Source organism: Diadema setosum, chromosome 18 (assembly GCF_964275005.1).
Source record: "Diadema setosum chromosome 18, eeDiaSeto1, whole genome shotgun sequence".
In the NCBI taxonomy this organism is placed as follows: Eukaryota; Metazoa; Echinodermata; class Echinoidea; order Diadematoida; family Diadematidae; genus Diadema; species Diadema setosum.
Window position 1 is genome coordinate 9,888,639 of NC_092702.1, and position 135,831 is coordinate 10,024,469.

Sequence of the window (135,831 nt, forward strand, 5' to 3'; positions counted from 1 at the left end):
TTATCGGGCGTCGCAATCACTGGGTATGCAAAGACGAAACAAAAACGGCTAGAAACTAGACTAGATGGACACTGAGTGCGCTTCGCTCTTCTTGCCACTGAACTCTATCTACTAGCCAAAGCACGTGAAAGAGTAGCCTGACCAGACACTGTGCTGGGCTGTCGCGATTCGCGACAGCGCTGCGTGTAGTTAGTGAAAGAGGTTCTATCTAGAACCTCTTTGCTACTAGCTCCAGTGCCGTATACGGCACTGACTAGCTCTAGTGCACACGCAGTGCGCTAAAAGGGCTTACTCTCGTGAACGGAACGGGTGTAGTCCGCCATGGAGCCTGTCCCCGATGGTGGCCATTTTAGTAACAACCCGTTGAGGGCGTGGGATATCAACTCGCTCTGGTCGTGAGCAGAGCGGGTTGATAGATAACTCGGCTCTGGTCGTGAGCAGAGCGTGTTAATAACCCGCTCTGGTCGTGAGCAGAGCGGTTGATAAGAAATAAAGATACGCCATATGGTAATTATTAGTAGTTATCTCAATCTTTGTGGGACTGCAGATTGGAAAATAAAGGGCATTTCTTCAATTGCATTTCATGCTTAGACAGAATGATACTTCTCTATCTGTATGACAAAATGAGGTCCTAAGTTCATCTCTCGAGTCCTCTGTGTAATCTGGCTGAAAAAAAAAAAAAATTGAAAAGTTTAATATTGCATAAATAATGTGGAATGGTTATCCCCTTTCTTGAAAGGGTTCGGATGGTAAGCCCACAATTTTCGAAGCATGCCGTTAGGAATCGAATTCAGTCCGTCTAAGACAAACTATAGTGAAACATTATGCTAGAGCCTCTGGTAGAGCAGTGGCAACTGAAGAGGCTACCCTGGGTAAATAAGACCTTACTTTTATTAGTTACGTTCAGACGACAAGCCTTAAGTTCGAGGTTAAGCTCGTCGTTAAGGACCGTGTAGACGCACTCGTAGTTAGCTAACCTCGAGGTTAGCTCGATGTTAACCCTATATAAAGCCCAAGCTATTTTGACCCCTTCCAGGCCCAAGGGGGGGGGGGGGCACATTGTGCCCCTATATAACTTCTTTATTATGTATGACCGTCATATTTGCACATGGGTAGAGCAACTCATACTCTACATGACCCAATATCATGACATTTCTCAAGGTCATCCACTGAGGGCGCTATTTACCAAATATAAAGAAATACATAGGAAATACGCTAAAATCATATTTTTCTTTTTATTTCTTTATCCCCAGTATATATGTTTTTATTTCATATCATCAATTTCATATTCTCCACAAAGGAAAATCAAGTCAACCTTCACTATTAGTTATGGTTGAAATTTCTCAAGGTTAACATGTGGGGGCGCTATTCATTACAATATAAAGAAATATATGAAACCTCTGATGTATTGCTTGGAATGGGTAAAAACTTGGTATCAAATTTGATATTTCCAAAATATTGAATTTGAGTTTGCAGATTGATAATATGATTAAACAAATGATATTACAGGCAAAGCTTGTGTGAAGGTAACACAAAATAAAAGGGTAGTCTCTGAAAAATGCTGTATTTCGATTATTTCTATCATAACTATTGTTTGATGCCCCATGTCATATAAAAATAAAGGAAATAATAAGAAGACCATTTCAGGGTAATTCACAACCCTGATTACTTCCACATTTTGGTCCTTCAGCAAATTACAGCCAAGAAAACCCCCATTTCATCCTTTATTATATTGTTAACTGAAATTGGAACAGAAAATCACGCAAAATCTGACGAACATGGTTGTCAGTTTCCGGTTGCCATGGCAACCAGCAATATCGGTCATAGCTAAATTATATATATCAAAATGTTCGCAATAAGATTTTAGGAAAAGTCACCAAATTTGGTTGAATCGGGTAAAGGGTGTAGGAGTGGCAAACAAAATATCATAGGGGCACAATGTGCCCCCCCCCCCCCTTGGGCTTTATAGTGTTAAAGGTCCTGTTACCTTTGGGAACAGTGATTTTAAAAATGTTCAAGACATCACATTTTGATGCATATGTGTAGGTCTGTTGTATCACAAAACATCCTACCATATAAAATTTTGCAATAAAGCCTAAAGTATAATATCAGTATTTTTGTCATCAAACCATAGACTGTAAACGGTTTAGTCATGGCAACATTTTTATTATAACTATTGTTCACATTTTATCTCAGGGTTAGCGCTCTAACCACGAGCCGCGGGGGGTCCCACTCGTAGTTAAGCACCGTGTGGACACAAAAGGGCAAGGGGGCACGTGCCCCGGGCGCCACTCCATGGGGGCGCCAAAACGGAAAAACGGAAAAAAAAAAAACAACCCGAAGAAGAAGAACAAGAAGAAAAAAGAAACCCTCGTCCGGACGGGAAGAGTTAGAATGGGGGGGGGGGGTGCAGAAAAAGCTGAAATACAACATTTTTCGGCTCGCTCAGTGCGCTCGCTCGCCAAAATTTATCCCCCCCCCAAAAAAAAAAAAAAAAAAAAAAGAGATAAGAACAAAAACGTGGTGATGACGCGGACAAAATGACAATGTCTATTGTGTTCACACATGTCATTTTATATTTAGCAGGCAAAATGATACACGGTGCAGCGACTGCTATTTCTTTCGTTCTGAAGCAATCGCCGATTGGATCAAAAGAGGCGCCAACGGTTTCGAACATACGGTGGGGGGGGGGTGGGCGCAAAAAAACAGCAACAAATCAAACAAGATAAAAACAAAACGTAATGATGACGAGGAAATATACAAATTTCAGGTCACTCGCTCGTACTAATTTAGAGTATTTTTCCAAGTCCTCAGTTTGTTGGTATAAATCGTGATCTATCAGGCCGTCACTATATCTTGATTAGAACTCTAAGATTTAATAAGCAAAAAATGACAAGAATCCATGTTTTGGAATACAAAAAAATTCGGCTCGCTCGCTGCGCTCGCTCGCCAAAATTTATCAAAAAGAAGAAGATAAGAACAAAACTTGATGATGATGCGGACAAATGACAATGTCTATTGTGTTCACACATGTCATTTTATATTTAGCAGGCAAAATCTTACACGGTGCAGCGACTGCAATTTCTTTCGCTAGCGATTGCCGATTGGATCAAAAGAGGCCGCCAACGGTTTCGAACATACGGGGGGGGGGGCACAAAAAACCAAATCAAACAAGATAAGAACAAAACGTAATGATGACGCGGAAATATACAAATTTTCGGCTCACTCGCTCGTACTAATTTAGAGTATTTTTTCAAGTCCTCAGTTTGTTGGTATAATCGTTATCTATAAGGCCGTCACTATATCTTGATTAGAATAATACTTGTAAGATTTAATAAGCAAAAAATGACAAGAATTCCATGTTTTGTAAGCCGAAATACAAAAATTTTCGGCTCGCTCGCTACGCTCGCTCACCAAAAATTTATCAAAATTTATTACATTTAAATCACCTTCAAAAGACCCCTTTAAATGCTTGAAAAGCATATCATGAGGACTTTTTAAAAGTCTCTACCGGGATGGGGTTGGGGTTGAACACTTTTTCAGAAATTAGGGGCGCAATTTTCGCGCTTGCCCCGGGCGCCGTTTCCCTAGATACGCCACTGCGTCGAAGTTAGGGGGCAAGAGCTTAACCTCGAGGTTTCCTAACCTCGAGGTTATGGCTTGTCGTCTGGACGTAACTGATGTCTGAGCTCTCTTCTGGACACCGAGACATTCATCTCGTGGTTCTTAACATCGATCTAACCTCGAGGTTAGCTAACTACGAGTGCGTCTACACGGTCCCTAACTACGAGCTTGACCTCGAGATTTCCTAACCTCGAGGTTTTGTCGTCTGAACGTAACTTTTGTATCTCTTCCTATAGACTGCTTTAAGAAAGCCTTGAGCACCTGCCACATCGACCACCGACAGTGGGCTGCTGTCCGGCCTCTGATCGCACATCTGGCGCCTCACTGTCCGACGGGCAGCAGCCTCCTTTGAGGATGATCGCAGAAAAACACACAGAGAGAAAACCCAACACCAACCAACCGTGTAACCGCTGCAACCTTGCCTGCCTGTACCGCATCGGACTCATCAGTCACTTTCGAGCCTGCAGCAGACGTGCACTTCCTTTATATATGTATATATATATATATATATATATATATATATATATATATATATATATATATGTATATATATATATATATATATATATATATATATATATATATATATATATATATATATATGTATATATATATATATATATATATATATATATATATATATATGTATATATATATATATATATATATATATATATATATATATATATATATATATATATATATTCATATATTTCAGAACAGTAGCAGTGAGGAAACCCCACGAAAGACGTTGTTTTAACGATTTTTCGCCCATAGGGCTTTGTCAAGTAAGACTTGACAAAGCCCTATGGGTAAAAATTCGCTAAAACAGCATCTTTCAGGGATTTTCCTTAATTACTACTGTTGTGTTGCGGTATCCACAAACCCGCTGGAGGATATACTGCCACACTCTATCTGAAAAGTCTTAAAAGAATTCATTTAGCTGACGAAATATTTTTTTTTTTGCTTTTTTTTAAATAAGTCACGATGATCGAGTTTCGGACACGCAGCCTTCGGGTTATGAGTCACTCACGCTTCAGCTGTGCGAGATTTACTGAAATTTTGCTGTAATTTTGGATATTCAGATTTACGGTATATTGTACTCGCGGCTGTATCCAGCCCCGCGTGTTTTGGATACTGCCACACGCGTATGGCTGGTCATAGTCATAATGGATGTAGCCAAAAAATGATTATTAGACTAAGTGGTATGTAGACAAAGTGAATATTAGACCATTTTGTTAATTAGACGAAGTGGCAATTAGCCAACATGGAAATTAGACTATGGCGTTCGACCAAATGAGAATTAGACTAAGAGTGGTTGTAGCTGAACTGGTTATTAGACGAACTTGACGTTAGACCAAGTGGAAATTAGACCAAATGGTAAATAGACGAAGTGGTTGTAGCCTAAATTGGTTTATGGTTTAGCCCCAATGGTGTCAGCCCAACTGGTGATTAGACCAAGTGCTAATAGCTCAAGACTTGATAGGCCACTATTAGTGATGATTAGCTTATCGTTATTATTATTATCATTATCATCATCATCATTATTATTATTATCATTGATATAATCAATATTATTATTATTACTGTTATTATTATTATTATCATCATTATCATTATCATATCAGGTTAACCTACAATACATGTGGGACAGAGAGAGAGAGAGAGAGAGAGAGAGAGTGACAGACAGATACCTAGACACTGCAGTAGATATTGTGGAATTCACGGTAATGAAGTCGCTGATTCCCGAGCTAAAGAAGCCTTGACGAAATCTATTGAAATTTACAATGATCTTAGTTTTTCAGAGATAAAGCAGCTATTGTAACTAAGTATAAAACAGAATGGCAAAGTAAATGGAATATATAACTCAACCTCCCCTCTAAAAACCATCCAACCATCCGTAAATTTTCAGCCATTCACATGTCATCTTCCTATAGACAACGTGAATTTAATATACATCATAGGTTGAGAATGGGCTGTCTCGGCCTGAACTCAGATTTAGTAAAACTAACACACAAAAAAAAAAACCCACAGGAAATTGCCCCTATTGCCCCACTCCTGAAACAGTTAAACATTTTCTAACAGGATGCCCAAAATAAACAATATTATAGAAAGAGCTATGTTAATGGCAGAAACCAACACAAATCGTGATTCTGATATTCCAAAACTCCTAACGTCTCAAAATCGAAATATCCAAAATTCTGTAATCACATTTGTGTATAACAGGATAATTTTAATCGACTGAGCCAGGTATAAATTTGATGAACCCAAAAGATTATAATGTAGTATTCATTAAATTGAAGTGTAAATTAGAAATATTTATTTTGTAAAATTTGTAATACAGTGAATTATATGTGAATGTGTATTTGTACGAGTTTCAAGTATATGTATACATGAGTATGCGTATATATATATATATATATATATATATATATAATATAGGCATAACATATATACATATTATATGCTGTAGTAATTATGTGAAGTATTATTGTATATTTAGAAGATACAGATGTTTTATTAGGCTTATGTATTAGAATTTTGTGAAGGTATATTCTTGCAGGTCGAAGGGTGCGGACGTGCCGTGGTGCTCTCGCTGTTCTACTTGTACTATTAACCGAATTTTGCATCTATTTTCTGCCTTTCAGCTTTGATTAATATTGTTTGTTCTTCTTGATCATATGAGTGAGCCTGTTTTTCATTTATTTGATCCTTATGTGACACATTTCTGCTGAACTTGTTTTGAAATTTGACTGCGGATCTGAACCCAAAGGACAACGCATATCATCGTAAGTTGTTCGACTCACGGCAGTCAAGCACTGCTTTGCACAGTCTGTCGCAGTGAGTGCACGTCCGCTGCTCTTTAGCTTCCGCCCTATACAGTTTGAGTTGCCGTGATTTATACATGTTATCACTTACTTTACTACTTTGTTGTGTTGATGTTATATACTTCGTAAGATCATTTATCATTCATTGTAGCGAACAGTATATTGTCTAATTATTATTTTTCTTTTTGTCTTAGATGTGTAGGCCTATTTTCCTCTGTTTTGAGTTATAGTATCCACTATTAGTATTATCCATATATCTATATCTTTGATTGACTTCACCTGTAGTTTATTTGTGAAAGGAAAGTATTATCTGTCTGTTATTGTGTTATTATATATCCACTGTGTATTTACACCCAGGTGTCAAAATACATCTGATTCTGTGTATACTTGTGTAAACTGCAGTGTTCGGTCGCTGCACGTTGCCAAAGCTATAGTGTGTAGCTACATGTAGCTGCCATTTTGTTTCTCACCTCCTCTATACACGCGTTCTCTTTTGTAATTCCCTTTGTTCTATACTTATCCGACCTATTTACTTTATAACTGAGAGGCCTCATACTTTCTTTAGAGTTCCTTATCGCTTGGTCTCTCTTGTCATTGCCTGGTTTTTTCCTTTTCTTCGTATTCGGTCCGGTGCGCCTTTAGTCCTCCTTTTCCCTTTTATTCATTTCGCCTCTCCCTGCCCCACTCTATTGTTTATCCCCACTCGATCCTCTCCCTACATGGCCGTCACAATGGCGGCCATGTCTGGAATTCAGGACGTCCCTCCCCTCATTGTTCCCGCTAATGACTCCGAAGAAAACCCCAACAACCTCTCAGAGATAGAACCTGACCCCACTCCGATTCCTATCCGCGACACTGGCTTTACTGAAGTATCACGAAAAAGACAACGACCGAATTCCCAACCCTACTCCGATGACGAATCTGATCTGTTTCACACACCCACCCGTCCTCCCTTCAACCCGCATGTAACTATCATTGGCACAGTCAAAAACATTACTCTCATCAACCCCATCCAGATCGCACGTGAAATAAACAAGCTAGTAGGAAAAGTGTCTCAAGTCCAACGCAAACAAAAATCCTTCACTATCAAATGTTTCAATCCTAAACAGGTTCGTACTCTTATGGAACTGAATGAATTCTGCAAAACCCCAATTCGTGTCACTAACGACAAGTCATTCTCTCCTGTTCTAAAAGGTGTCATCAAACGCGTCTCGCCCGAGTTAACGGAACAAGACATCAAGGAGGCGCTGGCGGGCCAGGATGTGACCGAAGTTAAGCGCATCTCAAAGCGATCAAACGATGGTCCCACCCCAACCAATGTACTTGTTCTCTCTTTCGACTGCCCCTCACTTCCAGAATCAGTGTGCATTGGCTACGAAACTTTCCCAGTAAGTGTATATGTTCCCCCTGTTTCTCGCTGTTTTCACTGTCAGAGGTTTGGTCACACAAAAGATACATGTAGATCTAAACAGCGTTGTGTAAGGTGTGGAGAAAACCATGATCTCTCTTCTTGCCCGTCCAAATCCAATCCAAAATGTCTGCGATGCGGGGGCCCCCATAGCGCGGCATACGCAGGTTGCCCAAAGTTCAAACTTGCACGTAAAGTGCAAAATTACTCCACTTTGAATCATGTTTCCTACGCTGAAGCTGCCAAAAAATTACAGGTTACCCAATCCAACACCCAGGCTATGAATTCTAACCCAGATCAATCTGACCCGCAACATCTCCCAGGTCCTCATGTGCCCGATTCTCCTCCTCAATCCACCATACCTGCTCCCATTCATAACTCCAAGTCCAACCCTACCACCTCCTCCATCACTACTTCTCGCTCCCATCCTACCACTGTGAATGTGACCCATGCATTTACTCAACCCCAACAGGCTACTGACAGGGCCCAGGTTCACAGAAGCCTCCCAGTCCCCACAGATACAAATACGGCCTCCACTCAAACTAACAAACGGCAACTCCCTCCTACAACATCCATTCTCCTAGTAGAAAAACTAGTCTCCTTTGTGAGCACAGTTATCAACAATCTTCATGCGGCTGATTCTGACCACAAGAGAATCATGTTAGTTGTTCAATCTGCAAACACTTGCTTCGATGTGGTCGTTTCCCAGGAAAAGATATTCGAACTCCTACACCAGAACCAATAATGGATCTGAACCTCATTATTTGGCAGTGGAACGCCAGAGGGCTCCCCTCTAATGGCGCGGAGCTGACTCAACACATCTACTCTTCCCCTTCTCCCCCACATGTTATCCTCGTGCAAGAGACCTGGTGTCACGATGACACAAATTTCTCCATTCCTAAGTATACTGCTCTGTGGCGCAATCGCGTCTCATCACGTGGAGGTGGCTGTGCAATTTTTATTCATCAAGACGTAAATTTCAGCAATGTTCATTATTTCCCTCACCTAGAGGGCTTAAAAGTCAATATTCTGTATAGAAATGTTTCTGTCACTGTGATAAATTTTTACAATCCCATAAAAAGATTGTCCACACAAGATTTACTTTCACTTACAGTCGACTGCCTGCCATACTATGTCATTGGAGGAGATTTTAACGCCCACCATCCTGCATGGGGAGGAACCACTATGGACCTCAACGGAAAAGTCATATTTGAATTTTGCAATGATCACGATATTGTTATGCTTAACGATTCCTCAGCAACACGCTTTGACATTGCTAGAGGATCTTCCACATCAATTGACCTCACTCTTGTTCCTCCGTCATTAGCCCCCCACTGTAACTGGTCGGTATCCCCGTTTTCCCTCGGGAGTGATCATTACCTTATATATTGCAGTGTTCATTTTACTTTGCCATTAAAGCGACTTTCCATACCTAGCGCTTCCTCTCAAAATCATGACAATCTTCCGCCCCGTTGGGCTTTTCGAAGAGCCAATTGGGAATTATTTCAGCGTGAACTAGAATTGTTACATCATTCACACAGCTCCCGTCCAGCAAATATTTACGATTTGTATGATCTTTTTCTACAATGTATTACCCAAGCTGCTAATGCTTCTATTCCCCTCCAGACCCCGACCTGTCGCCCACCTCTTCCCTGGTGGTCGGCGGCAACGGCGTAGCCAGGATTTGATCTTAGGGGGGGCGGTTAGTCTGCGAGGGAGCGAAGCGACCGAGCCCGAGCGAGCGGAGCGAGCGAGGGGGGGAGGGTGTGGGAGGGGGGTGTCCCCCCTCCCACGGTAAGAACTTTTTGCATTTTGATGTTGTAAATGGTGCAATTTGATGCATGTTTTGCGCGTTTTATCGACGAGAAACAGTCCCACTTGTTTAAGGTAGCAGTATATTTTGATGTAGATTATTATTGAACAATTTGCCTATCAAATGGTACAATTTAAATACACTTCTTGTGTTAATTCTTTTCACTGAATATCATGAACGCGACTGAACCCGAGCGAGCGGAGCGAGAGAGGGGGGAGGGGAGGGTGTGGGAGGGGGGTGTCCCCCCTCCCACGGTAAGAACTTTTTTGCATTTTGATGTTGTAAATGGTGCAATTTGATGCATGTTATTGCGCGTTTTATCGACGAGAAACAGTCCCACTTGTTTAAGGTAGCAGTATATTTTGATGTAGATTATTATTGAACAATTTGCCTATAAAATGGTACAATTTAAATACACTTCTTGTGTTAATTCTTTTCACTGAATATCATGAACGCGACTGAACCCGAGCGAGCGGAGCGAGAGAGGGGGGAGGGGAGGGTGTGGGAGGGGGGTGTCCCCCCTCCCACGGTAAGAACTTTTTGCATTTTGATGTTGTAAATGGTGCAATTTGATGCATGTTTTGCGCGTTTTATCGACGAGAAACAGTCCCACTTGTTTAAGGTAGCAGTATATTTTGATGTAGATTATTATTGAACAATTTGCCTATAAAATGGTATAATTTAAACACACTTCTCAATATTAATTCTTTTCACTGAATATCATGAACGCGACTGAACCCGAGCGAGCGGAGCGAGCGAGGGGGGAGGGTGTGGGAGGGGGGTGTCTCCCCTCCCACGGTAAGAACTTTCTGCATTTTGATGTTGTAAATGGTGCAATTTGATGCATGTTATTGCGCGTTTTATCGACGTGAAACAGTCCCACTTGTTTAAGGTAGCAGTATATTTTAGTGTAGATTATTATTGAACAATTTGCCTATAAAATGGTATATTTCTAAATACACTTCTTGTATTAATTCTTTTCACTGAATATCATGAACGCGACTGAACCCGAGCGAGCGGAGCGAGCGAGGGGGGAGGGGAGGGTGTGGGAGGGGGGTGTCCCCCCTCCCACGGTAAGAACTTTTTGCATTTTGATGTTGTAAATGGTGCAATTTGATGCATGTTTTGCGCGTTTTATCGACGAGAAACAGTCCTACTTGTTTAAGGTAGCAGTATATTTTAGTGTAGATTATTATTGAACAATTTGCCTATAGAATGGTATAATTTAAACACACTTCTCAATATTAATTCTTTTCACTGAATATCATGAACGCGACTGAACCCGAGCGAGCGGAGCGAGCGAGGGGGGAGGGTGTGGGAGGGGGGTGTCCCCCCTCCCACGGTAAGAACTTTTTGCATTTTGATGTTGTAAATGGTGCAATTTGATGCATGTTTTGCGCGTTTTATCGACGAGAAACAGTCCCACTTGTTTAAGGTAGCAGTATATTTTGATGTAGATTATTATTGAACAATTTGCCTATCAAATGGTACAATTTAAATACACTTCTTGTGTTAATTCTTTTCACTGAATATCATGAACGCGACTGAACCCGAGCGAGCGGAGCGAGCGAAGGGGGAGGGGAGGGTGTGGGAGGGGGTGTCCCCCCTCCCACGGTGAGAACTTTTTGCATTTTGATGTTGCAAATGGTACAATTTGATGCATGTTTTTGCGTGTTTCAACGAGTTGAAACAGTCCCACTTGTTTAAGGTTGCAGTATATTTTAGCGTAGATTATTATTGAACAATTTGCCTATAAAATGGTATATCATTTAAATAATCTTCTTGTATTAATTCTTACACTGAATATCATGAACGCTATCTGCAGTTCAGCAATCAAACAGAAAAAGCATGCGCACGAGGGTGTAGATAGGGGCATATCCCCTCCCACACGAAGGTGTTTTTGCGTTTTCAGACCTGAAATTCAGCGATCTGGTGCAAATTTTTGGTGCAATATTATACTTTTTCATCGAAGTGTTAAAATCACGGAATTTAGCTCTTATTCCGAATGTGCACCATCTGTGTGTATGTATAAAGTCTAGTGAGGTAGAGCTTAGGGGAAGGGGGATTCCCCCTCCCGCTCGCGGAGCTTTTGCGTTTTTAGAATTGAAATAAAGCGATCTGGGTATAGCCACAGTCTACTTCTATGCATGGCGGAAGGGGGGGGGGGGAGGGGCGGGCGAGCAGGGAGAAGGCGTGGGCGAGTGTTATCTGTACCCTTCCCTTCCGATGGAGCTTTTGCCTGAAATTGAGATATCTCGTATACGCATAATTGATGGAATCAACATTTGGGGAATCACAAAAAAAAAAAAAAAAAAAAAAAAAAAACTGATTGGGGGGGGGGGGGGGGGGCTGAGGGAGGAAAGGGTCGATTAAAAGGGGAAATTCCCCTTATACATGAGGGAACCTTGAGTTTTCGGAATATAAGTGATAAGTCTTGCATGTGCACTCAGAATTATTCATATTTTTTGTGTGTGTAAATCTAAAAAGTGTACTAAGCTAGGGAAAGAGGCACAGAGGGGGAGGGTTTGGGAGGGGGATATCCCCTCCCAAGCACGAGAAATTTTGCATATTTTGAATTGAAATTCAACGATCTGGTGCACACTTTGAGTGAAATATTCAAAAAAAATATCTTATTTGATGAAAGGTTGCAAAGGAGACCCGCTTCATGTGCATGCAAACAGTATACACGCATTTTTTTTTTTTCCGCCTCCCAAATCCCCGGTCCAAATCTTAGGGGGGGGCGACCGCCCCCATCGCCCCCCCCCTGGCTACGCCAGTGGTCGGCGGCCTGTTCGAGAGCTGTCCGCGACCGTCATCGTGCCAAACGCAAGCTTGATAAGTCATATCTTTACGATGACTTAATCACTTATCTACAATTCAATGCTGCAGCCAGGCGCACCATTATATCAGCCAAACGTTCTCATTTCACTACTTTTTGCAACTCTTTGAACCGTTTTTCCCCACTCTCAGATGTATGGTGCAAAGTAAAACTATTGTCTAACAATAACACCAGGAGTACCTTCCCACCCATACTTATAAACAATACTTATACTCATGACGCCCACTGTATCGCCAATGCTATGGCAGTTGCTTTCTCTCAAAAGCCTTCTTTAACTCCCACTCTCCCTCTCCCTACTTCCCAACCCCCATCCTATATACATGACAATGATTCTCCTCTCAACGCTCCTTTCACTCCCAAAGAGCTCGAAATGGCGATCAAAGCTTCCAAAAACTCAGCCCCTGGGGGCGATGGAATCAACAAACAGTTGTTAAGCCATTTAAATGACAATATGTTTTGCTCTCTGTTAGAGATTATTAACATGAGTTGGGAAACGTCTGTGATCCCGCCCCAATGGAAACACTCCATTATCAAGCCCATACTAAAGCCTGGCAAGGACAAACACTCCATCAGCTCCTACCGCCCAATTTCTCTCACACCTATTGTATGTAAACTCATGGAACGTATGATTGTCCGTAGACTCTCGTACATTATTGATAAATATGATTTAATTTCTTCCCATCAGTCAGCTTTCCTCCGACATCGTAGAATTCTCAATAATCTCCTTTGCTTAGAATCCGAAGTAAGGAAATCCCTATTCAGTAAAGGATATACGGTCGCTATCTTTCTTGACATTTGTCAAGCCTTCGACTCTATTAATCATCAGGTACTGCTTTCCAGACTATACTCAGTGGGACTTCGAGGCCGATTTCTAAGCTGGGTACAAAGTTTTCTGGACTCACGAACTTTTCAGGTGCAAATAAACTCCACACTTTCAGACATTCGTACATGCCAAGCTGGCCTCCCGCAAGGTAGCGTCATTAGTCCTCTATTATTCAATTTGTTTATTGATGAAATTATACATTATTGTGCATCAAACGTGTCTATGTATGCTGACGACATCGCTTTATGGCATTCTTCTACCAGTCTTCGTCACATCAATACAAAACTCCAGTCCGATGTGAATAGCATCTCTGATTGGATGACACAGTATGGACTCTCTCTGTCTACTAATAAGTCTAAAGTGGTTATATTTCACTCTCGCCCAGTTTCTCCCACAGGTTTCTGCATTCGTCTCCAGAACGCTCCGCTTGAAGTCGTCCCTTCTCATAAATACCTAGGGGTTACCCTTGATTACTCCTTGTCATGGTCCCCTCATGTTCAAGACATCTTAATGAAATGCAACAAACGGTTAAACCTCCTCCGTTCGCTAACCGGTTCAAACTGGGGCGCCGATACACAAATCCTTCTCTTACTCTACCGGTCTCTAGTTCGCCCTCATCTCGACTACGCCTGTGAAATCTATGGTTCTTTATCCCCGCTCCTTTCAAGCAAACTAGATACAGTACAGGGCCATGCCCTTCGAATATGCACCGGCGCGCTACCATCCACCGCCCTGCATGCACTTCAAGTAGAATGTAACGAACCACCACTCCATATACGCCGTGAAAGGGCCGCCTTCAATTACTGCGCCTACATATACACACTGTCCCCACTTCACCCCGTCCGAAAAGCCATTGTCAACTGCTGGCAATACTCTTCGAATAAATGGCCACAAAACAAACTTCCTTTCGCTCTCCGAGTAAAGCCGCTTACGGACACTTTCCTAAAGCTGCAACCAATGCATGTTTATCCCAGTCCCCCTTGGTCCAAAGAACATCCCAATATTGACTTCTCTCTTCACAGCTCATGTCCCAAGACCGCCCTCCCTTCAGCGCAACATCAAACTGCTCTTCAAACCATAAAGACCACATATTCAAACCACCTGACAATTTACACTGACGGTTCCCATGATCCCTCCACTAACTGTTCTGGCATTGGAATTTACGTACCTCACTATCGTCATGAAATAAGTGAAAGGGTTTCACCCATCTCAATTTGTCGTACAGAACTGGTAGCAATTCTTCTTGCCCTATCATGGCTGGAATCCTCTCCCCCTCTCAGAGCTGTTATTTTCTCAGATTCTCTCAGTGCCTTGACACTTTTGAATAACCACACCTCAAATATCCTTGACCTTCCCAATGAAGTCCTTCTTAAATGCTCAAATCTTGTAATGAATGGGTGTGACATCACTTTAGCATGGGTACCAGCTCACTGTGGTCTAGCGGGCAACGAAAAAGCCGATTATCTTGCCAAACAAAGTTTACGTAAGAATATTACAATCAGTGTTCCTCTAAGTGTTGGTGATATACGACATGTAATTAAACATAGGTGTCTTGACGCTTGGAACGCGTTATGGCGCTCGTCTAAGAAAGGACGCCATCTTTTCAACATCCAACCCTGTGCCTCAAACACCTTCACCTTTGAAAGTCTGAATAGACGTGATGAAATAATAACTCACCGACTCCGCATGGGCAGAGCCAGATTAGCAACTTTTTATCATATTATCCGTAAGCATCCCACTGGTCTTTGCTCAATATGCAATGCACTGGAAACCGTGGAACATTATCTATTACACTGCAAACAACACACAAATCAACGTACAAATCTCATGCGTGCTATCCATAAGCAATCACTAAACATCTCTGATTTACTCGCAAATCACAAAGCTCTGGACGCAGTTATTGCCTATGTCAAGGAAACCAACAAATATCACAGTATTTAAGATGGCATAACTTTGCTGTAGCATGGACTTTGCAAAGTCTTGCAGAATGTACATGTACTTTATCATTTTGCAAACGTAGATTTCAAGATATTTTGTGAGTCGTATTATATGTTATTATGCATTATTGGTATTATCAATTACTTGTTTATTAATAATGTCTCCCACGTTGCTGTGGAATGCATTTGAAGAGGTATGTACATGTATCATACATCTTCATAAATAATTGCGAGTTGCCTATACACACGTCATGTTGGCATATATCTGCTTATCAATGATATGTGGGTTTTTGTGTTTGTTTGTTTTGTTTTGTTTTGTTTTGTTTTGTTTTTCTTTCTTTTTTTCATGCTTGATTGTGATAAATCTCACTTATGTTTTATTTAGTCTCGTTTTCCCCTTCCCAGTACACAGGGGAAGGACTTTCATTCTCCCCTATCCTCAGCGTAATAGACCTTCACGACATTCGCAGCGGACATCGCTCTCCGGTCCCCTCCGACAACAAGCCCACCTTTGAATTGGTCAGCCGTCACGTCGAGGCCTCCATCCGTCCACCTCGCCTATAGGTGCCGGAATCTGCAGCAAGCGGGTTTGGGGAGTCACTCGCTGCTGCAGATCCCGGCATCTCCCTCAATGGGTCTCTATTATATAAAATATATTCATGTATATTGTCTTACGTTCCTTGCGTGCGTTTCCCTAGCAAGAACAGGGGATCCTTTCGTTCATATACCTATAGTGTAATTTTATAAATGATACACCTTTCATCATTTTTGTGGTGAGAACAACTTAAAAATATTTGTTAATCCCCTTTCGTATGAGTCGCCTGCATCTAATTAATACTTTAAATCTATGGTTTGAATTTATTTTGAAGATTATTATGACTCCCACTTTCTGGCACTAAATTGTACTTTTTATTTTTTGGGGCTTGAAGCCCGCAGGTATACTCATACGTCTTTGATTCCAGGATTATATCTGTATCATATTTCTCCGTTGTTTGCTGCAAATATTTTTTCTGTATCAACGCCTTAGAGCTCCTTGATATAAACACTGCAAATATTTTTCTGTATATGCAAGTATTTTTCTGTATCAACGCCTTAGAGCTCCTTGATATAAACACTGTATATATATATTTTTTCATCTTCTTCTTTCTTTCGAAACAATGATACAGTTATATTAATTTTATCTATTTTGTAAAAAACATATCATTGTGTGTGTGCTCTATTTAAATACTGTACATTATTTTGGGTTGAACCATGATATGGATGTGTCTGTGCGTGGTTGAAGGTGTGTGTATGTGGTTGAGTGTGTGCACGTGGATGAGTTAGTGTGCGGTACACGCGCGCGTGTATTGTGTAATTATTTGAGTTTGTCTGAAGAATAATATGAGGTATTCATCAATATCATATGAGCTCCCTCGTGGAGACGTAATGAGCTCCTTTATGGAGACAATATGAGCTCCCTCGTGGAGACTTTATGAGCTCCTTTGTGGAGACAATATGAGCTCCCTCGTGGAGACGATATGAGCTCCCTCGAGGAGACTTGGTATGCATTTAATATTCTTGTTTATATCTCTTTAAGATCTATAATGTTTGTTTTATGTTATAAGTGCTGTCTGGGGCAAATTATTTGTATAGGGCCCCATTTCTCTCTCTCTCTCTTCTTTCGATCTTTAAAATAACAACAACAACAACAAGGTATATCACCAGTGCACCTACTTTCATCATTTGCACTCTTGATTCTGCCCACAAAAATGTTCGCTTTAACAACAATAGAATATATATATATATATATATATATATATATATATATATATATATATATAATATAGGCATAACATATATACATATTATATGCTGTAGTAATTATGTGAAGTATTATTGTATATTTAGAAGATACAGATGTTTTATTAGGCTTATGTATTAGAATTTTGTGAAGGTATATCACCAGTGCACCTACTTTCATCATTTGCACTCTTGATTCTGCCCACAAAAATGTTCGCTTTAACAACAATAGAAAAAAAAAGACATAAAATGAATATACTAGTATTTGTATGAGGTTTATACCGGAAAATAGACTTGTTCTCCACACGCTCAGGCATAGCGGTCGCCACCCGACTTTTCTTGAGTTACCTATAGAGAATGCACGCAATACATACAAGTCTATGGGAAGTATTCATCCCATACAAGTTCTGCTGGTGTATGTAGGTCTTGTATTGTGTCAGATCTCTTCCTCCCTCCCTTCCCCTTCTCCTCCATACCCCCCCACCTCTCTCCTCTACCCCCCTCCCCCACTCTGCCTTGCTACAATTTGTTTTCTTATTATGTTCTTGTAAGTACCAGGTACTAGATCTTAGTACATAGTAGTCAGCAGTATCACACAACTTGGAATAACTGTGTTATTTTAATGTATTTCTTTGTTTTGGCTACCACTGAAACAGCTCAAAATACATAAAGTTAGTCTGTTTGACAAAACAAAGTCTCTTCAAGTACTTTGTAGGCAATAAGGTGATGATGGCACCTCCATAATCAAGGATAACTGCCTGCATCTATGTATTCATCTTATGAAGAACTGATCAATAACACTGCAAGAATTTATTCAAAAAAAAAAAAACCCACCAACCCAAAGGCCATGATTTTCAAAAGTATCCCCTTTGAGAAGCTCTATAACCCTTGAATGTGTAATTTCTCATATGATGTAGGGGCAAATAATATCACCAAAAACACATTTATGATGTTAAAAAGTCAAATAAGAAATATGACCTCCACTATAGAGAATGCACGCAATACATACAAGTCTATGGGAAGTATTCATCCCATACAAGCTCTGCTGGTGTATGTTGGTCTTGTATTGTGTCAGATCTCTTCCTCCCTCCCTCCCCTTCTCCTCCATACCCCCCCCCCCCCTAGTCTGCCTTGCTACAATTTGTTTTCTTTGTTCTTGTGGTACCAGGTACTAGATCTTAGTACATAGCAGTCAGCAGTATCACACAACTTGGAATGACTGTGTTATTTTAATGTATTTCTTTGTTTTGGCTACCACTGAAACAGCTCAAAATACATTAAGTTAGTCTGGTTGACAAAACAAAGCCTCTTCAAGTACTTTGTAGGCAATAAGGTGATGATGACACCCCCATAATCAAGGATAACTGCCTGCATCTATGTATTCATCTTATGAAGAACTGATCAACACTGCAAGAATTTATTCAAAAAAACCCCAAAGGCCATGATTTTCAAAAGTATCCCCTTTGAGAAGCTTTATAACCCTTGAATGTGTAATTTCTCATATGATGTAGGGGCAAATATCACCAAAAACACATTTATGATGTTAAAAAGTCAAATAAGAAATATGACCTCCACTATAGGGCGCACGCCTGAGAAGCCTGCGAAACGCACCTCGCCGGGTTGCGTGTTTTTTTTTTAGACGGCACAGATTGGGGACCCTATCCCTAAACCTAACCCTAATCCTAATCCTAACCGTAACCATCAAACCCTAACCCTAACCCTAACCCCAACCCTGACCCCAACCCTAACCTTAACCCTAACCATAAACCCTATCCCAACGTTTTTCCCATAGGTTTAACACGCGCCATGCCCCAATCTGTGCCGTCTTTAAAAAAAACGCCGCCGGGTTGGTAAAATCATATACGGCACTGGGTAAAATAGACTCGAGGGTGGCAACGTGGCCGTTCTGACTGAGTGAGGACAACAATAAATTTGTGTAATTATAAAATATGTATTATTGGAAATAAAAAATATATGTATATTATGATAACATTTTGAAATTGTTAATGAAATACTTATAATGAAAATTATAGAAAAAAATAGAGATTATATAGTCTGGCAAAAATAGTCAAAATTATGACTGATTGCCATTAAATCCAAAACCATCTCCCCACGTGTGTTAAGACCTGCGGTACGGCCGGACCTACCTGAGTATGTGATTTTATCTGGTTGATTCACCTTCGGCGATTCTCTCTTTTGCTAGGAAGAAGAATAACAATACAATTTAGTGATGCAACACGACGACGTAAGTTCACTTGTCACTAACTCTATATGTATCGTCTAGACTTCTTTCCTGCTTGCAGAATGCAGCTTGACATCGGACTAGCTCGAAGTTTCGAGCTACGAATCCAGGAATAACGTGCTAGACCTACGGAGTAAAATATTAATTGTCGTAGTCCCATGGCCTTGAAAACATGCCGGGTATAGTCTATAAGTACGTCTGCCGGATCTGCATCACATCAGGTGCGGCTCTTGAGCTTGCCTCTCCACGCACGGATCAGTCCCGTGAAAGTGAAGTCAAACATCATTTTACGAATAGTCCTATTCGTAATTTTAGAGAAAAATAAAATCAGAACTAACCAGATCTTGTGCATTTAATGCTGCAAATTAAGGCCTACACTTCACGAGATCCTATTCCACACAAACAATAAGTTCATAACACATTAATTGATAGAGTAGGTGGGTAAATACTCGAATTTGTTACCCTTATTTTACAGTAAAATTTATTTTACAGGAAGTCCTGTACTGTTACGTCTGTTATTTTGACAACTCCAGAATTGCTTCATGCTCGTGTAGGCCTACTCATTTAAATGATGTCATCAGGCATGAAGATTGATTCAAGATGATTCCAGGAACTTGAGGAAGCTTTCCCAGATTTAACTTGGATTATTGAATGCAAGTTACCCAATTTTCGACCGCCTAAATTGCGATAACTATACACAGCCCAGTCACTGTATAGATAGCTCGCCCTGACTATGAATGGATTAGCGCGCGCAAATGCCACGCGCGGGCAAAACTGTATACATCGCACTACGAGAGTGCGGTACTCCATGTATAGGCGACTATAGTACTCCACGCTGTGCGAGAGATTCACCGCATACATAACACGTTCCGATTGAACCATGGCGATAAACTGCAAATTCTGGCACTGGTGGTATGCAATAAATATCGCGTATAAAACACTCAAGCTATCTCAGAAACTGCTGCCATTGTTGCTGTAGTTGTACACTCTGTACAGATTCAATGCAGATAAACAGACTAGTTAGTAACTTCAAATCTTTGAATGAAATAAGTCTATTTTCTATATGTGTTGCTGTGCAACTTTACTTGCCCGTTGGTGTTACTTACCCGTTGAACTGCTTATGCCAGCTGACCCGGGAGGGTCGCAACAATGATTTTGGGGGTCCGGCAACATGGCCCACTGTTGTGCTCTTCGGAACACGTGTGGAGTTAGTTGCATAGTTTGAATTTCGCACTTGATTTGCGCCATTTTTTATTCATGAATTTCAGGGAATTTTTATTCGTAAGAGTGGTCTATTCATGGAAACGGTCAAATCAAGGGTAACTTGCTTTAAACTTTTTTTCTTCAGTCTGTTTAGTTCTTCTTCAACCAACAAAGGGATGAATTGTACAGTCTTTCCTCAATTCTGGTAGGAAGAATCCAGAGCAGAGGTTGTTAACTGAATCAGATGATGATTTAGATGAGGTGTTACCTTCATTGAACCTGCAGCTTCAGTATTTTAAGGTTTGATGACAGAATCCGGGCTAAGATATATGCCAGCACCTACAGTATGTGATTTAAATCACATATATGCCAGCACCTATGTGATTTAAATCACATGCTATTAGTTTAAAGATAATAAAAAGTTTTGGTACCTCAAAAGTTTCCCTGAATTTCCTTGTCTTGGTTTGTGTTTCACGTTAAAGTACGTTGTCTGTGAGAATTACTCGCCCCAAAGTGCTCTCATGTCTTAGTAATCATGCAATAATGGTTTCGTACCAGAGCCGTCGCCGTACAGCGTCGATAAATATTGTACGAAACCACTGACTGCGACCAGCAGCGGGCAGCCCATTGTACGCATAGCTAACTGCGACCAGCAGCCCCATACGCATAGCGTAATGGGGCTTCGCATTGTAACATTCAGGATCATGACAGAATTAGTATCGCGGGTAAATGTCAATTTAAAATCCCAAAATTTCTTCGATTTGAAGACTTACCAATTAAGTTGGAAGTATTGAAAACAGGCTTCGAACAACGTTTGGTTCTGCCAATAGTCCCTTTCTTTTCGAATTGATGACTGAATGTGACTCGGTTGAGAGGACCTTGGGAGAGCTACATACACCATGGACCGATGCATGCACTGACTACTACGGCCAGCGCATGCGCACACAAACATCTTATCCGTTGATATGGGATTTGAAATTTGTGCGCATGTGATGTGTTCGCATGCACTGGCTGTAGTATTCAGTGTACATGGTGTATGTAGCTCTCCCAAGGTCCTCTCGGCCGAGTCACATTCAGTCATCAATTCGAACAGAAAGGGACTATAGGCAGAACCAAACGTTGTCCGAAGCCTGTTTTCAATACTTCACCTTAATTGGTAAGTCTTCAAATTGAAGAATTTTTGGGATTTTAAGTTAACATTTATCCCGCGATACTAAATCTGTCATGATCCTGAATGCTACAATGCAAAGCCCGATTACGCTATGCGTATGGGACTGCTGGTCGCTATGCGTATGGGGCTGCTGGTCGCAGTTAATTGCATGATTACTAAGACATGAGAGCACTTTGGGGCGAGTAAGTCTCACAGTGTTAGTTATATGAAAGGTACTTTAACCTGAAACATAAACTAAGACAAGGAAATTTTTGAGGTACCAAAACTTTTTATTATGCCTCCGCCACGAAGTGGTGCCGGAGGCATTATGTTTTCGGGTTGTCCGTCCGTCCGTCCGTCCGTCCGTCCGTCCGTCCTTCCGTCCGTCCGTAATGAATTTTGTGGACAAGGTAACTATCGAAACCTGTTGAGGTATCCTAATGAAACTTGGCATGTATGTGTATTAGGGGGTGAAGTTGTGCCTATCAACTTTTGGGTGCACATGCTCAAGGTCAAAGGTCAAAAGGTCAAGGTCAAATACATAAAATTTCACTATTTCCACCATATCTATTGAATGCCTGAAGATATTTTCTTGAAACTTAGTGTATACATGTATTACCCAATTAAGATTCTCTGGTGAAAGTTTGGGTCATGAGGTCAAAGGTCAAAGGTCAAAAGGTCAGGGTCAAATACATAAAATTTCACTATTTCCACCATATCTATTGAATACGTGAAGATATTTTCTTGAAACTTAGTGTATACATGTATTACCCAATCAAGATTCTCTGGTGAAAGTTTGGGTCATGAGGTCAAAGGTCAAAGGTCAAAAGGTCAAGTAAAAATATTAAAACTTCTTTTTTTTTTTCTCCATACCTTGGAAAATTGTTCAAGGTATCTTCATGGAACATAGTATATTTCATGGGGTTCATGAGGTTCATGGGGTCAAAGGTCAGGGGTCAAAGGTCAAGTGCAACACTTCAAAATTTTACTATTTCCCTCCTATCATGCAATGCCAGCAGGGTTATTTTTTTTTTTTACACTTGGTGTATGCATACATGTGTAACCTAATAGAAATTCTCTGGAAAGTTTTTTTTTCTTCTTTTTTTGCCTCAAAGGTCAAAAGGTCAAAGATCAAGTGAAAGTGCTGAACTAACTTTTTCCTCCATATCTCGGAAGTGGCTCAAGTTATCTTGAAACTTAGTACATATTATGCATGTTCTACCTGAAAGTGATTATCTTATCAATTTTAGGGTCAAGGGCCAGATGAAAATGGTAACAATTTACTATTCAATTCAGAAATTGCACTTTTTCTCCACACCTGTACCTTGAAAATTACTGAATGCCTAAATGTATGAATGGGTCAAAGTCGAGTTAAAAGTCCTTAAATCCCTAGATACATGCTCTCCTATTCATCCAATTAAACCTAGGTCAAGGAAGGTGAACATTCAACACATTTGTGACAAACTTGTCATTTCAATATTTTGCCAATTTTGTGAAAATGTAATCACACATTGTCCACATGTACTATCTAGACCTATTGGGAAAATCATGCATTATGGCGGAGGCATACCAGTCGCCAAAGCGACATTTCTAGTTATCTTTAAATTCTTTTTTTTTTGTTTCCTTGTTATAGGTGATATGGAGTATCATCAACACAACATTCTGTTCCTTCAAAGTGAACACGAGGATCAGAACACAGCAATTTTGTCGCAATGAGTACAATCTTACTGGACTGTGCAACCGTTCATCATGCCCCCTTGCAAACAGTCAGTATGCAACTGTCCGGGAAGAAAATGGTGAGATATATATCATTTTTAAACTTCTCAAGCTGTAGGTTGAATATATTACAATACATTATGTGGGGATCCCAATCATTAATAACCCTTTGTGTGATGGTCTGCACCTATGTGATTTAAATCACATGTTAACTTTTTTTTTGTTTCCTTTTTAGCTCACCTGAGCTATTGCGAGTGCTCTTCGTCCGTCGTGCGTCGTGCGTAAACTTTTTACATTTTCATCTTCTTCTTGAGAACCCCTTGACCGATTTTCACCAAACTTGGCAGGTATCATCTCTAGAGGGATAGAATCTCAATTCGTTCAAGTGGGCACCATACCCCACCTAGGGGGGGGGGGGGGCCCAGAGGGGCCCAAACTGGCCCAAACACCCCAAAATTAAGGAATCTTAAAAAATCTTCTTCTCTAGAACCAGAAGTGATAAAGCTAAGTTAATACCATGAATTAGTACATTGATGACTGTAGTTTCAAGTTTGTTCATGGCGGAATCAGGGATGCCCCCCTTGGGACCCAGGGGAGGGGTCCTAATGGGGCCCAAATTGTACATTTTCATCTTTTTCTTGAAAATGCCATTATGAATTTTCACCAAAGTTGGCAGGTAGCATCCCTAGGGGGAAAGAATCTCAATTCCATCAAATGGGCACCGTGCCCCACCTGGGGGGCCCCAGGGGGCCTAAATTTGGACCAAAATTGTAAATTTTCATCTTTTCCTTGAAAACCCTATCACAAATTTTCACCAAACTTGGCAGGTAGCATCCCTCAGGGGATAGAATCTCAATTCCATCAAATGGGCACCATGCCCCACCTGGGGGGCCCCAGGGGGACTAAATTTCGACCAAAATTGTAAATTTTCATCTTTTTCTTGAAAACACTCACAAATTTTCACCAAACTTGGCAGGTAGCATCCCTAGGGGGATAGAATCTCAATTCCATCAAATGGGCACCATCCCCCCCCCCCCCTCCTGTAAGGAATCTTTACAGATTTTCTCTGGAACCAGAAGTGATTGAGCTTAGTTGATACAATGAGTCAGTATATTGATGACTGTCGTTTCAAGTTTGTTCATGGGAAAATCAGGGGTGCCCTACCCCCCCCCCCCATCCCCTTGGGACCCAAGGAAGATTGATGGGATGGGGGGGGGGGGGTCTAGATGCGGGCCTTAATTTTTATCTTGCTGAAAACAACATAATGGATTTTCACCAAACTTGGCAAGTAGCATTCCCATGGGGATAAGATTTCAAAGTGTTTGAATGGGCACCATGCTTTCCCTGGGGCCCCAGGGGGTCCAAACCTCCTAAATTAATGAATATTCAATAATATTTTTCTCTAGTTCTAATCAAAAGTGATAGGGCTTTAAGTCTTTTTTTTTTCCCCAAGCCGCATAATCCAACATTCTATAAAGTACAGTGTACTTGGTAGGTATTTTTACCAGTGTGATGGAATATGTAAATGGACACCATGCCCCCACTCTCAGAGCTACCCCCACCATAAGTTTCCAATGTTCTCTGGTAAGAGTCTGCAAGAATGCATGGAAGGTGAACTTGCGATACTCAGGTGAGCGCGTGACCCCCGGGTCTCTTGTTATAAGTGATATGGAGTCAGTATCATCAACACAACATTCTGTTCCTTCAAAGTGAACACGAGGATCAGCAGCTTTACGTGCCTTGCATACAATGTATGTTATGTATGTCAAACACATGTTAGTCAGAATAAATGAGCTACATGTATGCTAAAGCTGTGTGAAAGTATTGACACTATTCTGAACCAAGACTTGTACTTATGTGTTCTAAAGTCAAAGCCCTTTTGTCACTGTGTGCCTTTATACTGCCAAGCCAGTCTCAGTATGGTATTAATGACTTTGTGTACAGTGTGTTTATTGAAGGATCCAGATACCTCTAGGAGAAAATGACACACAAACAAGGGATCAATTGAAACTTCAGGAAGTCAGATGTGTACAAGTATGAGGAATTTTATGACCATTTAGAAATCTGTTGCGAATGCTAAAGAGCTGTTGCTTCCTGACATGTATTCTGCACACTATGTCATCAAAGTCATTCTAGAGACAAAAGAAGACTGTTCACTCAAGATCGTTATGGTGCTTGCAATGGTTTGCAATGGCTTGCAATAGCTTGCAATGGTTTCCTCATATTTGGATTTCAAAGTAACAAACGAACAAATGTTCCAATAATGCAGAAAACAAGACACATCATAGTTATGTACTTAGATGACTATTCACAAGTTACAGGATATATCAATATTCAAATGGTCATATGCATATTTCAACTGTATTTCAGAGGATTTTACTGAATGTCTTAAAGATATATCAAGTTAACTTTAGATAAGCTCTATGTGATAGAATCTTTATTTGAAAACTTCTGGAAGCAGCAGCATATCTGACTCTTGATATTATCATTATACGTAATTTTAGGATAATGTGCTTGTATCAGTTTTGCAAGGATGCCATACAATTAAAGTCAGTAAATATTACATAGTAGAGGAGTGAATATCACCATCTTTAAGTAGTTATTACATGTAACAATTTCATCTTCAGAAGGTCTATTTGTTGTTGAGAGCGGAATGCCTTCCACAGCTGGAAATAAATATTGTCAAGCAGTTCCCTTGAATGTACAGTATGTGTGAGGCTTTCATTCTATCTCGTTTGCCAAAGTGATAACTGAAACTCATTTCCTACAAAGATGTGGCCTGTGGAGTAAGTGATTAGATGCTGAATTTTGCCAAGCTAATCCAATGCCTCCTCTAATGATTACTAGGTGTGTGCTACCTGTACATGAAGACAATTGAGAGAGCGGCTTTCCCCGACAGACTGTGGGAGAAAGTCCGCCTTTCAAAGAACTACGAAAAGGCCCTGGTCCAAATCAACAGGCACCTCAAGTTTTGGCCAGGATTTATCAAGCACAAGTGCAAACAGCGCTTCACCAAGATCACCCAGTACCTCATCCGCATGCGAAAGCTCGTCCTGAAGAGACAGTAAGTCTTGGGTGCCATCACAACTGAATCGCAAAGATGGCAGAGTAATGATAATGGGTTTTAACCTGTTGAAGACAAGCTGATTTGCTTTGACACATATTTCTCATAAGACAAGTGCATGAGTATACTTGGGACTAGTCTTGAACAAGTCAAATGCAGAGCAAGAATAGGAAAATCCTTCAGGGTTACAGTCCCGGTATTTGCCTTTTTAGTTATTTTCCCTGTAGATAAATTAGCTACCTTTGTTTAACTTTGCACAGACTATATCATTTGTTGGAATATGTAATTATTAGTGTATGATGAATGATAATTTGGACCAAAAGTTAGAAATCAACACTCTTGAATATTATGATATGGAGGTAGAGGTTGTGATAGCAGAAGTAGCAGTAGAAGTAGTAGAGTGTGTTTAATGTGTTGCACATTTTATAAAAATGCAAAAACTAACATCATAGAAAGGATAGAATTTAATGGCATAAACAGTGAGGGAGCTTGACACATGGAACTGTAGTTGTGCATGGTGCAAAGATTCACAGATTATTTGGGACACAAACAGGGTTTTATCGTTTATTGCTGATAACTGGGCATTTTCTTTCTCACCCTCCTCTTCCCTCCTTCCCACCATTATCACAATTTTCCAGAAAGAAACTTGTACCTTTGGCCCGCAAGGTTGAGAGGAGAGAATCTCGGCGAGAAGAGAAGGCACTCATCGCTGCCCAGCTGGACAATGCCATCGAGAAAGAGCTGCTAGAACGGCTGAAGTCAGGCACTGTGAGTTAGAGTCAAAGAACAGTATTTTATAAAGGAACTGTATCAGTGCGTTTCTTTATGTTATGCAGTGATGGATTTGTGGTTGAAAAGAAGGAAAAAAATCTCCCTAAATCAAACTCCGTAATGAAATCCAGTAATCAATTCTGTATAATTTTTGCTTGATGTTTTTTGTTGTTGTTGTTGGTTTTTTTTTTTTTTGCTGTCTTTTTGAACAAATAGACTGAACTGAACACAACTGAATGAATATATGCCCAATATTGGATCATTTTAGCTACTCTGCCAGTGTCATACATTTAGTGTTTCTCATAAAATTCTGACCATGTACAAGGGATGCCAATTTTTCTCTGTAAATTTGAGTCTTTTCATTGAATTCTTATGTAAAAATGGCTCCTCAGACAAGCTCATTCGCTTGAAGTGTCCTGGGCTTTGTTATTGAGTAGCTGAGCGGGAAATTTTGGTTTTCTACTGCATAAACTTTCTGCAATGGTGTAAACACTGTCAAGAGAATGTGTGCAAGCATGCATTGACCTTGCTATCACATTTGTTCTCTCCAGTATGGTGACATCTATAACTTCCCAACTGTAGCCTTTGACAAGGCACTGGAAGGGGAGGAGTCAGAGGAAGAGGAGACAGAGGCTGCGGCCCGGAGGGAAGCTACAGCTGCAGAAGAGGTAACCATCAAGCTCGGTCCACAGTTGTGATCTGTTGGGCCCTGAGTATACAGTGCACTCCCATTATAACGAACACTGTTTTAAAATTCTGGTTACAACGAAGTGAAAATTCAGGCCGCAACATTATCCACTCCATTATTTTCGTTGTTTATTCAGTTATAACGAAATTTCGATATAATGAAAGAAAACTGCCGGTCCCCAGGACTTCGGAATAACGCGAGTCCACTGTATAAGGACCTTACAGTTGACCCTATGAGACCTCCAGAGCCATCTTTCTTCAAAGAAGGATTTTTAAAGAAATGGGAAATATTTTGATCAGTATCAATATCACTCAGGGAGAGAGAAGATTGGGATGAGTAGTTTAGGCTTCTTCCAAGTGAGTAAACTGTGATGCTTAGTTATGTAATGGAAAACTGTAAGTAGTAGTTTTTTATTCATTATTATTTATTCACATGTTCTTTGAAATTAGAGGATAGGCACAGTCAGTTTGAAATGAACTTTACAGTGGTGCTCTGTATACATTCTTACTCATAAATGATGGGCAGTGATGAAATACAAATACAAAACAAGTGTATGGATGATAAAACAAATTGAACTACCTATGTACCTCAAAGGTAGATGAAAATTTGGAAAGGGGAGAGCGACCAAGGACTGAGACAAAGAAAAGTTGAATAGGTTGAGAGTGTTGAATTCATGGAGTAAATTCAAATAAGTTATTCTGAATACAGTCAGTAATGAGGTAAACTGTATTGCAATAGGGAGTCTGGTGAATAAGAACCTACCAATGTATGAAAAGGAATTTTTTCACTGTTCATATTTTGGATGAGGTATTGACAAGTTGCTATTTTGAGAGTATTGTGTTATATGATTCATCGCCAGAAAAAGATAGTGACAAATCATATCAAAAGTCTCTTTCAACATTGCTTCATTTATTACTATGTCACCATTTTCGCATTCTTGCATTCCTTGTGACTAATTTTCATTTTTTTTTCAAAAATTGGTATGAGTTTCTGATGATGTGATAGAATTTATCATTCAGATTTGTTCTTTGTTTTTTGTTTATCTATTTTTCTCTGTTCCTGAATCTTAGGAAGAGGAATTGGAGGAGGAAGTAGAATATGTTGCCGATGAGGACTTTGAAGAAAGTGATTTAAGCGATTTTGAGGTATGTTGATTGTTCCTTTGTGAAGTAGTGTTCACTTCACAGGTCACTGTTCAATGTAAAGGAAACATCAATTTAAAGGACATGTGGATTAAGTGATTGAATGAAGCAATATCTGTAGAACACATCAGTGAGAGTTTGAGGAAAATCAGACAGTCCATTCTAAAGTTATGAATTTTTTAAGTTTCTGCTCAGTCACTGCTGGATGAGAAGATTACTACAGCTTGTGATGTCACATATGTAGGATGATATAAAGAAAATATAAAGAAATTCAATATATTTTCACTTTTCTTGCATAATAGAAGAACGCTTGACTTGCCTCTTTCAGAAAGCAGGGGGAATAATATTACCCTTAACATATGTCAGTGACTTGTATTGTTCTATGCATGTGACATCATACACTGTAGTAGTCTTTCAATCCAGCAGTGACTATGCAGATACTTTAAAGATTAATTACTTTTGAATGGATTGTCCAATTCCTCCCAAACTTTCACTGATGTGTTCTACTATTATTGCTGCATTCACTCAATCCACATGTATATGAAGTTGGACGTGTCCTTCAAAGGAAGGTAGCACTTGTCAGCTTGAGGAAACATATTTTATATGTGTGATGTTGTATCCTCTCTTCAAAACTTCTGTGAAGGTACTGGTATTTCTGGTATTATCTATGTATGGATTTTGAAAACATAAGAGACTGCTTCATTTGTATACCGAGTACTAGGTATCATGTCTTGAAAATGGAACCATCATTGTGGTATTATAAAAAAACAAGTGCTAGCCGTCATGACTACTTTGCAGTTCAGTAATTATTTAGGTAATGTTGGCTTTTTCTTTTTTCTTAAAATTGATGATGACTGATATATTTTAGTCACCCTCTCTCTCTTCACTCAAGTAAAGAAGGCAAAGCATTCATTTATTCACAGACATAAAGTGCATATCTATCTATCCATCCATCTATCTATCTATCTATCTATCTATCTATCTATCTATCTATCTATCTGTCTGTCTATTTATATATATATATATACAATCAAACCTGCCTTAGCGGCCACCTGTCTATAGCGACCACCTGTCTATAGCGGCCACTGAAAAATCCCCCCGAGAGAAAAGCCCTGTTAAAGACCCTGTTTATAGCGGCCACCTGTCTAACGCCGCCAGCAGCCACAAATTTTGTATCCTGCGGTAGATTTTAACCTTTCTAGAGCGGCCAAAAACCCAATGGAGCCGCGGCCGAGCCGATAATTCAACGTGTTTTTCTGCTTAGTAGCCGTGCAGGCAACGTTAAGTGATCGCCACCACTGCATTCATCTCTCATTCAATCATAAATGCACTGGTGTTTAAGCTTTCTTCACGACAATACACATACTGCTGTGCAACAATTTCATATACACCACCATATTAATGCATGAAACACACGGTGTGTGCATACGTACACACATGCATGTACATGTAAGGATACAACGATGATACATGTACATGTAAGCAATGCACACAAAGTTGGATTACCTTTCTATAGCGGCCACCTGTCTATACTGGCCACTTTTTCCATCTCCCTTGGGTAGCTGCTATAGACAGGTGTGACTCTACATATATATATATTTTTCTTATTATTTTCTTTGTCTTTTCAATGGAGGATATGGACAAATTGCGACCTGATGGGTATGCTGGTACTTCGTCATCATCATCGTCAGAGAATGATGAGGAGGAGGAAAAGGAGGAGGAAAGAGAAGCAACCAAAAAGAAGTCGGTTCTAAGGAGAAAACGTGCCGAGGTGGAAATTGAGTACGAAGAAGAACTGGAACAACCATCAACCTCCAAACGGAAAGTGAAAAGCCGGTAACAGATAGAGATCAAGGACATTCACAGTGAAAGCACCCATTCTATTGGACATGTCATGAGCAAAGCGAATTATGGATGTAAAAAAATTCTAGTGGACAAACTGTGAAAGCAGAACTAAGTGTTACCATGACAATATATTTATCATTTGTTGGCATCCTTTTCCGTGCTAATCAGAATAAAGGTCTGACATACCAATGGATTGTTAATGACCTAAAGAGACCAAACTTTTGACATATTTGAGATATCAGTAGCACTGTTAACCCATTGAGGATGAACTGATTTTGCTATACACTGACACAAATTTCCCACAGACGCCTGCCCGAGTATACTCGGGACTGGTTTTCAATGGGTTAAGAAAACTGAATCGTTATCATCGTGTCTTTTCCTCCTCTTCTTTAAAGGCTTTGATGTTGTAAACTAAATCATGTTAGTCACCCTTAACCCAAAGTTAAATGAATAACTAAATTGACCATAATTGCATATTCTCTCAATATTGTGAAGCACACCAACACAAGTTATACTCATTTGGAGTAATTAAATGATTTTTTGTTTTTACAAGATTTATGTGGTGCGGGCTTTGCTTCATTTGTGGCTCTGTGATTGTTTGTTTAATTTCTTTCACGGCGGGGACTGTTTTATCTTGGTACATGCTATTCGTCATCTTTTTTTCTTTCTTTCTTTTTTTTTTAAATTTAGTTCCATAAAAGGTTTTAGTGTGACATCTTAGCATAAGTTTCATTCCGCAATGTCACTACAGCCAATTGTTATAAGCTGCTGGCACCGACAACACTGACTCTTCTAGTGGTTGTATAGCTTATACTAAATAGTAATTTTACAACGCAGTCTTCTTGTTCAATTGATGTTGTGATAAAGAGATATTTTCTCATTTGCCTCTTGAGGACTGTTTCTTTGTTTTGCTTTTGCTTTTGTTTTTGTTTTTTTAGTCTATGGGATGCAAGTGTACCGAAGGCGTGTGATTCTTTTTGGTTACCAAGGTACATGAAATCTTCTTTCTTAGAATGCAGTGTTCAAGTTTGAAGTAAATTATCAAGAATAATTCATTGGGCTAGGGGATACAAAGTTGTTCAAATTAGGTCCAAAATGACCCCAAAATGTATGTATTTCTGGACCAATTTTCTTCATATACAGAAAAAGTACAACAAATTCACATCGTGTTAAGATTCTCTTGCAGGTAAATAATGTAAGTCGTTTATGACAGTGGCAGTGGTGACTCACTTAGGAATCGAACAAGGTAACACCGTGTTGGCAAAATCAACAATTCCATCTATTTTTTTTTTTTCCAAGACAAATGATGGCGTTTCTACCAAACTTGGCAGGACTCATTCTTTAGGGCAGGTTGATGCACAGTTTAAAGGGGCCCTGAAATCCAAATGCATGTTGATTAGTGTTGATTTATGATACCCTCAACATCACTTTTGCGGTAAAACAAATATCTAGAAACATTCCATATACAGGTATTTTTAACAATTTTTTCTTCTATTTTGCTTCAGATTACTTGGGAACTCCCGCAAAAAATCCTTCCAAACCAATCAATATTAATATTCTTGAGATGACATCATCTGTCAATTATTTATAAAGTACTGAAATGATTAACAAAAGACATTGGAATGCACCTTCCTCTCGACTCAGCATAACTTGCATGTTTCTGTCATATCAAAGTGACTAACAAAAGACATGGCGAGGGAACATGCAAGTTATGCCGAGTCGAGGGGAAGGTGCATTTCAATGTCTTTTGTTAAACATTTCAGTACTTTAGCAATGATTGACAGATGAGGTCATCTCAAGAATATTAATATTGATTGGTTTGGAAAGATTTTTTGTGGGTGTTCCCAAGTAATCTGAAGAAAAATAGAAGAAAAAATTGTTAAAAATATATGGAATGTTTCTAGATATTCGTTTCACCGCAAAAGTGATGTTGAGGGTATCATAAATCAACACAAATCAATGTGCATTTGGATTTCAGGGCCCCTTTAAATTTCACAAATGGCCCATGTGGGGGCTCCAGGTTGTCTAGACAAAATGTGTGCGAACTTCAAAGGAGACCTTGTCCATATCCAGAAGTAGTACAACCAAGCACTATATTATACGTTTATATTTGTATACATTGTTCTTTCCTAAGTACAGTTGTACATGTAGATAATCAATCTTGACAGTGGCAGCAGTTCCCCACATGGGCCCCTGTAAGGGTAATTATCAATATTAACATTTCAATTAAAAAAAGACATATATATTCGTCATGCTTGAAAGGGGTCATCCATGTAAAAACCTTGTCCTGAAATATATATCCCACATTATTGCTCATACATAGGACCCTAATCAATAATCCAGTGATCCAAGGCTCTAATAATGGATGAAAAAAAAAAAAAAAAAAGAGACGAAAACATCTCCATATCGTCTGTTGAGAATGAGAAGGGCGTTAAGTGGTCTTGAACACTATGGGTTTAGTGACAACTGAACGCCCTTATCATTCTCAACCGACGATATCAAGTACTTCATTTTTGTTGCAAAGTGTTTCGAAAGCAACACAGGGGAAAGACAACAGTAGATCATGTTGGTTCCAGGAATGACTCAACTGATGAACACAAACCATAAACACAAACCTGCAGTCGTGCAAGCTGGCCTACTGTAAAACATGATATGTTCGCGGCATGAATTTTTCGCGAATTGGTGCCGACAGCTTTTTTGCGGCATGAGATTTTCGCGAACTGCCACTGGCATTCAATGCATATAGTGTAGACAAGAACTTTCGCGTGCATTTTAATTTCGTGAATCTTGGTGCTCGCGAAATTCGCGAAATTAAAATGCACGTGAACATTCCTTGTTTTACAGTATTTATTTGGCCACTTTCACTGACAGATCTCGTCCATTCAGTGAGACATTCATTGTTCCTTCTTGTAGCGCTCAAACTTGGAAAAAGTGCAATTTGTCATTGTTGTCCATGTGTTCAGTCATGCATGACATTTGTCAACATAATAGGTATCAATGGAAAGAGGAAGAGTTCTTCTTTCCTCACAACCAGGATTGTGCTCTCAAGAGCTGACAATTATGCAACAGTAGCCCTCCAAAGTTGGATTATCTTTTATTTTTGATACACACAGTGAATATGTGAATTGAGGGAATGCAGCAATAATGGAAGTAAAACACATCAGATAAGTTTGATGAAAATCAGACATTCGTTCAAAACATTAATTTTTAAAGTATTGATGCAGCCGTTGCTGGATGAGAAGACTACAACACAACACATAGGGCCTATGCAAAATGATATAAAAGAAAATGTACAGAAAATTCAACACATTTTCACTTATCCAGCATAATGAAAGAGAGCTTGATTTACCTCTTCCTGAATGTAGGGGAAGTAATATGCTCAACATAGCAAGATGAAAGTTGATGGAATGTGTACTTTTCATAAAAAATGAAATAGGGTGGAATTCTCTGTTTGCTTTCTTTATATAGTTTTCCATATGTGATGTCACAAAATGTAAAAGTCTTCAAATCCAGCAATGACTGCACTGTGAAACAATGAAAATTCAAAACTTTACAAGGGCAGATCTAGCTTTTTGTGTGTGTGTGTGTGGGGGAGGGGGGGGGGGAGTGACCCAATGACATCTCTCTCTAAATGGGCTGACAAGCAAAAAAAAAAAAAAAAAAAAAAGGTCTTTTTTTTTTTGCCAATTGTAGCAAAATATTAGTTGACAAGCAACAACAACCCCAAGAAGTGAAAAACAACACATGATTTTTAGAAGTGGGCCTGGGGCCCACTTCAGGCCTTTATACCCACACTTCTACCACTTCCATGTTTCATTGGCTGGCAAAAAACAACAACACCGACAACAAAGCCCTCAGGTACAACTTGCAGTCGGCTTCCAATTGACATCGACTAATGAGAAAACGACAAAAACAAAAACACTTTTTTTCTGGGGGGGGGGGGGGGGTCCCAAGTGGTTAGACCCTGTATTCACTCAATCTTGAGGGAAAAGATTTGGGAGGGGGAAATTAAATGGAAATGGAGGTGGGATTATCAGTGAAAGATAGAGGAATATATAAATTCACATCAGAGAGAGAGAGAGGGAAAGAGAAACATCAGCTGATTATGGAAAGGGCTAGGCATGTTCGAAAGGCTGGAAAAAATATAAAATTGCTTAGGCCTATAGATGATTCATGGTTAGTCATCAAGAGGATGAGAGTACAAGTACGCAAATCGTGCGACGTCGCGTCGCTGAAAACGCCATCTCGCGATAAAAACAATACAGTAAGAAGTTGCCTACGAACTATGTGTGCCCCTTTTCGATTTTCCACCGCTAGCGCGCTGCCTCTTCTCTCCGCTCGCTCCTCGGCCGTGCTGCTACATCCGATCAAGGGACCGCCCGTCCTATGGTCAGACCAGATTTCTGAGGCCATAACTGCATTTGAAACTTGCAAGGAGCCCAGTGGATCGCTGTCGTTGCTGCATCTTTCTGACTACATCCCATACTGATGTCATGATCAAGAGAATCAAGATTTAGAATGGCGGAAGAATCAGCAGAAGGTAGGCCCTACGTCAGCTCAGTTAATGCGCGATGTAGACAAGCCCTAGTCCCACCCGTTGCATTCCATTGAGAGTTGCAAAGGGATTTAAAAAATGGAAAAACTGGGCACTTATGCACTTGTCAATTGAAGTCCCGGCCCATGGGTACCCGGGGATGGCCGGGACTTGCAACCAAGTTGGGCGGGGATTTCAGCATTTTTTTCGCCCGGGTGGGTCGGGAATAGACCGGGCTTTGTAGGGGGAAATTCACTTAATTTGCCCCGGTGGGCCGGGGATGTACCGTCACTGCCCAAAAGTTGCGTAATCGCATAAATCACGTACCGGTAACAAAGAAATTTGGTTTTGTGTGCTTGTCCGTCGAGAATTTTACCATTTTCGCTGATTTACGCAATGAAAAATCACCGATGAATTGCGCAAGAACTACGGAAAGATCACGCAAAAATATAGCGCCACAATCTTACGTGAGTTGTTAGTGATGTACACCAGTGATTCCTCGATCAGTATTTCGTGAGTATTTACCGTGTTCTGTTAGAGATACATAGGCCTACGCCAATATTTTTTTTTCAGTGATTTTCAGTGATACGTAGGTGTTTCAAGCGCGAAACATGCGTCATTATTTATAGTCTGCTTTTTTGTCAGTGGAGAGTCGTTGGTGAACGCGATAGCGGCAACATTTTTGCGAACAATCGCTGATATTCCACGCATATTTCGCGCATTGTTCGCGTAAGAACCACGCAAACTACGCAAAAATTACGTAAAACAGCGCAATACTGCGTAAAATTTTTACGCGAAGCCGAGTTTTGAGCTCCTCAAAACATGGAACTGCGTAAAGTGCCGATCCGGCACACATCGGCTGACAACTACGAAGGTTTAAAATTGTAAAAAAACTCATGAAATGCGCAAATCGCGCATCATATCGCGTAAAATAAGGCTCGAATTTCTTACGTGATTCATGCGTTTACGTGACTTTTGGGCAGTGTGACAGGTCCTCAAAAGCCAGGTTTTTGAGCAGCTCAAAACTCGGCTTCGCGTAAAAGTTTACACACTTCTAGGCAGTATTGCGCTGTTTTAGTTTTTACGTAGTTTGCGTTGTTCTTACGCGAACAACACGCGAAATATGCGTGGAATATCAGTGATCGTTTGCGAAAATGTTGCCGCTATCACGTTTATGTGCGATTCATACGCAGTTAATTGTGATAAAGCGCAGATTATGCGTGATTTTCCGTGGACCTCTGTCGTCAGGCGTCGCGCACAATCAGGAATTCGCCCTATTTGGGGCCTTTGCGTGCCTATGGGCTGCTTAGTGATTTTTGAGTGATATTTCCGTAGTTCTTGCGCAATTCATCAGTGATTTTCATTGCGTAAATCAGCGAAAATTCTCAACGGACAAGCACGCGCAAAACCAAATTTCTTGCGTGATTCACGCAAATTTACGCAACTTTTGGGCAGTGTGACCGGGCCTTGAGGGTCGGGACTTGGCCGGGGATTTCTATACAAATATGCCAGACTTGTCGGGGACTTGGCCGGGGATTTCTGCACAAATATTGCCCGGACTGTCGGGGAATTGGCCGGGGATTTCAACTTCAATTTTGCCCGGCCTGCCGGGGACTTAGCGGGGGATTTCCGTGAAAATTTTGCCCGACCTGTCGGAGACTTGGCCGGGACTTGGCCGGGTAGTGTAACATGCAAAATTGCAAGTGGTATGCCAGTCCCGGCCATCCCCGGGTACCCATGGGCCGGGACTACAATTGACAAGTGCATTACTGCACTGGTCCAACAGATGGGACAGACCAGTATGAAAAGATGGGTTAGTGTGCAGCCCTGTAATATGTGTAAGTGTAGGACTATGTATCTAGGCATGATTATGATGTGTATAGTATGTGGCCATGTGGTTGGTTGATGTATGTGCTAGTGAATGACTGTTTTTGTGCGTTTGGGTGCGCTTTCTGAGCATCATTTCTTAGCAGATTTCTTCTTTATTTTTTTTTAAGATGCAAACCTTGCTATATTGTTGTAAATGATATCAATGAAACAATAAAATAAGAAAACTGTGAAAGTACATAGAAGACGGGAATCAAAATATAACCTTTGACCCTGTAAAAATGGGGGGGGGGTTGTTCAGTGTCATGAATGAATACTATGAGCTTATAAATGTTATCAAGATGCATCTTTTATGAAAAAAAAAAACTTAAAAAAAATCTGTTTAAAAATCATGTTAAGAGAGGGCAAACAAAACAAACAGACTCATTAAAGATGAACACAACTCTTTACTAATGTCAGGGAATGATTTTCAAACTCAAATTTGATTAGCAATTTCAGTTGGTGAAAAATATCTTCAATGATATCCTGTACACTTCTATGTAAGAAAACTGCTGCACAAAAGTTAGTTTGTGTACAAATGTAGCAGTGGTGTAAAAATGCATTGCAAATTGCGATGCGATACCAGGGAAATTATTCCCTGAATGTCTACACATCATTAATCTGTTGAAGATGTGTCCCAAGTAAGGTACGGTACTCTGGCAAGTGTCTATGGGAAATGCATGCAGGGCTGCCAACTCTCACTCATTGAGAGTGAGACTCGCTCATTTTGGTCCTTTCTCACTCTAAAACTTTATTTCATTTGCATGCATTTCTATTGATCTCACTCATTTTGACTCCTAAGTTATAGCATTGGCCTATGGGAGTCTCACTCTCAACTAGTTTCCAATGTTGGCAGCCCTGGCATGTTGTAGCAAAATCAGCCTGTCCTCGAGGGGTTAAGCAATGACTACAGCATCTATGAATTGAGGTACCCGGTAACATACATTAACATAGTAGCAAGGAAGGAGGTACTAACAACATAGATAAACAGTTTGTAACGCAAACAAGGAACTAATGTGACCATTCTCTACACAAACGGTCATTCACGAACACATGCACTGTACATAAACATCATGCCTAGATACATAGACCTACACATGAGGATGAAAAATGAGGTTGTTTTCTTCACTTTGCAAGGTGGTGTATGATGTACATTGTGCATTGATGTGGCTACAGTGACATCCAGCCTTCTCCACCCTCGTGTATGGATACAGTCTATTCACACGCATGTGGCTGTATCCAACCACTCGGGCCATGGCTACAACCACAGGCATGTGGCCAGATAGTAAAGACAAACGCCTGTGGCTGTATACTCTACCATAAAAGGTTGTAGTTTCTACATCTGTATGGATGCGTAATCTGTGAATACTCTAAAATGTAATAACGACTGACAATTTGTCCCTGTAGACCCTACAAAGCTAGTTTAGTCTAGGCCTCTATTCCATTGCAATACAATTGGGTCAAAACATCAATAGCACTCGTTCCTATTTTTGTAAAAAATAAAAATTATTTAAAAGAAAAAAATGATTTGACTGTTTATTTCTTCATTTTGTGCCCCCCCTCCTTTTCCTGAATTCCTGGATCCACCCCTGATGAGGGATAAGTTTTTCTCATATTTAAGTTCTGAAGGCTATCACTAAAGCTGAAGCTGGTATTGGCCTGAGCAAATCACCTCACATGAAACCTGATATTAATGACTGTAGATGCAAGTGGATCCGGCATGCCCTGCACGGGGCTGGGGGACAAGTGGGCATACACCAAACTATGCACCAGACATTTTACCCATTGACACGCATTTACCCACTGATATCCATTACGCCAAGTAAACATGCGCTCTGACATCCAGACACAAAACAGCAATTAAAATGACACAACAAGTCTCATAATTTGGGCAAATGCATCTCTGGATTACTGTATTTGCCGGCGATAAGGCCACACTATTTTTCAAAAAAAAATAAAGCAGTAAAGTCAGGATGAGGCCTATACGCCAACACAAGCAAATTAATGTCTTTCCATATCAGAGAGTCACCTGCCTATCCAACACACATAATAATGTATGGGACTATGCAATGTGCCAATGAGCAGCGTGATATCAACCACTGAATTAATCAATCTTACAGACAATGCTACATGTATATTCTGCAGTCAAGTGACAGAATTTTTTTTCATTACCTAATTATCACTGTCGCTGGTGTCAATTCATCAAAAGTGCAAAAACAGAAAGCACAGCATGATTGAAAGTTGGTATGCATAGCTACTGCGGCAATTGCATCCCTACACACCTCACACAATAGCATTATCTCTGCAATACTTGGCTATTGAATAGGACAGTGTGTGTGAATGAAGACAGACCCGTACTAGGCTGTTGAATAGTGTGTGTGAGTGTACGCATGCTCAGTCATTCTTCACATGAGAGTCCTACATACAGAAATATCATTCAAATTCCTCACACTAAGTTTATATCAGCCAGAAAAAAAAAAACTTAAAATAAGAAAAAAAAACCCAACATAAATATTTGTTAGAAAGCCCATTGAAAGATAGAGATAACAAAATTTCTCAGCAATATATAATGTAGAGAAGTAATGAAATTTTGATCAGAGCAAAACCCCTTCGATTCTTTATTTTTTATTTTTTATTTTGTTTTCCATCACCAAAGACGGGATGCAGCTTATCTGGTGCTGCGGCCTTATCGTCGGTGAATACGGTACACCTTTACATTGGAGCTGTATTCATTTTGTTCAGCAAAATAATTCCCTTCAAAGATTACAGTGAAAATTATATCATTATCAAGTCATGATACCTATGACCCAGCCAATGCAGAGAATTTTACATGCTAGCTTGTGAAATACTTTTTCTTTATACTGCGCCATTCCAGAGAACAAGTCTGCCATGAAACTTAGGGAAGGACACATTTTTTTTTTTTTTTTTTCAAATCATAATCTCTTTCCATTCATTCCTCTTTTGCTCTTTTTCTCTGTCACTCACACACACACACACACAGACACACACACATCTAGAGTGCATGCAGAACATATGTGGGGATACTCGATGGTGACTCTTCATATATGCACTTGAGTGCTGTACGAGTAGTGAACTGACAGTACATGATATGACTGCCAGCACAGTGCCACCCTACTGTGTAGTCCCTCAGTAAAAAAAAAAAAATTCTACATATCGCATATAGCAAAATATCGTCCCAGAATGCATTGCGCAATCAACATCCTGGCTTTTATGCAGTCAGCTTAACTTCCGGTTATCGCCAACGCATTACGTACACAATGCACTGCACCACAATGCACTGCACGCCAATGCACAGTTTCACTTGCATCGGTAGCGTCTGCTCAACATCGGTCACGCAAATTTTCCCTTTTCAGCGAGTGTCTTTCTAAAAGGTATTAATCATGGATAATCGCGAAAGATTCAAGAACTGGACTGGAAAACGACGATTTGAGTTAGAAAATCTCGCCGAAAAAAACGCAAAAGTTTGTCCGGTTTTGGAGGAGTGCGACCACGCAGCCTCCGAGAGGAAGCGGCGCAGAGTGACAACAGCGGACGGCTCAGTTCGCGATCTCAACGGGAAAGCAGTGACATGGACTAGGGACTTGAAACAGTTACCACCCGTTCGTATTAGCAATGTTTACGCTTATCTACTCACTGACTGTGGTTGGACATATGAAAGAATCAAGAAGCATAAGTGTGATATCTACACAAAATTCTCACTGTTGATTCTCCAATTCGGTGAATTTGCAGCGAAAGAAGACTCAATCGGGTCAGACGAAAAGCGAGTAAGTATACGTACGTGTTCATGCAACGAAAGCGATGAATAAGTGTGTGGGACGCTAGCCGCGCCGCTGCACGCAGCGTGCATGCATGCATAATAGCGCGCGGAGCGATAGCTGCAACCGGTAGTGGAGTTGACTGCAAATCGCTCCAAAATACGCCGATTAAATTAGTGCGCCGCCAACGTTGGTTCTTTTATAGCTATATGCGATATGGAGAATTGAATCTGTGTGTTAATTCCTATGTTTAGCATTGTAGATATATTTATGAAGGACATTGAAGTATATCAGGCATATAATATGCCTGATATACTTCCATGTATATATCCAGATAAAGCAGTTCATTATTCTGATTTTAAGAATAGTGGAAACAATACATTTAAGAGTTTATTACATTGGCTTTGATGCACAGAAATAGTACTCTATTCCACCAAACCGGTTCCTGTTTATTGGACGTGAACATTGTAAATATCATGTCTGTATCAGTTTCACAAACACATGCTTACACACACTTTGCACACATACTGTACACACATTTAAAAGCACACAACATATCAGTGAGCCCAAAGCAAGGGATATGCACACATGTGGGATTATGCCAATGCCATCTGAACAGCAGGAGCATTGCAAAATATTGTTCATAAGTCTTGACCTGAAGTGTGTTAATGATTATGTTTTATAGTGGTATTCAACCACATCGCAAAGAGCAGGGTGTTTAACCCGGTGACGTGGTCCCACCTCACATCCAGCTGGACCCCGTGGAAGACCAGTTTAACGTAGCTGAATATGGGCTATCCAGCCATCTTCTCAGATGGAAAATGAACAAGCAACCATTGGTTGCGCTATAATCGTATACAGCTACTTGTATAGCTGAAAACACACTTAATGGGATATTAAGTCTCTTAACTGACTGCCAACCATGAAGCAATGATGCACATGTCAATGTATACAAAGAAGTATGATGATTCCAGGTCACGTACTCGCTCGGTGTATTGACGCTGTGGACACACAATGCATATTTGCATTGTACGTGCAGTGGACGAGAGATGGCGTTGTTGATTGTTCGGCGTTTTCGCGAAAGTTCACTTCCGGTTATCGGCTGACCATTGATAGGCTTGTTTTCTGGTCGCAAATTTGACGTGATCACGAGGTGACCGTGAGAGATAATGAAAAAATATGAAAAATGAAAGTGCTCTCTCTTTCCGAGTTCATACAGGTCATCATATTTATTGATAATGATTGAGAAATCAGTCCTCTTCCCCACACTATACTTTACCCAGTCACACTCACAGTTACTTTTTCGTATTTATTTTCACACAAAAATTTGCCTTTTTTCCAACTTCACCCACACACACAAACCAGTTTTTTTTTTTCAAAGTGGTTTTGAGCTATACTTACTTTTTGTTATCTAAGCTTCAATTTTTAAATCTATGTTGACAAGTTTATCTCGACCATTTTTTTTTGTTGTTATTTCACTTTGAAGGTAGCATTTCTGCCAATGCTAGCAGCAGCGTTAACACTAACCGCACCAGCGACCCCGACACGTACCACAGCGCCCTGCGCCCCGCGCTCCGCGCCAAGGTTACAGCGACCCCAACACGTACCGACCGTACTAGTTACAGTGCCCCGCACCGGGGTTATGTTAACACTGGCTTAGATAAACACATGTGGCTTATCTGTCCGAATTATGCAGAATATGTGGGAATAGGCTTGGAAAAGATAAGAAATGTCAGACATGTTTTGGATATTCAGAGGTCCTTAAAGAAATTAGGAGTAGTGCCACCACAGAAGTGTACTAATAATACAGACCTGCAGTTTCTAGGATGGAACTCGTGGCATAATCTATTTTATTCTCATTTATTAATGTATTCATTTATTTATTCATCAATCAATTAGAAATCAATCTATTCATTTCTTTTTGTTTATTCATATATTCAGTTAACTTTATTTGTACTTTGTTCTGTTAAAATCTTTTCTTGTTATGTTTTCTTTTGTTTTTATGGACAAGTCAATTTTCATGATACAACAAATGCATATTGTTTATGTCAAAATGTATGCCAATTGATGTTGGATACACTCTTGCAGTAGGGACTCTTGCCAATGAATTGTGTAAATTCATTATCTCAGTGCTAGTATAGGCCTATCAGGTGTATAACCTACACAGGTTTGTTATACCCCGCCACACGTAGTGTGAAGGGGGTTGGAATCACCGCGATGTTGGTTGGGCGGTCGGGCGGGCGGTCGGTCGGTCGGTCGGTCTGTTGCAAAATCTTGCGTCACAAACTCCTCCTACAGTTTTGAAGCAATTTAAATGAAACTTAGGGTAAATGATTTTATTGAGGTATAGATGTGCAAGACATGTTTTTTGTGTTTGTCGGACAATACGTTGCCATGGTAACCATTATTTTACCAAAACCTTGTGGATTGAATAACTTCCATAGTATTTAAGCAATCAATTTCAAAATTAGTATCTATGCTGATCTATAGGTGTAGTTATGCAAGACACTCGTTGTGTTTGTACTTGACAAAGCGTTGCCATGGTAACCGCATGTTTTCTTCGAAATCTTGTGGAGTGAACAACTTCCACAGTTTGGAAGCAATTGAAATCAAATTTGGTAGGCATTATGGCCTTGAGGCATAGATGTGCAACACATAATTTTTGTGTTTGTCGGACAAAGCGTTGCCATGGTAACCATAATTTTACCAAAACCGTGTGGATTCAATAACTTCCACATCATTCAAGCAATTAAGGTCAAATTTATTATGTGTGATGATTTGGAGGTGTAGTTATGCAAGACACCAATGTGTTAATATAAGAAAAATGTGTTGCCATGGTAACCACTCATTTTTGTATCAAATTGAACCATTCAATCTATGAAGGTGAAATTTGGTGTGTATGATGCTCTTTAAGTGTAGTTTTGCAAAATGTCCTTTGTATTTGTATCGGACAATGCATTGCCATGGTAACCACATGTTGGTTTTTTTTTTTTTAAATCCTGTGGAGTGAACTTCTTCCACAGTTTTCAAGCAATTGAAACCAAATTTGGTGGGCATTATGGCCCTGAGGTATAGATGTGGAACACAAAATTTTTGTGTTTGTCACACAAACCGTTGCCATGGTAACCACAATTTTACCAAAACCTTGCAGATCGAATAACTTTTCCATCATTCAAGCAATTAAAGTCAAATTTAGTATGTATCATGATCTAGAAGTGTAGTTTTGAAAGACACCAACGTGTTACTGTAAAACATGATATATTCGCGGCATGAAATTTTCGCGAATTGGAGCTGACAGCCTTTTTCGTGGCATGAAATTTTCGCGAAGTGCCACTGGCGTTCAATGCATATAATGTAAACAAGAACTTTCGCGTGCATTTTAATTTCGCGAATCTTGGTGCTCGCGAAATTCGCGAAATTAAAGTGCACGCGAAAATTCCTCGTTTTACAGTAGTTTAAGGAAAATGTGTTGCCATGGTAAGACACCAATGTGTTAGTTTAAGGAAAATGTGTTGCCATGGTAACCACTCATTTTTGTATCAAAATAAACCATTCAAGCTATGAAGGTCAAATTTGGTGTGTATGATGGTCTCTAAGTGTAGTGATGCTGGGGGAAAGCATTTGCTGTAAGTTTTATACTCAGTGTCAACTCTGTAATTGTACAGTAAACTAAAATTATTCTGTTGCCAATTCGACAAGTGCACAAACTTGGTATTAACGTCATTGCCCTCATGACATCACATACTATAAAGCAACACTAGGGGCGGGGGTATTAATCACCTTCAGTGATAATTCTAGCTTTGTTTATTACGGTCATTCACGGATGTCTGGGGTGTGAATATTACACAGTCAACTCTTCTAAGTCTAAGTCTTAGTTAAGTCAACAGCTTAAGTCGAACGCCTATAGTGGGCCCCATTCTTTCATTTTTTTTATTTTTTTTTTTTATTTTACCCCTAATTGCTCATAGGTCGAATTTTCTCTAGGTTGAAGCTTTTTCTTCAGTCCCAAAAGATTTGACATAGGCAGAGTTGACTGTATGTTGTTGATGATGCTGTTTGTTTGTTTGTTTGTTTGTTTTTGTTGTTTGTTTGTTTTTTTTTTTTTGCAAAATTTGGGTGTCATTTTGAATACCTCTAGTCTAGGGAAATTACCCTGGCTTTTACAGTTTTCTTTTCAGCTTGTTTACTTTCTCAGAATCCATCTTCATCTACAATACATGTAAAGGTAAACAGGCACACATACAGAACATCACAAATCACAAGTTCACACAAATTTACAATTGAGAATCTCTGCTGGGCTGGGGGATCATCATTTATACCACTAGCCATCGTATCCACTGACCGCATCATAAAGCCTTGAAGCCAGTATTATACAATGTGGAATCCAAATCCATAGGCTATAGATCTATGATTCTATAATAATGATAGAGCATGAACAATCAACATTTCTCACAAACTGAATAAAAACATGCAGACTATATACGATTCCTTTCATAAAATCTTGAAAGAATTACAAGCAATTCATAGTCTAGGTTTCTATCCTCACGATATCTCTATCTTGAGTAGATTTCTATTGTGCGTGGTTTATATGAGCGTAGCCAACTGCGACCAGCCTGAACAGTTCGGGTTCGGTTACGGAGTGCCCCCGGGGTGAGAGCGTAGCTAGCTAGCCTATTTTGCAACCCATCGATGATTACGGTTTTGACTTTTTTGGATGGTTATATTTGTAGTAAATTTAACAAAATTTCATTTGTTACATTTTCTACAGTAGGTAAGTAGAATAAGAAGACACGAGTCTTGCATCTATTAGCTCATGATTCTCATTAATGGAATTTTAGCGGGCCCGAAAAGTAATCTTTACCATGTTATTTTTTGCCATTACATATAAAGTAGCAGATGGGACCGCCACGAATGCGATTCGTGGTGCTTTACCTACCCCGACGGAAGCGGCGTGGTTCTCCTTCGCGTCTCGATGGAAATTCAATTCCGCTGCTTTTAATGCAAGTTTTGACACATTTAAAGTCACTTTCGTATCACCCTTTTCCCCAAATTCAGTGATGCCATGTTCAAAAAATGTTTATGAGTGAGATTTTCATGACTTAGCGTCTCTTTTTTTTTATAGAATTATTAGCTCTTAATGATGCGATCTGGGTGCATACTTACGTAACTATTTTCTACTTTTTTGAAAGACAAAAGGGAAATATACCTTCAATTGCAACTATCACTTTAATCCTTTGAGCTATGCTCCTTATTTTTGGCCCAAGTTGCAGACTTCACCTGATGCATGAGAAAAATGGGTGCCATGTGTGAGATCGTGAGACAGACCCTAAATGCTTGAGTCTCACGCAGAATGCGTGAGACTTGGTAGCTCTGCAAATTTTCATATGAAATAATAAAATACATTGCATAGTGTCAGAATTATCAATCAGACTGTTGATTAAAATGGCGGGTAGGGAAATTTGAAGAAACTATTGTTTCGATGTCGAAAATGTGGCACTCAATAGAAAAATGTCATGCTATTTTGACTGAACATATCAGAACATCTAGTGAGATAGACTTGTTCAACCAAATAGCCGATTTGAGGAGAAAATTGTTAATTTTCATAATATGTAAATAAATAAGACAAAAAAACTGGTTTGAATTAAAGATAGCAATTTTAAAAAGTACTACTTTTTTTTTCTTAGGAAAACTGACAGAACGAGGCATTTCTAATGATAATTTTTCGTAACCAAAATAAGAAAAAATAAATAAAAATTGGCATTGCCAGGTTGGGTAAGAATAAATGAAAAATGTGATTCAAAATGCAGATCATGACTGTCGGAGGCCAATCAATGAGGAGAGAATGAATACACCGGAAGCGGAAAGACATAATCTTAGGTAAAAATGTGTCGAGCGAAGATTTTAATGGACGTGCGCGTGTTGTGCCACCCAAGCAAGTACGTGAGGTACAGCTTATGTCCAATTAGTGATTTTAAAGGGATGGTATAGTTGTGGTTAAAGATAATAAAAAGTTTTGGTATCTCAAAAGTTTCCCTGAATTTCCTTGTCTTGGTTTGTGTTTCAGGTTAAAGTACGTTGTCTGTGAGAATTACTCGCCCCAAAGTGCTCTCATGTCTTAGTAATCATGCAATAATGGTTTCGTACCAGAGCCGTCGTGGTACCGCGGCGAAAATTATAGTACAATGTATGTGTATTGTACGAAACCACTGACTGCGACCAGCACCGTGCAGCCCCATATGCATAGCTAACAGCGACCAGCAGCCCCATACACATAGCGTAATGGGGCTTCGCATTGTAGCATTCAGGATCATGAAAGAATTAGTATCGCGGGTAACAGTCAATTTAAAATCCAAAAATTTCTTCAATTTGAAGACTTACCAACTAAGTTGAAGTATTGAAAACAGGCTTCAGACAACGTTTGGTTCTGCCAGTAGTCCCTTTCTGTTCGAATTGATGACTGAATGAGTCTCGGTCGAGAGGACCTTGGGAGAGCTACATACACTGAATACTACGGCCAGCGCATGCGCACACAAACATCTTATCCGTTCATGGATTTGAAATCTGTGTGCATGCATGTGATATGTTCTCATGCACTGGCTGTAGTATTCAGTGTACGTAGTTCTCCCAAGGTCCTCTCGACCGAGTCACATTCAGTCATCAATTCGAACAGAAAGGGACTATTGGCAGAACCAAACGTTGCCCTAAGCCTGTTTTCAATACTTCACCTTAATTGGCAAGTCTTCAAATTGAAGAAATTTTGAGATTTTAACTTGACATGTACCTGCGATACTAAATCTGTCATGATCCTGAATGCTACAATGCGAAGCCCGATTAATACGCTATGCGTATGGGGCTGCTGGTCGCAGTTAATTGCATGATTACTAAGACAAGAGAGCACTTTGGGGCGAGTAAGTCTCACAGTGTTAGTTACTAGTATATGAAAGGTACTTTAACCTGAAACACAAACTAAGACAAGGAAATTCAGGGAAACTTTTGAGGTACCAAAACTTTTTATTATCTTTAAGATGGGAGATTTTTGAGATTTTTACCTGGTCATAATCATATAAACTGGACAGCAAAAGAAAGTACCCACTTCTGTCAAAGGCCGCACACAAAAATTCACCCCCTAGAAATAAACAATTTTTGTACACAGGTATGCTGCAATATCCATTAGTAGTCAAGGCGCAGGGACCCAGAGAAAATGACTTCATTCAACCCACCCCGCAGAAAAGGTTTGACTGCATGGGGTGGTCGGTTGGACCGTCTGGAACACCCGTAGGTAGTATGTGGTTCCAAATTGTGGTGTCAATAAACTTTTACAGGCCACTTTAGTTGCGACAAGACCTTATTGTTCGAAAAAGAGTCTGCACGCGCTAAGACTACTACACACACCACTAGCACTGCTACAGGCGCCAGTGTCAGTGGTGCATGTAGTAGTCTTAGCGCACGCAGAATTTTTCTTCGATAAACAAGGGTTTTTGCCTGCAAACTAACTTTTCATGCCAAGCTGGGGTCGGTGTAGTGTAGCTTCTAGCCGTTTTTATTTCGTTTTTATTTCTCCGAGTTGCAGCAAGCCGAGTGAGAGCGCATACCTAGTGATTGCAACGCCCGAACCGTTTTTTTTGTCGCAATCACTGGGTATGCGCCCTCAATCGGCTTAGCGCAATACAGCGGGCTTCTGCACAATACACAAGCTGCAACTCAGAGAAATAAAGACGAAATAAAAACGGTTAGAAATTAGACTAGGGTCGGTGATGCTTGTCGCTATTGGGACACTGAAAATTATCACAGTTTTTGCATTTATTTCATGAAGAATTCATCAAAACTCCATAAAACTATATATGTACATGTTGCTAGAGATGTCAGCAATACAATGGGATACATTGTAAGGTATAATATTGTGCATGGTTACCATGGTAACGGATACCTACAGGTGATTCAAAATGTGCAGTAATGAATTAATGCTAAGGAGAGAATGAGGGAAAAATCTTGGGCGTCCTTTCCCTTTTATCCAGGCTAATTTTATAGTCACAAACATCAATTTTCAATAATGTGTATGTCCTCCTTGTGCCTGGACACATTCCAGGTATCTCTGACGCTTGCTCTGGACAAGCTGTCTGGCATAGTCCTGGGGAAGTTCTGTCCGTTCCTCCTGCAGAGCTTGGATCAGTGTTGGTTGTTTAAAATGTTGTCCATTCAGTGGCTATTTTTGCGTGGTGGAAAGTGCTTTTGTGTGGGACTTTTGATTCAGTAACCAAGATGCTGTGCATGTCAAGTTCTTTGTTATGAAGACATTCACTTGCTTATGTGCATGTGATTAGTAAGGGGCATTGTAGCACACCTGTGTACAAAAAATTTTTATTTCTAGGGGGTGAATTTTTGTGTGCGGCCTTTGACAGAAGTGGGTACTTTCTTTTGCTGTCCAGTGTGTTTAATGCAGGTTGTGCATTCAAACTGTTTGAGCATCACAGACATGACTTAATTTGAAAATATTGCTCTGAATGTAATATTAACATTGTTATGACATTTGACAAAAATGAAATGATAAGCTACAGTACTATATGTTGTGCCAGTGTTACAGTCAGAACATCATTTGATTATCACAATCTTTTTCTCATTGGTTGTTCACATAACTTTTTTCATGTTTTCTGGATTGATGTACTTCCAATCTAACGTAGAGATCACAATTCTTCACTGTAGACTATTGGATGGCAATTAAAAACAAAAACAAGCAAGCAACTACAGGGAATAATTTTCCTTCTCGAAATTGAATAGCAATTTTTGTCGATGGACATGCATTTTCAACAAAATGGTATACAAGTCTATGTAATGAAACTGCTATGCAAATTACATTTTGTATAGCAGTCATACCAAAATGCATAGCAAATTGCTATGCGATACCAGAAAAATTATTCCCTGAACTAAACAAAAGTAAACCACCAGTAATGTTAAGGGTGCATGCAGTGTATTTTTTTTTTTTTTTTTAAGTATGTGGTTATATTTTTTGCAGTTTAAAGTGCAGCTGTACTGTTCTTGTCAGTAATACAAGTGTTATATTTCCAGCAACACAACCCAGGCCAAAATATTTTGGTGAATCTCAGGAAATATTCAGTAGAGGATTGGAAATGATGTACTTATTTGTACACATCTTTGCAACTGCAGGAGGGCTCTCACAAAATCATATCTTTAAAAGTCAAATCAGATGTTGTGTTGAGATGCCTAATTCCACATCCAACTGTACACCAACATACTGCCTGTAATGCAAATATTAGTAAGTAACTATTCTTAACACATAACACGCCTTTTCCTTCCCTAAAATTTGCATGTTTATTTTCAACCATCTTAAAGGACAAGTTCACCTTCATAAACATAAGGATTGAGAGAATGTAGCAATATTAGCAGAACACATCATTGAAAGTTTGAGGAAAATCGGACAATCCGTTCAAAAGTTATGAATTTTTGAAGTTTTAATGCAGTAACCACTGGATGAGAAGACTACTGCATTGTATGAATAACTTAGATGTCACATGCGTACAACAATATAAGGAAAATACAAAGAGAATTTCACAAAATTTCATCTTTTGAAAAAAGTACACATTCCCTTGACTCGTTACCGACATATGTTAGGGGTAATATCATTCCCCCTGCCTTTAGAAAGAGGCAAGTCAAGTGCTCTCTTATTATGCGAAAAAAGTGAAAATATGTTGAATTTTCTTTACATTTTCTTTATACTGTTGTACGCATATGACTCACAAGCTGTAGTAGTCTCCTCATCCAGCGGTTCCAACACAAAAATTTTAAAAAATCATAACTATTGCATCGATTGTCCAATTTTCCTCAAACTTTCACTGATGTGTTCTACTAATATTGCTGCATTCTCTCAATCCTTATGTTTATGAAGGTGAACTTGTCCTTTAATTCTAGTTTTACCAGTGCTTGTTCACAATGTAGACCAGAAGTGACCATCACAACAGAATCATTATACCAGCCCTAGAAGTGATAGCCATGTGTAGCTAGTAACTTTTGTCCAGAAAAGGGGCCGTGCTCATTTATTCCATCAGTGTGATTCTCGTTCACAAAATTGTCCCAACTCTAGCATGCCTGCCTTTCATAATGAAGAGGCTCAGGTTTATAAAACCCAGTGAAACCCCTCAATATTAGCAACGTTGTGTGTTGTCATGCTGTTCCGTCTGTTCCGTAAGAGACATGCTTGAAACATTTTGTCCCTTGGGTAGAACATGAGATTATTTAAAGGCAGTATGCACGTGATAGATCACACGTTATTCTTTATGAAGAGCTGGGGCAAATCTGGTGAAGCAATTCCTTCTGCACACACTCTCAAAAAAGGGAGAACAACGCAACCCCTTGTGGTCTGTTGCAGGTAACAAGCAAAAGTCAGCATTGGTTTAGACCAGGCACATTGTGCTATACAAAAGGAGAAGAAAAAGCTGTCATTGCATCAGGGGCATGTACTATCTAGATGTCACACGCTAGCTATGTTTCATGATGAATTATTTAGTCTTACTGTAAAAGTGGAAATTTTTGCGGTGTTGAAATTTTCGCACATTTCGTGCAACCAGAAACTAGCGTGAAAATAAAAGCACGCGAATATTTTTGCTTGTCATATGTTCCAGTAGTTGATGTCTTGATTCCATGGAATTAAAAAAATGCGAAGCGCTACTTACCCGGCCGAGCGCCAAAAATTAGTCGCGTGAAAATATCCACTTTTACAGTATGGTACCCTGCTTATGAAGGGAGTATTCATACTGTGTGGGTTTTTTTCACAATCAGGCATTTTCATTATATGAGGGATTCTTTGACATGCCCCAGCTTTTGCTTTAAAGGTAGGGAATCCCATTTGCATGCCTTAAATGAAGAGTTGTATAAACACAATGGTATGTTGAAGAGAGTATCATTTTAGAAACTCCCATAAAGTATTGAAAGTGGAAGGTAACATTTAGTACATTTTTATTGACCGTTAGATTTTGAATTGAATTTTTTTCGGGGCTCACCGTAAATTCCAGTACATTACTAGGCTACCTTTGCAGACCCATGCACTGCATGTGTGTCCATCATGTATATTTTGTGAATAAAGTTCATCAAAACTTACAAATATTTCTATATACATTCTTGCCACACACTCTATATGTTATTACATCAGCTCTTATACTTTTAGATTTGTGTTTATAGATAAAAAATACAGAAGACTGCAACAAAAAGGCTTAAGTGTGGCTGACATATAGAACTACTGAGTAGTTGAGTTTTGTGCATTATTCAAATTGTAGATAACTGTTGACTTCCAAATTTCTAAGCAGTGGCCTAAACAAGTCCACTGAGGTTGATATTTAATACTTTGCTGCATTTTAGGAGTTCTGTAAAAGGTATCCCCTACCTTTAAAGGGTGCAAAAAAGGCTTCAGGAAATATGTATACATGGTAAGTACACTCAGTCACAATGTATTAGAAATCCTGTGTGTGAGTAATTAACCCTTTGAGGATGGGCTGATTTTGCTACAACAAGTACACACGACTTTGTATTTCCCATAGACACTTGCCCTAGTGTACTTGGGACTTGTCCTCAACGGGCTAGTTATACAAGTATGTACTTTGGTGATGAGATAATTCTTTGAACATTATGAGAAGGTGCTACCTAATTAAATACATTTGTGTGGATTTGGTCTGGTTTTTGGCAGAATGCATTTAACAAAAAAGAAAAAAGGTCAAATGTGTGTTAACAGCTTCTCTAATTGACCTGCATATATTTCATATGTGTTGGAATTACATTGTTTGTATGTAATGCTGATGTGATGTAAAAGTGAAGCATTGTGAATGATATTCTACTAGTACTACCATCCTTCAAACTTTGTGTGGAAATTTTTATAGGTCTGTGTGGTTATTGATAGAAAGGGATGATACAAAGAAGAGCTATGAGCACTATGACAATACTGTGGATGAAATTGTAAACTTTCACCAAGAAGGTTCAAGAGAGTGGAGTCACATCTGTCCTATTTCCTTCGAACCCATGTTTGATGCCACCACTCTGAAATATTTGAAGCATGTGACAACTGGATCTGGATCTCATTGCATGATCACCACCCACTTTCTAAGGATGATATTTGTGATGGTAATTACTTTTGGCTATCCCAACCTAAAAACGATGGGTGATCTATAAATGTTATAGACACGGGGATGCGCGATTAGAAGTTGGGCAAAAAATGCTGAAATAAAAATGAGATTACTTGACTTGGCATGCCAGGGCAATAATCTGAATTATTTATTGATAAAGAATTCTACTTGAAGGTTATTCCATATCAAGTTTTATTTGTCAGAATTAATAGGAAAAGTGATAAAACCAGCTTTCCAGGAGGGTACAGTTTTAAACACTCTCACATGATACAGTTCTGATTTAACACTTTTCCATATATTTCTGGGTGGGGTTGACTTGTGTTTTATATGCTTTATCATTAAGTGAGATTTCATTTAATTTAATTAATAAACAAGCAACGTATAGCCAACATTATGTATTAAAAAAAAAAAAACATTCAAAATGAATCCTCAGATTGGTCAGCAAGACAGCGTTATCAAACATCGATCATCAAATTTAGGCACAAATAGCACCTGTGGAATTCTTTTGTACATCAATAGAAAACTGACAACTGCTTGAATAATTACTGCCAGTTGGAACTCCATTTCCTAAACCTCCTTGCTTTTTAACTGACAAGTGAAGGTGGAGACGGAGGAAAAGACAAGATGTGTACTCTGTAGTCTCTCTTGGAATAATGAGGGAAATGGGAATAAATAGATTTTTTTTTAAACTTACGTGATGATGTCATCAGCCATTATTGGTGCAACTTTTGTTAGTGTTTTTGGACATGGTTGTTGATGTTCAAGCTAAGAAAAACCTGACTGATAATTAATCTGCTTGTAATAGTTTGTTTTCATTTCTTTGTATTCATCATTTTTTTATGCCTCCGCCACGAAGTGGTGCCGGAGGCATTATGTTTTCGGGTTGTCCGTCCGTCCGTCCGTAATGAATTTTGTGGACAGGGTAACTATCAAAACCTTTTGAGGTATCCTAATGAGACTTGGTGGTGAAGTTGTGAAGTTGTGAAGTTGTGCCTATCAACTTTTGGGTGCACATGCTCAAGGTCAAAGGTCAAAAGGTCAAGGTCAAATACATAAAATTTCACTATTTCCACCATATCTATGCAATGCCTGAAGATATTTTCTTGAAACTTAGTGTATACATGTATTACCCAATTAAGATTCTCTGGTGAAAGTTTGGGTCATGAGGTCAAAGGTCAAAGGTCAAAAGGTCAAGTAAAATATGAAAACTTCACCTTTTTTCTCTGTACCATGGAAATTTTTCAAGGTATCTTCATGGAACATACTATATATAGATGTACTGACTGGCAATGATTATCTAGAGAATTCAGGGTTTATGGGGTCAAAGATCAGGGGTCAAAGGTCAAGGGTAATGCTTCAAAATTTTACTATTTCCCTCATGTTTATGCAGTGCCAGCAGGATTATTATTATTATTTTTCTTTACACTTAGTATATGCATATAACCTAAAAGAGATTCTCTGGAAAGTTTATTTTTTCTTTTGTTTTTGCCTCAAAGGTCAAAAGGTCAAAGATCAAGTGAAAGTGCTGAACTAATTTTTTCCTCCATATCTCGAAAGTCGCTCAAGTTATCTTGAAACGTACTACATATTTATGCATCTTCTGCCTGACAGTGATTATCTTATGAATTTTAGGGTCAAAGGCCAGATGAAAATGGTAACAATTTACTATTCAATACAGAAATTGCACTTTTTCTCCATACCTTGAAAATTACTCAATGCATAAACGTATGAATGGGTCAAAGTCAAGTTAAAACCCTTAAATCCCAAATACATGCTCTCCTATTCATCCAATTAAACCTAGGTCAAGGAAGGTGAACATTCAACACCTTTGTGACAAACTTGTCATTGTAATATTTTGCCAATTTTGTGAAAATGTAATCACACATTGTCCACATGTATTATCTAGACTTATTAGGACAATCATGCATTATGGCGGAGGCATACCAGTCGCCATAGCGACATTTCTAGTTTTTATTTATTTTTTTATTATTATTATTTTTTTTTTTTTTTTTTGGGGGGGGGGGTATTATTTTCCATTTGGGATCTCTTGTGGATGGAAATGCTGATAATAAGGTTTCAGGTAAAAGAGAAGTTCACTTACCGGAATCCCCTATTGCCAAGATGATCACAGAGATTGGATTTTGACAGTTTGGTCATGAAATGGTTTTAATTGGGTTCAAGGGTAGGAGAAAAAAAAAACCCACCAGTGACAACAACTTGGATAGTCCTGTTGAAATAACCAGGATAGGAATGCCAGAGGAAAGACCCAAATACAAAAGTCAAGATTGACATTCCATAACATAATTTTAAATAGGCTCTGCATCATGCTGCTAACCCTAGATATCCCTAGATGACCATTAGGTGATCCAAAGTAAGTGTCGGTGAGCATAATTGCATACACCTGTCACCATCTGCGAACAAGTTATGAATATAAACAGATTCTAAGCATGGCTTATCATACATACTTATAGTAAACATTCACATACACACTGACACACATGTACATGTACACACTTTTTTAGTCTCTTTTTTAATTTTGTTAGCAATGATATATGGCGCAAAGGCCTCTCTTATCATGCACAGAGTTACACACACTCACACTGACTCAAACCTGCACACTTTACATTGTACCTCAAGTATTATATACCTTTCAACCTCTCCAATTAAAGGCATAATCTACCATTTGCACATGAAACGAAAACCCAGCTTTAGTGCTTCAAAATAGTTCTAAAATGTGAGTTAGGGATAGAAACAACCAATGTAAAAATCTGAATCAGTTTAATTAATTGATGAACAATAGTAATACTAAAAATGTTTCTAGAATAATCAAATCTACAGATCTGGTTTATTGAGAAAAATAGTGATATCTCCTTATATTTTAGGCTTTATTGCAAAATGTTTGCATGGTACAGGTAGGATGTTTTGTGATACAACTGACCCACACATATGCATCAAATGTGGTACATTTTTCAAGTCACTGCTCCCAAAAAGTAAACTGTACCTTTAATAGGGACTACTGCACTTTGAACTCTGGCATCAGTATTATCACAGGGTATGTCCCCCCCCCCCCCTCCCTTCCCCATTGCAGTTTGAGAAATTTGAGTGATTTGTTTTTTGTTATGCTTTTTTGTCACTGTGTTAGGGAGTGTTTTTTTTTGGGGGGGGGGATGCATTGTGAAAGTCCTTGGGAGGCTTGACTCGACATGTCTTGGGTATTATTCAGGATTTGCTGGGAAACTTGTACTTTCCTCCTTTTTCTTAACTACTCAGGAAATGAAATATTGACTCAGTGGTTTATTCATTCTCGAACAATGACAGTGACAATGAATGAGTTTGCTCAATAATCTGTGGCCAGCACAATGCGTTTAAATACAGTGCCTGTTTGGTGAAGTGTGGACATTGTATGGCGAATAGATGGTTGAATGTCTCAGGGTTTAAAGTTCTGCCCGATGTTTGAAGGACCTGTGAGAGCCATTCAAGTTTCTGCAGGTCGAGTCCATGACAGCCTGATGTGTATCATATATCACCAACTGTGAACTCCTCTCTCTCTCTCCTCTACCTCTGGACAGGGATATAGATTTTTGCATTGTGCCAGCAAGGTTGATTTGCTGCTGTTCTTGCCACTATGCCAGGTCTAGGAGTTGTGTATGGATTGATCTACAACAACTTATAGCCTGGATTGGATAGATTTCAGCTGTTGAGTTTGTTAGGATTAGCAAGCAATTTCTTTCTGTGACGTGTTATAAAGCAACTGCAACAACTTAAAAAGCCAATCTGTCCAGGGGAGACTCCTTTCCTTTTGCCAGCAACATGGCAACAAACAGCAGGAAGCGACGGCGTGTGCAGTATGCAATGGGTAAGTGCAAGGTCACAGCCTAATTATTGGTGAGTGTGGAACTCGTGGGCCATTGCCAACGGGTATTCTGTCTTATATGAGTGCACCAATATGTAGGCCTACTGGTACTGGTTAGGCCTACTTCACAGGTTGGCATGGTTTAGATGATGTTCCTATGATATGCTAGCCAATTTGAGTGCAGTTGGTATTTTGTCAGCTTTAAAATCTATATCTGAGTCTTTCATGTTTCTTGCAAAATGGTACCTTCGACATGGAATGCTGGTTGTGTGGAAATTGTGGATTTCAAACTCTTTTAAGGTAGTATAGCATGAAAATTATAACGAGGGAATATCGCTATTTGTGATGATACACAATATGTATAAAAATACCCTTGTCTGCAGAATTGTAAACAATTTAAATTCACAAAAATTGGTCTAGTGCAAAAAAATTGATAGGAAGAAAATTTACTCTTTAAAACATTCAGTATAACAAGGGATAACAAGGGAATATTGCTATTAGATATTTGATGGTACAAAATATGTACAAAAATACCCTCGTCTGCAAAAATGTAAACAACTTAAATTCACAAAAATTGATCTGGTGAAAAAGAAATAATAATAATATTTAAAAAAATTACTCTTTTAGATTGTTCAGTACCACCAGCATGTGGCTGACTGTAGTTTGTGTTGTTTTTAATTGCTTAAAAATTGAGCATTGATGATTTTAGGAGCATTTTTTGAAATTTCTTGCATTTTCTTAGGATCAGTTTCAATACGCCTATTTTTTGACTTCACGTGATTCCACAACTATCCCACTTGATAGTGTATATATTTCTTTTATACAAACTTTGTAAACTCAATGATGTTCTAAAGTAGAAATTGACATATGAAATTAAATAAAGTGGCCTGAAGGATCTGCAGGTCATCATAATGCATAATCCTTCAATTTTAAGTATACAATATGTATTATACCAATTAAGATGCTCATCAGCGTCTAGATGTGTTTAAGCACGCATCCTTGGTAACGCGGTTGTAATATATCATGACTTGTTATTGTTCTTTCAGAATCAAGAACACTTGATAAAGGGCAAGAAGCCTGGAAATTTGTGTACACATCAAAAAATAAACTGTTGGCATTGACAGCGTGAGCTCGAGTCTGTTCTGCTATTAAAATATTGTTGCTGTCATGGCTGACTGTGGAAAGAAGAATTGAACGTGTTTTTACTTTGAACAGTGTATCAAAAGCACAGGATGAATCAATCAATAGATACATAGTCATAAATGTTTTTTATACTTGTGTTTTTATTTGTTGAGCACTGAGTAGTAAATAATTTACACATTATGAACCCATCATTTATATTATGAATATAAGCTGTGTAGAAGAAGTCATAGAATTTGTAGTACCACAAGTAATAGTTGGAACTGTAATTTCATTTGGTCAATAGCACAATCAAGGTACCAAATGCTTAAATGGGGAAAATGAAAAAAAAATGTTGATGAAAATGCTGTTTTGCTGTACAATATGTTGTATCTGAGTATACAAATTTTCATGTAGTGTAAAAAGAAACAACAACAAAATTCCTGCTCAGGTGTACATAAATTAGCATTTCAGTTGGGGTGTCAAATAACATTAAAATTACCATTATGTTAAAAAAAAATCATAAAAAAGAGAAGTAGACACCATCATTTTCTTCTGAAATTGCATTTAAGTATTCCCGATATATTACCCCTTTCATTCACCATTAGCACATAACCATGACACTTTACAGATATGAATTAGTGTCAAATTTTATTTTATCAAAATGGATGCTCAGTTTTTAAGGCAGTACTTTAGACATGAAACCATGTTATATGTTTTATGTTTTCCTTCTGTGTCCCTTTGACTCATCTCTATTCCAAAGGAATAGGCAAAGATGATAATGTGATAGGGCTCAAGGGATACTGCTAGGGGAATCGAACCAGGTACCTCAATATGTGAGTTTGATCCATTGAGCCACAACAATACCACATTGAAGTGAACTATGACTGATGATTTAGATAACATTTTGCTCATCTTTTTTCCCAGTGCTTCAAGAAAGAAGCCTTCTAGTTGTGTTTTTTTTTTTTCTTTTTCCTCAGAGGTCTATGAGTTTGCCCTGTCAAGTCAAGCCATTCAAGCATTATTCTGAAAGTACAGCTATTCCTACTCGTTGGCTGTGTATGTTTTGAGTGATGTGCTGCTCTTTCTCACCCCAATGGCAGATCTGTCTCCTGTTGGCATCACCCTGACCAGTGAGAGCTGCAGTTGCCATGGTGACAGCAATCAGGATGAAAACCTGGGCTTCATCCTTGTCAACCTGGAGACAACCCTGGTATGTGACCTGAGAAATGCCATAAATCTCCAGTTGGAGATGGTTCCTGCTTCCTACAAATTCCTCACCAAACAGGGGTGAGTGTTGCCTATTTTCACTTGCAGGCCTTCCAGTGAGGATCTACTACTTCAAATCAATTTCAGTAAGAATTTACTGCAGAATAACTGTGCATAGAAAATTGCGCCGTTTGAGCTTTTTAGCTCACCTGAGCCAAAGGCTCAAGTGAGCTATTGCGATCGCCCTTCGTCCGGCGTCCGTCGTGCGTCGTCCGGTGTGCGTCGTCCGTCGTGCGTAAACTTTTTACATTTTCATCTTCTTCTTGAAAACCCCGAGACCGATTTTCATCAAACTTGGCAGGTAGCATCCCTAGGGGGTTAGGAACTCAATTTGTTAAAATGGGCACCATACCCCACCCAGGGGGCCCCCAGGGGGGCCCAAACCCCCCAAAATTAAGGAATCTGTAAAAATCTTCTTCTCTAGAACCAGAAGTGATAGAGCTAAGTTAATACTATGAGTTAGTACATTGATGACTGTAGTTTCAAGTTTGTTCATGGCAGAATCAGGGGTGCCCCCCTTGGGTCCCAGGGAAGGGGGTGGGGAGGGGTCCTAATGGGGCCTAAATTGTACATTTTCATCTTCTTCTTGAGAACCCCGAGACCGATTTTCATCAAACTTGGCAGGTAGCATCCCTAGGGGGTTAGGATCCCAAAATGAAGGAATCTTTAAAAATCTTCTCTAGAATCGGAAGTTATAGAGCTAAGATAATACTATGAGTGAGTATATTAATGACTGTAGTTTCAAGTTTGTTCATAGCAGATCCAGGGGTGCCCCTCTTGGGGGTGGGGGGGGGGGGGTTTGGAAGGTCCAAATGGGGGCCTGAATTGTACATTTTCATCTTCTTCCTGAAAATCTCATGATGGATTTTCGTCAAACTTGGCAGGTAGCATCCCTAGGGGGTCAGGATCTCAATTTATCAAAATGGGCACCATGCCCCACCCAGAGGGCCCCAGGGGACCCTAATCCCCTCAAATTAAGGAATCTTAAAAAATTTGGGCCCTTATTGTACATTTTCATCTTCTACTTGAGAATGCCTGGTCAAATTTTAGTAGAGCTGTGAATAGTTTAGATTAGTGACTGCGTGAAAGGTGAACTTGCAATACTCAGGTGAGCGCTAGACCCGCGGGTCTGTTGTTTATACATACTGCCGTAAAAAATCAGGAAGTTTGAACATCACAAAGAATATATTTTTTGGGCACATGTGCAATATGTGTGTGAGAGTCAGCTGTAAGCAGTAGTGATTATGGCTATCGTAGCTACACATTTTGCATCTGCTCATGAGGCATAGAAGAAGAAGTATGAGTGACAGACATGGCAGTTTTTTGGGATGTGCATTTTCATCACAGAATGCTGTAAAAATGCACTAGAAGTAAATCATACTTGGATGTGCACTTTTTCATTTGATTTTGGGTAGCTTTGGTACAGTTGTTTTAATAACTTTCTAAAAAATGTCATGACTTTGAGTGTGTTTCTACTGAGAGCACCTCGCATCACCTAGCATCACTGCGAATTTTGTCTCCCGCATCACCTTGTATTTTACGACCACTCGAGCTGTTTCTACTGAGCAATAAAATCTGCGGTGATGCGAGATGACGTGCAAAATGCGGTGAATCTGGAAGTCGCGTATTTTCAGGTCACAGATCGGGTCACGCTGCCTCTGCACTCACTGCCATTTTGTGGTAGGCCACTGAATTTCGTTTAGTCTTTCCATTCAAAAATGCCCCTCACCAACATTTCCTGCCACTTGGTCAATAGGAATCGTTAGTATTACGTTAGTATTCCAGAGAAAACGAATTAGGGAATCTACAACTTTGAGACGATACGATATTATGGGAAAATGAACGCAGTGTAGAAATCAGAGTATATACAGTAGTACTGTAGTATAATAGGCTGGTGGGCACGCAAACAATAGACGATGAATGCACGCAATTCACAATTATGTACCACCTCATGTATTTAGTAGGAGTTGGCACAAGGCAAGATGTGTGCAAAACTACGGTCGACATGTACACAAGTGTCGGAGTGTGCGATGAACCGATTTGAAAAGCGCGGGGCGAAAGCTCCCAATAATTTGAGACTTCCGGTACACAGCAAATTTCGCTACCTGGTGTGTTTATACTGAGAATCGTCCTTCACATCACCGTGCATCGACCACCTCAAAAGGTAGACGACGGAGCACCTCGCATCACCGCACATTAGCTGCTTCCTGATCTGTTTCTACTGAGGAAAAATTTGAGGTGTCACCGCGCATCACCGCGCATCACCTCGCATCGCCTCGCATCACCTCAAATTTTCATCGCTCAGTAGAAACCTGCTCTTTAACTGGCAATGTGAACAGCTCACAAAACAGCTCGTGTCATATCTTCAACATTTCCTCAACAGGAGTGACCCATGTTTTTAGAATTTCAGTTCATTACTTTAACTTATTGCTTTCTAATTTTTAATACAAACAGGAGCGAATAGGTTGCTCATAAATCTGTTCCTCTTATTTTGTATTTAATGACGATCAATAGCACAATCAGGGTATACAATTGCGTAACAGGGGAAAACTGAAAAAAAACTTGGTGAAAATGCTTTTTTCGCTGCTTTTTATAGCGGAGTATACAAATTTTCATGTAAAGTTAAAAAAGAGTCAAAATTGTTAATTAAAATGTACATAAATTAGCATTTTAATCAGGGTGTCAAATTACATTTAAATGACTAATATATTTTGAAAAATCATTAAAAAAAAGGAGAAATATTTTTTTCTTATTAAATTGCTTTTGTATACTCCTGATAACTACCTCTTTCATTCATCACTAGCACATAACCATGACATATCACAAAAATATGAATTATTGTCATATTTAACTAATATGAATGCTCAATTTTTTAGGCATAACTATGAATTATAAAACCGCTTTCATATATTTGATAATATTTCGCTTTTGACAAAGAGTTCAGATGTGAAACTTTCAGAGATAGATAACAAACGTAAGTTGGCCATTTTTACAAAGTTTTATGAAATTAGGGCTGATGTGTGGGAAGATATGATATATTTCATCTAAAATTCATATTTAAAGTTTGACTGTAAGTATCCAAATATATGCGCACAGTGTTTGGGTCCATTCTCATATATGTAAACATAGATGAAGTAATAAATATGAGATTTATGTTGACTTCAGTTGATATCCAAGCTGTGACTCTCAACAGTGGTATATTAAGCCAAAATGATATGTGTTTGCTAATGACATATGATTTAGAAAATTAACAAGCATTGAAATAAGAATGCCAAACACTCATGGCCTTGATGCAGTAGAGAGTGGGCCCGGATCAGTCTTAATTCTTCCTCAGCATTTTATAAATATGAGTTCTCATTGCTCAAACTTGCTGAAATTTTCACACAATGGACTATTACACAGGTCGCTGGGGCAGCAAGACCTCATATCTACAAAATGTCAAATGTTCAGGAGAGCAAAAAAACATGGCAGCCAAAGCAATGTATCCAATGGGATAGGCATTCCTTTCACATGCTGTGGTGGCTTCATTTTTGGGGTAAGACATCTAGGATTTGGACAGGACATCACTTAACTGATTAACTGATCATTAATCCAAAAAAGTCATTTTCACCAAAATTGCAGATACAAGGTCTTGTCACCCCAACGACGATATACGGCTAAAGAACCAAGGATATTAAATCAAAGGAACAGATTCTTTCATGTTGTCAAATAAGGATGTACCTCACAGAAAAAAAAAAATGGCTGCACTTATTTTCCTCAGCATTTGAAGATGGCCCAAAACTCAAAACTGGCTGAAATTTTATTGGAAAACAGCACACCAAATTGTAGTGTGTCTTCAGTACTTGCAGAAAAAGCAGAATTGTGTCTCCATGTATAGCTGCACAGCATGAGTTAAAAAGGTCAGAAGGTAATGTAAATTAGCCAGCATTACACTCAGCGTCCTCGCCAAAAAATGAAGTATGCGTGGCGGAAAAGTGCCGTCAGGTAGTTTGAAATATTTACGCGTGGTGGCTCAAACTGAACACGTGGTCAGGTCGTCGGGGGAAGAAACGGCGCTTACACACCGACATGCGCTTGCACGAGAAGCATGCAATAAAAAAGGGGGGGGACTCTGGAGGGACAAAATTGGTGCGACATCGCGCTGTCGACGCTGCATTATAATGTTACATTTACAACTTCTTAGCTAAAAAATGTTACTAACAGTGTCCGAAATCATCCCTCCGTTTGTAAGAGATCATATGCATTGTTGATACTTATCATGTCGGAGAATAAATGAGAACAAATGTTCTGTAATTTAAAAATGAAATCAGATTCGTTATTTCAAACGTTCTGCCAGTGAAATTTCAGAATGAAACGACGGTCCCAAAACGTTGTTACTCTGAAGGTTCGTTCCTCCGAAAGAAATAATGATGATAAAATAATGCTTTACATTCTTCATTCTGAAGGTTCGTTAATCGGAAAATAATAAGGAAAAAACATTCGGTAATTTAAAAACGAAATCAGATTCATTATTTCGAACGTTCTGCCAGTGAAATTTCAGAATAAATCGACGGCCCCAAAACGGTTACAGTTTTGTTACTCTGAAGGTTCGTTACTCTGAAAGAAATAATGATGATGAAATAATACTAGATTCTTCATTCTGAAGGTTCTTAAATCGGAAAATAATTAAGAAAAATTTTTCGTTCATTTCAAAACGAAATCAGTTTTATTTCGAACGTTCTGCCAGTGAAATTTCAGAATAAAACGACGGCCCCAAAACGGTTACAGTTTGGTTACTGTGAAGATTTGTTCCTTCGAAAGATATAATAATGATAAGATAATACTTTAGATTCTTCAATCTGAAGGTTCGTTAGTCGGAAAATGATTAAGAAAAAACCTTCGTTAATTTCCAAACGAAATCAGTTTTGTTATTTCGAACGTTCATAGTACGGACCTTTTTTTTTTAAAATTCGGATTAACGAACCTTAGTGATAAATTATTTCACTTTGGGATTAAACAAACCTTCGGAATAATGCCCATCACTCGTGTAATAAGGGAGGCACCAGTATGATATTTCTTTTATGTCACGGTCAAACAATACCAAGAAAGGAAAGTGCAACGAGGACCCGAAAGTATTTGCTCCGTTAACATTCATGAATGATCGTGAACCAACATGATTGTGCAATACATAGGATTCGCTTCTCGCGCATCTGCATGCAGTATATGTAAGTCTCCCACGTGGTCGACAGGACGGCGAGAAAGCAAAAACACTACAAAAACACTGAAAAAAAAATGGAATATTTGGGAAAATGATGATGTTTAAAATCCAATAAAATGAAAAAGCCTGTAAAAACGCATGACTATGTCACAGCGCCACACTAACTTTCGTTGATTTTATTTTTTGGTGGCCCGAAAGTAAAATCGGTGGCCCGAAAAAGAAAATCAAGAAAAACATAAGAAAAATTAACTCGTTCATACTAAATATAGAAAAATAAATATTAAGCATTACTGAAGTGATACAGGTACCCATGTCTAAAATGAATGAATAGAAAATGCAATCACCTTATCGTTATTCTGAGTTCTAAGATTTAGCATGTAGGCTTATAGATTATTATAAAAGTTGATGCCTATTTAGGTGGTCAAAACTTAAGTTTGAAATGAGAAAGTGGGAGCATTTGCAGACATTTGTAAACATCTGACATTTGTTTTAGCATTGTAAAGAGGCGAAAGTTACCGTTATTCATTTCTGATTGCAAAAGCAATCATCCAGCATTTACTAGTATTTTAATAGCACCTTACAGAGCCAAATGTTACCGTTAATCATTTTCAAATATAAGAGCAAACAACGACATTTATTTCAGCATCTTACAGAGCTGAATGTTATCCTTATTCATTTCCGAACGTAAAAGCAAACATCCGCTACTTATTTTAACATCTAACTGAGCCGATTGATACCGTTAATCATTTCTGAATGTAAAAGCAACAATCTGTTATTTATTTTAGCATTGTATGGAGCAGAATACCATTATTCATTTCCAAATTTAAAAGCAAACACCCCACATTTATTTTATTATCATACGGGGTCGAATGTTACTGCTGTCCACTTTCATACGTAAAAACAATCATCTGACATTTATTTTGGCATCTTCCGGAGCCGAATGTTATTGTTATTTACTTTCGAAAGTAAAAGCAAACATCCGACATTCATTTAATGATCGTACGGAGTTAAATATTATTGTTACTCATTTCTGAACGTCAAAGGTATCATTCGGCATTTATTTTAGCATCTTCCGGAGCTAAATGTTATCGCTATTTACTTTCGAACGTAAAAGCAAACGTCTGGCATTTATTTTATCACCGTATGGAGTTGAATATTATTGTTATTCATTTCCGAACGTCAAAGCAGACATTCGACATATATTTTAGCATCTTCCGGAGCTGAATGTTATTCTTATTTACTTTCGAACATAAAAGCAAAAATCAGACACTTGTTTTATCATTGTACAGATTTTAATATTATTGTTATTCATTTCCGAAAGTCAAAGGGATCATTCAACATTCATTATAGCATCTTACGGAGCCGATTGTTACCGCTGTTCATTTCCAAAAGTAAAGGCAAACATCCGAAAACAAAGGAGGTTGAAAAGTACGGAATATAAAAAAAAAATACGAATTTTACAGCTCCTGAGTACAGTACTAATTTGTACTTCCAAAGATTGGCAGCTTTTACTGGATCACTCGCACATATAGTATACATGGCTTGCTCTGCAATCTGCTGCTCCAGGGATTGGGCCGTGGGCGCGTATAGTAACAGTGGCAACTCTCAGTGATCGGAGAGAAGCGCCTCTAACTTTCTCCAACAGAAAGGACCACTATTTTTTATTGCATGCAAGGAATGCTAGGAAAAATCCATTAATTTGATACCAAACAAATGGGGGTAATCTTAAAATTCAGACCTCAAATCTTGATTTTACGTAAGTCGTAAAACAGTTTTTTTGATGCATTACATGGGTTTGGGGGGACTTTTTGCTAATTAATCTTCAGTAATTAACAGTAACTGAGAGAAAACCATGAATTGTTTTTCCACATGTGATCACTGATGTCTCAGCATGCTGCATGTGAATTTTAAAGTCAGTTGGTACATTCTTTTATAAGTTACAACAGTTTGAAATGAGAAAACCATAATTGCACACCCTGATTGGGCTTATCACCTGACATCATCTTTATTTCCCTTCTGTGAGGACTGTGTCAATGAAGTAAACATGATGTGATAGTTGTATAGCTTTTTTTTTTTTGAGAGAGAGAGAGAGAGAGAGAGATTGTTCCTTTAATGTTCAGAGGTCTCAATGTTTAATGTTTTAGATTCTTCAGGGCAGCTTTGAGTATCAATCTTTCGTGAAAGTTTCATTTTTAACTTAAATTGTATGAGCTACATATCCTTGGAGGACCAATATTGAATAAATGGAAAGATATGACAGTTTCACATTTGTCTTGTAGGGATTCTCCCTCTTGTAGTAAGTACAGTAGCCTTAATGATGAGTCCTAATGCAGAGATTATCATTCCTTTTTTCATTGGACTAATAGATGGCCGGTCAGACCCAAGCAAGAGATGCTTATAAAGGGCAGTCACCTTGTCAAAGAGGAAACGATCAGGATCCAGTGTGACTACGGTGAGTGTTCAAAGTTCCAGCAAGGGTTTCACACTGCCACAGTATCCTGGACTGGTGTCCAAACTCAGGCAGCCAGAGTGCTCTTTGATAGCATTACACATCTCACCGTCAAAATCTGACGAAACATCCTGAAAGACGCTAATCTTTCTAGGGCACATACATATAAATGTTAAGGAAGCTGTTTAGCATTAATTCAGTCTCGATTTGGACAGATAATGGAATTCCATTTTTTGTGCCAGGGATAAATGAAATTCCTATTCGTCAAAACAGGCTGCCACACTGATATTCACACATGCTGTGAACAACTGAAAAGGGATTAAAATTAAAGCAACATGTTCAAATCATGAGTAATCCAGTGTTGCAAAACATTCTTCATTCATTACCAAGTAAAAAAAAAAAAGAGAAAAATGGTAGAAAGTCACATTTTGTAAATCACATCTTTGATGAATTGATGAGTATCTCATACATAATCTCCTAGTTGCTCTTCATTTAAGCATAACTACAAGCTTCAAAATCCCCTGAGTGATACTTCTATACTGCTACAAAAACCACAACAGACTATCACAGTTTCAATATCATTGTATCACGTTTCACATGTTAGAATCAATCCAACATCAGGCCAAAGTAGGTCAATAAAACCTAGTCAGGAAAGCTTTTGGAAGTTCAGTTTCTGATGAATAGCAAATGTCTGGACATTGGATTAAAATGATAACAGGAGGAAGGGAAGGCAGGGAAAAAGAAAGTAACCATATTTGTCATATCGCTTATGTGCATGCTACAACTGATATCAAAACATGAGGAGGAATGAACCACTTCCTATTGAAACAAATTGACCGTCGTTACTCTGGAAGTAATTGTGTTCAGAGCAAGACTTTTGCTGTATGATCTCCATTGAATCTTGAGGAGGACACATTCTTGTATACTCACAAAATAGAAACTCCAGTATTCATGTACAGATGTAGGATATAATGGCAATGCTGCACACTGGCACTGGACTGACAGTCCAGACTAGTAAAAATCACTGTTGGACCAGTGTCTTTTCAGGAATGGACCAGTGAAAAAAAAAAAATGGAAAAAGTGGGTACCAACCGGTCCAACAGGGATAGGTCAGACCAGTAGAAAAAATGGGTTAGTGTGCAGCCCTTGGTATGCTGAAAGTTTTCTCACTCTTTTGTTGCCTTTGATGCTTTGCAGATGGCAATGTACACGTATGTGTATGAATATATGTCTTTTGTGCGTTAACACATCCATTTCTCACCTTGCCATAAGAACAACATGAATCTTAATCACTTATTTGACAAACCTTATTAATAGAATAGAGAATAAAGATCTCAAAGTAATCAGTCCTTGCGACTTAGTGGACACATAAAGGTTTAAACTTCCTGCTTCTGCACCAGTGTATTTAGACAAGTTTACAATGTATGTTCAAACCAAACAAATGAGGGTAGCCTATCAAAGCGGAGCCTGCCATGCACTATTTAAGGGTAATAAATGTGTCAGATTCACTCGTAATTTCTTGCGCCTACCATAGTATGCACTTGCACTTCCGCACCTGTGTACATTCTTACGGTGTTTAACTGTTCATAACGTAAAGCAATTTCACCAACCACTGGTATGGTTCTGTTACTTTGGAAAAGAGATTTTTTTCTTTTCTCTTCTGTACAATTCTAGATGATATTGTCATTTTGTTGCATGTTACTTCTCTAAGAAATTTACTTACCTTATTTTGGCTGATGCTCAAGCTGTCAAGATTTCCTTTGTGATGATACAAGTAAAGAAAACAAATAACAATAAAATTGGTGTCAGGTTGTTTGTGTTGTGATACTGTAATGAATCCACTGTTAACACACTTTGCTGAAAGGTCCAATCATCAGACATCAGAGGGAAACTTCCTTTTGAGAATTGCTTTATTCCTGACTTTATGGGTCCAGTAACTTCTTATATGGCATGTTAAGTACTCGCATTATGATCTACTTATGTACTAGCACATGTAGCACAATGCCACATTCATGTTTCTTTGCAATTGACATACCAGGAGTGTAAAATGTATAGATGCATATCATGGCGGATTGTATAGTAAACATGGATATGATGCCATTGTTTTGTTTGCATAAATGATTCCTGACAGCCAGTCATATCAATTGCAATTATTTCTGTATTGTGATTTATCTCAAACCTCTTAGGAACTCTGACACGGAAGAGTCAGCGCCCCATTGCTAGTTAGAAAGTTCCTAGTTCCTAGTTATAGGTGCAAGGGTTAAACATGTAATTTGAGATACCTGTTCAATCCAGAATACAAAACGTGGATGCAGTCTTTGGTGTTAATTATGAATCGCAATGATGGATTTCAGTTAAAAGTGTATATGACAAGAACTACCTTTGCTTAAATTGATTTCATACAAAATTAGCATTATGACGAAAATAATCGTGAACTTTTGTAAATCATAGCAGGTAAAATGTAATAGCATGTGCAACATATGTGATTCCCCTCATCTGGTCCTCACACAGGAGAGCCCAAAGTTGGTGTGGTATCAGAGTCAGGACTGGCACTGGGCTTTGTCTTCATGTCGTCACTCCAACTAACCATCAACAGGTTACGTCATGCTATCACAGCCCAGGTAAGAGGGGTATCTTAACAACCAAACTAATAGTAGGCCTCACAAATTGTCAATACAACAATGTCTGACATCAATGTCTCCTTAAGTAGCTGCTGAATATAAACCCTGCATACAAATGTGACCCTTACCACCTTAGGACTTCAAGACAATTGTCCTTGTGTTCCTGGTATTAAGACATAATACTTTCGCACAATCTGCCATCTATGCGTCATACAAGATTACTATGCACATGACACATCACTCTTCCACAGTGCACCACATACTTACTTCTGCTTTACTGGAGCTGTGATCAGAGCAGCCAGCAACTACACTGGCCTTGGCTGAATATTCACTTTGCACGTTGCCTTAATAACTCACCATTAGGAGCCATTTAGCTGTGCGGAAACTAATCCAGGATGCTAAATTTGTTCTATAGCTCTCTGGTGATATAAGATAAAGCTTCAAGTATTTTGTCATGTTGTTTTTACTAGAGGGAGGGGGTGAGGGGGTTACCCCTCTAACACTTTTGTCTTTGCTCTTTCACTGGAGATGAATGCATGTAAATTGCACAGCATACTACGCTTTTCCCTACAAGACTTGGCGATACCTGAGGACTCATGTGTATGGCCGTAATTGTGTATAACATGCAGACTAATGTCATCTGATTACATCTTACACTTCACTTTACTTAAAGATAATATAAAGTTTTGGTACCTCAAAAGTTTCCCTGAATTTCCTTGTCTTAGTTTGTGTTTCAGGTTAAAGTACCTTTCATATAACTAACACTGTGAGACTTACTCGCCCCAAAGTGCTCTCATGTCTTAGTAATCAAGACAAGGAAATTCAGGGAAACATTTCAGGTACCAAAACTTTATATTATCTTTAACATACCATATTTATTCCGAATGAGCTTTCTTTCACTCTTAACATTTTCCTGATTGGAGACATTTCTTGTTAAAGCTGTCAGGTAGTATAATACAGAAATTTGTTCAGTCATGGAGCTCTTCCTACACCATTAACAGTATTTATGTGATGTTGGGCGTGTAGAAATGCACACGCAAGTACATGTGTATGATATTTCATCATGGCTATTACTAAGACACTGATTAGTCGTGTGTTTATTTACATGTATGAAGAGCAATTGGCCAGTCGGTTGCAATGAGTCACAACTGATTGTAATAAAAACATCTCAATGCAAGAATCATAATTTGCAAGCTACAAATGCTCAAAAGGGCAATTCCACGGCATATAGGACACAGATGCCGAAAATTCAAAATGATATTTGTTTCAAACACAGTACATTTTCAGACAATGCTTGAGTTGAAGTTTTAAGAATCATTATGTTTTTCAATAAAAGCGGCCATTTTGATTTTCAAAATGGCTGCCATTTTGTGCCTATAACTCAATGGTAAGAAAGAGTGTATTGTCACACAACTTACCATTGAGTTATGCCTATAACTCAATGGTAAGACAGAGTGTATTGTCACACAACTTACTCTCTGTATATCCACTTTACTAGTACTCTAAACAACAATCTTTTATATGTATGCAGTTACCAGACAAGTCTTTTACCACATGATAGAAAAAAAAATCTGGGTGCTTTAAAGAATTTGATAAAAACTTTTAATTAGTTTGACAATGATGGATGTACGTCAGTTACCAAAAACAAGGAATTTTTAACTTTATTCGTCAAAGAAAGTGAGCTGTATGATGTAACTTGGGATTTCTAATGTATGCCCATATGCCTTCCTTTCAATACCAGAAATAAGGATACTTGGCATACTGGAGAGTCAAAATGAACACTTCAAAATGTGTAACGTCAGTTACCGAAACGTCATATACTAGTATGTAACGTCAGTTACCATGACAGCAATTATAACTAAGGCAATTTTTTTTTTTTTACTTTAGGCCATTTCAATACATCTGGGAAGTCACAGATTATCAACAAAGAGCAGCAATCCCTTTGATAGGGAATGATGTTTTCACCATGGTATGTCCATGGATACATTTTTTTTTGGTTCATTTTATTTTATTAATTTTTTTATTTATTAATTAATTTATTTTTTTTTCTTTTGGCTTAAGCTTTTGATTTTTGGTTCAGCATAAGTTTAAGGTTTATGTAAATCCTCTGGAAGTTTAGGTTTACCACATGCAATACATGCACTCAAATTACTATACAGTACATTCACAGTCCTACGGGATGATAAAGCTACCAAAGTTTGTAGGCCTAATCAATGATGTGGTTGCATGGTAACCACCTTTTTCTATTAAAAAGCTTGTGTACAGCTGTATACCAACAGTTTTATAATCTTTACTAATGATTGCTTTTGATAGCATTTTTCTTTTTTTCTGGAAGCTTAGTGAAGTTTCTACCTCAAAGCAAATGCACAAACATATATTTCTTCGCTTGCACTTAAATGTGTGGTTTAGTTAATATGGCACATCTTGTATTATGATACATAAGGTATGTACTGTCATTGAAACTTTCAATGATGTTGCTCAATGTTTAACACTGATGTTGCTCAAAGTGAGAGGTAATTCTAGGGTAAAAAAAAAAATGTTCATATTCGTTGATTACATTATTTCATTCATGCAGGGACATTTTGTAATATGATAATCATGAACAGGAAGATTCGTTTATATTGATCTTAGAATTCTATCATTGCAAAGTCCTAATCCTTGGTATCTGGGATGTATTTACAAGCCTTGATATACCAGTGAAAAGGAAAAGAAAAACAATTATATTACTTCAAGCAAGGAATAAACCAATAATGCCCTTTTGACCAAAAAAGCATGATGTTTCTTCTTCACAGAAAAAATATTAAAAGTGTAACACTATTCATTTAAATCAATTGATGATGAAGATCATTTTTTTTTTTTGTGGCCCTAACAGTGCCTTGAAGGAGAAGGAGTAAAATAAAGAAAAGAAAAAGTATGACAGTAGATTTCATACATATTTATGCATATTTATGAGTTGATATTTGTATGTCTTTTTTCCCCATGACCTGAAAGATATTTTTTTTTTCACACACAAATATATTTGTGTTTTGTGTAGTACTGCAGGGTATTATGGGCGGGGCACTCTAGATAGAAACTTTCCTGTTCATTAAAAAAAAACAACAACCCTTAGTTATGTCAATATTCCTATACTTGGAACTGCTGAATCTAAATGGCTCTGTGCAATCATAACTGTTGAATAAGCATTCAATCCTAAGACAAATGTAAAGAAATATCCACTGGTGCATTTACATTATTTTTGCTCAGCTGTGCTATGGCATGGGGGGGGGGGGGGAGCTTGCCCCCCAAGGGCCCCACCCCATTTGTGTCTTTAAATTTTGTTTCAATTTGTTGCTAAATGAATGCCTGGGATTGTTACTGGTATACTGCAGCAGTATAATAACCTGTTAAATAAACTAGTTCTCTGTAAACCCCATAGCAAAAGTATGTGTAACGTCAATTACATAATGTCAGTTACTGACATGTTTTCCTTTAAGTTTTCATAGAACACAAAGAAAATGTACATGTTTCATTTCATGTGGGTATTTGTAATTGATGAACCAAGGTATGAGTCCATATCAAATAACTCACTCTGAAACGTAAGAATTATGAAATATCACAAAACTATTCCCAATCATGATTTTGCATACATGTGTAAACCCTATGGCAAATGTGAGCGTAACATCAGTTACCGTCATGCCTTCACTGAAATTGGCATGGTGCTAAAAGGAAATATCTAAAGTGCACATTATTTTGCACATCTGTTCCTAAGAACCTAGGTATATTGCCATATTAGACACATAAAGTTTAGAAGTCAGGGACATGAGATATTTCCATTTAAATCTACACCATAATTTCCCATGTCCTTTTTCCGTAACGTCAGTTACCGACACATTTTTGCTTGCTCTGTGATAAGAAATGCAGTTTGAGAGAAAAACTTTCCACCTATTTCTTCATTCTCATGAACTCATTCATCAATGCTAATTACAAGCCCCAGGTGCTTTCATTCACAAAACTGCAACGTAAATAATTTCATGAAAATCCTTCCGCGTAACGTCAGTTACCGTGGAATTGCCCAAAAGAGCCTTTCCTCAGACGTTAATTTTGACGTGAATACCAACTAATGAATCAGAACCACAATGTCGCTCCTGCAATAGGTAGAGCTCACTGGGCCATCCTAATTTGAGAGTTGCTCATTTGTATGAAGGATCTGTAACATCTTATGAGACCATTTAGGATAGGGAAATTGTGTGGGAAGCACATTAAAAGCATTTTTGCTCTGATGGACTGCAGTTTATATAAAGGCGGTGTCACACCTTTCCGGGCAAGCCTTGCGTGTGACTTGCAAAGAACAATTTTTACTACCCGGAGGTCCCCGGAATGAGCCGCACATGACAGTACCTAGCACGTATCTCATCAGTAGTCACCCGGAAGTGTGCACGCAAATCTTTTTACCCGCAACCATGTTTAGGCCCTGTCACACCTTTCCGGGCAAGCTATGCATTCTGTTGCGTGTAGGGATTTTCTAGCATACCGGTAATTTGTGAGGGCGAACAAGGCTTTGGGCGAGTCAGTGCATGTGTCTTGCTTGCTGGACGCGTTCTACTTAAATTGTACTTGCGGGTATACTGTGTGACCTTTGTACCAGTCGCGTGGGGGCTGACAACTCAGTGAAGGAATTCCTCTGAAGGAATGACTAAAGTCCCGCGGAATGTCATTATCTTGGCTGCATACGGGGACTGCGAAGTACCTGCGTGGGAGTTGCCTGCGAAGTGCTGCCACTAAGGGCCTCCTACTGGTGTTCTGCGTGGACCTCTCCGGGCATCCCCGCGACTCACCCGGAAAAAGTTTTGGGCATGCTCAAAACTTGGCTGCGGTTAAATCGGACTTGCGTGAGCACCTCCGGGCAAGTACAGGCGAGATATGCGCTAGGTAATGTCAGGTGCGGACCAACTGCGGAGAGTTCCAGGGAGCAAATTTGTTTCCCGCAAGTCAAGCCGCAAAACTTCCCCAGATACAGTATAACAAGGCCTTGAGCATGCTCAAAACTTGTTCTGAGTGAGTCGTGGGGTTCGTTCGCAGAGGTACACGCAGAACACCAGTAGGAGACTCTTACCGGCAGCACCTCGCAGGAGTTGGCTCTCACACAGGTCACACGGAATGCAAGTAGAAGCTAAGTAGCACGCGTCTAATAGGTAAGAAACAAATGCGAAAATTGCAAACATTCTTGTTCGCCCATGGAAAATCTGCTACGTGCTGGAAACTACCTCCTCGCCACAAGCCGGCGTAGCTTGCCCGGAAAGGTGTGACACGGCCTTACGGTTAAGAACTGAGACAGAATTGTAGGACTGAGAATCCATTGAACTCTGAACAAATGTCTATCCCTCACCAAGTCAGAATTTGTAGAAACACCAAACAGAATAAACATATCTTATTTCAAAGTTCTCCCATGTTGACTAAGCCCTGAGATGTGATTAAAGTGGAATTGCCCTCCCTCATTGTTTGCCTTTGTTGATAATGAAATTTTTACTTTTGTTTCTAACTTCCTGTAGAAGTGCACATGTATGAAACACCCTATGCTAGGCAGTATTTCATAGAGCTACAAATTGTAATTGGTATGTGGATGCTGGGTTCAAGATTGTGTACAGTTCATAGACTTGTTCTTTTGTGTCCACATTCGCAAAGGGAATGTTTTTATCTGTCATTTTCTCTCACACACTATTGTTGTTGTGCTCTGTGTGAGTGTGTGTGTGTGCGTGTGTGTGTGTGTGTGTGTGTGTGTGTGAAGAACAACAAGAGCATGACTTGTGGAGGCATTTTCATAGAGAAATTCATCAGCAAGCACTATTTGCAATGATGTAACAAGGAGTTGATGTGTGGGTGGGCCCATAACAGGAAGGATGAAGCGAAAAGGCTGTATCAATATTGAGGCATTTAGCACATCAGGCTCAACAAACAGATCATAGTTGCACATTTTGCTTGCAAAAGGGTGTATGTTGATTTCAAGTGCAACACATTCAGATAGGTTTTGAAAAAACCCTGTCATCTAGAACTAGGACCTGTGATGACAGAAAAATAGAGCTATTGGAAAAGCTGCCACCAGCCATTAGCTTTTTTGATTAAATTCTATGCAGAGTAGATTTTTATAATGTTCATGTTACTCTCATTTATTATTGTGAACATGACATTTTATAATGTGTGGATTTGTTTCACATTTCATGTGATTCCACCACATGATGTGAATAAAAAAAAACAACAAACATTTTAGCCTCTACATTTCACAGGTTATACGTGTAAAATTATGCCCTGACAAATAACAGCCTGCTAATGTAAATATGTTTAGGAAAGTTCTCTTCATGTTACCCTCAACCTTGATTTCATGACTAACAAAAAAGAATTGGTATGAAGCTAATTTACAGAATGCCTTATTACAAAAAAGGAATAAGGCATACAGTGTACAGATATCTATTGAAAATTAGCCTACCAACTCATTTTATTTGTACAAACAATCAACATTTTCAAATTATGAATGCAATGCACAGAAGTGAATTATGGTAGTCTCGTAGCTCAACAAATCTAATTAAAGTACAACTTGAAGTTGTGCCAAAAAGGGGTAGAGAGGAGATAAGGTTTCTTTGTTATCATTGGAAGGACAGAAAATACTGGGTATATCACTTTTGATGTTTACTGTGTGTCTAATGTTTAAAAGTGTCACCTACAAGTTGTACATGCATGTGTTATGGCACATTTTGGTAACTGCACATTTTGGTAATTTACCAAAATGTGCCGATAGTGCACCTATACCTGGCGGGATCAACTGTTACCAAAATGTGCAGTTAAAAGGGGATTTGCTTGCACATTTTGGTAACTGAACTAAAAACCCATTGATGGGCTTGAGATTTATGATACGGTCAAGGAGTTAAGGTGATATGGTCCTGCTGCAACAGTAAAGACAGGCAAGACACTTATTTAGCTCACCCGAGCTGAAGGCTCGAGTAAGCTGTTGTGATTGCTTTTTGTGCCGATATGCTGTGTGACCTGCGTGCCAGGAGTGTGGGGCTGACAACTAAGTGAAGGGATTCCTCTGAAGGAATGACAGAAGTACCACAGAATGTCACTAATTTGGCCACATACAGGGACTGCAATATACATGCGTGGGAGTTGCCTGCGAGGTGCTGCCGCTAATGGCCTCCTACTGGCGTTCTGCGTGTACCTCTGCGGGCAAAAGTTATGGTCATGCTGTAAACTTAGCTGCGGGTCAATCGGACTTGCGTGCGCACCTCTGGGCAAATACAGGCGAGATATGCGCTAGGTACTGTCAGGTGGGAACCAACTGCGGAGAGCTCCAGGTAGCAAATTTGCTTCCCCACAAGTCAAACTTCCCCAGATACGGTATGACAAGGTTGACGACATGGTATGACATGGTGATGCTCAAGCATCACCAAAATATGTTCCGAGTGAGTTGCGGGGGTACATGCAGAACACCAGTAGGAGACCCTTACCAGCAGCACCTTGCAGACAACTCCAACACAGGTACTTCGCAGTACCCGTAAGACGCTCGTAACAGAAAACGGATCGGTTTCAAGTTCTCACGCAGGTCAAACGGAATACATGCGAGTAGAAGGTAAGTAGCACGCGTCTAGCAAATAAGACACATGTGCGAAACTCGTAAACATTTTTGTCCGCCCGCAGAAAATTTTCTTGCGTGCTGAAAAAAATCCCTACTCGGAACAAGCCTGCGTAGCTTGCCCGGAAAGGTGTGACACAGCCTCACAGGCTGTGTCACATCTTTCCAGGCAAGCCTTGCGGGCGACTTGCGAAGAACAATTTTTACTACCCAGAGGTCCCCGCAGATGACCTGCACGTAACAGTACCTAGAACGTATCCCACCCGTAGTCGCCTGGAGGTGCGCACGCAAATCCTTTTTATTCGTAACAATGTAAGGCCTTGTCACACCTTTCCGGGCAAGCTACGCGGGCTTGTTGCATACGAAGATTTTCCAGCATACCGGACAATTTCTGAGGGTGGACAAGGATTTGCGCGAGTTGTGCATATGTGTCTTACTTGCTGGATGAGTACTACTTATGTTCTTCTTCCGGGTATTCTGTGTGACCTGCGTGAGAGGCGCGTTGGGGCTGACAACTCGGAAATTCATCTGAAGGAATGGCAGAAGTCCAACAGAATAATAGAATGTCATTATCTTGGTCGCGCTGACCGCATACGGGGACTGCGAAGTACCTGCGTGGGAGTTGCCTGCGAGGTGCTGCTCAAAATTTGGCTGCGGGTAAATCGGACTTGCTTGCGCAGCTCCGGGCAACTACGGGTGAGATAATTTTCCTGCGTGCTGGGAAAACCTTACTCGCAACAAGCCCGTGTAGCTTGCCCGGAAAGGTGTGACACAGCCTTTAGGCTACCGAACTCATTCGATGGGGAAAAAAACCAAATGGACTTACAATTCGTTTTTGTGATGATTGTGGAGGAGCAGAAAGTTACCAAAATGTGTCATCAATGTCCTGCACATTTTGGTAAATTTACCAAAATGTGCAGTTACCAAAATGTGCCTTAACATAATTACGGCTCATTTTGGTAACTGCACATTTTGGTAATTTACCAAAATGTGCAATTTACCAAAATGTGCCGTAACAGCATATCTGTACTTAACTTTGTGCATTTATTTTGATATATGCATACAACTTAGTCATAATGCCACTATGTTGTGCTTCCTTTTCTGTAAATGGACAATATCCTACTTGCCTCATCAATATGAGAAGTTCTCCTGTGATGTTCAGTGTGTCACAATTTGCATAAGCCTGTACCTTTTTTCCCTTGTGTGAAAGTGATGTTTAGCTGTAGTATGTATTACAGATAGATCTATATTGATGCATGCTTGTATTGTAGATAAGCTGCTCTTTATTCACCTGTGTTATTATCAAAGCACTCTCCTTTTGAAGACACCTTTTAGATAGTAAAATAATTTTATGCACTCCATTTGATTTGTTTAATTTGATATTGCCCAACACCATTTTATATCTGGTGCAGACATGTAATTGTTTCATATTTGATTTATTTGATTTGGATTTGGCCAATGCTATACTGTTTCATTATTGTTTGTATTAATGTAATTTCTGCCAACAGTTTGATTGTTATGGGGCAAGATTTCTGTAGCTAAAGTTTTGTTTTGTTGTTTTTAAGCTATCTGTTGTGTATCTTTGAAAAAAAAAAATAGTCCAAAGATTGCAGTGGTGACACTCCAAGTACTTCCAGCTCACTTCGAATTCGGAGAGCCCAGTTTCAGGATTCAAACAGACTTGAACACAAACCAGCTGGCAGAAATGCTGTAAGTGTGCATGGTAATGTCAAGGTTGCACCCAGATGTACAAAGCAAAAAAAATAAAAAAAAATAAAATAAGCATGGTTAACAGCTCGGGCGTAAGTAAAGAAACACCAGAGAAGAGAAATGAATATCAATAACCCTGATGCGATTTTCATTATCTCCATGTGTTTACACTCTCATGTATGTATGACCAGAGAGTTTGCCAGGTACAGTGTATTCTTCTTAAAATTCATATTTTCTGTCACATTGACAATATGCATTACACAGTAATTTTGGGAAGCAGAATTAGATGATGTCTTTCCATCTTTTTCTAATAATGATGTAAAATAAGGCAATATTGATGATGACAATAGTAATGATTATAATGATGATAATAGTAGTAACAATGATATATATTTGTAATATTAATGATAACACTAATGGTAATGATTATAACAATCTAATAACAAAGTGGGTTTCACTACCTGGTAGTATGTAAAAAAAGTCCATGTACCTATCTGTAACTTGTCATTCAGTTATTTAGTGTGGTTTATTCTCCAAAGAAACCCACAATTCATATGATAGGTAGAATAGAGATAGATAGATAGATAGATACGTAGGCAGATGTAGACAGAGATAATGATATAATGAAAATATAAACTATGCTGATATTACATAACCAAGACAACCCCATTCAGGTGAAATAGTTTTAGTTTCTTTCTTTTTTTTTTTGTGTGTGTGTGTACTCACATTTTCTTAAATGCTATTAATAATGCCTTATCCCTGTTTATTAACATCTAGTTCAATACATATGTGCCAATCATCGAAAGCAGGCATTGTAATGCAGGTATTAAATACAATGCTGATTGGTGAGCAAAAGGTGATATTGGGTCCAAATTTCACTGATGATTTTTTTAATGATATTGCGTAGAATGGTGGAATTGACAAAGAAAGGACCACCAACATTTATCCTTTTGGCAAAGAGCATACCAAAATAAAATTCATGGCAGTATGTATTCTCTTGTATTTGGCTGGAATTATTCTGTTCACTGCAGATGATAGATCCTTGCTTTCATTTTCGGGAGGTCTACATCTCATTTACTCATGAATGTCTTCTTCCACTATTCTTGTGATGCACTGGACATCCTGATAACCACATACTGTACGAGTTGAAATTTTCGCGGTGGTTTTATTTTCACGAATTTCCCGAATCGCCTTTGAACCGCGAAAATAAAAACACACGAAAATAACAATGCGCGAATAACTAAGTTCAGTTAGACCCTCGCAACTGCGAAATTAACAACACGCGAAATGTCCTCCAAGTAGCAATTCGTGAAAATATCTGTACACGAAAATTTCAGCTCGTACAGTGATTGTTGTTGTTAAGAAATCTTTGAAGACTTGAGTAAAATTGCTCGTACCATAACGTTCACTTGTAGAATCATAGATTGTTAGAGACAAATAAACAATCAAGCTCATCTGGCATTACATGATATACAAGGAAATGTAGTCAACATCATGCATTTTTTCGTTAAGCATGTCTGTTGCCTGTCAAAGAAGTTGCCAAACATTCACTTTTCAGAAAATGCAGTTATACCTTTAAAAATGCAGGGATTCCATCTCTCACAATTTTGAAACCTCTCTCCTAAACATTTTCTCCTGTGTGTAATGTAATGCAAGCTCTTTGCTTGTCCTGTAGTTGAATGTCTCCAAGAATTCAAACATTTCAATTAGAACCATTTCATGCAGGCCTTTAGATCCATTTATACTGTCTATGCATGTCTTCTTTTGCTGTGGTTTGTTCATCATGAACAAATGATTGTGTATAGGGTCTGCCAAATTTTAATGGATTTGACACAGGTGGTCTTAATCTCAAGTCAGCCACATATTGTGTAGCATAACGTCGCTGGGGTGACAAACCTCGTATCTACAAAATGTCAAATGTTCAGGAGAGCAAAAAAACATGGCAGCCAAAGCACTGTATTAAATGGGAGAGCCTTTCCTTTGACATGCCATGGTGGCTTCATTTTTGGGGTATTAAGACATCTAGGATTTGGACAGGACATCACTTAACTGATTACCTGACCATTAATCAAAAAATTTCATTTTCACCAAAATTTTAGATACAAGGTCTTGTCGCCCCAGCGACGATAAGTATGTGTACCAAATAAAGGATTCTTAAGTAGTTGGGATTGATATTTTTCAAGTCAGAATATTCACAGGTAAAAAGTAAAGTTCAAAAAAGCACAAGTTTAGTATACTTTGAGATTTCAAATTAATCCCTGATTATTGATTATGTGTCCAATCACTTTTAAATGGTATTTGCTGATCATTTACCATCCATTTAGATGTTGCATGCATCTCTGTAGATGTTAAAGTATGTTTCCATATTTGCATCAGTATATTTTATCTGTTTTTGTAATGATTTCCATGCACACAAACATCATTTCCAAGTGAAATATGTAATTTTGATGTGCTTGGTTATTCAGGTTTTAACTTTCAATTTTATGCAAACTTTAGTGACTGCTTTGTCCTATAACCATCAAAATCTCAAACCAGAACTCACATGTTTGTTTGCAGAATTTCAACATTGTGAAGATCTGGCCTAGCTACAGTATCTATTCAAAGAATATTGCAGCACCATAGTATTTTGACTGTGTGTATTGATTCAAACTTGTGTAGATATGATTTACAATATGAGGATGGAAATAGATAACTGCCTAATTTCTATACCTCACTAGTTACGTTCACGCGCTGTTCGTACACTTTAGATTTAGATCAAAAACTTAAGCTCTCGATGATTAGCTTGTAGTTTAGCACCGTGTGGACATGCTCAAAAGTTGATGCTGTAGCACCACAAGACATCTTAGGGTTTACGCTCTCTCCACAAGCCGGGGGGTTCTTGTTCGCATCCGGGTCAACCTCCAGCCGCGCTATTTTGTATGGGCATAAGGTCATAGCCAAGACTCTGCACTCTTCCGGTATAATCATCGAGCAGGATTCGCTCATAAGTTGTATCTTGAAGTTTAGGTGCACGTGTGAACCCACGTCGTGAATTCACAAGTGGAGCTAATCATCGACAGTTAAGTTTTCAACCTAAACTTCAAGTTTGGCAACTGTATGTATGTAACTATTAAATGTGAGTTAAAGAATTCTGTTTTGGGTATGAATAAGATATTTGAATGTACACAAGGCATGCCATTTTTGCAAGTTTGGCAAACATTGAAGAAATTTGTTCCAGCACATGATTGCTGCAAGAAAAAAACAAAAAACAGTCGTTAAAGAAAGACAAAAATGGGTATGTTAATATAAGTGTTGTTGTGTGCATTATATAAGTATGTCAATGTGTAAATGCAGTTTAAATCATACTCAGCTTATCTGTGTGCACATGTGCTTTTATACATATCAACCTACTAATCTTTTATCTATTGATACAGATGTACATGTACTGTGGAAACTGTTGGTATACATTGTGCTGGCAATGTATTGAAAACAAGTTTGTATGTCTTGCTTACCTTTAATAGAAGAATGGGGAGCTAGAATAAATTTGTTGCAACAGTATGAACATATTAGATACATGTAGGATTAAGTATTCCATTTCTGTGCTGTTGCAAATCCACAGAAAAGAATACTGAGTACTTGTTGTGGAGCTGTGTCCCATTGTAGATCTGTTAGACAGGTTGGTGATATTTCAAGTTCAGTTATGATATGTAGGAAGCCAATGCCTGCATGGTAACATGACTTGTATAACTTGACTGCTATATTGCTTCATGTAGCATGATCTTTGTGTTACAGTCTACGTAAAAAGGGTCTCTGTTTACTGAGTGTGCATGCATAATCTCCCTTTCCTGATTTTGTTTTTATTTTAATCTTTGCAAAATGATATATATTGTGAATGGTCACAAATGTGATGGCAAGTTTTCACCTGAGGTGAAAGATACAGCCGTAGAGGTGCTCTATTCAATGAGGTGAAGCCGAGTTGAAAAGTGTGCCTCATTGTTCAGAGCGCGAAGTTTTATTCCATTGCATGAGGAAAGAGCATAATTTATAGTCTATTTGTTATATGTATAATAACACCTTGGACATCGACAGATGTGGTTTACTCCAGTCCTTAAATTCAGTACAGACATGGCAACCTTTTTTGCATGAAATTCTAATGAGTGGCACAGTGCTGTCAGTCATACACGAAAAAGGCAATCAGTTGAAGTTGTTCACAGTAAAAAAAAAAAAATGACAGAATGTGTGTTTGGCACTGATTTAGTGCAAGTAGCAACGTATTTTTATTGTGACATCAGAGGCATACAATGGTGCAAAAGCTCTGAGTTGGTCATGAGTTTAACACAGGAGTCAATGGAAACTGGTGACATCAGTCGTGCGATATCCATTTTTGCTCAAACGAAATTGCACGGCTCAACAGCAACAGTGTGCAATGGTACTTTTAGCTGCATGTCGTGTGATGAGCAATTGATCAATCGCATAGCTAGAATCTTTTAAGGTGTTGTATGGCAACTGGTTATATCATTTCAATTCCCCTGCCCTTTCCTTGCTTTGAAATACATGTAGAATGAACAGGCATGAAAGTTGGTTCGTGTCATGAAGTTATACTTAAATCATTGTGGTCATCCTAGTCCATTAACAAGCCATCAAGAAGAGCTTCTCTCAGTCTTCAAACAAGTTGTCTCTATTTAATGTTATAATCCACTTCATGTTGATGTTGACTCTAATGCACAGAATAGAATTCAACAAACAGAGTGTTAAACATTTAATTACCAGTGGGCATGAAGTACATGTAGTAAAGTTGAAGAATTTCAAAAGTTTCACTTGTTTTCACAAAACACATAGGTTTTGGTCCAAACAAAGATCTCATGTTACATTTGAATTAGATAGAGGTAACTGCTTCATAAACCTTCCATCCACCAACGTGGAGTTCTCAATTTTTTTTTCTAGAATTAATTCATTAAATAGAATTATGCCCTTTGCATCATATTGGTTTTATTCTCATTGCTAACATGTCATTCCTATCATCTGTATTTATATGCAGACCTATGAGGTCATTTCATATGGTAGGTTTATGATTTCATCAATGAATGTGACTGAGACTAATATCAATATTTCATGGAAGAGGGAAACTTGAAATTTCACAAAGTCTATGTTGTAGAGTGTACATATGTCCCATTTTGATTAAAATTTTACCATTTTGTACCCATATTTTAAAAGAGTCACCTTGAAATTTGAGTGGTATTTCATTTTATGTTTGTGTAATGAGATCATTAAGGTTTTTTGTATTTTCCACATTCCTTCCTCCTGCTTTCAAGATTGTCAGTATCAAGGAATTATATTGCTCTGACTGAGAAGTTCCATGTTTAATTTGTCAAGATGTTCATTTGCATGGCTGTAGTATTTCCTGTCTCAAAGTTGATTGCATTTTGACACTCTTGAATCTGAACTCATTTTGTGCAATAATTGATGACCAATGAAGTAAATAAATAATAAAATAATGATTACCTGTATTTTAAGTGTCATGTAGTTTATTGAGTTCTGTTTGTTTTCATGCCATAATTTTTCCTCTTTCACTAGTATCTATTGCTTTGCACCATGGATTGGTATTCTGAACACCTACAAAACTTTAGAATGTAGGCTTCATCTACATTTTGTGTATGGTACTTGTTTGTTTTCATATCTTTGCAAATAGACGCCCCTGTGCTCTCCTCTTTCTCTATTAAACTCACATGCACTCTGGTTGTACCATGGTAATCTTATTCACTGAGCGGAATCGAGAATAATGGCAGCCAGCCATTTGGATGACCAGGGTGTTGGGGGGGGGGAGGGTAAATGTTCTATTATTTGCAGGTCTGAAACCTCTGCTGCAGGTATGAAATTTATGCTTTCAAGGGTAGCATTTCCAGCACTTCCGAGGGAAAGAAAAAAAGAATTGCGTATGAACAGGATATGACGACACAGTGTGTCCTTGTTCCATTTGTACATGTCATTTTTGTTTTGCTTGTGTGTGTGTGTTCCCTACCTTGACAGCTTGGCAGCATACCAGAGTTGAACACTAACCACTGGAGGTTCCTTGACCGCAATGGCTGGCCCATCAACCTCCAGCAGGAGGCCACAGTGACCATCCTGGACATCATAGTCCACTCCTCTGTCAGGGTCAGGATCCAGAGTCTGGGAGTGGCAGAGGTCAGGGGTCAGATGGTTCATGAAGAGTCCGTTGACCGGGCAGCCTCCACAGATCTGACCATGACACCACCTTCAAAGATGCAGAGAATGTGAGATTTTACAGAATTTCAATGAGAGGATTGTGCATCTGCAAGATTATCAGTGTCAGAGTCCATACCTGTGCTTCAAGGTGGCATTTTGTGTCCATCAATAGCCTGAAGACTGTATACTTTGTGGTGTTTTTACTATCACAAATTATGTGAGTCAACTGATATTCACAAAATCAACAACTCTTGAAAATATGATATACAGGGCTTTGTCTCCTGCAAGACAAAAGCCCTGTATATCATTTTCAAGGTAGGATATTGCTAGATTTTCTCCTTAAATGGGAATCAGGGATAATACTTATTTCTTCTTTTTTTTTCTTAGCTTTGGATCTCCACTACAAATTCAGCCACTCTCAAAATTGTCTTAGATGTCTCATTTATTGTTCTTGCAAAATATATGCATACTACAGTATTACATTGCAAGTCAACATATCCTGAGTGAACTTCATACTAAACATGAATACTACTGTATTTTGTAAGTACAATAAATAAAACCTTGCTTCAGTAACAGTCCTACATTTCCTACATTTCCTAAATATGTATTTGCTGAATTCATATTTGTGTAGTGGATTATAGGTTGCAGCCCTATTGATGAACAAGGATTTGACTTTTGCAGAAATTTACCATGCCATGCTGCAACCATGCAAAGTTCAGATTTTGTGGTATCATTTCTTTCTTCTGTGTGAAGAAAGTCTTCCTTCATATGCATTCAATGGATATTCCATTCATGTGAGTTTACTGTAAAAGGGGAAATTTTTGTGGTGTTGAAATTTTCGCGCATTTTGTGCAACCCGAAACTAGCGCGAAAATAAAAGCACGCTAATATTTTTATTTGTCATATGTTCCAGCAGTTGATGACTTGATTCCTGGAATTAAAAACACGCGAAACTCTTCTTACCTTGCCTAGCGCAAAAAATTAGTCCCGTGAAAATTTCCACCTTTACAGTACTCCATTAGCCCTTACTGTGCTTTCTTCACCTATTGGCATGCACGCTGGAGTTCTTTCTTCAGCAAATGGGCACAGATTTCTAGAAACTACCTGTCAGCTAATAGATTACCTAGTCCCTGTGCCTTATTTGTACATTGTATCACCATAGCCGTCCTGTTGGACTGAGAGGTTTTGCTAGCTTTAAGACTATTTCAAGTTGGATGGCGTACTAATGCTGATGGAACAGCTTGTCAAGTTAAGTTAACTACCTGGGTACGTACAGGGTTAAATAATTGTCAAAGTAAACTCTTAACGGTTCCATGGCATTTCTGAATGCTCCAGTGAAATATCTGCACACTAAGCCAAACATAAATCTACCCACAAACATAACCCTAACCCAAATCCACACCTACCTAAAACCCTCTCACAACCCTAACCCTAACCCTAACATGAAGTCCTTGGAGAAAAATAAGACCGGAGCAATTGTCGCAGGAGCAAATGTCATATCACCAACTTTAACATGGTGTGGAATGGCACTTCATGTGAAGTTTGTATCATTGTCAATGCAGAGGCAGGACACCGACCGCCAGTTCTCTGGACAGCTCATTCAGCTACTCCCAGCCTCACCAGCTGCCCCCCTTTGAGACCCTTACCGATGTCGATTCACCCTTCTCAAAGCAGCAGCAGCAGAGTGCTAAGCAGATCCTCATCAGCTATGTGAGAGCTGAGGCCACACAGTACGCCCTGGATCTGAAGAATGAACTGGAGGCGCTGCAGTTTAGTGTGTACCTGGTGAGTATTCATCAACATAGTGGAGATGGGGCACCATCTGGGCAAAACCAGTTCTCAGAAGGGTTTGCATGTCATCTTCCACCACTTAGAGTTTGCTTGCAATACATCAAAAAGGTCTACCAAAAAAACTTGTCTGGCTGATGCAGTTTGTCAGGATAGTCAGTTGTTTTGGAGTATTTTTATATCAAAAGAAAAAAATGATTTTGATTGTCATATTGTATGCATGCGACTTTTATTCTTGAAAAACCTTCCCAGTTTAGTAATTGGTATGTAGAATGTTACGTGATGATAGATTGTTTCCTAGCAATCATATTTCCCAAGAAACTGCATGCAATACAGTCTTGGTTGGAAGATTCATGGATACTGCTTTGGCCTGATATGTTGTTTATTAATACAGTAATATCAAACACTACATAGCAATTATGGCTGGATATGTTTGGGTTAGTATTTCACATATTTGTTGTCACCTAACTTGAAATTGTGTTATCACCGCAATATTTCACACATTTCTCATGCATATCTGTCCAGTTTAGATTTAAAAAAGAAAATCAACAGTTTTTACAGGCACATGGAAACTATGTTCTACCTTTTGTTGTGTTAGAATCACATTCTATCACAGATGTATCAGATTCTGTGCAAATTCATGTTCATTGCAACTGACTTGACCTGGTTTAATATCTTGTTCCTTGTTCACCAAATTCTTCGCAAATGTTCCTCTAAGACCTTATGGATATGCCTGTATAAAGTCAAATAGCTCTGCAGCGAAATATGTACTAGGTGCTGGATTGTTCTTGCCTCTTGTTTGTTTCTAACATCCAATGTACTGAATCTAAAACTAAAAAGAAATCTAGGAAGAAGAAGAATCTTTTCTATAGTTCATTATCTATTTTAACCCATTGAGGACGAACTGATTTTGCTATTTAATACGTTTTCCTTGGACACCTGCCCGAGTATACGCAGGACTAAACTTCAACGGGTTAAAGATGCAAATATCAATATCAACAAAGTTTCCTGTCAGTTCCACTTCAATCCAAGTTTTCAACATTTTTAAAGATCAAGGGATCAAGAAAGGGAGGAGCCAGCTGTGAAATGATGTACTTGTACATCATCCATGTTATCATATTCAGATTCTTTCCAAAGTCTTTTTCATTATGCCTCCGCCACGAAGTGTCGCCGGAGGCATTATGTTTTCGGGTTGTCCGTCCTTCCGTCCGTCCGTCCTTCTGTCCGTTCGTAATGAATTTTGTGGACAGCGTAACTAAAAAACCGTTTAAGGTATCCTAATGAGACTTGGTATGTATATGCATGGGTGGACGAAGTTGTGCCTATCAACTTTTGGGGGCACATGCTCAAGGTCAAAGGTCAAAAGGTCAAGGTCAAATGCTCAAAATTTCACTATTTCCACCATATCTATGCAATGCCTGCAGGTTTTTTCTTGAAACTTGGTGTATACTTGTAATACCAAATGAAGATTCTCCAGAGAGAGTTTCGAGTCATGAGGTCAAAGGTCAGGTCAAGTGAAAATGTTAAAATTTCACTTTTTTCTCCATATCTTGGCAATGGTTCAAGCTATCTTCATGGAACTTAGTACATATGCATGTACTGACTAGCGGTGATTATCTAGGGAATGTGGGAGTTATGGGTCAAAGGTCAGGGGTCAAAGGTCAAGATCAACTCCTCATGATTTTACTTTTTCCCCTCATATTCAAATACAATACCTGCCCAATTTTTCTTGAAACTTGATATATACATGTATAACCCAATAGAGATTCTCTTGGAAGTTTCTTGCCCAAAGGTCAAGTAAAAGTGTTGAATTTCATTTCTTGGTCCATATCTCGAAGGTGACTCAAGGTATCATCATGAAACTTAGTACATATCTACAGTTCTGCATGCATGTTCTACCTGACAGCGATTCTCTTGGGAATTTTAGGGTCAGAGGGTCAAAGGACCAGGGTCAAAGGCCAAGTTGAAATGCAAAAATGTACTATTTGATAGTGAAATTACACTTTTTCTCCGTACCTTGAAAGTTTAATCAATATGTAGACTTATAAATAAAAGGGTCAAAAGTGAAGTAAAAGTCCTCAAATCCCCTAATACCTGCGCTCTTAGGCAGGATAGCCATCCATCCAATTAAACCTAGTTCAAGGAAAGTGAACATTCAGCACATTTGTGACAAACCTGTCATTTTGATATTTTGCCAATTATGTGAAACTCATCACACATTGTCAAGACATTGTACTATAGACCTATTAGGAGAACCATGCATTAAGGCTGAGGCATACCAGTCGCCATAGCGACATTTCTAGTCTAGTTACAGCTGGCTCTTTTTTGCTGGATTGTCCATGATTCCCGAGTAGCTCCATAGAAAAACTAAACAATCAATGAACAAGAAAACAAGCAAAGACAACAAAATAGCACTGGATATCAAGGTATGCATTCTGTTGCCATATCAGATATTCTAATTTAACATAGATAAAGTTTCTGCTTCCAAATTGATGTCCTGTTTGTGTTAGGATGTCCATGAAATATTCTGTGGAACTGACTGGCAGGACAGCCTGAACTATGCTGTCAGCAACTGTGAGGTTTTTGTTCCCCTTGTGACCCCACGGTACGGCGAGACACAGTGGACCAATAGAGAGGTGAGATGTACACTGTAGGAAGATATGCATTGTAAAATAGAATTATTTGCCTGGTAGTATGTGAATTGGTCAGTCACTTGATGTGTTAGTCATCTGCTCGTTATAGTTAGTGACCAGTGATAATGGTGTTATTTAATCTCAGTCCTGAGAAATTCTTTATTCTTATATTCATAGTGGCATTACTTACTGTCCATGGAAACTTTATCTTGAATTGGGCACAATTATCTCATCCTTTTATCATTCTTCCCAATGTGTGGCTGTCAAAACAAGATATTACTTGAATCCAGAAAATAATTACCATCTTCACACAGATTGAATTCATAAAGAAAAAAAAAAAAAAAACCCAACACACTACAAGACAACAGAATATATTTTGTCACCCAATGATTCCTTTTGTAGGTTGCAGCTCATTTGTGTATGAACCTGTGCATAATTCTCCTAATGGTTCTGACTAGGTCAAATTGGCTGATGTCCTGGGCAAGTACATCGTACCGGTCAGCTTTCTGGACTCGTGGCCACCCAGATGTTTGGCCATCCAATTTGCCACCACCCAGTTCATTCACTGGCGCAAACCAAAGGCTGGAGAACCGACTGTTGTCCCACATTCACCAAGTGAGTGTCTCTCTTGTTTATCTAGCTTCCAAACAGGGCTCACTTAGCAGTCTAGTGTCTGGTTTCTGTTGTCATTCTATGACTCTGTCACCCCTTCTTCCCTGAAACAGAATGATTCAACAAATAAAAGCATAAAAGCAAACACAAAGGATTGATTTAGAGGTGACTATTTATAACAAAAGCATGCCAAAATTGCTACACTTTTGGTATCTTGATTTTGCTTGAAAATTTTTCACATTCTAAGTTTTCCAGTGATATATAATTTTCTCACATTTTGATACCCCACCCCCCCCCCCAAAAAAAAGGAGTGTGATATGGTAGAATTGTAAGACAGTATGCAACCATTTCAATTTTTGGCATTTTCCCATCAAGCCTGATGAGCTTTATTTGGTCCCCCACAATGAATATGTTCATACTATGACTTGAAACTGTAATGATTGTTTTTAATGTAAAAATAAAATGAACTGAAATTGAAATGCTGTTTTGAAACAGGCTTTGAAGAGTAGATGTGATCAAAATTGCAACACACATTACATTTTGATATTAAACACAATATTGGTAAGTACAAACACCCTGCCTCATAAAGACAAATAATTTGGCTGGGATCTACTTAAGATATCATTCTTTCCATTTCTGTAGCAAACATAGATTTCATGGGTTGTTGCTAAATTGCCTTGATTGCAGTTTTCTCAGTTTTCAAATGTCTGTGATTTTATCAGGGTACCATGGTTACGGGTCATACTCTCAAAGCCTGTGCTTTTGGGGATGTCATTGTCCAATCAGCAGAGACATATCTGTCCTAAAGAGGTGCGAACTGGACCCACAATCCAAGTGGATGAAGTAAAATTGTGTAGACTGTTTGCGAAACAACAAACAAGCATGAAGTACACTGTATCATGACATCAAGAAGTAATTGGTTTTTTTTTTTTTTGGTATACTATTCATGTAGATTAGGAACATAGAGAGAGAAGATGTATGCATTGCAGTACAAGAAACATCTTTTGTGTGGTTATCTTGTGTCTGTAGCCAAGGAAGTGACGGATGATGCTGTCACGTTCCAGTGCTACACTTGGGATCGGAAAGATGTACTCCTGGTTGCTACGGACATTGGCAGGCGATGCAGACAGAAGGCAGAGAATATGCCCAACGGGATCCCTGCGGTGGTGATTCTTGTTTTCTCTTTCATTCTTTTCTGCAATCCCATCCAAAAGTGTCATAATTTTGTGACATTGACCCATTCATTAATGTTAGGGCTGCTGCTCAAATTTACCAGTAAACATGTGTACACACTGTGTCTGCCCTAGTGCCATGTGGTAAAGGAAAAGAAGATTTATTTTTTTTTTTTGGTGAATGGAATTGAGATACATATATACTGATATGTTTTTTATGCCAAGCGTTGAAACTTTATTTTGGTACATCCAGAAAGTCAAGGTGTAATAAACGAGTAACATTATTATGAATCTTTTGTTTTGAAGTGAAATGTTGCCACAAGCACCATCCTAATCAAGGAAGAAACATAAGTTGGTAAAACAGTTGTGATGTCCTACCAAGAACAAGCACAATGGATGAATACAAATTTCTCCCCATAATGGTGAGGCCTGAGGCACAATTTTAAGTGGTTGGAGTCAATTAACTCATAGGACATTGTGAAAAAGGGTTTCCATTTTCCCTTGACCATTGATATAGCCTTTTCTAGTGTGTGCAGGAGTAATGCAACATAAGACACATACAAAATACTTTATATCTTACTGTACTGTACGCTTAAAAGGAAATCAATAAAGCTTGTTTTACATAGGCATAATTAATCATAGAATTTTTCAGATCTTCAGATAGTAATTGTACAATGTTATTTTCTTTCTCGTTTTTCACCCCATTAGAAGAGAGGAAAGACGTTTAGCCTCGGCGAGAATGTGATCCTAAATGAAGGCAGAGAGAGTGGCAAACAGCTGTTGGTCATCAGCACACATCCCAAGCAGATGGAATTTGTAAGTCAGTTGTCTGGGTTTTTTTTACATGGTGCTGTATTCTATCACTTGCACTTTTTTCAATGTCAACGTTGATTTAAACTTTTTGTTTCTCATAGTTCTAAGAAAAAAAAGATTGTTTTTTATGTAATAAATATAAAATCCAGATATTACATCAGAAAGAGAGGAAGTACACAACCATAATAATTGTTGTAGCAGATCCAAGTTCTGACAATTATCAGCCAGTTTATACAAGAAGAAATGGCTTGTTGATGAGAATCCTTTTTCTATGCTGGCACTTCACAAATTTTCATTCTGTAGATCTGTACGATGATGGGAATTTAATTTGTACTGGGGAAATTATATCTTTGTTTTAATTTTTAGCCAGCTCTCCTTTCACAGTCATCAGCACTGTGATTCTTTGATGTAAAGAAAGCTGCTTATTATGATCAAGAACAAGGTGTGTTCAGATATTCTTCTGTGGCGAACCAGCTACACACATGACCAAGGTGATTTTGTTAAGACTGCTGTGAGATTTTTGCTGCAGTCAATGCAATGCTGTCTGTGATGTCTTCTTTCTGTGAATACAGAGTGGAGAGCTGAAGGAATTGTTTGAACGTGAAGGCTATGACGTATGGCAGACAACAGAGCTCCTGAAGCTGGGTGGAACCGACGTGGAATCAGGTAAGGAGGCAAATTCTTCAAAAGACACGACTCAAACACAAATTGACTTTGACTTCACATATCACTCAATGCAATGGCAATACAATTGGTCATGAATAATGTAGTGTATATTTTCATTTTGTGAGATGTATTTCATACATGGAAATGATGCATCCTGTATTAAAGTTTTGAATTGTTCAAGGGTTGTTCAGTAGCATTTTAGATGTACAGTCACACCATGTGGTCTCTTGCCAGGTTCTGCTAACATTTTGTATAATTTGACTAATAAAAGTTCACGGTGAATTTTGTCCATGTATCAATGTGTAAGTGAATGTACACTACACGACATCCCTTTATTTTCCATGTTTCATTCCCTTCAGTACTACTAGTATGTTTTATCTCTTACTTTGTATACTTCAGTGTATGAACATGCAAGTTGCACTTTAATTCTTCACTAAATCATATCCAGGTAAATAAATTGTTTATTACTCAATGACATCATATTATTGAGTGGAAAAAGAAATAGAGTGTATCATCAACATTGAACCAGAAAGGCAGTAATTGTATGGACAAACTATAATGGAGTTTGTGATCAGAATCGCCATTTCTTTCCTAAAGTTGTAGCCAGATTTGTATTGATGCTCTTGACTGAGACAGATTCAACATTGATTCTGACTGGAGATGATGAGATGGTGCACACAGAGGGGTCCATCCCAGCCAGCAACCCAGCAACACTCTTCCAGGAGAAGGTGGACGAGGCAGCCGTGGTCATCTTCGTCCTCTCAAAGGCATTCGCTGAGTCAGCAACATGCAAAGGCCAGGTATGTGCAACAGATCTTTGATGCATCCAATTTTCTTTGCTTTGTGTCTTTATCTGGTCATCCTCTTTTTCTGTGTTTACTTGATATTTATTTGTTCATTCAATTCACAATTCATTTATCATTTGTATATCTAGCTGCCCTTTATCTATCTATCTATCTATCTATCAATTGATCAGTTGATTGGTCAGGTCATTCATGTGTTCCATTTAGTATGAAATGTGGTAATCTTTCAAGAGACACAAGACCAGTTTAAGTGCAATGTAAAGATATACAAGGTGGACAAACTTGCTGTGCCATTTGATTACTAAGTTAAGAATATATCTGTGATCAGGTATACATTTACCTTTGAAGGTTGGTGCAGTAAATGCTTGAAAAACATGATTGTTTGATCTCTTCCTGTTACTCATTGCTTGACATGATGTGCGCTTTCCACGAATGATATTTCAGTCTTAAAGGGGCATTCCAGACGATTTTCATAATTTCACATTGTGTAGTACATAAATCAACAGCTCCATGTATAAATTTGTGGAATTTATCGTAGTTCTTGAGCAGAAAAGCAATGCTTTGAAAGACCTTACATAAATTACACTGGACAAGGATGATGACATAGGAGGCTCACGTATTTCAGAAATGTAGCAGTGTAATTCCATTACAATACTGCTTGCTTGAGAGTTCACATGTGTATAATCTATGCATGCCTTCTTCTTTTGTGGTGCTTCCTTGAGCTCCAACTCATGCATTCTTATGGTGACCCTGTCATTTCATCATCCTTGTTCATTGCAATTTGTTATAAAGTTCGAAAATATTCTTATTCTTCATCCCAATTATCATAAATTCTGAAACTCTGTCTTTAGTATGACTGATTCATGGTTGTTCAAATGTAAAAATCTGAAAATCATCCAGAGGTCCCTTTTAACCTGGACATTCAAATGACCTCTGACCTGTACCATATCTGTCTTGCTGTCCCAATGTAGGTCTTCTACTGTGAGCAAAGGAAGCGGGTTGTCCCTCTGTGTTACGAGGACTTTGAGATGCCGGGATGGCTGTCCATGCTCATCGGGACCAGCACGTTTGAGGTGAGTCCATGGTTGTAGCTGCAGGTCACCATTACCAAAAACCTCAATCAACCCACAGTGTACAAGGACCTGATATACCATGCACCATAAACCTAATGGGAGTTGACTTTTCTTGGAAGCAGTGGGTTAAACATTATATTCTCCTTTCCATATTCACTGTTTTAAACAGCCAATTGCATTTGATCATTGATGATAGCTACCTAAGTACTTTTTGTTCTGTTGGTACAGTGATGTGATGACATTGCAAAATGTGAACAGTATAATCCCCAACCAATGATCACGCAGTATCAATCTGTGATGAACAAGTTTTGCCCTACCCTAGTTAGGGTCATACATTCTGATGTTGCTTGTAAGAAAGTCCTGCTTCATTTAATTTTAACATATAAAAAAAAAGAAGTTGTGAGAAATAATTAGAGAAATATCCCTCAAGATATTCCTCTCTTCACTTATGAATAACATCCATAACATGCAACTTTCCAAATGAGTTCCTTCCTTTGTTTCAAATTATGTCGGCAGAATGTCCAGAGGGCAGACTACAAGAATCACCTCCTTGCGCGAATCTCCCAGGCTTGCGATCCGTCCACTCTGGACTATGAGGAGGATATAGCCAAGGAAACACAACTGGCTCTATGTGTAAGCATGCTGTATAGTCACCATTATGTACAAGTTTTGGTATACAAAATGTTTTCCAGGACTTCTGAAGCCTGTGTTGAAGTTTTATGGTAGTCTTTGCATTGCTACTAGTGAGAACATGTTTAAAATCTATTTACATGTTTAAAATCTATTTGCCAGTGAATCCACACAATTTTCAATTATATTCTTTCAGGCTTAGTGAAAGAGAAAGATAAATGCTAGCCGAATTTTGGGTTGGATCTACCTTTTTAGTGGCTTTAGTTTTTAGGTCATAATCAAACATTCAGTATAATTGTCATTTATCACTAACAGGTTAAAAGAATGAACCTAGACAGGCAAATGGAAAACATAAGAGCAGAGGACCATATTTCCCAACTGGCAGCTCAGGGAAACACATCAGGAGAAGCTTGTTTTTTTTTTTTTTTAATACTTTCATATTACATTATTTTCTTTTAATGATTATTGTATTGTTCTTTGAAAATGTCCAATAAATGATAATAGCACTAATGATAATAATGATAATAGAAGTGATTCAAGTTCACCAAATGGAGTTACATTTGTTATACAAATCTGTCTTGTCAAAGCTTTCTATATTTCAAAGAAAGAAAGAAAAATATTACTAATGGTGAAAATAATGTTTGTGCATCCGGTTTGCAAAGAAAATGCCATTCTAGTATTTGTTACTACATGCTCTATTTTTAAACAAAGTATGATACACTGTTGACTTCGCTGTTTCCATTGTAGGTGGAGTTTGTCTGCAAGAACCTCCCAGACTCAGGTTGTGTGTACATTGCAGGGGGGACGAGATTTTACTACGACAAAAGTGAAGACATATGCAAGTAAGTATACCACATTTACTTACTTCATATTTTGACATGGTAAGAACTTAAAGGATGTGTACAGTTCTGGTCGAGGTGAGGATTTAGCTTTTAACGTTTTGCAAGATATTCAGAAACCACTCTATGAGATGTCAAAGAGCATGCAATTCTAAGGGGTATCAAAAGTTTATTTGATGAAAATCAGTTTTGAAATGGCCGAGATATTCAAAAACAAGGTGAAACAAAGAGATCCTGTTACCTTTTATTATTATCATTTTTTGGATATCTCAGCCATTTGAAAACCAATTTTCATCCAATAAATGTTGAATTCTTCTTAAAATTACATTCTCTTTTATATTTCCTAAGAGGTTTCTCATTATCTCACTTAAGAATGTTCAAAACATGAATCCCCACCTCAACCAGTACTGTACAGTCCCTTTAATAGTGCTCATACTCCATATCATATTTAAGGACTTCAGTTATACATTGAAAATATGAGTGAGAAAAAAAGATTGTAATCTCTTCTTTTTTAAAAAAAAATGACATATGAGGAGCTCTACACTTGAACTTGAACTTGAACTTTATTCTGTTTCATTTAAAAAACATATCATTTGTACAATGACAAACTGAGGACAGGAAACGAGTACATGATCATGCATACATATCATATAACAACTATAAATGAAACATGGAAACTACAAAAGACCGGAGTCTTGTCAGGGTAAATTAAAAAATGCAGTGCAAATATGGATAGAATCATTTGACAAAGAATGAATCAGTGGCCCTGACTTGTGAAATTGAAATAGATACACACAAGAAGCAACCTAACTTAGACAGCTTCTATGGTTTCATATATAAGATTCATTCATTATGGTTGTTGCTTAACCCATTGAGGACAAGTCCTTAGTATACTCGGGCAAGTGTCTATGGGAAATGCGTGTTGTATCAAAATCAGCCCGTCCTCAACGGATTAATAAGTGATTTTGCTCAAGTGGGCAGTGCTCTTCAACATGGAGACATTTTTTCCACTGTGGGAGGAATCTCCTTTAATTCACAATCTATTTCAATTTCACAAGTCAGGGCCACTGATTCATTCTTTGTCAAATGATTCTATCCATATTTGCACTGCATTTTTAAATTTATAAAAATATTCATGTGTTTATGAGTGTGTGTGTTTTATTCTCTTTTGTCTGTCATTACCATTAGATATTTTGATCATCCAAAAAAAGACAACAGCTACCTTCAAATTGGTCCATGCATCTGCTTTTGCTTTGATAATGAAAAGCTTAAAAAAAAATAGGAATGCAAGTAGGAATGTGTTTGTGTGTGTGTGTGTGGGTGTGTGTGGTGTGGGCGTGTGTATGGTGTGGGCGTGTGTATGGGTGGGCAGTTAAGTCTGTATATGTGAATGGGATGGGGTGGATGGTGGGGAGGAGTTTGATGGGGGAGGACTGACTTTATTTGATTTCGACCTTCGATAGCTGTGTCGTTGCGTGTGGTTGTGTGGAAGGATGTCGTGTTAATTTGTCTCATTTTATGACTTTTGGACTGTGCTGGAGGATTTCACATCTACAGAAAAGATTCTGCATGTTTGAATAAGCTGTAAGTTGAACACCTGGAGATCCAAAACTTTATATTCTTGAGTGATATCCGATAGTTTTTGTATGCTGTTCTCAAACTGTTCTGGCAAAGTACATCATATAGTCCCACAGGATCTTTTTGGAGTGGGGTGGATTTCTTCTTTCTTGCCAGCTCCCAGACTTTTACATTCTACAGTGCACATGTACGGGTCGGCGACCAGCATCTATCCCTCACAGGACACCTGACTCATTTGATATTCTGCAATCCTGTGTTCTCACCTTTGGTCTGAGCAATGACTCGTCAAACAGCAGCATTGGTGAAGAAAATTCTTGAGGACAATACATTTCTAACAGCCATCAAAAATGCTGTTGCAGAGGCCATTGAAGTCAGAGTGAATGAACTTCTCCATCGCATGGAACAACAGGAGGGCAAAGTCTTTGACCTTCAGTGCAAACTTGACAAGTGTGAAAAAGACCTTGATCAACTGAAGAAGGAGAGATAAGGTGCAATGAATGAGATCAGTAAGCTGAAAACAAAAATGAATGACCAGGAGCAATACTCCCGAAGGAATTGTGTTCGTTTCTTTGGGGTTCCAGAGGCAGACAAAGAGAACACCAACGAGACAACATCCCACATCACCAAGTAGATGCTTGATGTGGATCTCCTGTCCAGTGCTATTGATCGCAGTCATCGGGTGCGACGAAGGAATCCTCACCAGGATGGAATGCGGGGCAAGCCATGACCCATCATCGTCAAGCTGACTTCGTACCAGCACTGCCATTCCCTGTTGATGAACAGAAAGAAACTGAAGGAGAAAAAAAAAACGGGATCTCGATCCATGAAGACTTGACAGATGCAAATAGAGCATTGTTGTGGGATGCCTTGTCCAGGATAGGCAAGCCAAACAGCAAAATCGCCCATGCATGGAGTGTGGATGGCAGAATCTGTGTGTCGATCAACACATCAAGTGGCGGTACTCTGAAGAATAATGATACACTCTAGAAGAGACTTGGATAGTTTGTGAAATCTTGCCAAAATGTGAAACGACGAACATGAACCTACACACAGTGTATTTATAATGTATGACATAAAAAGGCCGCTTTTGGCTCTTTGGCAATAGATCTCCAGGTGTAATTTAATTCAATTTAATAAGTTAGGGAAGCTTTTGAATGCTCCAATACCCTTTTTTATGCCTCTGCCACGAAGTGTCGCCGGAGGCATTATGTTTTCGGGTTGTCCGCCCTTCCGTCCGTCCGTAATCAACTAAAACTAATCAACTAAAAAAACATTTGAGGTATCGTAATGAAACTTGGCAGGTATATGTATGAGGGAGTGAAGTTGTGCCTTTCAACTTTTGGGTGCAGATGCTCAAGGTCAAAGGTCAAGGTCAAATGCTCAAAATTTCACTATTTCCCCCATATCTATGCAATGCCTGATGGTATTTTCTTGAAACTTCGTGTATACATGTATTACCAAATAAAAATTCTCTAGTGAGATTTTGGGGTCATGAGGTCAAAGTTCAAAGGTCAAGTGAAAATGTTGAAATTGCACTTTTTTCTCCGTATCTTGGAAATTGTTCAAGGTATCTTCATGGAACATAGTACATATGCATGTACTGACTGGCAGTGATTATCTAGGGAATTTCAGGGTCATGAGGTCAAAGATCAGGGGGTCAAAGGTCAAGGTCAACTCATTAAATTTCATTTTTCCATCATATTTATGCAATGCCTGCCAGATTTTTCTTGAAACTTGGTGTATACATGTATTACCTAATAGAGATTCTCTGGGAAGTTTTTGGCCAAAAAGTCAAAGGTCAAAAGGTCAAAGGTCAAGTGAAAGTGCTAAATTTCACTTCTTCCTCCATATCTCTGAAGTGGCTCAAGGTATCATGAAACTAATATACATATGCATGTTGTGCTTGACAGTGATTCTCTTGGGAATTTTAAGGTCATAGGGTCAAAGGTCAATGTTCAAAGGTCAAGGGTCAAAGGCCAGGTCAAGATGTTAACAATTTTTTATACAGAAATTACACTTTTTCTCTGTACCAGTACCTTGAAAATTACTCACTGCATAGAGACTTATAAAAGGGTCAAAAGTCAAGTAAAAGTCCCCGTATCCCCCAAATACATGCTCTCTTAGAAAATGTAGCCATTCATCCAATTAAGCCTAGTTCAAGGAAAGTGAACAGTCAACACATTATAACATGTCAACTTAATATTTTGCCCTTTAGATGAAACTGTCATCACACATTGTCAAGACGTACTATATACCTATTAGGAGAATCATACATTGTGGCGGAGGCATACCAGTCGCCATAGCGACATTTCTAGTTCTTCATAAGTCTACATCTAATTGCATTTTTTTTTTTTCAGGTGATATTTGAAATGCATATATATGCAGAACTTTTATTTAATGTATTTTTGTGAATGTAATTATAATCCTGTGTATGTGTATGTTTCCTTTGTCCAAATTGTGTACTACATGTGGTAGGCAAACTGTATTAAATACCTCCAATTCAGATTGTGACGCGTGTATATTGAATTGTCATGAAGACGAAATCATTTCCAGTGAATATATGGCTCTTGATAATGTCAATTATATTCTCCCGAATGATTTTAAAGACTTGATGAATAACATTTGTTCAGAAAACAACAATGTTTTGTCAATGGTACATTTCAATTGTAGAAGTGTGAAGAAAAACTTCGATAACCTTTGTAGCATTATTGCCAGTATTTCTTGCCAATTTTCATGTGATAGCATTGTCAGCAACCTGGTTAACAGATGTCGACTCTATTCATATACCTAATTATAAGTTTTTTGGAAGTGGGAGAAATAATAAACGTGGGGGTGAGGTTGGTTGTTTGATAAGACAAGATTTACGGAGTAAACGACGCAAAGATTTAGAAGTTTTTGATTCATGTATAGAAACCATATTCATAGAAGTATCTTTAAAAGCAGGTAATATTATTTTTGTTATTGTCTATAGGCCACCTGGGCAAAGTATAAATGACTTTTTATCTGCATTGGAAAAAGCGCTAAGTGCAATATGTTGTGAAAATAAACAGTGTTTTATTGTAGGTGATTTTAACATAGATCTTTTGGCCGCCACTCAGCATGTTCATAGTTTTATTGATTTTTTATCATCTTTTTCTTGTATTCCACTGATTCTAAACCCGACAAGGATAACTCAAGAGATGGCTACCCTCATTGACAATATATTCACTAACAATGTTAAAAATATTTTAAAAAGTGGTATTTTTGTAAATGATGTTAATGATCATCTAAGCGTATTTGCAATTGTCAATCATCAAAAAGATAAGTGTTCCAAATTCAAATTATGTAAACATTTTGTAGATGATAATAGTATCAATAGATTTAATAGTTTATTACAATCTTTAGAATGGAATGATATGAATGAAAGTAATGATGTTGATGGAAGATTTGATATTTTTATGACTAAACTGACTACTGTTTATGATAAATGCTTCCCTCAGAAAGAAGTATTGTATAAAAAAGCAGATGTAAATCCATGGTTTACAAAAGAATTGAAAAGAATGTGTAGAAAAAAAATATATATTGTATCGCAAATACATGAAGAACCCCACAGATTATAGGAAATGGGTTTATGCCCAATATAAACATAGTTTCCCGTTGTATTCGTCTACAAAAGAAATATTATAAAAGCCACTTTGATAAAGTATGTAAGGATATGAAAGGGACATGGCGTATAATAAATGATATTTTGAATAAAACTAGGGACAAAGTGCAATATATATACATCTTCAATACAATGATAAGGGCATATCTCATCCTCAAGAAATTGTTAATTTGTTTAATAATTACTTCCGGTTTATTGGGTCCGACATAGTAGATAAGATACCGAATACATCCAGAAAATTTAATAATTACTTGTGTTTTAGAAAGTCTTCTGCTTCTTTTTTCTTAAGGCCTATAAAGCCAAAAGAATTATTTGATGTTATTTTAAAATTTCAAAACAAGAAGAGTCCAGGCTATGATGAAATTGATTCTTATGTGTTAAAGCAATCTATTCAAAATCTTGCCAAACCACTGTGCAGTATCTTTGATTTATCTCTTGAACAAGGTGTATTTCCCACGTCATTAAAAGTTGCTAAAGTTATACCAATTTGTAAGAAAGGTGATACTTCTAGTTTATCAAATTACAGACCAATTTCTATTTTATCTGTTTTTTCCAAGCTATTCGAAAAACTTGTACATAAACGTCTTCTTTCTTATTTGTGTCATACTAGGATTTAATATCCCAAACAATTTGGATTTAGACCTGGGTAAACAACGTATATGGCTCTCCTTGACTTCTGTGATAGAATTGCACAGGCATTTGAGAAAAAGGAGTTTGTTATTGGTGTCTTTTTAGATCTTTCCAAAGCATTCGATTGCATAAGCCATGATATTCTTTTACACAAATTAAGTTTTTATGGTGTTGCAGGGTGCTACATAAGCACTTGCCCGATTGCCCAGGGCAAGTGAAAATCAAATTTGGGCAAGTGTTTTTTAACAATGAGAACAAGTGCTTGCCCGAATTGGGCAAACAAAAAGTTTTGAAGCCACTTCTTTTCCCTAATAAATTTCCCCAACAAACCCACAACATCAACCATACAGAAGCCCAAAGATAATGGCTGTTTAGTGACGCAACACACTTTATATTTCATTTCGGCAACTTTTCAACACTTGACGTGAAGAAGCCCCAATGCAATACAACGGCAGCACTTGATCAGACAGAGTTTGTTAGAAGCTACTCCATTGTGTTTAAGCGTGTGAATCAATGTGTGCTGTTTATTCAAATGATTATGTTTTATCAAGCCCTTGACTTACACATGATTTTCTATATTATTTCCTTATATTTCGGACTTTCTTTTCGGGCAAGTAAAATCAATAAGGTTCGGGCAAGTGTTTGTTGCAAATTTGAAAATCTGCTTGCCCGATGGGGCAAGTGGTAAAATAAAGTTATGAAGCACCCTGTGTTAGAGGTATTGCTTTAGAATGGTTCAAAAGTTATCTCCAAAATCGTAAGCAGTATGTATGTAAATGGTTATTCTTCTCCAATTCAGAACATTAATGTTGGTGTGCCACAAGGCTCTGTTTTAGGTCCTTGACTTTTTATATTGTATATTAATGATCTGCAGTATTCAAGTAACATATTACACTCAATGTTATATGGAGATGATAGCAATTTATTTATCTCTGGCAATGATGTCACCAGTACCTGTGCAATATTGAATAATGAATTAGCCAAAGTTCAAGATTGGTTTTTAGCAAACAAATTGAAGCTGAATATTGACAAGACATCATGTATGATATTTAAAACAAGAAATAAAGTAATAAATGTTAATGATATTAATATCTGTATTGCAGGCATCAGCCTTCCAATTGTACATACAGTAAAATTTTTAGGAGTTACGCTTGACGATCATCTGACATGGAAAAATCATGTTGAGGATGTATGTTTTAAAGTATCTAGGGCAATAAATAGAATAAGTGCAATAGTTCCTTCTGACATACTCTTAAGTTTATATCATACCATGATCTTGCCTCATTTTATGTATTGCAATATCATCTGGGGGAACTGTGCTAAATCTCTTTTGAACCGTATTTATATTTTATAAAAACGTGCAATAAGAATTATTAACCATTCACAACCCCAAACCCACACAGGGCCCTTGTTTAAAAAGCTAATATTGTTATCTGTGTATGAAATTAATGGATTTGTTACCTGCACATTTGCATATTCTTATATCAACAATATCTTGCCAAATTTTTTAGACAACTGCTTCATTGGAAACAATACTCGAGTTGTATACAGTACTCGTCAGAGTAATAAGTTATATATCCCATTTTATAAATGCAATGCTTCTAGACGTACTATAAGGTATGCTGGCCCACTTTTGTGGAATAACTTACCAGACAACATTAAAAGTACCATTAGTCTTTTGTCCTTTAAAAGAAAGTATAAACAATTTCTTTTGATTCAGTAATCTTGTTTGACACATGCATGAATGAGTTAGATATATTACTTGTCTAATTGCTTGTTTATTGTAATGTTTTTGTCATCTGTATAGTCTAATGTATTCTGTAATTTTGTTATGTGATCATTATTAACAATTGTACCATTTTTAATTGTCAGGGATCAGCCTTTGAAAGGCCATTATGGCCTATTGATTCCTCCACGTGTTATATATTTATTGCATCTTGCATAATGTAAGTTGCACTCATGTAATGTTTGTATGTCTTTTTACTTACCTCATGGAAATAAATGAAATGAAATATGCTGATTTCATTATTCAGAAATTATCCTTGTATCATATGAGATATATGTAAATTTGTTTTTAAAATGATTGATGGATTATGATTCAGTTTTCAAATGCTTGATTTGTACATATTCAAGTGAATGCTTACAATTTATGCAATAATTGTTTATTGACTAAAATGGTAGAAAAAAAAAGATTACTGACAAATAATTGCCATCAGCCACCTGTTTGTACAAGAATCTGTGATGTTTTGAGCTGGTGGTTGTGAGTGGATTTGGCTCAGTTGATCAAAGTTTCACTGGCAATGTTCAAAAAACTTTTTTTTTAAGTATTTGTTTTTAAGTTATCATTATTATTATTATCATTATTATTATGATTATGATTATCATTGTTATGATTATGATTATCATTATTATTATGATTATCATTATCATTATTATTATCGTTATTATTGTTGTTATTATTATCATTGCTATTTACTGGGGGTAATTCTTCTTCTTCTTCTTCTGGTAGTCCTGCATCCTTTGAAGATTATCACAGGCGTGATTCATTCTGTGCGTGCTGTGCTTGTGTGAATGTGCAGTTGTATGAAATATCTGAGGGTGCAAGTAAAAATCCATTGGCACTCTACACTGCAAATTCCCTTTTGATTCCATTTTTTTTTTCTCAATCTGCCAATTCCAGGGCCATAGGGGCATCGCTGGCCAAGCTCCCAAAGTTGACCCTCATCACAGGAGGTTTCTTTGGGGTTGGGGAGGAGGTCTCCAGGAGTTTCTATGAAGAAAGGCGACAGGCAAGGATGGAGCCTAAAGTCTGGCACATTCTTCCAAAGAAGGAGGAAAGGGTAAGTGAACTCCACTGTCTAACTCTCTAGGTCACCTAGGAAGAGGGACCTGCTAAGCTATTTATTCAGAGGTCATATGCTCATGTATATTGTGCATGACCAAGGTCAAAGCAAGACCCCAAAGCAATGCCCCAGAATTACCAATGGTCGAAAGCGATTAGAAGTTCACTCCTGTGGCATTGTCCGTAGCTTCCCTGGTAGGTGAAGAATAACACATTGTCATTGCTTCTGAGAAGTTACAACTTGGTTATTGACTTTCCAGTAATCAAACTAAGAGTTGTATAACAATAGTTGTAGCGGCAGTAATAGCAGTAGTAATAGCTGTATCGGGAACAGTTGTAATTGTAGTTATATTAAATGTTATAGCAGTAGTGGCAGTAGCTGTGGTTGAAGTTGATGTAGGTAAAGTTTGTTGGTATCTTTGCATTGTTCGCAGTAGCATTGGTTATAGTAGTAGTAATAATTGTGGTGATGGTAGTAGTTGCAGTTGGTGTAGTAGCAGGGGCATCCTTCGTGGAAATATTTATTCTTTAGACAGTCCAGCAACATACATGTTCTTGTCTTTCTGAGACCAAAACTTGTACATGCATGTGGATGATTGAACAAACATGAATCTTGTGATGCTAGAGTTGAGTGATATTAATTTCTGACATTGCTTACATGACAGGACTGCACAGCACAGGCGAGACAGAAGGAAGATAAGACGTTTGAGGGTCCGCCATTTGGCAAGACACTTTACTGTGGGGATAGTGTACGGCAGAGGGAGACCATTGTATCTAAGGTCTTTGATATCTGCATCATTATCGAAGGTAAGGAGAAAGAATCAGTAAGTCTAATCACAAGTATGAAATTCAGTCTGATTATTTTTTTAGGAAGTTTAGAACCGTCCGAGGCAAAAGCTTTGCTGGATCTCAAACAGAAATCTGCTCATTGATAAATAAGAAAAGCAATTCTTCGTAGAAGTTACTTTTGATAATACATGGCATAGATTAAACAAAGAAAATAAAGGAGTCAGATCAAAATTGGGGGGAGGGGGTGTAGGATGGGGCAAAACTATCCAAAATTGGGAGGGTGTTCCAAGGGACTTGCAGTAGTCACCAAATCTTAAGATTTTTTATTCTTGCCTCAGGTGGAGTGCCGTGAAGGTAAACTGCACTGCTCAGGTAAGCGCTAGATTGGCGGGTCTCTTGTTTAGTATAGTAAAGTATAGTAGCCTTACTTGATTTTCTCACCATTTCATTTAAACCATGTGATAATAAAAAAATAAACAGTAGCAACCAAGAGATTGACAGACAAACAAACAACCAGTGACCATTTTGCATATACCCATTCTTTTCTGATGAAGGTGGCCCAGGAGCAGCTCACGAGGCTGAAGAGTTTGCCTGGAGTGACCACACAGTCATCCCCATTAAGTGTACAGGTGGGGCTGCTGGTGGCAAATTCAAGGTGCCTCACAAGATCTTTGAGGTGAGAGTGATGTAACTTTGATGAAGCATTTCTTCTGTTACTCTTTTACTTTGCTTATGGTTGCATTCTTAGGGAAGTACCACAGTACTTTATGTTGTATCTATATGTATCTGCAAGAAACAGAAATAAAACAGTTTCAATTCAAAGTAAATGCAACCTTCAATCAGAGCTGACTCCATGTTCTAGCTATGCAGCACAGGATTATTGATGTCATTTTTGTCTGTGGGTCAAGGAAAGCTTAAAACAATGTTCTTGTTTTTTTATGGCACACCTAGTAAGAGATTGTCAAAGCTCTCACAGACCTAACAATATAGAGAAAATTCCAATTATGAGAGTTTCTGTATTCATTCAAACACACATGAAATGATGTTTGTACTGCAGGCAAGCATTAAATGGTGTAAAAAGAAAATTCATTATCACCTCTCATGTTCTCTTCTAAATTTTGAGGTAGTATGTTTGACACTCAAATCAATCTCTGATGAAATGTGTTACAACTTTTAATGCTTGTGTAGATAGGTTTACCCTTTATTTTGTGCAGGATCGATTGTTTTGAGCTATCAGTTTTGCTATTTTTTCCCCTCCTATTTCTTATTAAAAATCAGCTTCCACCTGGTGTGGCCAGAGAAGACTGGCAGTTGCTAGGCAACAAGGCAGCAAGTGCAGAGGAGATTGGAGAGGCTGTGGCGCGGATCGTGCGCAGCCTGCAGGAAGGAGTCATCTCACAGCTGACCTATCAGAAGTCGGTCTGCCAGCGGCCGGGGCTGGTCAGAGGCAAGAGCATCAGTCTCATGGACAGGAGCTGAGAGCAGTGGGGTGGAGAAGTTTAGCTTGAGAGAAGAGAACTTGCAGCTGAGACTGATAAACGGATAGGTTGGAATGAGAGGCTCTTTTCTCTATTCAAGTAATGCCAACCACCTTAAACGTGTTAAATCTAGCTTGACATTATGTCACTGCAGAGAAATCGGAGGGATTGCTGAACTGGGACGAATGTCGACGGGCCACTTCCTGATGTCAGTATTAAGTGCTCTCCATGGAAGTCATTTTCTGTGCATCATGACACATCAGCTTGAAGTAGCCTGGTGTATCTATGCATAGCCTTGCACCCCAAGAACATACTTGTATCTTTGCCCTGCATGAACAAAGCCAGATAGTGAACAAGGTATGCCAAATTGTCAGCATCTATTTCCCAAGAAAGTTCGCTCTCGCTCCACTATTGATAAGGGCAAAAAACTATGAGATGTAAGATTCTCATACTGGCCAGATTAGACAGTCGGTGATCAGAAGTGTGTGCTGCTGCATGTACTCTCTTAATTGTAGGTGTGATGTGATGGAATTTTCATGTAAATAACTAGTTCTTGCCGCTTTTACCTTTATGCCAACTCTTTTGCATTCATCTTCATGGGCTTACTACATATCTCATATGTTGAGCCATTTTAAAGTTTAATAAGATGGAGCTTTAGGATGTAAGTGTTTCTGATCTTCAACATGCCTGTACTTGAACCTCTTCACACAAGTATCATCCAGTGCTTTGAATCAACAGTTCTCCATGTAGATCAGATCTATACAGTGACTGCCATATTGGACAGAGAAGAAACATACAAAATGTGGTTTGCCATTTCATAAACTTTTTCCAGACTGGACCACTACAATCCCACATACAGTGAAGGTTCATGTTCTTAGGTAAAGATTCATGCATTGACAGGGTACAGTCATTTTAACTTGGCATAGATTTGCCATATCATGTCTCATTAATATCTCATGGGATGTGCTGCAAGAAACTCATTCTGATGACAAGATTTCACTCCCCCTGTTCACTCTTCACTTCTTGACATGGGAAAAAAAATACAATGATTTTTATCCAAGGCATCCCTTATTCTACAATTGTTTCAATGAGCTTTTCTGCCTTCACCCTGTAAAAGCACACTTTAAATTTGCGATATAGACGTTAAGACAACGGTGGGTTGACCATTCTCTCTTGCTGCATTGTATTGCAAAGTAGTTTTAGATTTTGCAAAGATGCAGCATATACAAAGTAAAATAGTGCCCCCATATGTTGTTTGTCACAATGGCATCAAGTACATGTAGCTCTTTGCATCATGAATTTGAGCAGATGCTAAAATGGCACAGAACCGTTGTGAAAACTCAGACAACGCAAGATCGGTTTGATAAGCAGTCTTGCGCATGTGCAGAACAGTTCTGTTTTCTTCTTTTCTTTTGAACGTCTGTGTCGCAGATTTAAAGCTCCCTATTTATGTTGTTTGAGGGAAAGAGTGTGTCACCAACCCAAAATGTTGGATACTTGCTTTTTTTTTAATCGATCAGGAGATGTTTGGGAATGAAGGGTATGTGGACATTTCATGTTGAGTGGCTTATTTCCAGATTACCAGGTACATTGTACTGCTAGCAGACTTTGAAAGAAGAGTAGAGCAGACCTGATACTTCTGATTCTTTTCATTTGTGCTGTTCATTTCACATTTCCAATTGTGATCATAGAAAGGAATGTGAAGTTTTGAAACAATACGAGCAAGGGTTTAGTGATTTCGGTCCCATAGGCTTCCAACATGATAATACATGCATTTAAAATATCTTAATATGTCCTAGTAAAGTGTTTTAAAAGGAGAAATGAAACAAAGCAACATCCCCTTTACCTTTGTACTGTCAATGAGATGCCACATAGGGGGTATGTGCATTGTGAGAGTCACACCGTACTGCCGTAGTATATTAATGCCTCTTCTTTCCAAGCCTGCAATGTAGTGCTTTGATCTGTTTTCAAGAATCTATATAGGAAGAAAACTTTTGATGCTTGATATTTTTGTTATCAAAATTGCATAAACACTGTCCAAATGATTTTTATCACAGCTGTACATACTAAATGATGAGCTACCTTTGGGTGGAGGATTCTCAAAAAACTTGCCTGGGGGGACAGGAAAAGTTTATTCTATCTTCTACAGCACAACTAAATGCCAATATACTAATTCCATGTACAAATAATGTCAAAGTTTTGTGTATTAGTGTGTGTTGTGTCTCCAGAAGAGTGTACTGTGTAGCAGACTATGAATGTGATGTAATTAGCAGTAGGGTGTAAAATTATAGATTAGAGCTGTCTCTACATAAGCTGACATCTCTTACTGGAAGGCTGAAAGTAAGTATTGTTCAGATGAAACACAGTATTCATTTTGTTGAGAGATTCAGTTGTGAGATGTCTTGTTCTTTCTAACGGAAGAGCGCATTACTCTGGCTTAGTAAATCGTCAGCATCAAATGTTCAGTTACTATCTAAACTGCCCCAAATCTAGTGCAGGGTTGTGGAATGTTGACAGAACCAAGTGACTATCTCTGCAGATTACTAGTCCCCAGGAGTCTGCATCAGAAATTGGAAAATGAGTGTTGCTTTGGAACATTTTTTTGTCTTTTATTTTTGTGCGTCTGTTTGTAAAGCCTAGAGATTCCCCGATTCAATTTGCCCGGAAAGCAGGGTGTTCCAATATTGTTTCATGAGACCTGCCTTTGAGAGACCTGCCTTTGACAGACTCTTGCAAAGCTAAAATGACAAATTCACTGTATGTCAAAACCTATCAATACATTTGGGTGAAGAGTCCAAAGTTTGATGGAATGTAGAGGCTTTGAGAGAAAAGAAGTTAATTCACAGTTCTTGGACAAGATATTTGATGGATTCAGAGATATGTGAACATTACAATTATGGACTATCATATCATAATGCCAAGTCACAGTTCAAAGGACAAGTTCACCTTCATAGACATGTGGGTGGAGTGAATGCAGTAATATTAGTAGAACACATCAGTGAGAGTTTGAGGAAAATCGGACAATCCGTTCAAAAGTTATGAATTCTTAAAGTTTCTGCTCAGTCACGGCTGGAGGAGAAGACTACTATAGCTTTTGATGTCACATGTGTACAACGATATAAAGAAAGAATAAAGAAAATCAATATATTTTCACTTTTCTCACATAACAAAAGAATGCTCGTCTTCTCTCTTTCAGAAGGCATGGGGAATAATATTACCCTTAACATATGTCAGTAACAAGTTGAAGAAATGTGCACTTTATTCAAAAAGTAAAGTTTTGTGAAATTCTCTTTTTATTTTCCCTATCGTTGTACGCATGTGACATCATACACTGTAGTAGTCTTCTCATCCAGCAGTGACTGCGCAGATACTTTAAGAATTCATAACTTTTGAACGGATGGTCCGATTTTCCCCAAATTTTCACTGATGTGTTCTACTGATACTGTTGCATTCACTCAATCCACATGTATATGAAGGTGAACTCGTCCTTTAAACAGAAATGGGGATGAGCAAATTTGACACTTAAATTTGTCTGTTTATGATTAGATGCAAGCCTAGGACTGGGCTAAAGATGAGTTTTTGTATGTGTGTTTACTTGTTTTTTGTTGTTGTTTTTTGTTTTGTGTGTGTGTGTGTGTGCATGTGTGTGTGTGTTTCTGCAGTTGTTCACTTGAGTAGTAAAAATAAGTTTTGCGTAGTCAGCTGAACTTCAAACCGTATCATGTCAATTATACCTTTGGAATGAATGAAACATGTTATCAATAGTCAGAGTTGCTAAGTCTCTCTGATTGTTCAGGAGGCTCGTGGAAAAATGAACCATCTCTTCATGTCATGACAAGAGAAAATCAAACTCTTCCTGATTAGGGAATTATATTTTTGCATATTGGCATGCATGTATCTCCCTAATTACTTCAGGGAACCTCCATTAGCACAATATGTGGATGTTGGAAGTCCTTGATAATTGAGATACCACCATGAAAACTAAATTCATTTTGCCTGAGAGAATACACAGGAGGAGACCACATTTTCTAATTTAAAATATTTTGTTAATGATTAATTCTTTCTGCAATGAGTTCAGGACCTATGTGATATTGTAGGTTATAAAGCTTTGCAGCATACAAGTTTGCCATTTCACCACACAGAATTGTGCATTGATCAGTGAGAGACATGTTGTTAAAGGACAAGTTCACCTTCATTAACATAAGGATTAAGAGAATGCAGCAATATTAGTAGAACACATCAGTGAAAGTTTGAGGAAAATTGGACAATCGATGCAAAAGTTATGAATTTTTAAAACTTTTGTGTTGGAACCGCTGGATGAGGAGACTACTAAGTCTCGTGATGTCATATGAGTACAACAGTATAAAGAAAATGTAAAGAAAACTCAACATATTTTCACTTTTTTCGCATAATAGAAGGGCACTTGACTTGCCTCTTTCTAAAGGCAATGGGAATAATATTACCCATAACGTATGTCAGTAACGAGTCAAGGGAATGTGTATTTTTTTTCAAAAGATACAATTTTGTGAAATTCTCTTTATATTTTCCTTATATTGTTGTACGCATGTGACATCATACACTGCAGTAGTCTTCTCATCCAGCGGTGACTGCACAAAAACTTCAAAAATTCATAACTTTTGAACGGATTGTCCGATTTTCCTCATACTTTCAATGATGTGTTCTAATAATATTGCTACATTCTCTCAATCCTTATGTTAATAAAGGTGAACTTGTCCTTTAAGGATATGTTGTCTCAGAATTATTGCTGCAGATTTGAAGCGTGAAAGTCATGATCACCTCATCTTCCACTTATGTTAACATTTATATTTCTGCCATTGCCATGTGTAACTTCTGTGTTAGTTTTGTTTTGTTTTGTTTTGTTTTTAAGCTGCCAGGTGATGTCATTGATGGCATTATTGCTTGTGATCATACTCATCACATCCATCCCAACAGACTGGGACAAAATGAAATCGAAATGATGTTGATTGTGTTTTTGTTTCAAGGAGAGTTCCCCTGCTATGTTTGTCATTTTACAAGTTTTGCACACAAGAGTACCTCCTTACTCAGATTCTCTTGCTTGTTTGCTGTGTGTTGATTGCTAATGCATGCCTTGATTGCTTTAGGATTTTAGGAGATAAACTCAGCTCTGCGGTATCTTGTCAATCACTATGCAACTCAAAGTGATCTTGCTTTTTCAAATTTTTGTTTCCTTGTTGTCCATCCCTGTATGTGTACCTCCCCAACTGGGTGGGTGAAGGCTTGATCTAATATGCCCTGAAATTGCATTATTGGGTGGTGAAACAGAATTTATGGTGCCAATATTGCTTTGAATAGATTTTTTTTTTTCATGTGATTGCTCTCAGTATTTTCTTGAAATGAAATATACTTTGAATAGCTAGAGATTGTTTACATTTGATATTTGTTTATTTGCTTGGATTCTTTGGTTTCACAGTTCATGAGATGTCCATAGAGAAAGCAAGTGTCTGCGACAGTGAATTAAGTTCTGATATTTGTGTACATAAAACCATATGTATGCTGATTAAGCATGGTAGTTTAAAATCTCATTTTGGTCACAGTGTGTGATAAGTAGCATAGCATTTTGTTGTACATAATATGTTTTGTATAAAAAAAAAGAAGAAGTCATATTGCCAAAAGAGAACCAAAGCCATAAAGGACCATGAGTCACTTTGCTGCAGAGAATCTGTTCTTTTTTCTTTTTTTCTTTTTTTTTTTTTTTTGGGGGGGGGGGGAGGGGGGAAAGAAAAACACACTTAGAAATTCAACAGTAATTCCTTCTGATAACCGTTTCCAGTTTAGTTTATATGTCACGTTACATGCCACTAGCAAACACATTGATTCCTTGTTTCATCAAAGAGTTCTTGATGATGTGGCAACACTACCAAAGTGATGTTTGAAACTTTGATGTTGCATTGTCTTAAACATCAGTGTGTAGACTCATGTTAGTTCTCTTTCTAGTACATCGGGATAGGTATGGGCTTGCATGACTCTTAAAGGAGTATGGGTGTTTGTAGTAGCCAGTTACCATGAATGCTGAAGAGATTAGCTGTTTGGAAATGTGATGAGTACAGTTGCCATAGCAACAGTATGTGCTAGTAGTGGATTGATGGTTATATGGCTGGTGGCATAATAACTGCTACAAAGTGTTTGATGAGTTGTGGCCCTGGTCTTCTCTGTGTAACAATACAAAATGTCACATCAGGCGGGCAGTGCTGGGGTATAAACTGATTTGGAGCAAAATTTGATGTTGTGACGTGCTAGGGTTTTTATACACCTGTACATCCTACTGATTATTCTTCCACATGGTAATACCAGAAGTATAAAACTAAAATCCTAAGGTTTTTATTTTTGTGAGGGGTTAATTTGTTTGTCCTTGTCTGTCCCCGACCCTTTCTTATCTGTATGCTTTTGTATTTCTGTATGTATGAATTGCACATTAATGTGTGCGTGTGTGTGTGTGTGTGTGTGTGTGCAAATGTTTGTATACATTCAGTTTTTTATTCTAGCAGGGGATGATGTATATGTTAAAGGTCCAGTTTACCTTTGGGAGCAGTGATTTCAAAAATGTTCAAGATATCACATTTGATGCATATGTGTACTTCTGTTGTATCACAAAACATCCTACCATGTAAATTTTTTGCAATAAAGCCTAAAATATGAGGAGATATCAGCATTTTTCTCAATAAACCATAACTGTATACGGTTTAGTCTGGAAGCATTCTTATTAGAACTATTGTTCACATTCTGTGTATTTAACAATACTTAACATCGATTATACGGATTCTAATTTTCACATTGGTTGTTTCTATCCCTAACTCACATTTTAGAACTATTTTAAAGCACTAATGTTGGGTTTTTGTTTTATCTGCAAATGGTAAATTATGCCTTTAAAGCAATGGAATGTACAGTAATAGGGTAGTTGCTGTAGTTAAATGTGGGTGAAGTGCAAATGTATTTGCACAAAGTACTGTGTTGGTATCATGTCAGTAAAACTAAGAATATGATGTAGAAACTGTATAGTGTGACCTGCCTACTTAAGATATGCTTAGAATATCAAAGATTCATCATGATATTACACAAAAAAAAAATAATGAATACAGAAAGTATGGGAGTTTCATACAAATAAATGAGTAATGCATGCATATTCCACAGTAAACCAAGTGTGTAAAGGCAAGAGAGTGTGTACCTATGTTATATTGCAAAGAGCAGCAGTGACAAAAAGATAATTGTATAAAATGGTTTTATACAATGTCAAAAAAGGCAGTGAAAACTGTTTAACAGTACTTGTAAAGGTTTGTGTAGTTATACATTTTAAGGTGTTAGTGAGGATATTTGGTGGAGATACCTTGCTCGTGAAGACCCACTCTGTTTTGGCATTAGTTTTTTAGCTCACCTGAGCCGAAGGCTCAAGTGAGCTATTGCGATCGCTCTTCGTCCGGCGTCCGTTGTGCGCCGTGCGTCGTCCGTCGTGCGTAAACTTTTTACATTTTCATCTTCTTCTTGAGAACCCCATGACCGATTTTCACCAAACTTGGCAGGTAGCATCCCTAGGGGGATAGGATCTCAATTTGTTCAAATGCGCACCATGGCCCACCTGGGGGGCCCCCAGTGGGGCCCAAACCCCCTAAAATTAAGGAATCTTAAAAATCTTCTTCTCTAGAACCTGAAGTGATAGGGCTTAGATAATACTATGAGTTAGTACATTGATGACTGTAGTTTCAAGTTTGTTCATGGGATTGGCGGAATCAGGGGTGCCCCCCCCCCCCACCCCCTTGGGACCCAGGAGTGGGGATGGGGAGAAGTCCTACAGTTAAAATGGGGCCTGAATTGTACATGTTCATCTTCTTCTTGAAAACCTCATGATGAATTTTCGACCAAATTTAGCAGGTAGCATCCCTAGGGGGATAGAATCTCAATTCCTTCAAATGGGCACCATGTCCCTCTTGGGGGCCCCTAGGGGGCCCACCCCCCCCCCCCCCCCCCCACATAAAGGAATGTTTAAAATCTTCTACTCTAGAACCAGAAATGATAAAGCAAAGTTAATACCATGAGTTTGTACATTGATGACTTTAATTCCAAGTTTGTTCATTGCTGATCCAGGGCTGCCTGTCCCCCCCCCCCCACCCACCACCCTGGAGTTGGGGGGGGGGGAGGGGGAGGGGGGATCCATATGCAGACCTAAGTTTCCAATGTTCTCAGGTAAGAGTGTGCAAGAATACATGGAAGGTGAAATTGCGATACTCAGGTGAGCGCGTACGCCCAGGTCTCTTGTTGGGTTGTTTTTTTTTCCTCCTCCTCTTTCTTCTTCTTCTTCTTCTTCTTCTTCTTCTTCTTCTTCTTCTTCTTCTTCTTCTTCTTCTTCTTCTTCTTCTTTTTTTCTTCTTCTTCTTCTTCTTCTTCTTCTTTTTTTTTTTTCTTCTTCTTCTTCTTCTTCTTTTTCTTTTTCTTTTTACCAGGGCTGATGTTATAGAGGTGCAAATGCAGATGTTAAGTCCTCAATTTGCAAAGCATATGCATGATAAAAAGCACAATGCACTCTTCTCATCTAAGGTTTAGCGTTGAATTGATGTATCTCTTTAGCACTGTCTGCTTCCAGTAGACTGGTTTACTAGTGTATTCAAAATCATTTGTTTACCCCTTTCTACAAATTATTGTAATTTGTACCAATAAGTTATATCTCTTGTTTATTTTATATCAAAACAAGATACATTGGTACACGTACCAATTAGCAACTACATTGTATTTGCTAACTGTACAGAATGTTAATGTTATACCTGAAAAAGAAGAGAAAAGTTGCCCAATGCTTGCCCAGTATAATAGCACCTACTACAATCAAGCTAGATTTCATTTTATAGACATGAACTAATATACAAAGATGCACAATAAATAACTCATCACTAGGGCATAAGAGAAAAAGAAAATCTTTGAATTTGAATGCAGTAGTAAACCAGCCCATTGTGTGCTCAGGTCTATGAAAATATATACAGGTACAAAAAACAACTTGCACCATTAACTTGTACATTTCATGATCTTAGAGAACAAGACTTGCAAACTGTTCTCCCCGTTGAAAAAAGACAATTCTCCCTATCACATATGACTGTAAAAGTTCAAACAGCAGTGGCGCTATTTAATTTCTGTAACAATGTATTGACAACCCTGTGCCAATGCACAGTACGCGCTCTGTTTGATCGTACCCATATGAAAAACATTGAGCACTATTTCTATCTCCAAACTACCATTTTGTAGATTCTTCAGCACTTGTTACATGTTGGGAAGAGAAATATCAAGTTATGAGCTCTGAAAATACAGTTCTATCATAAAGTGACAATCTTTAGTCATGATAAAAAGGGGAAAATTATATGTGATTACCACATATACATTCTATCTGTCCCTGCTGCACAGTAACTCGGCATTACCAGAAGTGTACAATTCAGGACCGAAAGTGTGACCTCGCTTGATCTCCGTGTGTTGCGCATGGATGCATAAAATCACCGCATTCATTTGAACGTAGTGTACAGTCGGCATACAGACCTGACTACTAGTGACGAAATGTTTACATTTTATGTGATATGGAGAATTAAACCTTGCTACCCCAGGAGTTATTATAATAGTTAAACAATGTCATTTTACCATGGCAAGTCTGGTAGGCCCACATAATGCTGAGACAGTTCATTTGATTTGCAGCAAATCTTGTTATCTGTGCAGTGGCTCACAGATAAAGAATAGACATCAATTTACAATTTACATATCAGACTCTTTTGAGATTTGATGTGTTCAAACCACGCCATGATGACTTATTTATTGTTCATAAGCGGAGACTCTAACTCTCCTGTTTTGAGGCCATTTTCTCAAAATCTCTCTCTCTCTCTCCTTCTTGAAAGTGAATTTCTCCCACTCTAGCTGTGTCTCTTGCCTAAGATATATATTTTTTCCCACTTAAGATTTGGCTTTCTCTTGGTCAACTTTAGTTTTGACATAAATGTTCAAAAATGAAGCTCCAGAGAGCATCTATAACTGTAGAGCTTCCAGGGCCAGCCCCTTAAGAGCTCTGGACCCCAGCTGTAAGAGACATTATTTTGCATGTTTCCCTGCAATGTCTTGTGTCAATCAAGTTAGTAATTCAGAAACATGGAAGTTATGCTCAGTCAAGGGTAAAGAGCATTCCAATATATCTGGTTAATCATGAGTACTTTTCCTGTGATTAACACTGACAGAATCTTGGTTTGGGAGAGGTTTTATTTTGTGAGCACATCCAAATAATCTAAAGAAAAATAGTAGAGAAATTATCATAAAATATTAAATATGTGACACATATTTAGGTATTGTTTTGGCCACATAAATGATATCAGGGTATTATGAATCAATACAATGCAATATGCAGTTGCATTGCGTAGTCCCTATACAGTCAAACCTGCCTTAGCGGCCACCTGTCTATAGCGACCACCTGCCTATAGCGGCCACTGAAAAATCCCCCGAGAGGAAAACCCTGTTAAAGACCCTGTGTATAGCAGCCACCTCTCTAACGCGGCCAGCGGCCACAAATTTTGTTTCCCCGAGGTAGACTCTAACCTCTCTATAGCGGCCAAAAACCCAATGGAGTTGTAGCCAAGCTGATAATTCAGCGTGTTTTTCTGCTTTGCAGCTGTGCAGGCAACGTTCAGTGATCACCACCGCTGCATTCATCCCTCATTCAGTCATAATAATGCACTAGTATTAAGCTTTCTTCATGACAAAACACATACTATAGGTGTACTGTGCAACAATTTCACATACTGTAAAAGTGGAAATTTTCGCGGTGTTGAAATTTTCGCGCATTTCGCGCAACCAGAAACTAGCGCGAAAATAAAAACGCGAATATTTTTGCTTGCCATACGTTCCTGTGCGTGATGTCTTGATTCCGCGGAATTAAAAACATGCGAAACTCTTCTGACCCGGCCTAGCGCAAAAAATTATTCGCGCGAAAATATCCACTTTTACAGTACACCGGCATAGTTAAATGTATGAAACACGTACCTGTTTATGTAAAGATACAACGATGATACATGTACATGTAAGCAATGCACACAAAGTTGGATTACCTGTCTATAGCGGCCACCTGTCTATATTACAGCCACTTTTCCCGTCTCCCTTGGGTGGCCGCTATAGACAGGTTGGACTGTAATTATTTTTTTTACTCTTCTTTTTAGGGAGAGGGAGGGGGTATGGTGGATAGCAGCAAGTAGGCAAGTTTCAAACTTTGTAGGTATGGAGTGAAAGGGAAGGGATAGATGTGCAAGCTCTCCAGCTATGATAAAGATCAAAGGTCAATACAAATTTGAAGAAAAGAAAGGGAAGCATGGTACATAATGAAATAGTGGGGATCTTATGACAGTGTGCTCATATCATGTATAAAATGTCAGTCAAAGATGTTCATTGTTGCCAGTTTACATTAAGATCTCTTTGAAAATTTCATGTTATGAGAGAATTAACAAATGAAAATTATGAATATTCATTGGTATGTACATGTATGTGCATTTTGTAAAAGACAAGGAGATGACACTATGTCCATTCACTAAATCAATGTTGGTTGTTTCTTGTGACTTTTTGAGTGTTACTCCACATGAGAAATATTGTTTCAAGCAGCTGCCATTTTGTTTTAACGTTCTGAATCTCATGGCATGACATATCCTTGCATAATTATAGTCAAGGGAGAAGCATTATGAAAGGAAAGTACTGCACAGGTTGTGTTCATATTGTAGAGAGAGTGTACCTTGTCTTTTTTTGCACTCACAATCATAGTATGTATGCAATGTTGCCATGGTAATGTAGGATTTTAATGAAGCTAAATTGTTACAAACTGGACAGTTCCCAGCATGGTATTGTTGTGATGAGCCAGTGTGTTCTTTGTGACATTGTATAAATGAAATATTATGCTAAAATACAACAACAATACAGCAAACACACCTTTTACAAAGTGTCTCTGTGTGTATTAAACTACTCATACATGGTGGCTGTGCAAGAACAGTAAATGGGCAAATTGATGTGATACATATTGTGAGAGATGGGTATATGCAAACAAGGGACCCTACTTTTGTTTTTGTATTACTCATCCAAATTTTGTCAGACAATGCCAAAATCATATTCACAGAGAAGCAAGTACAGTGGACTCCATTATAATGATGTCCTTGGGATCAGCAGTTTTCTTTTGTTATATCAAAATTTAGTTATAACCAAACAAATAAACAATAAAGAAAAAAAAAAAGAGGTAATAATGTTTGAGCTTAAATTTTTACTTTGTTGTAACCGAAATTTCATTATATAACTGTGTTCGTTATAACGGGAGTGCACTGTACACAGACACAGACACAGACAGAAACACACACACACACACACACACATACACACAAATGGCAGCTAGTGTATTCCATTCGCTTATGCTGCATGATCTCATGAAGTTGTTACATGCAAAGGAAATGTTTATACAGATTCATTTTTAAAAAAAAAGTTATACAAAGACCTGCAACCATGTGTACATAAAATCTTAAATTATTCTTCTGGATCAACTTGATCAGACTCATTAATGCTGCCTCATCGTAGGAAATACACACATGCAAGTCTGCAATGATTCAAAATTTCACGCGTCATGATTCAACATAATGATGGAGCAAGATGTCTCTCGAGACATATTCCCTTCCCCCTTACATCTTGATTATATTATTATTAAAAAAAAAGGATTACCTGTGTGTGCCTATGTCAACCCCCCCCCCATGCACAGAAAACCATACTACACTCATTGCACACACACACACACACACACACACACACACACACACACATACACATGCAAGAGTACATAGTGCATAATCAAATACAATAAGACTACAGAAAAATAAGAATTCTTAATCAATCTTGTTAGATCTGACATTGTTTTTTTATAAGAAGTTAAAAAGCCCAAATCAAAGAAGAAAACAGAATTGTTATCTCAAAATATATCTGGTGAACGGTGTATGAAAAGTTTACTTACTTGTGATAGAACCATTGTTAGTAAAACCACCAAATCAAGTAAGCTCATGGTGAAAGAGAAATTTCTAAAGAGGCCAAATTGTTTTGTTTCCGTAGTTCATGATTCAATATACAATATTGTACAGTGTATTCCCCAAATTCATCTTGTTATGCCTGCTAATGACGATGTAAGAAATATAAACTTTTAAGTATTCTTTTTTAATGAGCATTTATGGACCAAGAGGCAATTCCCAATTAACTGGACTATGTAACTACAAATACCAACTTAAAGGATGAAGGAAAAACAAAACAAGAACAACAAAAAGGAAGAAGAAAAAAAATAATCCACATCTTCATCATTTCTAGGTTCACTACAAACCATTAGGCCTATACATCTGGTACCATTGCATTATCTGGTATGCCATATGTGCAGATATTGTTTGTCACACTTGCAGGGGCCACGGAACCGGAATAAAAAATGGAGAAAAAAAATTAAAAAACGGAGGAAAAATCGGGGAAAAATCACGACACCCATAGGAAGTTTCTCCAAAGATTCCGTCCTCAGATTCTGCCCATCTGGACATGACCTTGACCACCCCGTCCCGCTACCCCCTCACCCTCTCCCTGGTGCTATAACAATATTTGTTATGTCAAACACTTTGTAAAATCCGGGTCGAAAACTGCTGAATTACACCAAAAATTAAAATGAAACTATGGCTGAAATTGAAACTGACCCCACTGTTACGTCATTGTCTACTGATGAAAACCGCTGCTCTTCCGTGGGAAATTGCCAGTCTATCATGCCAGTCATGATTATTCAAACACCAGTAGGCGCTGTCCAAGATAATTTATGCACTCCGAGCCGTATACTGGCAACTTCCCGTGGAAGAGCTGCCGTTTTCATCAGTGAACACCGTCGTAACAGTGGGACCAGTTTCAATTTCAGTCACTAGTTTCATTTTGGTGTAATTCAGCATTTTTCAACCCGGATTTTGCGAAGTGTTTGACATAACAAATATTGCTCATAGCGCCGTAATGCTATCACAACCGGACATGAAATAAAAAAGTTACATTTTCATTCTTTTATGTTTTCATCACGAAAATTGCCTGCAACTACACATGCACAACCACCGCAGAAATCTATTTATAATACATGTACTATAATACTCGATACCTCATTAAAAGTGTATTTGTATTCATTACAACAATCCTGCACAGAACAATGCGTTCAACAACACAAAACCAATGAAATTCGATCAGAAACGATGATGGTATGAAATTAATGTACAATGTACAACCTCACAATTCATACTCTTTCCTTGTTTGTGCACAGAAATATTACAAGTCACGTTTGGGTTTATAATTTAGCAAATTTGCCCACTCCACCCAGAGTTCTTCGTTGCTCACGCGATTTTTATAAGACTATACGATACTTAAACAAAGGATGGATAAAACTTAAAAGCGGTCTATATGAAATTGACGCCATGCAATTTGATGCGGAATGATAAACAAAATGAAAGCGCTCTCTTGTTCTTTGAAAAAAAAAAAAACTCCGCCATTTCTAATCTTTCTATGATACAATTATCTTTTGTATTTCGTTTTCATTTGGCTGCCAGTTTGGACGGACAACCAAAGATCACGAAGACTTAGCGAACTTAAACTTCGCGATCTTTTGTCAGCGTGACCTCGGCTATGGCATTGTATAGTGTCATGTCGACTTTATTGAGTAACATAAATAAAACCCCGGAAGTTTCACTTAGCTACGAATTTAAATTGATATGTTTTCGTGACCACTACGCGGAAGCATAATAATGCTTGTAATAAAGCAACCCGTATCCGGGCAATTACCCCCCCCCCCCCCCCCCCCCCCCGTAAAATACTGGTTAGTGAAGGTTAGAGCAAGGAGGTGGGTCGTTATAAGAGTAAAGATTAGGCTTAGGGTTAGGTAAAGTTTCATTTTATACGGAAACAGTGATATCAGTTGGTAAAATTTAAATTGGCAAATTATCATAGAAGTATACTTTAGTGATGCCATCTGGGTCCGTTCTTTATAATGCCTTAGTCATATAGACATCCCGGATCACCCCGGACCACCCCAGATCTGATCCGGGGTGATCCGGGGGGAGAGATCCGTGCAATGGTGACGCCTTGAACATCCTTGGACATCCGTGTATGTCCGTGTAATATAGATCCGGGGACATCCGGGAGGCCAACACGACAACTTTGAGGTCAAAAACATCCGGCGTCATCCGGGGATTGCCGTGTTGGCAGAGCAATCCGGGATGGTCCGTGTGGCTGCCGTGTAGCTGCCGTGTTGATCCGTGTAGATCGATGCCGTGTTTGTCCCTGTAGACGCCGCGCTCTTCCGGCCTTATCCATGTATATAGCTGCCGTGTTGATAACGTGTGTACAGTCACATCAACGCTCGTCGACACTTCATCGAGGTCGAAACTATCCCAGATCTCCCTGGATCTCCCCGGATCACCGTGTTTATTATGTGACTGGGGCAATAGCTCACTTTCCGTATGTTTAATTTAATGATTTCTAACATATCGACATTTTGTAACTACAACTTCTCCTCCCTGACATTCACTGGTTGTTATCTCTGTGTTTAAAAAGTTGCACTGATATTTTTTTTTCCTTTGCTGGTAAAACAATGTAGGGCTTACAACTAGATAGTGTGATCCCCTCTGTGTATATACCAGTAACCAAAAGATACACCGCGTGAAGATCATAAATACCAGTCTGGGGAAGCTTTGCCGTTTGACTTGCGGGGAAAAAAATATTTGCTACCCGGACCTCCCTGCAGTTGGCCCACACCTGACAGTACCTAGCACGTATCTTGCCCGTAGTTGCCCGGAGGAGCGTATACAAGTCCGATTTACTCGTATAGTAAGGGTACTAGGTCTCGCGCAGGGACCTAATGATCGCGCATAGCGTAACTGCGTATAGCAAGCGATATTACGCGTAGGACTAAGCGCAAAATTTGCCGATACGCCCATGGAATAAACATACCTGACTTACCGCTCAACATGAGAAGGAAGCAGGTAAGAAATTTTGATTTCCAACAAATTTTCCACTAAATTTCCAATTTTGTACCTTGAACAAACCTACCTTCCCTTAAAATCTGTTCCAAGGATGTTGTAGCCTAGACGTGTCGTCTCGCTTGTCTCGTTCGTAGTCGATAGAATTCGTAATTTGTTCGATCGATCGTTTACCACGTGATGTCATCATACACAAGAACAATGTATGCTGCCAGCTACGCTGAAATACTGTTAATAAATGTTGTTTTAAGTCAAATTTTAACACAACAATTATAATATTACAAAGGAATAAATATTTCAGTCTATCGAAGTTGAAGTGTGATTTTAATTTGAATTTGCTTGTGATTTCTTGCGCTAACTTGTGATATATTTGTGACAGGGGAGGGCCATAACCATAATGATACTGAAGAAAACAAATTAGATGAGAGTGTGACAAATGGGTGACGAAAATGAGAGGGTGACGAATGGGTAAGCACAAACACAAACACACACACACACACACAATATATGTTCATAATTTAATTATTTTACTTTTTTCCATTTTATATTACGTGTATATTATTGGTTAAAGTGATTAGAAATATTGTAAGAAAACTTTATAAATGAAAATCATTAACGATTATGAAAATATCAATGATAAAAATAATGATAATAAGAATGATAAAATGATGATGGTGGTGGAAGTGATAATAATAATTAAAATGATAATGATGATGATTATGATGATCGATGATGGTGGTGTGATAATAGTAATAATGATGATAATAATAATAACAATAATAATAATAATAATGATAATAATAATAACACATATAATAATGATAATAATAACAATAATATACACAAGTTAGGTAAAACTGCTGTTGCTTATAACAGGGACAAATTTAATATCAAGTGAAAAAATATTCTACGAAAGCCGGAGCACGTTACAGCCGCAGAGGGGCAGACACTTTCACGCATGAAACTACAGAGGGCAGCTGCGCGATCTTTACATACCCCGAGAAATTGAACGCATAAAAGAAAGTCCGACATACAAACGGCGACAGCGCACTACTCCGTCATCGTATCATCAGGAGATTCTGGGAGGTGATTTTACTGCTTTTTCGTGATATTCAATGAGAAATTCAGGTACGATTATAGAATAACTTCTATTATAAGAGCATTTCAAATTTACGTGCGCGATATCTAGACCCCTCAACCATACTCAAGTTTTGAGCATGACCAAAACTTTTTTCCGGGTGAGTCGCGGGGATTGCCGGCAGAGGTCCAGGTACACTCCAAAAACAGATTGGTTGGAATAACCAATATATTGGTTAAATTTAACCAATCTTGTTGGTAGATATGTGTCCAGCCAATCTTTTGGTTACAGTAACCAATCTCGTTTGGTTCAAATATCAACCAATCTTACTTGCAAGAAAGATATTATTCAGAGGGGTGAAGGCTCAGGTTTGAGTTTCTTCAGTTTGTCTCCCTCTACAAATGAAAATTTGTTAAGATTGCAACTGCTGATCTGTAAATTAACAATTGTTAAATTTGTAAATTAACGAACATGTCGGAAAAAGGGAACCAGTGGGACTCGAACCTGTCATCTACTGCTTTCCGGGCAGCGACACTACCACCAGGCTGTCCCTGGTTGCCGGCAGTGACACGATGAACATGGAACAAATACCCAAGCTCCGAGATTCCGACATTGTTATGTTAAGTAGTCCAAGGCGGACAAGGCATATATGAAAGAAAGATATTATTCAGAGGGGTGAAGGCTCAGGTTTGACAAACTGAAGAAACTCAAACCTGTCGGAATCTCGGAGCTTGGGTATTTGTTCCATGTTCATCGTGTCACTGCCGACAAGCAAAATTCATGTCATATTATGGAAACATGAAAGTTGAAAAAAATATAGGCTTTGATATTCCATGTTTAAGTTATTTTGTACATAATTATACTCTGTAAATGAAGATGCATGATTGATATAATAAAAAAAAAACCCGAAAACAATCAAGCTCCAACTGGAATCACATTTTGTTATTTTTACATGGTCTCGTAATGGAGATGCATGATCGATACAAGAACCAACAGAAATTATGTTCAAACTGAAAAAAAAAAACGCCCTTTATTCCCGCACACAATTGCACGCGCGCGCGCACACACACACACACACACACATACACAAGTTAATTTTATTCATTTCATTTCATTTTCGGCCTATAATTGTATTTTGTCAATGCAATCATGTATAATATGTAACTAATGCATTGTCTCATTATCGATCTGCAATAAATTCTCGTATGAATGAATTAAGTTCCAATTAAGTTGATATGTTTAACCATTTTTGAATAGTAGCGTATTATTTTCACAACTGTCTTACAATTTTCTGTAAGAAAATCGAAGTAGGTCAAGTATGAAGCATCTTTTGATATCGCGCTTGTATAGACCGATTCAAGTGACTGTTCATGGAAGTGCGCCCTCTTAAGGCGACGCCATAACTGGGGGCCAAACAGGCCGGGTCGGTCGGGAAGCGCCGTGCGTGCGTGGCAAGGGTGCCAGCGGAAACCAGTGCTTTTACCACCCGGTGCCAGCCGGCCAGCTAGCTATCTCTGGCGCTGGCAGCCTGCGATCGACGCATCTGGATTTGTGACAACTATAGAGTCTACTTTTTTTTTTCGTTAGCTAATTAATAAAATTAAACAACTTATACCGACTATGAGCGAATGGGTAGATGGCGTATACGGCTGTAGCCCAAACTTGAACTTTAAGGTAAATATCGGTACGATCCGTGAGTGTTTGTAGACTCTATTTCTTTTGCGATGACCTGGGTACTCGCGTGTAAGCCCCTTCACTAGATCTATTCACATTTGTGTAAGAGGATAAAACACCTGGGGAGAACTATGGCTAGGCGCAGACAGACGTCTAGATAGTAAGCCTAGACTGTTGAGCAGTTAACTGATATAATTAAATACAAATAATGAATCAGAATCTTGAGCTAGATAGTAGATATGGCGCTATCAAAGCAACTAATAATATCAGTTAAACCTTTTTAGGCTTTTCTCGGACCAGCGGGGTAGAGTCTGTCTAACGTTTTTTTTAGATCTTGTCTAGAATTCTAGCCAACAGTCCAGACTAGATCTAGACCCGTCTAGACCTATTGACTTCTAGAACCCTAGCTACATCCTATATCATTTTCGGTTGTAACTAACTTCCGGCAAGCCTAACTAAGTAAACCAAACTGAAGGCAAATCTAGACGTTTCTAAGCCGTATAAACTTAAGAAGTTAATTTACGTTGCCTGATGTCAACAACTCAAAATTCTACTGTTTAAGGTCTAAGTAACCTTGCATTTAACATCGCGCTAACGCCTAAAATTATAATCTACAAAAGTGATTTTCAAATCAAACTTTCTTAATATGAATTATGCTTATGAAACGGATGTTTACCACCATTCATAGCAGTTTAATATCTATAAGTATCACTTTATCAAAAATTAACTCAAATTCAGAGTTCCAGGCCCAAGTCGAATATGGTCAATTTAATGCTGAACGCTTAGTGAAGAAGTAAAAATTTACAATATAAGAATTTTTTACACATCTTGAAACATTCATTTGGCTGTAGTGTAGGCTTTAAATGTTTGTCATATAGTATAACCAGGAAGTGTATTCTAACTTTGGTAAGTATTGCACCAAGCATTTAAAAAAAATAATGAATTTTCAAAATCTTTGATCTGAACTTGTCTTTTAAAATGATCAACTTTATTTTACGAATATGAATATGCAGTGATTTAGCCTATATTAAATAGAGAATCTATTAGGCATAGGCCAAAGTTTGTTTCGAAAATCTGTGCATTTTTCATTATGATGTGTTTCACTTAAGTGATATATATTCATGCGTCACGGTCAGTAGTGTCTGAATTTCACACACTGACGTGCAGCTTCCATTTCCGGTTTTTCGCCTGTCATTTCTGCACCCAAACAACTGCGCAATATGTGTTTGGGTTTTTTTTTTCTGATCCTTTGAAGCTTTCATTTTAGATCGATATGTCTGAATTACTCAATCGATCCAAAAGAAAGGCATTAAATGCCGCTGAATGACTTTTCCACAGTGAGTAAAACAATCACAATTTTAGCGCGGCGGTTGCCGACCCAGCGGCCGGCCGCCGGCGGCGCATGCGGCCGCGCCCGGCTAACTATGCGCGATGGGTACACTGGGCTGCTAGCTGCAAGTGCAACTCGCTGGGTAGCTAGCTCGCTGGCCAGGGCCCCCAGTTATGGCGGCCGTTATAGCGCCGCTAGCGGCGGTAGGTGAATAGGCCATCGAAATTGAAACGGTCTATAGGTTATTCAGGAATGGCCGACCGCGTGGGTCCAGTGACCCACTTCCTCACTTCCCGCGAGACAAAGTTTTATACAAAACTTACTGATAGTGTTGTTGTTGTTGTTGTTGTTGTTTTTTTTGTTTTTTTTTTTACTGTGAGATGCATAAACCGGCCTTATATGGTTAAACTATTTAAAACAAACTCTGCAAAACAACAGAAAATGTTGCTTACAACCAAAAAAAAAAATAATAAAGAAATAAGATTACTGCATGACTGTGAGCGCGGCAACCAATGTGGATTGGTTACAGGCCCTAGCTAGCCTAACCGATTACATTCGTTACTGGTTGACCAACGAATTGGTTAGTTTATAACCAATATAATGGCTGAAACAACCAATATCGGGTTAACCAATGAGATTGGTTACTGGTTGACCAACGACTTGGTTAGTTTATAACCAATATAATGGCTGAAACAACCAATATCGGGTTAACCAATGAGATTGGTTACTGGTTGACCAACGACTTGGTTAGTTTATAACCAATATAATGGCTGAAACAACCAATATCGGGTTAACCAATGAGATTGGTTACTGGTTGACCAACGAATTGGTTAGTTTATAACCAATATAATGGCTGAAACAACCAATATCGGGTTAACCAATGAGATTGGTTGATTTTTTAACCAATCTGTTTTTAAGGTGTAGAACACCAGAAGGAGGCACGTAGCTGCCGCAAGTCACATAAGCAGTTGACCCCCTTGAAGTACATAGGTTGCCTATGCGCCGGAAGCGCGTGTCATCTGCGTGCATTCTACGAGCATAATGTGGGTGTTTTACTGGCAATGAACGGTGTCGATACTACCAACATCCGTGTATAGCTGGTCAGTTCCGTGGGCATGGAGCGAGCTATAGGCATACGAGAAATTAAATTGCGTGCATGCTGAGGGTCAGTTACCCTATATATACATACACTGTCTTTCTGCTGGTGCGTGCCATCTGCGGGGATCTCCCCGTAGCAAAATTTGTCCGACGCAAGTCACAAGCAAGGCTTGCCCGGAAAGGTTTTGAGTATGGTCAACACCATGTTCCGGGTGAGTCACGGGGATTGCCCGCAGAAATACACGCAGAACACCAGTAGGAGGCTCGTTGCGGCCGCACTTCGGAGGCAACTCGATCCCACGCAGGTATAAGTTGTAACGCAGGTATAAGGCCCTACTTTGCGGTGCCCGTATGTCGTCTGTAACTAGAAAATAAGTACAACATAGGTAGCAGGTAAGACGCACATGAAACTAGCCCAAATCCTTGTCTGCCCGCAGAAAGTTATCCTGCGTGCTGGAAATTCCTTACAAGCAACAAGCCCGCGTATAGCTTGCCCGGAAAGGTGTGACAGGGCCTTAAGCTTTAAAGGGAACGTAAACCCAAAGAGCAATGTGGATTGAGTGAAAGCAGCAACATTGGTAGAACACATCAGTTAAAGTTTGAAGAAAATCGGACAATCGATGCAAAAGTTATGAATTTTTAACGTTTTGGTGTTGGAACCGCTGGATGAGGAGACTACTAGAGGTTATGACGTATCAGTGGACAACAATACAAAGAAAATATAAAGGAAATTCAACAAAAATTCACTTTTCTAGCATTATGAAAGGGCACTTGACTAACCGCTTTCAGAAAGCAGCGGGAATAATTGCTACCCTTAACATTATGTCAGTATCAAGTTGATGGAATTTGTAATTTTCATGAAAACTGAGTATTTGTGGAATTTTCTTTATATTTTCTATATATTGTTGTCCACTCATACGTCATAACCGCTAGTAGTCTCCTCATCCAGCGGTTCCAATACAAAAACTTTAAAAATTCATAACTTTTGCATCGATTGTCCGATTTTCTTCAAACTTTCACTGATGTGTTCTACTAATGTTGCCGCTTTCACTCAATCCGCATTGCTCTTTGGGTTTGTGTTCCCTTTAAAGATCGAGGGGATGGGGGCGATCCCCCAGAAAAATTCGGGGGGGGGGGGGGGGTGGCACGTCCCCGTCCACCGCCCCCCCCCCCCCCCCGCCCCCATCGCCGCCCATGCCGTTTGATTGGAGTGTGATCTCATCGTTGGATGAATGATCTTGTCCATACAGTCAGTGCAGAAAACAGAACAATACGAATGGACAGTCACTATACCTTTCCATTCATTTATCAAGTTTTCACACAAATTAGCCGACATTTGTGACAAACATCTACAGAAATCAATGAGTGGTAACACAGTTTGAAATTCAGTGTGTATAGTTTTATACACAGACTGAACTTTAAATAATGTTTCATGATACAGAATGGATTTAGATCATCACTCTGAAGTATTATTCAAAATGCGGGGAAACCTACAGAAAAGCAAATGTTTTTGTGGGTGGGTCCCCGTCAAAGAACGTAGTCGAACACAATCACTCACACACACTGCACCCACGCAAGTGAACCCGGACAAGCATGCTTGCACACACACACACACACACATACATGCACATACCCTACAACAAAGGGAAATGAAAAAGAAAAAAAAAAACAGACCGCCATGGGGACGAGTGCAGGTCACGAGTGATATACAGCCTATAGGCCTACGAGCTCGACGAGCTCAAGGTCCACGAGTCTGCATCACGAGGCCTAATGTTAGTAGGAGCCTACGCAGTGTTGGCCTCGTGGGGCATGTTGGCCTAGTGTCGGATCGACTCATGAACTTTTTTTTTTTTTTTTTTTTTTTTTTTGCCTATATGTCGGACTCGTGGGCCTTACATCGAAACTGTATTTGCCTATTGTCGGACTCATGGGCCTTACATCGAAACTGTATTTGCCTATTGTCGGACTCATGGGCCTTATATTTGCCTAGTGGCGAGCTACATGGGCTGTATGACTCGTGAACCTAACTCATGGGCCATTTTTGTAGAGCTCGTGGTCCGTGTAGGAACAGCATTGCGTATGAAAATAATGTGGATGCCTGAAGCACCGAGAGAAAAGTAGGCCCTATGAAAAATAAGAAATCGGAGACGAGACCATGTTCAACAACAATGCCGAGCAGTCTTAATTAATCAATGTTACCAGTGTCAAATCATCTGTCATTTTACTAAAGTATACGTACTGTCACCAGAGTACTATTTAAAAAAAGAATTAGTGCCTATATATATATATATATATATATGTAATATATATGTATGTAATATATATAAATATATATACTCTCTAAAAATTCGAGTGAAAATATTCACTCTCAAAGGAGTAAATGCAAAAAAGAGTGAATTTTGAGTGAAAATGAACATTCACTCAAAATTCACTCCAATTTCACTCTTTTTTATATTCACTCCCTTAAGAGTGAATATTTTCACTCAATTTTTTAGAATATATATATATTTATATATATATATATATATACGGTATATATTTTTGTCTTGTTGAATATTTATGTAGGACCTATTTGTCACATTTTTATTTACACTCTAAAAGTTGTACCTCCTGCATTCATGAAATAAATCATCCATTTGAAGAATTTCTTTCTCAGAAGAGCGGATCAAAGTGTGCAAGTGAATTAGGCCTATACAACCATGATTATCATAAAACTCAACATTATTAATGACCGCAAATAACATCAAACAAGAAATAATCGTCTTTTATTGATCAAATTTTCATTTCTCGAAGAAAATCCGGCAAAGTTTATTGAAAATTGTATTACTCGTAAGTTTCAAACTTCAAGTGTCCCTTTGTTTATCATTGTTTGAGCTTTGCTTTTAGTTCGTCTTTTAGCTCGTCTTGAAGATGGTTTCGTTGTTTTGCTGCATTTTCGTCTTTCCATCAACACAATCTCTAGCCTCTAGACTGTATTCTTCTGGGTAGTAATATTTGTTCAATTTCGGTAAATATCGGGCATATCATTATCAATCATGGGGACCAAAACACAAAAACAAAACAAACAAAAACAAACATAATTAAAAGCACAAACAAACAAAACGAAACAAAGCAAAAACCCTGCAACTTACAATTTATTCATTTATTTATTTGTTCAATTCCACCAAGAATAACGAATTACAAAATTCTAATATTGGGCGAAAAGACAAAAATCAATGATTTGACAATCATGACAAATAGCTGATTTATACATCAGGTGGAAAACAAAACAGGAGACCTGCTGATAAGCAATGCTTGTAAATTGCAGAAACTCCTATTTACAAATTCAAACTGTTTGATTAGGTTCTGGCGGCTTTTGACGCAAACAAAATATACGGATGCGGACAGCAGAGGAGTTTTCCCAACAAACGATACGGTACTCTACCGTATGTTGTTTCCGAGTCGGCTCAACTGTTAGAGAAGGGCGATGCCCTTTCGGCACCGTGATTGAATCGCACTCACAATATTTTTAGTGGTGCGACAAACTAGTATATAGGGTACCTAAGGGGGGGGGGGTCACCGTGCACCCCCCAGGACTCCTCGAAACTTACATTTTCAGGATCCTCATGACATACCAAAACATAATCAAGATGTTAACAGGAACGAAAAGTGGCTGTTCTACAGGTGAAATTTAATGTATTGTATTGTTTTTCATAACTTCTTATGTATTTCTTTGTTTTTCAACTTTTGTTTTTTTCTTTTATTTGTTTTTCTATTGGAAATTGTCACTGACCACTTTTCTACCATAATTGGCGCAAAACTAATCAATGAAAGTGATTAATTGTAAAAATAATCAGGTTTTCATGACTTTCATGACAGAGCACCTGTTTTCCATAGGAAATGTACACAACAGCACAAAATTGTGCCCGTTTTGGGGGGATAGTCCGTTACAATAATGGGCGTGACTTCGCAAAAGTATACGCGGATGTTGCAAATGTTACCCCCCCCCCCCGTCCTTAAAGGGTTAATGTTGCATGAAAAAAAAATCAATTTTCACATAATCTCATTTTTAAGGAGGTGGTATGCTTTACTAAGTATTTATCCTTACATATCTTTCTTTTTGATAAACCGAAAGTCACTTTACTTCGTGGGTGCGTTCGACATAAATGTATTTCTTCTGTTTCCACGACAACAGGGTGTGCTATATACATATGTATGTACGTAATATATAACTATGTGCTTACATGTAGGGCCTACATAGTAGGGTACCTAAGGGGGGGGGGTGGGGTCACCGTGCACCCCCCCCCCCCCCGACTCCTCGAAACTTACTTGACTTTGTTTTGTTCAAGTCTCACGCAACTTTTGACACCAAATTTGCAACTTCCCCGCATACTTGTGCGAAGTCACGGCCATTTTTGTAACGGAATGTCGTCCCACAAAGGGGCACAATTTTGTGCTTTTGTGTACATTTCCGATGGAAAACAGGTGCTCTGTCATGAAAGTCATGAAAACCTGATTATTTTTACAATTAATCACTTTCATTGATTAGTTTTATGCTAATTATGGTAGAAAAGTGGTCAGTGACAATTTCCAATAGAAAAACAAAGAAAATACAAAAGTTGAAAAACAGAGAAATACATAAGAAATTATGAAAAACAATAAAATACATTAAATTTCACCTAGAACAGCCACTTTTCGTTCCTGTTAACATCTTGATTATGTTTTGGTATGTCATGAGGATCCTGAAAATGTAAGTTTCGAGGAGTCCTGGGGGGTGCATGGTGACCCCCCTTTAGGTACCCAACTAACCGTGAAACTAGTACAACAAGGAAAAGTAGAAATTACGCGGTGCGTAATATACTGTTAGTATGTCCCCGCCGGAAGAAGCATTTTGTAGCAAATGTACAATACAGGTCAAAAATCAAGGTGAAAGGTCAAAGAAGTCAAAGGTCAAAATTCTGTGTAGAAGTTCTGAAGCCCTCACCTAGTGCCATCACATAAACAAACGGAATTGAAATCGGGTTAGAAATGGCGAAGGAGTAGCATTTTGTAGCAAAATGTACAATACAGGTCAAAAATCAAGGTCAAAGGTCAAAGAAGTCAAAGGTCAAAATTCTGTGTAGAAGTTTTAAAGCCCTCACCTAATGCCATCACATAAAGCAAACGGAATCGAAATCGGGTTAGAAATGGCGAAGGAGTAGCATTTTGTAACAAAATGTACAATACTCGTCAAAAATCAAGGTCAAAGGTCAAAGAAGTCAAAGGTCAAAATTCTGTGTAGAAGTTTTGAAGCCCTCACCTAGTGCCATCACATAAAGCAAATGGAATCGAAATCGGGTTAGAAATGGCGAAGGAGTAGCATTTTGAAGCAAAATGTACAATATAGGTCAAAGGTCAAGGTCAAAGGTCACAACTGAAATTCTGTGTAGATGTTTCAAAGCTCCCATGTAGTGCTATCATATAAAGCAAACAGAATAAAAATCGGCCTGATCACAGACGGACGGACAGGCAGACGGACGGACAGGCAGACGGACGGACAGACAGACAGACGGACGGACACACACACGTACGGAGCCCGTTTCATAGTCCCCTGCTCGAGCTCGTTCGGCGAGGACAAAAATTGTACTGTACCAGTTGCTACGGTACGAGCAAAGAGGTTCTATGAACCTCTTTGGGTACGAGTAGTACTGACAATGACAATGACAATGACAATGACAATGACAATGGTTTTTTTATTTTCTCATGTCACCCAACGTCAGGGTATTGAAGAAAATCAAAAATAAACACCGTAACAGATAAAATCAGTTAATTAATACATTAATACATTGTAAATTACATATATATACAGAAAATTGCATATTTACAAAATATACAAAATATACAGAATGGTGCAGGACCCAGAAGAGAGAAAGAGAGTGAGAGAGAGAGAGAGAGAGAGAAGGAAAGAGAGAAGGAAGACAAACAAAACAGTTAAAAAAAAAAGCAGGGCAACAATAACGCAGATAAAAGCAATTTCAATAATATAAAACTAAACATTGTAAAAAGCTATATTTACATGAAAAAAATACAAATAATGATATTAATAATTATTATTTCTTATGGAGCTTCATTATTTCCTTACAAAATTTAGCTAAATTTATCAACTCACTACGATTTTGGGAATTAAATAACTGAGACATCTTTAAATTGTTTGGTCTTATTTTATAATAGGATTTAATGAATTTATTCCTGGCATTATTCAATGTATGACACTCAAATAAATAGTGAAATTCATCCCCTAGTCTATTAGAATTACATAAATTACACAATCGATCACAATGTTCAATACCAGCATACCTACCCGTTACAATTGGCAATCTGTGGTTGGCGCAGCGAAATTTGGAAAGAAGTTGTCTGAAAATGTAAGGGATTTTTAACAAATATGGATCTAAACATAAATTCGTTTTATAGATTCTGTAATTCGTACAACATGAACTGTTACTTATCTTAGACTGCCAATTCTGTACAAATTCGTCTCTTAATCTAAGTTTTATCGAACACCTAAACCACGAAGAACTTACGTTTTCAAAGTTATTCCTAACAAAAGACATTCCTAACTCATTTAGTGTATCATAAACTTTCAACAACCATGGTGATGAATATATCTTATAATTATGCAAAAGTGATATGATATTACATACAATAGATGAATATTTTCTTTCTTTTCCTGTAATAATCTTTAACCAAAAATTAAGCATTCTTTCTTTAACAGTACAGGCTATTTCAAGCCTTCCTAGTTCTCCCAGAGCCATGCTATTCATAGTATTTTTTGTTAGTCTCAGTAAATGTTTGCAGTATTGATAATGTAGACTCTCTATGAGTGCTAAATTCTCATATCCCCAAACTTCACTACCATAAATAAGAATGGGTACAACAAGCCGGTCAAACAATTCTAATTGGATATCTATTGGAAGCCGCATCTTTCGAGACTTAACCATTAGACTATACATTGCTCGTTTCGCTTTATCAACTTGTTTAGTTTGGGCCTTTTTAAAATCATTTTTATAATTAAACACCACTCCAAGGTAAGTATACTCATCTACAACCTCTAAAACATTCTCATTAAACATAAAGGGCTTGAATTTTCTAACTTTTCCTCTTGAGAAAATCATTACTTTTGTTTTACTGACATTAACTTGTAGTAACCATAATTTGCAGTAATCACTTACAGCATTGAGTGCAGATTGCAATTCGTTCTCACTAGTAGCTAGGATTAAAGTATCATCAGCATACATCAATGAGAAGAGTCTTAAAAATACATCTATTCCTTTATCATGTAATACGGTCAACAAATCATTAGGCAAAAAATCAACACCATTATATGCGGAACTTACATAATCTTGAAAATCATTTATATACAATGCAAATAGCAAAGGAGAGAGATTTTCACCTTGCCTCACTCCAATATTACAATTAAAAAAGTC

At 38.4% G+C, this 135,831-nt stretch overlaps 2 protein-coding genes across 2 annotated transcripts; both read left to right on the forward strand.

The window, feature by feature from the left end:
* Nucleotides 1-19,187: 19,187 nt before the first annotated feature.
* On the forward strand, nucleotides 19,188-31,757 carry LOC140242062 (protein MAK16 homolog). Its single transcript, XM_072321824.1, has 7 exons — nucleotides 19,188-19,296; nucleotides 23,280-23,442; nucleotides 26,210-26,426; nucleotides 27,065-27,194; nucleotides 27,749-27,865; nucleotides 28,956-29,030; nucleotides 30,661-31,757. The coding sequence occupies exons 1-7, from the start codon at nucleotides 19,282-19,284 to the stop codon at nucleotides 30,865-30,867; spliced, it is 924 nt and encodes a 307-aa protein (XP_072177925.1). The 5' UTR covers nucleotides 19,188-19,281; the 3' UTR covers nucleotides 30,868-31,757.
* A 3,516-nt stretch (nucleotides 31,758-35,273) lies between these two features.
* Nucleotides 35,274-108,104, forward strand: LOC140241726 (uncharacterized). The gene is made up of 20 exons (XM_072321474.1): nucleotides 35,274-35,412; nucleotides 59,249-59,435; nucleotides 66,978-67,063; nucleotides 69,572-69,681; nucleotides 78,884-78,994; nucleotides 85,001-85,245; nucleotides 86,740-86,962; nucleotides 89,476-89,601; nucleotides 90,057-90,213; nucleotides 91,240-91,376; nucleotides 92,091-92,198; nucleotides 92,768-92,861; nucleotides 93,498-93,661; nucleotides 94,636-94,737; nucleotides 95,254-95,370; nucleotides 96,115-96,209; nucleotides 104,738-104,897; nucleotides 105,565-105,706; nucleotides 106,243-106,364; nucleotides 106,967-108,104. Exons 1-20 carry the CDS (start codon nucleotides 35,391-35,393, stop codon nucleotides 107,165-107,167), a joined length of 2,709 nt encoding a protein of 902 aa, XP_072177575.1. The 5' UTR covers nucleotides 35,274-35,390; the 3' UTR covers nucleotides 107,168-108,104.
* The last annotated feature ends 27,727 nt before the right edge of the window (nucleotides 108,105-135,831 follow it).

Bases quoted from the DNA above. Each gene is read 5' to 3' on its own strand.
- LOC140242062 (XM_072321824.1), top strand. The intron at 23,443-26,209 runs GTGAGATATATA...AATGATTACTAG, and splicing joins AACTGTCCGGGAAGAAAATG to GTGTGTGCTACCTGTACATG. The intron at 27,866-28,955 runs GTAACCATCAAG...CCTGAATCTTAG, and splicing joins AAGCTACAGCTGCAGAAGAG to GAAGAGGAATTGGAGGAGGA.
- LOC140241726 (XM_072321474.1), top strand. From the start codon at position 35,391: ATGGCGGAAGAATCAGCAGAAG. The intron at 78,995-85,000 runs GTAAGTGTGCAT...CTACCTTGACAG, and splicing joins AACCAGCTGGCAGAAATGCT to CTTGGCAGCATACCAGAGTT. The intron at 86,963-89,475 runs GTGAGTATTCAT...TGTTTGTGTTAG, and splicing joins TGCAGTTTAGTGTGTACCTG to GATGTCCATGAAATATTCTG.